We start from the raw sequence: 144,179 nt of genomic DNA on the forward strand, positions 1-144,179 counted from the left end.
ACCCTGTCTGGCGCTCGGCATTAAGGGGCTAAAACAAGGACTGGTCGGCTCGGAGTCAGTATACTGTGTCTGAGTGGGGTATTCATGTTAAACTGGGGCATGGTATCTCAGTGGGCTAGCACTATAAATCGGCATCAGTCCGGACTAGTACAAGCAGCCACACAAACACACACACGTACATGCACGTCGCTATATAAGTGCAATAATCTTGGACGCGACGTTAAACCCAATTTCACCTCACCTTATGACACTGTGTTACAACTTTGTTACAACCTTGTCACGACACTGTGTTACAACCTTGTCACGACACTGTGTTACAACCTTGTCACGACACTGTGTTACAACCTTGTCACGGCACTGTGTTACAACCTTTTCATGGCACTGCGATACAACTGTCTTACAACCTTGTCATGGCACTGTGTTACAACCTTGCATGGCACTGTGATACAACTGTGTTACAACCTTTTCATGGCACTGCGATACAACTGTCTTACAACCTTGTCATGGCACTGTGTTACAACCTTGCATGGCACTGTGATACAACTGTGTTACAACCTTTTCATGGCACTGCGATACAACTGTCTTACAACCTTGTCATGGCACTGTGTTACAACCTTGCATGGCACTGTGATATAACTGTGTTACAATCTTGTCATGGCACTGTGTAACAACCTTGTCATGGCACCGTGTTACAACCACGTTCTAACCTTGTCATTGCACTCTATTACAGCCATGTTCTAACCTTGTCATGACACCGTGTTACAATTGTGTGAAAACCTTGTCATGGTACTTTTACAACTGTGTTACAACCTTGTCATGGCACCGTGTTACAACTGTGCTACAAGGTTGTTATGCCACTGTGTTACAACTTTGTTACAACTGTGTTACAACCTTGTCATGGCACTGTGATACAACTGTGTTACAACCTTGTCATGGCACTGTGATACAACTGTGTTACAACCTTGTCATGGCACTGTGATACAACTGTGCTACAACCTTGTCATGGCACTGTGATACAACTGTGTTACAACCTTGTCATGGCACTGTGATACAACTGTGTTACATCCTTGTCATGGCGTTGCGATACAACTGTGTTACATCCTTGTCATGGCACTGCGATACAACGGTGTTACATCCTTGTCATGGCACTGCGATACAACTGTGTTACAACCTTGTCATGGCACTGCAATACAACTGTGTTACAATCTTATCATGGCACTGTGATACAACTGTGTTACATCCTTGTCATGGCACAGCGATACAACTGTGTTAAAATCTTATCATGGCACTGTGTCACAACCTTGTCATGGCACTGTGATACAACTGTGTTACAACCTTGTCATGGCACTGTGATACATCTGTGTTACAACCTTGTAATGGCACTGTGTTACAACTGTGTTACAACCTTGTCATGGCACTGTGATACAACTGTGTTACAACCTTGTCAGGGCACTGTGTTACAACTGTGTTACAACCTTGTCATGACACTGTGATACAACTGTGTTACAACCTTGTCATGGCACTGTGTTACAACTGTGTTACAACCTTGTCATGGCACTGTGATACAACTGTGTTACAACCTTGTCATGGCACTGTGTTACAACTGTGTATCTATTCTTTACTGGAATGTTAATTCTACGTTAAGGTGTTGTTACGGCGGTCGTAGGCATAGATTGTGTTGAGGGCGATATATAAAATGTATGCCGTGATGACTTCGAAGAAAGCAACACTGAAATATATGTGTATTACTGCGAAGTCGTATATGTATACGACTTCGTAGTTATCGTCCTCTTAGGAATATTTGGCTACGACTGCCGTAACTACACCTTAGCGTAGAATTAACATTCTAGTAACAATACTTGGCTTATAAGACACATTGAATCGGTATAGTTAGATCGCGAGGACTATAGACTATCAACACTTAATGCACCATGTGTGCATTACTATATTTTGTTAGAGAATAGTGACTGAGATATGAAGGACTTATTTTGTATTTCAACGCCGACGTTTTGCAGAAATGCTTGGTTAGAACTGATCCCCAGAAACGTATGCTGGTCGTAAAATTCTTTTGATATGGCCTGTACCAATCATTAATTACTTTCCATGTTTAACAAACAAATGTTGGGTTTATTGGGAAATTGAAGAGAATATAAAGGTGTCATAGTTTTATGGACCCTGCACCCATACACAATGGCGAAGTCTGATATCAAAATGACATTGACATAGATTTGATTTTATCACGCCTGGGTTATCCGTCAGATAACCCTTCTTATCAATGTAGTCATATAATGTTGACTGTGAGATCATGCGAGCCAGCAAATGTGCAGCACCGAAGATTCACTACATGGGACTGCTAGAACCTACGTGGAGACGACATTTCTAATCACTATGCCCTCCAAACTCCAAAGGGCTACTCTCATTTGCAACACGAAGTTCAATGTCCTAAGTAGACTGTGCGATGAATGTTTTGTTTACTGGTGATGCTTTGAACCTGTATAATGCAACGATGCTTGCATCAAAACAATTCAAGAGCGAGAGTCTGAGTCCGTAAACTTTCTCATTTTCCAACGGAGAGAGGGGGGGGGGGGGGAGGGGGGGGTGTCTTTTGAAAACCAAATGTAGTATGTTGTAGACACCATCATCTAATCAGCACGTGCCATATTATGACGTGCACCTCTTGAGTAATACAAATTGCATCATTTATCGCCTTTTCATGGCTTTTACCCAAATCGAAGTCGTCGGTGTTGAGGTGTATTTTGGCGTATATGTGATGTTTGCTCAGGTTGGGTCTCTTATTTGCTATTCCTGGTTTTGACTTTTGCTCCGAATATTGTCATTTTCATAGGTGTCAAGTTTCTTTGTAAATCCCACCCTTCTAACTACACGTATAGACCTATTTCACTGTTATTTCATCGCCTTATTTTTATAAGAATGTATAATTACTTTCTGGACTTTGAACTACTTTCCAAATATCAATCGGGATTCATGCCAAATAGTAGTACTTAATTTCAACTGATCGAATTTGTCATCATATTAGTAATTCGCCTGATGATCATAAATATTTTTGTATGATATTCTGTGCATGTCAGAAAGGTATATTGCACAAGCTTCCACAATATTGTATTACTTGTAAATTAATAGCGTGGTGTCGTAGTTGAAGAGTACATATTAATGGTAGTTTATTAAGCAATAAATTCACCAAGGTAGGGGTCACCCAGGGTTCAGTATTGGACCAGTTCCCATTTCTACTTTACATAAATGATATAACTGACCAGTTTCAAAATATTACCAGATTATTCGCCGACGATAAAAGTATTAAAAATTCATCTACTGATACGGTTTTAATTGAAGAAAGACTAAATCAAGACCATCTTTCCCCTTAATCAGTGGGCAATCGCATGGCTGGTAAATTCTAATCCCACTTAGACAAAATATATTCCTTTTAGTCACAAACAGATATGGGATTATCAACCTTTATGTTATGCTATTAGTGCCATTGGACATGTAGAAACTCACTTGGTGTCATTTTATCTCAAGATACGAAATGAACTGTACAATAATCTATCTGACATTTATAAGACCTATTGTTGAATATGCATCTGAGGCGTGTGACAACGTTGCTGCTACAATATAAATATACTTGAATTAATACAGCTTGATGCTGCTAGAATTATTACAGGTTTGACCAAATTTGCCTCAAAAGAAAATCTGTATTTCGAAACGGACTGGCAACCACTGAAAGAGAGACGATGAATGAAAAAGCTTACGACAGTAGACAAAATATTAATGAAGGAATCCCTTATGCCTAAATGATTTGTTACCTCAGAATAGACCAGCTGCTTCAAAGTATAAATATGTAACAAATAATCGTTCTTTTTGCCAAGAACATTTCAAAAGACATTTATTATAGAATCATTAATGCAATGGAATTCCCAAAATGAAAATGTTGAACCATGTTCACCATGCGAAAATGCTTTTCACGATTTTCTTGAATGTAAGAAATATACTTTAATAAGAAATATTTGTCTATCAGCATTATTATGCTAAGTTAGCAAAAATTATATGTGTCAACAAAAATCTATCTGAAGAACAAATTATTTTCTTTTTTTTAAATATGTCCATTCCATCTATTTCTCTATTGTATCGTGTTTTTCATGTTACTTGTATATTCAATACAAGTTGGTTATAGTCCAAAAACATCTTAATTATATTTCTTCTATATATCTTTGAACTTTGGTATTCGTATATATTTATCGTTAGGAATTGTACCATGTATGTAATGGTATAATGATAACTATAACATTACATAAAAATAAATATGTATCATGTTTATATGTTGGTATCTGTATGTATGTGCATATGTGTGTGTGTGTGTCATGTGTGTGTGTCTGTGTGTTTGTGTGGTGTCTGTGTGTGTCTGTGTGGTGTGTGTATGTGTATAGATTTGCATGTGTGTGTGTATGTATGTGTGTGTGGTGTGTGCGTGTGTGTGTGGTGTGTGTGTATGTTTGTGTGTGTTACTAGTATATAATTTATCTGCACTGTACAAAATTTCTGCAGTTATGACTCATATCACAATGTAATGAAATGCATATAAGAGAAGGTCTCGAAGGTCAAGTGTGTCACTTGTGCTAATCCATTCCATTCCCGGCAATAAAATATGTTTGAAAAAAAAACATTCGTTGCATTACTTACATCCCTTGTCAAGGTGTAAGAGAAAGTTGATTTTTCCATGGACCTAAATAACGAATGTCACCTGCAGACTCGTAAGTATTCTGCGACAGCGAGGCAGAGTTGACCAGAGGTTATCAGTAGCGTTGTTCAGTCCAGGTTATTTTGGGCCGTGATTTTCCTGCGTCTTTTCCAGGTGACAGTGGTGAGGCGAACCTCACACACCCTCTTCAGCATGTTCAACTGACGAAATGTGAGAGTTTTATTCATATATATGTTTGTTTGGTATATGTTTGGTGATATATTGAGTAAGTGCTTCAGTGAGTGAGTTAATATTTTACATCGCATCCGCAGTATTCCAGCCATATCGCGATGAGAACAAGTTAGCTATGACAGTGAGTCCTCGATATACCACTGCCATTGGGGTCCAAGATACCGACCCCGCGTTCTAGGAAGGAGCGCTGTACAGATATTCAGTTCTGATGTTCACATTACGTAATGGTGGTTGTGAATAGAACAGTGGCGCAATTATTTTACACTGGCATGGAACATGTAGATCTATGTAACACCGATCGTGGACGATAATTCAAAATGCATGCGTAAAAAAATATAAATACTTTTTAGTGTAAATGATCAAAGAACAGTGTATTATTTTACGACTGGGTGTTATGCATGTAGATTCTATATAAGGAAACAAACTGTTGTTATAATCTAGTTTCTCGGAAGAAACGTGGTCCGATCGCCGACCTACTCACATTATCGATCGATGACAGTGCATTACAATGCCGAACAAGCCTTGTAACCAAACCAAGGCTATGATTGGTTAATATATGATGACGTGTCACTCACTCCGGCGCAGTGGTGACTCGGCATAAAACCAGTGCCACAGGTTAATTTTCATATCACGTGACCGGACTTTAAAAAATAGGACTCAAAGGTCAGATAACAAACTACATCCAGGACTTCCTAAACAATCGTAAAATAACCGTGGGTATAGACCAAACACTATCGGACCAATGTCCCCTAGAAAATGGCACTCCCCAGGGCAGTATCCTCAGCCCCACCCTCTTCGATATAATGATAAACGATCTGTTCGATAGCCTATCCCCTAAACTAAACACATCAAAATTCGCGGATGATCCGCACTAAAAGCATTACGAGCATTAAAATGGCCCAAAATTTACTCCAAAAATCTCTAAATAAAATACAACAATGGGCTGACAAATGGGGCTTCTCCCTTAACTCAGAAAAAACAATAGGAATAGTATTCAAACTCCCCAGTTAGAGCCAGTTAGGCATCTTAGTGTGTTTAGGTCTTTACTGCATTTAGTTGTTAGGTTTTGGATGTGAGCATCCCAGGTGAGATGTTCATCGAAAATAAGTCATAAGAATATGGTTTGTTTTTTAAATTTGATTGTTTGGTTGTTTAGCTGGCTTCTGATAGAGACGATGTTTAGTTTATATGCTAGTCGTTAGGTATAAAGATTGTTTATTAACTTTAGAAGTTCTAGGACAGTTATTAACACGTGTCGTGTCAGCCCTATGGCATGCGCGATTGTCCACTTCCAGAAAACATCCTGTGTTGGTTTAACATGAATTAGTTAAAGGTTAATTAGGGATGTCCAACACGTTAATTAATATCAAAACACTGTCATTTCCTGCCCAGGATATTACACCCCTACACGCTAAGGTCGGTGAGAAACATTCTCATCAAAGAAAACACACAGTCAAGACTGTAAATTCCCGTCGTCTAGCTACAAATCCTGTGATGTATTAAAGGTTGTCCAAAAACAAACAAAATTCTTAGGACTTATTTTCGATCAACACCTCACCTGGGAGGCTCACGTCCAAAACCTAAAAACTAGATGCAGCAAAGACCTTAACACATTAAGATGTCTCACCGGCTCTAACTGGGGAGCCTCCAAAGATACCCTCCTCTCACTATATACAACACTAATTAGATCAAAACTAGACTACGGCTGTGCCATATACAATACCCTAAACAACTCTCTTTCTAAAAAACTTGACTCAATACAATATCAGGCTCTCAAACTAATTACACGCACCCAACATGGCACCTCCTACACCTCACTTCAGGCCCTTACAGGAGAAATGCCACTAAATCTACGCAGGGAACATCTAAGCCTTAATTTCTGGGCCGCGTCCCAAACAAACCCTCTCATCCAAAACCTAATTAACCAAAACATTAGCCCAAGAAACCAAGCTCTAGCTCGCAAACACCCCTTACTCACCCCAATATCCCAAAGAATAACTAACTACCTCAATGAACACCAAACTCAAAATCTTAAACAAAACTGCAAAAAATCAAATATCTTCACCCCTAAACTCAAAATACCCCAAATAGACACAACGCTAGCTAACCAAATAAATAAACAAACCGACCCAAACATAGCTAAAACCACCACACTTGCATACATACACGAAAATTGGCCAAATTGGTGTCACATATACACTGACGGATCTTCAGACCCGATCTCCAACCACACAGGCTTCGGAGTCCATACCACACAACCAGTTATATCCACACAATCTTACCGACTCCCTAACAACCAATCTATATTCACGGCCGAACTTATGGGCATGGCCTCAGCCCTGCATAACCAACAATCTAAAAACAACAAAAAAATCCTAATTCTCACTGACTCCCTTAGTGGACTACAAGCCCTCCAAAACAAAAATACCAAAAAACGACCTAAATTAATAAACCAAATACTTAAAAGCTCCAACGACCTAACAAAAGCAGGCAAACAAATAACCTTCTTGTGGATCCCTGCCCACGTAGGAATTTACGGCAATGAAAGCGCCGATAAAGCAGCTAAATTATCTCTCAAAATACCAGAAATAAGCCTAAACCTACCCATCTCAAAATCAGAAATTAAAAGTGTAAACAAACAAAAAATAACCAAAAAATGGCATAATCAATATCAAAACTCAAATAGCCAAATCAAAAAAGTGCTCAGAAAACCACTAGCCAAACCTAAAATCCTACACCCCTCTAAAAAAATTGACAGATTAATTACAAAACTCCAAACAGGACACACCAACCTAAATAACCACCTAAAACAACTTAAAAGACACACCACAGGCAACTGCCCCCACTGCAAACAACCCGAAACCACAGTACACGCACTCATCCACTGCACCCACTACCAAACACACAGAACCACACTACAAACCGCCCTCAATCTAAATAAGGTTCCTACTCTAGATGAAATACTAAACCCTCAAAATAAACTAGAAAACTTCAAGGCCCTAGGCGTATTCCTAATCAAAACAGACCTAATTAAGCGCATCTAAAAATTAATTAATCTACCAATCCAAAATCCAATAAACATACAAACACCCACCTTACCCGGCTCCCTTAGTTCCCTCCTCCACCCACCTCGGCATTTATTCCAAATTTAAAAAATTCAAAAAATCAATATAAGCAACCCCTAAAAGCCCCCTCTTGGGTTGCACACACCACTTTCACCCTTCTCGGAATACACTAAATGGTCCGACCAGGCCCGTGTGCGAAATACGCTGTAGTCGGAAAGCGCACGTTAAATCTTTTATATCAGTCAGTCAGTCAGTCAAAGGTTGAAGAATTTTGAACTGAACTGTCCGAAAGTTTATGTCTAAAATTTTGGAATTGGATACAGTGATAAAGTCTTATATCAATATGTAGACTCATAAATATTGGTTTTATGTTTTAACGGAGATATGATGTTTCCTTATGAAATATCGCGTATTAGTGTAATTTGCATGCTTTACCATTCATTGTACCGCTCTAAACCATGTGAATGTTGTAATATCAGTCAATCGGGTGGGAAAACAGCCCAATCCTCGCTCTATAAAGGGGTATGTCAATCATTTTGCAAGTTAAAATGACCCCTGATACTTTATGAATACTTTATGACAGTTTATGGAGTCAAAATCAATGCTGATTATTCATAAACTTAATGCTTCGTACTATAGGCCTGTGGCCTCTTCTATGCTGAATAAAGATTGAAAATACATCAGTCAATCAAAGGTGAAGGTAACTTTATACATCGGAGTTCTTGAGAATTTGTTCATGTTTTGTTCTTAGACTTACATTTCAACCATCGATTGTGTTCACATGTAGACTCAAACTGGTATATTAAAAAAATGTATACAGACAACAAAAACTGTATTAGAAACAACAAACTCTGTCAACTTTTAAGCATAGTTTTTGTATAGCATTTCAAAAGCCTGGTTTGTTTGCATTAAAATCAAAACAAAGGAATCTGTAATTAAAATGTGTATGGTGAAAAAGCTTTTACATAAAAGAGCAAAATACATGGGGGAGAGTAAATATATAATTCTATATAACTTTTCGTGAATGGAGCACATTTGAAAAAAAAGATAATCCAAGCATATTCGATATTACCATACTAAAGAATTTATATCAGTCACTTTTCCTTTCGTTTTTCATATATTAATCATATTTTTTTTAAGTAGTATATAACGTATGAATCCCTTCTCAGATTCACCGCCAGCCCGATTGTAACAATTACATGATCACTTTGCTTTGTCGATGCCGGTTGATGTTGTTCAATACAGGCTGATAGTGGGTGTTTTTGAATCTATTCTACATGCTAATCATTTCGGGAAGATGATACACATTTCTCTATATTTTGGGTTACTTTGCTTATATAATTTCCGATTATCATTCTTAGTTTTACTTTTTCTCTTCTGCTGCGGTGATATCCATCCGAATCCAGGACCTTTGCATAGTCCAGATTTAAAGATTATATATCTAAACGTACGCAGTCTTAAAGACAAAGTAGATTTTATCAGTGCTGAATTAGATAGTTATGATGTTGTATGTTTAACAGAAACCTGCTTGCACCATGATATTCTAGCCACTGATATTCCACTGATACCATTTTCATATCGTGGCCTGTATTAAGGAATATATTTTAGATCTAAAATCAGAGTATAACGGACAGCCTCAGCTGGAGGCGCGCGTGGATATATTGACAGTTTTTACGTAGTTAGTGTTAAAACCGAATGTTTGCGAGGATTAATAAGATTTCTGAATTTTGTTACAACAGTAACCGTACATGTATTTGTTACATTAAGTCATTTCATTCAAATTTGTTTGGTATGATTATGTCTTATAATTATTTTAGGATGGAAGGTACAGTTACCAAATAAAATATGCTGAAATATCAATTCATTATGACCATATTTCATAATCTATTTTTTAAAGTAACCCTCCTTACATTAAAGATAACCTTTTAAAGATTATAGTAATTAAAGATATTGCAACAAACCGAATAATCAGGGGGGAGACTTTATACTGAGGGGGGCGCGAAACATATCCGCCCGGGGGAGATTTTATTTCAGAACAGATTCTCCGGGGGAGAATCTGTACCGGTATAAAATCTCCGGGGGGAGAATTTGTACGGGGGAGAGTTTATACCGGGACACCGGCAGGGTCAGACAGCAGGGTAAAAGCCAGGGCCTGGTGCGCCTTTGATTGTAGTTCCTGCTTGGCGACCTTACTTTGCATGTTTATTGGATTAGTTGATAACACCATCTACTATATGATTAACAGTTTATCAGGCAAAGGTACATTTACATGGTCTAACAAGCTTTGCAAGGATTATCCAAGCTGTAGACTCCAAAATGTTAGGACAGAACAAAACTGCAATATTGAAAATATCACATTTACCCATTTGTCAGCCATTACTTGTGGATTATCTTCTTTTGCTGTGCTATCTGATGTTTAGCACAACTTCAAAATTTCTGTTTAATTCAACAGGAGTTTCCATCAGTCACAACAATAAAGAGAAAATTCAGTTTGTGATTACACTTTCTCAAGAAGTGTTTGGGGATTCATGAACATGGTTGTAACTTATGTCCTTGTCTTTTTCTGAGGCATGCTTACCTCTATAGGCATGGAACTTCTTTCATTCTTTACAAATCCTACCACATCACATATCAAAGGTCAAGGTAACCTATATGGTAAGTTGGAAATGTAAAGCTCTGTATAATTCTCTCCCTCTGAATATGGTGCAAAGGGTATTAATATTAGAGGTTATCCAACAATTGACTTATCCCATGCAGACCTTGGAAATTCTTTTGACACATGCTATCAGAGAGTTAGAGATCAAGGTCATGAGATAGAAAATTTCAATGAAAACAATTGTGCTTTCTCAAAACGTATAAATGCATGTATCATTTAACTTCTGTATACGAATATATCTTCTTTAGGATGGGGTCCGGCTGTAGCATATTTGTGTATCCTGAGACTTGGTAATTGTTGTATCATTCATTGTCCACTGCGGTTGCACTTTTGTTTGTACAATCCTGAGACGTGGTAATTGTTGTATCATTCATTTTCAGGTACTGTTGCACTTTTGTTTGTACGATCCTGAGACTTGGTAATTGTTGTATCATTCATTGTCAGTTACTGTTGTACTTTTGTTTGTACAATCCTGAGACTTGGTAATTGTTTGCTCCTAAAAAGTAAAGTCAACGTCAATTGATAACATTTTATTGTGAAAGTTAGTAATACTTTAGTTTCCAACATTTAAAGTGCAAAGTTCATACCTCCTTAGAATTTGGTTTTGATTGATCTAAGTCCTCGTTCATTTATATCAGGTAGTCTTCTTTCAGAACAGTGAGAAATGGAAGGAAATCCGGACTCGCGTGGCCATCAGATGACCGGACGCCTCACAGAGGAAGCAGCTGATTTACTGAGGAGAACTGAACAAGGGAGACAACTGACTTCCACATCTGCAATACAGCACAACTACAGTGAGTATTTCAAACCTGTACAGTCATGCATACAGCTAGAAAAGAAGGAGTAAGATCGATATCAGAAGCTGATCTAACAAAAAAGTATTTAATTGTTTTGGATAAAATTAAAGAATATGTTATGGTATATTTGTTTGAAGTCATAAGAGATAGATATCAACCATATTTGGTTGGAAGCATCCCGAGGTGGTGGGGATTTCAAATTGTACCTAAAAATAGGGGTAATTTGGCTATATTTGTTTAAACGACTTATTCTCTGGAACTAAGAGATAGATATCAACAACCATATTAGGTTGAAGCACTCTCCTGTGGTGAGAATTCAAAATTGTACAAATGGAAGTTCTGAACCCCCCCCACCCCCCCCCCCCCCCGAAATACGAAATATTTGCAGCATCATATACATGTACAATGCAAATGTATCTTTCGTCATGATTTCGTAAATATCCAGGTGAGCGATCCAGGGGTATGGGGTAATATTTAGATACAATTATAAAATGAAATACATTTTCACACGACTCTCCATTTTTATCTTTATTTTGTGTGATTAATGTTATTTTTTGTGAAGAGGCCTTTGCATTTTTTGTATGTAGCTTGATTTTTTGTATCTAAGTTTCTTAGACAAATTGGTAACTTATTCCACCTTTTGTAATGCATGGAACAAGAAAACCATAAAAGCATTTGCTTTCATATGCCAGCAGGATGTCATCGTGGTATCTTTGTTTGTTGACTGTGGAACTGATAAAAGTGAACATTACATCCATGCTGATTTTGTTGTGCACATGCAAGAGTGTGCCCTTCATGTCAGCAGGGGTGAGATTGAATGGGAACTGCTGTGCAGCATCAGGCACCATACAGACACTTACTTATTAAGCAAATTGTGAGTGGAGGGTGTTACCGGTAGGGCAGGACATGCTTACCCTTTTCACCTACACCTGGTGTCCTCACGACTATTGGTGATTCATTCATATTATCTTCACGACAATTTTACCTGTTCAGGTGAATAGTAGAGACAGATAATTCTCTGGCGTTGATGTTTTTTTATATTTTTGACAAAGATTATTTTGTACCAAATTTCAAAGTATGTCAAAGTATGTTTATATATTTTCAGGAGAGTTTTCTCCTGATAGTGGAAGGGTTTTGTTGCTTGTATTTATCTGACGATAATGAGACCAGAGGTTTACTCGGTGGCAGGTGGTCCAGTGTCTCAGGTGGACTTGACCAATGCTACCAATGTTTCCGTCTCCGTCGGGGAACAAGGAGCTAGAGGATGTCTGTCACAAGGTGAGATGCCACCCGGCATGCACATGCTGATAAATTTATGCATAGGCCAAACACTATTATTAAAATTAAAAAAAGGATCAGCATGGTTCATATCGAATAAACGTGCTAAAGGACCAACCGATTGATATTTGGGCTTGGTAATGTGTTAAACAAATTGTCCCAGAATAAAATGGGAAACTTGTATGAATGATCCAATCTATGTTATTTCTAAAATATGCTTATGTGATTTCAATCTGATTTTATGAAAGATGGCCCCCATGTAGGCCATCTTGAAAATATCCTTGGTGTTATTTCAGCATTTCTGCTTGTATCATTATAAAATTTGATATGCAGCAAGTATGCGACTTTTGGAATTACATACATTTTTTTGACAAATTTATATTTATGACCAACTTAAGACCTTTGACTTTTACCTACCCATTTTTCAAGTATTACTGTATTTTTTACATCCCAGAAACGACAAAACCTATGAACTGAACCTTTGCCAACTGCTCCCACTTGTGTTGCTGGATTTTGATCACAGAATTTTGATCTGATATTTTTCAATACGTTACATCATAATCATGATGATAGTGATTGTCATTTAATTGAAAACGCTCTCATGGGCAATACAAATCAAATTAGGTGCAAAATTGGAAACCATATCTTAGAATCCACCGCACTCTAGCATGCCATCATGTTTCATAAAGTTATTTGCATCATTTGGGAGCACATGGTACCTGTGTAGATATGCGTCACTCTGGGCTTTCCTCCTACACTAATCCATGCTGTAACTGGAATACTGTTCATAGAAACCAAACTTAAAAAGGAAATGGTTCGAGCAACTCAGGCAAAGTCGCACCACCCTACACATTTTGATATGAATAGTGAACCAAATTCAAGCAGGCTCAATCTGTCCACGGACGGCAGACCTGCATAAGCCCAACTATGACCTTAGCAGTAGACAGATCCTTGCCCTTTTAGAATGCTTTTCTTATCTTATTATAAGCAGTGTAAATTAATTGCATGTTTTTTGTATGAAGTATATCTAACAATTGAAATCTTACAAAAAGTTTTAAGATCCTAACAGTTGTCAAGTGGTAGAGTGTCTGCCTGGAGAGTGGAAGGTCCGGGGTTCAATCCCTGGCCTCATCATACCAGAAGATGTTAAAAAATGGTTCTTGTTGCTCTCCTGTCTGGTGCTCGGTATTTAGGGGCTAAAACAAGGACTGGTCGGCTCGGAGTCAGTATACTGTGTCTGAATGTGGTATTCATGTTAAACTGGGGCATGGTATCTCAGTGGGCTAGCACTATGAAATCGGCATTTGTCTGGACTAGTACAAGCAGCCACACAGACACGTGCATGCACATCGCTATGTAAGTGCAATAATCTTGAACGCGACAGTAATCCCCATTTCACCTCACCTCACCTTAAAATCCGTGTGAAAAGAAGTGTGTGATATTGATGCACAGAGTGTAATTGAACCATCCAGGGTCTACACAAAGGACAAGATGACTGTCTCGCGGTATAATATCCCAGTGCATGCAGCCATTTGTCATTGGCCGCATCTTCTTGACGTTCATATGCCACAAGCTCGGATGGATAGTGTGGAAGACTGGTCAAGTGGAGTTGGAGCAGACGAACCTTTTTGAACAGGACCGAAGTAGTAGCCGTAGATGAACTGAACGAGCTGGAAAGACTTGTGAAACAATCAATTCATCTTCATTTCCCAGAAAGATCTTTTGACGACAGGAAAGAGAATTCAGAGGAGGACAAGATATTCATTCAAAACGTGAACAGTTCCATTACATTGGAGAATGGTCATTTCAGCATAAAATTGCCATTCAAGAAAGCAGAGGTGAAGCTACCAGACAACCAGACCCAAGCCCTAAAGAGACTAGAATAACTGCAGGTGAAACTGAAGAGAGATCCTAAGTTATTGGAAGAATATGAAGATCCGTGTCTAAACTTGTTGACTAGGGCAATGCTGAGAATATACCTGCAGATGAGGTGATGGGTACTATCGGTCCTGTGCGGTACTTGCCACACCATGGTGTGTTCCATCCTCGGGAACTTGATATATTGCGGGTTGTGTTTGATTGGTCGGCAGCATATGAAGGTATATCCCAAAACAGTCAGCTGCTGCAGAAACCAAATAATCTCTAGGCGTCCTTCTGCGATTCAGACAGGAATATACAGCAATAATGGCAGATAATGAAGCCGTGTTCCATCAGGTGGAAGTAGTGAAAGATGACACTGATTTCTTCAGATACTACCTGTGGCTGGAAGGCGATGTATATCTATACCCAAAATCTTATGGAATGGTGGCACATTTGTATGACTCAATATCATCACCAAGCTTCTCGAAAGCGACAAGTCATTTTGAAAATGACTTTTTGCGGAGAAGGCAATGGTAGTGATAAGAAAGAGCTTTTATGTGGACGATTGTTCCAAGTCTGGGCCCACAGATGAGGGAGACATCTTGTAAAGAATGTGGGTGAACCATGCCAGTAAGGTGGCTTCCATTTAACAAAGTGGATCAGCAACATTTACTCGGTCATGGCCGCACTTCCAAAAAGGAGAGCAATCAAAGGGAGTGAAAAGTTTAAATCTTGTACAAGATGAACTTCAAAATTCAGATGACGAATCAGCCTGCAACTGGAAGGGGAATTCTCCCAACTGTTACTTCAGTATATGACCACTTATGACTTGCTTCATCTGTTACATTGCACGCCAAATTCTCTTATAAGAATTGTGTCAATAAAGATGGACTGAGATGAAGAGGTCTGTGGGATTCCTTTACGGAAGCGGAAATCTCGATCTTGAGTCTTCCTTACCTGGAAAACATGACTGTACCCAGATGTTAAAAAACAGCTGACTTTGGATCAGTCATTTCAAATACATAGCATGTGTTTTGTGATGCCAGTGAACAAGGGTTTCATGTTTTGAGTCAAGGTGCTCACGTGATTTGATGCACTTCCCGATGTAAGACCATTTTGTCACATAATAGATACTGATTTTCGATCAGATCGTCTTCACTTGCCGCCGCCATTTGGTTTGTAGCAAACGCAAGTGGTACGAGAGGTGGAATCTGATTAATCCATAGGAGAGGCTTAAAAGGGACATAACTCGTAATAACCACTGGTGGCGCTACGATCGAACCCAGCAATTCCAGCCAAGTTTGGCAAGGGTAGAAACTGGACTTTTAAAGTCAGTTAACTCCTTGCCTCGGGAAGATGAGAATGGAATTAACCGCAGCGATGCTCACTGCTCGCACCAGTACCATGATTCTTAAGAGATAAAGCTCTAAATATACTCTTCAAAAAAAAAGAAACGCAAAACAGATATTTTTGGCCATTTAAGCAAAACTAAGAGGTGTAAAGTGAAGAGGTTTAAAGTGTTATAGTGTCAGTGACAAATTTCCCGAATCAAAATGATCACAACAAGGACATGCAAACCATTATATTGGAAATACTTACGATTCTGAAAAAGCACCCAGTGCATTAACAACGGTATTAAAGTGAAGGGTTTTTGATTGCCCGGCATCTGCGTCAATCGAATAGTCACAGTTCAACAACATGCAAAGATTAACAGAAGTGCAAAGAAACAACGTCATAGGCCGCATGCAGGCAGAGGAATCCCGATCAGCTGTAGCCAGGGTTTTCAATGTAGCGCCCAGCACCACCACAAGGCTATGGGATCGGTTTCAACAGCATGGGTCAACAACATGACCAAGAGTACCCACCCCCGCCCAAGATTGCAACATCTGACTTCGCCACCTACGTGAAAAGACAACCACAGACACATCAACCTCATCTCAAATACCCGGACTGCGCAGAATCTCTGACCAGACCGTATGAAACCGTTTAAGAGCAGCGGGTCTACGAGCATGATGTCCTGTGCGACCTGTCATACTGAGTCGACAGCATCGTCAACAAGGACCTCATTGGTGTCCTCGACACAGGGTGTGGCATCAACTGCGATGGATAGATGTCTGGTTCAGAGATGAATGAAGATTTCTCCTCCGTCGAGGGGATGAAAGAGCACGGGTCTACAGACATCGGGGAGAACGTTACGCCGGAAACTGCGTACAGGAAGTGGACAGGTTATAGATAGAGCACATGTGAGGTGAATTGGATAGACAATCACAGCCCTAGACGTTGCAGCAGTCGGCTTTTGCGTTGCAGGCGACAATTCCCCGGGATGTGATTTGCACACTCGTCTTTGCCATGGGCAGGATACATCATGCTACTATCGATTCCAATGGGGTACATACGCGTTATTGATGGTAGCTGACCTTTACCATGGACTTTTCCTATGTACCAATAACTGAGATACAATAACTGACTACAATCACCAAGTGTTCTCTCCACAACATTTTGGCTCAATACTTTGTACGGTTCCTCGTATAAATGCATATTCCTACCTCACACAAATCTGTCTTTGCCTTCTTTTTTTTAAGAGTATATCATAGATATCACAGATAGCATGACAGTGATCAGTGATCAGCTATCTCCAATGAGAAAACCTGCTTCCACACGTTTTTAGCAAATCATCTCTCGGTGATTCATGCAGCAACTGACGTCAACCGAATTGAGATATGTAAACAGCAGCTGTAATCCTGCAGATGTGTCATCACCCAGAGACTATAGGTTATGATAGAAAGAGAGAAGAATTGACATTTATTGACTTTCATAGATACTGTCAGAGAAATATGAATTTGTAGTCATTATTCTTTTGCCAGCTTATAAACAGAGGAAGGGGTCATTAAGAAAACTCATCACTTAATAATTTAATTTTTTCATTAAAAAACTAACCATTTATTTGGAATTATGTCTTTTATGCAAAATAAGTCGTTCGGCACATCCTCTCCCATTAAATGCTACATCACTGAATAAAGGTGAGCTTCTGTACCTGTGGTTTCACTGACTGAATGTTTCTTCTCAAATGCATGTGTGTAGAATGATGTCTAGGACCATATCGTTTTTTTCTGTTGACCAAAAATATTTTTCTCTATTTAGAAACATGTTTAAGCATAATCATCTCAGAAAGCATAGGCCTAGAGTTGACATTTTGGTAGGATATGTATCAAGTGAAATGGAATGTACATTTAATCATTGGCAATGAGAGAAAGATTGTGATTCATCTTTAGATTGAACAAACGATATGTTTTTTTTATCTCATCAAAGCCAAAGATGAAACTTAGTGTAAAAGATACTATTTGGTTTTTTTATGGACCATTATTATGCAGCTCACTTTGATTGTACCTGGTAAGCAGCACTCTCTCAGAATGACAGAGTGAAATTGGGCTTAAAGTCATGTTGAAGATTCCTACACATGCATAGCGATGGGCATGCATGTGTCTGTATGACTGCTTGTACTAGTCCGAACATATTGTGGCTTTATAGTGCTGGGCCAATGAGATATCATGACACAGTTCAATCCGGATGTCCCATCGATATTGACTCCAAACTGACCAATCCTTGTTTTGTCTCCTTCATGGTGAATACCAGGCAGGTAACAAGTTCAATTTTTCAACATTGTTTGGTATGACATGGCTGGGGGATTGAGGATGATTATGAGCTTTCTTAGGATCATTGAATGCACCTGGTGAGCAAATAAATGCCTTAGCATAACATTTTAAATTTTTGGTGATAATTGTATGAACAGCCTTAATCAGATCCAAGTGGTTAAAATGTGGGGCTTGATTTAAACTCTGCCTTGCTTTTGTGTTGTCTATTCTGACTGGAATGATGCTTTCTACCGCAGGTCCAAATTTGACTATTTATAGACCAACTTAACATTCACACAATCAATGTATCCCCTTTTCCCACAGAACGTTACTGCCAAAAGGTGGAATTGCTCAAGGAGTATTTTGTGGACATCCATGCCCTCCAGACAGCCCAACAGCTCCTTGAGAAGCATGGCCATGTCAGCATCTGTGGAGCTCCTGGAGATGGGAAGACCAGCATTGCTCTGAAGATCTGTGAGGCATATCAACAAAAGAGATATGAAACAGTGTTTGTGGAAAACATTGAACGTTTTGACGTTGATACAATTTCTAAACGGCAATCACACATGCTGGTTGTTTTTGATGATATATTTGGTTCTGTCACATTCAGTTCAAATTTGGAAAAACTACATGAATTGTTCATTGCTTTGGTTGATGATCTTGCTAAAACTGCCGCTGATACAGAGCGGGATTCCAAGAAGAATAAAGATAAACAATCAAAAGATAAGGAACAATCCAATGAAGAAACCCCCATCTACAGACTGAAGCTTGTTTTTACATCTAGGACATACATCTGGAAGGAGGGGTGTTCAAGACTACATCAGTACAAAGTGGATCTACTTAAAACAGAAGCTATGCTTGATATGACTAAAGACCATCTCACGGTTGAAGAAAAGAAATGCATGTTACGTTCCTTCAAGAGCAAACATCCTGAATGTGATATCTCTGAAAAGGATATTTGCAGCATCACAGATTCAAAACACAACATATTTGGATTCCCTCTTATCAGCAGACTCTTTTTCACTCATGCAGTCTTCCAGATGCACAATGTAAAATTCTTCAATAATCCACTGACCTACCTGAGAGGTGACCTTGACGCCATTGTCCGGGAAGAAAGCAATAGATCGGCAGCCATCCTCCTCCTCATCCTGTGTGATGGAAACCTGAACCTTGTTTCTTTGCAGTCACGGAAAGCTGGACATGTCATGTTTGATGCTGTGAAGGAAGTAGTTCCTTGTTGTACAAGCACCGGGATTGCCAAGGAGATCACAAACTTTACTGGGGTCTACTGTACAGTCGAGGATCACATCGCATCTTTCTCTCACCCCTCCATATACGATGCTGCAGCCTGTGCTGTAGGACATCTCAATATCGTGTTGCTGCTGGAACACTGCTCCCTGAAATTCCTGTATGAAAGAGTGAGGCTTGGTAAAGGTATACAGTCATCAGACACTGAAGATGTCACAAACATGATCTACATCACCCCCCAACTACACCAAACAGTAGTGGACAGACTGGTGGAAGGTATTCGACAAGGATGCTTCATTTGGACAGTGACACATTCAGTTCTCCGTGATGAGAGGATTGCCTCCCTACTATGGACAGAGATTAATGATAACATTGTTGATATTGTCGAACAAAAGGATAGGGACTCAGGTGAATGCTTTTTGTATTCAGCTTCCCTATCTGAGAGTTACTTTCTATTCTCAAAGTCATTAGAAGTTGTTGTAAGACAGGGTGACACATCAACTGATCTATATGACTGTGTGGTAGCCTGTGTTACTCATGGCAAACTGAAACACCTGGAACACCTCGTTACAATCATGAGTCTACATGGAGAATTCGATGTTGAATTTTCCATAGACGGGAAAACCCTTCTGATTATGACTGCCAAGTCAGGACAGTCAGAGGTGTTCAACTTCCTCATCCATAAGGGTGCTGATATTTCAGTGACGGACTGGACAGGAAGCACCTGTTTACATTATGCCTGTGAATCAGGAAGTATGGCGTTGACCAGAAAGGTGGTTGAAATGGGTCCTGTTTTACTAAATTCCAAGAGTTTTGTGGGTTTAACGCCTGCAATGCTTTGTGCCAAAGCAGGTCACATTTTCATCCTGAAGTTCCTGAAACAAAAAGGAGCCGATTTAACTCTTACCGACTATAACTTGGTAGATTGTTTGCACTTGGCGAGTGAAAATGGCAATCTGTCAACTGTGAGGTTTTTGATTTCGCTGAAAATGTTTAATGTGAACAAGAAGGAAACATCTTTAATGCAAACATCAGCTATGAAGGCAGCAGAAGGAGGACACTATGATGTTTATCATCTCCTTGTATCTGAGGGTGCAGATCTGACTCTTACGGATAAATACCACAGAGACTGTCTGATGTTAGCATGTAAGGGAGGTAACATATCTATAGTGAAACATGTCTTGTCAATGAAAACATGGGACATCAACAGGCGGGGAGGAGAGCTGAAACAAACACCAGTTATGATGGCATTGGAAGGAGGACACTATGATGTTTATCATCTCCTTGTGTCTGAGGGTGCAGATCTGAACACTACTGATAAATACAACAGGGACTGTCTGATGTTGGCATGTGTGGGAGGAAACATATCTATAGTGAAACATGTTTTGTCAATGAAAACATGGGACATCAACAGGCGGGGAGGAGAGCTGAAACAAACACCAGTTATGATGGCATTGGAAGGAGGACACTATGATGTTTATCATCTCCTTGTGTCTGAGGGTGCAGATCTGAACACTACTGATAAATACAGCAGAGACTGTCTGATGTTGGCATGTGTGAGAGGAAACATATCTATAGTGAAACATGTCTTGTCAATGAAAACATGTGACATCAACGGGGGGGGAGGGGAGTTTGACCAAACACCAGTTAAGATGGCATTGAAAGGAGGACACTATGATGTTTATCATCTCCTTGTGTCTGAGGGTGCAGATCTGACTCTTACTTATGGAGACAACAGAGACTGTCTGATGTTGGCATGTGAGGGAGGAAACCTATCTATAGTAAAACATGTCTTGTCAATGAAAACATGGGACATCAACAGGCAGGGAAGATATTTTAAAAAAACACTAGTTATGATGGCATTGGAAAGAGGACAATATGATGTTTATCATCTCCTAGTGTCTGAGGGTGCAGATCTGACCATTATTGATGAATACAACAAAGACTGTCTGATGTTGGCATGTGAGGGAGGTAACATATCTATAGTGAAACATGTTTTGTCAATGAAAACATGGGACATCAACAGGCGGGGAGGATATTTGAAACAATCACCAGTTATGATTGCATTGGAAAGAGGACACTATGATGTTTATCATCTCCTTGTATCTGAGGGTGCAGATCTGACTCTTACTGATGAATACCACAGAGACTGTCTGTCGCTGGCATGTGAGCAAGGAAACATATCTATAGTGAAACATGTCTTGTCAATGAAAACATGCGACATCACCAGGCGGGTAGGAAAATTGAAACAAACACCAGTTATGATGGCATTGGAAAGAGGACACTATGATGTTTATCATCTCCTTGTGTCTGAGGGTGCATATCTGAACACTACTGATGAATACAACAGAGACTGTCTGATGTTGGCATGTGAGGGAGGAAACATATCTATGGTGAAACATGTTTTGTCAATGAAAACATGGGACATCAACAGGCGGGGAGGAGAGTTGAAACAAACACCAGTTATGATGGCATTGGAAAGAAGACACTATGATGTTTATCATCTCCTTGTGTCTGAGGGTGCAGATCTGACCACAATTGATGAATACAACAGAGACTGTCTGATGTTGGCATGTGAGGGAGGAAACATATCTATAGTGAAACATGTTTTGTCAATGAAAACATGGGACATCAACAGGCGGGGAGGAGAGTTGAAACAAACACCAGTTATGAGGGCATTGGAAAGAAGACACTATGATGTTTATCATCTCCTTGTGTCTGAGGGTGCAGATCTGACTCTTACTTGTGGAGACAACAGAGACTGTCTGATACTGGCATGTGAGGGGGGAAACACATCTATAGTGAAACATGTCCTATCAATGAAAACATGTAACATCAACAGGCGAGGAGGATATTTGAAACAATCACCAGTTATGATTGCATTGGAAAGAAGACACTATGATGTTTATCATCTCCTTGTATCTGAGGGTGCAAATCTGACCCTTACTGATGAATACCACAGAGACTGTCTGATGTTGGCATGCAAGGGAGGGACCATATCTATAGTGAAACATGTCTTGTCAATGAAAACATGCGACATCAACAGGCGGGGAGGAAAGTTGAAACAAACACCAGTTATGATGGCATTGGAAGAAAGACACTATGATGTTTGTCATCTCCTTGTGTCTGAGGGTGCAGATCTGACCATTACTGATGCATACAACAAAGACTGTCTGATGTTGGCGTGTGAGGGAGGTAACATATCTATAGTGAAACATGTCTTGTCAATGAAAACATGCAATATCAACAGGCAGGGAGGAGTGTTGAACCAAACACCAGTTATGATGGCAGTGAAAGAAGGACACTATGATGTTTGTCATCTCCTTGTGTCTGAGGGTGCAGATCTGACCCTTACTGATGAATACAACAGAGACTGTCTGATGTTGGCATGTGAGGAAGGTAACATATCTATAGTGAAACATGTCTTGTCAATGAAAACATGTGACATCAACAGGCGGGGAGGATATTTGAAACAAACACCAATTATGATGGCATTGGAAAGAAGACACTATGCTGTTTATCATCTCCTTGTATCTGAGCGTGCAGATCTGACCCTTACTGATGTATGCAACAGCGACTGTCTGTCGTTGGCATGTAAGGGGGGTAACATATTTATAGTGAAACATGTCTTGTCAATGAAAACATGGGACATCAACAGGCGGAGAGGGTCGTTGAAAGACACGCCAGTTATGATGGCATTGGAAGGAAGACACTATGATGTATATCATCTCCTTGTGTCTGAGGGTGCAGATCTGACTCTTACTGATCATAACAACAGCGACTGTCTGTTGTTGGCATGTATGGGGGGTAACATATCTATAGTGAAACATGTCTTGTCAATGAAAACATGCGACATCAACAGGCGGGGAGGAGAGTTGAAACAAACACCAGTTATGAGGGCATTGGAAAGAAGACACTATGATGTTTATCATCTCCTTGTGTCTGAGGGTGCAGATCTGACCCTTAATGATAAATACAACAGAGACTGTCTGATGTTGGCATGTGAGGGAGGAAACATATCTATAGTGAAACATGTCTTGTCAATGAAAACATGGGACATCAACAGGCGGGGAGGATATTTGAAACAAACACCAATTATGATGGCATTGGAAAGAGGACACTATGATGTTTATCATCTCCTTGTGTCTGAGGGTGCAGATCTGACCCTTACTGATGTATGTAACAGAGACTGTCTGATGTTGGCAAGCGTGGGAGGAAACATATCTATAGTGAAAGATGTCTTGTCAATGAAAACATTGGACATCAACAGGCGGGGGGATATTTGAACCAAACACCAGTTGTGATGGCATTTGAAAGAAGACTCTTTGATGTTTGTAATCTCCTTGTATCTGAGGGTGCAGATATGACACCGAAGGCGACAACACAGACTAGTATATTGTTACCTGTATTTAAGTAACTCGACACCAAAGTCCCGAGGGCTGCTTTCATCTGGCACCTTCCTCAAACAGTGTCTGAGCAAGGTCTGTTCATGTGAGTGGAGGAAAAGGCAGGACAATGGGACGATGTTCCTGGTTGATTCAACGTTGAGATTTCACACTAGCATCACCACAGATTCCTTGCCACACCATGTTGATCGACCTCCAGATCACAAAAAAATATGCCTGCCATTTCCCTCATCGGTGGTGTACTCTGATAATCATATCATCGTTGGCAGCGACCTTTTTATCACAACAGAACAGTCTTTGTAAGCTGCTGTTCTGCCACTAACAAATTATGTGTGCAAATCTCAGTCTCTGATGTCAAGGTTGGCGTCTTAAGGTTACTCCATGGAATGATATATACGCCTGAATACCATACACAATCAGAGACACTGTCCTGCTGACTGGACGATCAACGGTTGTTGCAGCCGATGACGTCATCACCAAAAAATATTTCCTGAGGTGAGAAACCCGAAGGTAGCGGTTGTCGTTTGGCCTGGTCACGGGTGATCTGCTGCATCTAGGTCTTTCCCTGGCACTGTCTCTTTGGTTGAAACAAGCCATCAATCTGGTGATTGTGATGTGTGTGCAGACTAAGGTTGTTGCTACATCTCTTTGGGTAGCCCCCATCTGTATCATACCAATGGCCCTTTCTCTCTGCTCAGGTGATAATCTTGCCATGATTGTTACTTTGCGTAAATTCTGATGCAAATTGTCAGTGTTGCAGTGCATTTATACCCTTTGGAGATCATTCTGCACGTTTATTGCCTTTGATTATTTAAAGTCAATTCTTACATATTTGATTTTTCAAAAACGGTCATGCTGCTTGAGACCTGTGAAGATCTTCAGCAACCCATGCTTGCTTTAAAAGGCGACTATGCTTGTCGTATGAGGCGACTAACGGGATCGGGTGGTCAGGCTTGCTGACTTGGTTGATGCATGTCATCGATCCCAATTGCGTGGATTGATGGCCATGATGTAAATCACTGGATTGTATGGTCCAGGCTCGATTATTTACAAACCGCCGTCAGATAGCTGGAATATTGCTGAGTGCGGCATAAAAAAACAAACACATATTCACATCTTGGTTGAGGCATAATATAAGTACAGTAGTATTGTAGTGGTGTATACACCAGTAATGTGTTGTAGTGGTTTATACAGCAGTAAGGTGTTGTAGTGGTGTATACAGCAGTAAGGTGTTGTAGTGGTGTATACAGCAGTGTGATGTTGAAGTGGTGTATACAGCAGTAATGTGTTGTAGTGGTGTATACAGCAGTATGATGTTGTAGTGGCGTATACACCAGTAAGGTGTTGTAGTGGTGTATACAGCAGTAATGTGTTGTAGTGGTGTATACAGCAGTAAGGTATTGTAGTGGTGTATACAGCAGTATGATGTTGTAGTGGTGTATACAGCAGTATGATGTTGTAGTGGTGTATACAGCAGTAATGTGTTGTAGTGGTGTATACAGCAGTATGATGTTGTAGTGGTGTATACAGCAGTGTGATGTTGTAGTGGTGTACACAGCAGTATGATGTTGTAGTGGTGTATACAGCAGTGTGATGTTGTAGTGGTGTATACAGCAGTAATGTGTTGTAGTGGTGTATACAGCAGTATGATGTTGTAGTGGTGTATACAGCAGTGTGATGTTGTAGTGGTGTACACAGCAGTATGATGTTGTAATGATGTATACAGCAGTATGGTGTTGTAGTGGTGTATACAGCAGTATGATGTTGTAGTGATGTATACAGCAGTATGATGTTGTAGTGGTGTATACAGCAATAAGATGTTGTAGTGGTGTATATAGCAGTATGATGTTGTAGTGGTGTATACAGCAGTAAGATGTTGCAGTGGTTTATACAGCAGTAATGTGTTGTAGTGTTGTATACAGCAGTAAGGTGTTTTAGTGGTATATACAGCAGTATGGTGTTGTAGTGGTGTATACGGCAGTAAGATGTTGTAGTGGTGTATACAGCAGTATGATGTTGTAGTGGTGTATACGGCAGTATGGTGTTGTAGTGTGTATACAGCAGTTTGGTGTAGTGGTAAATATTGCATTCCAACTATATCATAAGCATGTGTTTATGAATTACTATAAGGGTAACGCTATTTTTCAGGGCATTACATTGCCCTCCGTCTTTTCAATTGCCCTCCTTTGTTGGACAGTTAATGGAAGACCTCGGGCTTCTGGTAATGATAATGCCCTCAAAAATAGCGTTACCGTTATTATAGCTAAAATGGATGGAATTTATTATCAAATAAAAAGAAACAACAATATCGGTTATGAAACATTTACTGCAATCAATACGAATGTCACTGACCCACAAATATGGAATCGTCAAAGAACAAACTAGATGACGTCAATATTGAACGTGACGACACATAACCCTATCCTATGATGTCACCTAACAACGGGCGTGATAATGGCCCGTCGCCAAGCAATATGAGGGCATTATCAAGTTACAGTGGCCCGCTCATTTCTGATAACATGCGGTCGGTTTAATGATAATTCTATCCATTTTAGCTACAATGTTAAATAGTGATAATGACATATATTGTATATACCATAGCAGCATCCAGTTTGATGTACCTGTTATTTATCAGTTGTATATATTTAGATAGGGTGGTGCATCTGGATTACCATATGATGTCGTATTTCTCGTGTGTTGTGTTGTCGTGGCGTATATAGCATTGTTTAGTGTTGTAGTGGCGTATATAGCAATGTATAGTGTTGTAGTGGCATATATAGCATTGTATAGTGTTGTAGTGGTGTATTAGCATTGTATAGTGTTGCGGTGTATATAGCATTGTGTAGTGTTTTAGTGGTGTAGATATCATTGTGTAATGTTGTAGTGGTGTATATAGCATTTCATAGTGTTGTTGTGTCATATATAGCATTGTATAGTGTTGTAGTGATGTATATAGCATTGTATAGTGTTGTAGTGGAATATGTATCATCGTTTAGATTTGTAGTGGCGTATATACCATTTCTTAGTGTTGTAGTGGTGTATATAGCATTGTATGGTGTTGTAGTGGCGTATATAGCATTGTATAGTGTTGTAGTGGCGTATATAGCATTTCTTAGTGTTGTAGTGGTGTATATAACATTGTATCGTGTTATAGTGGTGTATATAGCATTGTATAGAGTTATAGTGGTGTATATAGCATTGTATAATGTTGTTGTGTAAATAGCATTGTATAATGTTGTATTGGCGTGTGTTGCATTGTATGGAGATGTAGTGGCGTATATAGCATTGTATAGTGTTGTAGTGGTGTAATTATCATTGTTTAGAGTTGTAGTGGTGTATGTAGCATTGTATAGTATTGTAGTGGCGTATATAGCATTGTAAAGTGTTGTAGTGGCGTACATAGCATTGTATAGTGATGTAGTGGCGTATGTAGCATTGTATAGTGTTGTTATGGTGCATATAGGATTGTACAGTGTCAAAGTTGAAATGTAATAAATATAAATATATTAATATGATGATAATATTTTTGTTGTTGGTTTGAGTGAATGTTTTTTAACGCCAGTCAAAACCGCCAGACAAACCAGTGATTGATTGTGACTCATGAATGAGTCAACTTAGTGTGGAAGGACAACTTAAAGTGATTGAGGGGTATCCATTTAACCTTCTGTTTAAAACCAAAGATCCTTATTAGGGCATTTCTGGAATTTAAAACCAAATCTGAAATATGGAAGATATATTGATAATTGGTGGCCATATTGGATTATGCAAATTAGACATATTTTCCAAACTGGGATTGCTTAGGACTTTCAGTATGTTGTTTTCGGGACCTTGTAGAAATGTATTGTGGTAAAATAAATTCTGTTGCAATTTGTTCCAAGTGAAACCTTATTTTGCCTGGACTGATGATGACTTCGGCGCTCAACAGCATTCCCTCATTTATAAGTGTCAGTTCTTAGCAGGGTTATATATGTCTGCCGTTTTGTTGGAAAGATGTCACTTAAGTGAATGTATTTCACTTAAATTGAGTGAGTGAGTGAGTTACGTTCAACGCTGCTTTGAACAGTTATATCAAGGCGTGTCAGCTTAATGTGGGAGGAAAGCACGAAGTGATGCAGGTCTCAGACGTTATCCACTTTGGTGAAACCCATGAGCACTGGTATGGTGCTGACAAAACTAGAAACATAATTGGGGGAACTCACTATCATCTGTGACACAATTCTGCACAGCAAATTGCGGCGCTTTAGACGACTGGCTACCTGTGCCTTCCACTTAATTTAAATACTAAGATTTTGAAATGGATTATTTTGTGGTCAGACGCGGAGCCTTGTTTGATGGCACCCCCACACACACACCCACACACACACCCACATCCGAACCCCCTGCACACACACACACATCCCAAACCCCTGCACACACACACACATCCCAACCCCCTGCACACACACACATCCCAACCCCCTGCACACACACACACACACACACACATCCCAACCCCCTGCACACAAACACACATCCCAACCCCCTACACACACACACACATCCCAACCCCCTGCACACACACACACATCCCAACCCCCCCCCACACACACACACATCCCAACCCCCCCCACACACACATCCCAACCCCCCGCACACACACACACATCCCAACCCCCCGCACACACACACACATCCCAACCCCCCGCACACACACACACATCCCAACCCCCTGCACACACACACACATCCCAACCCCCTGCACACACACACACATCCCAACCCCCTGCACACACACACATCCCAACCCCCTGCGCACACACACACACACATCCCAACCCCCTGCACACACACACACACACACACACACATCCCAACCCCCTGCGCACACACACACATCCCAACCCCCCGCACACACACACACATCCCACCCCCACGCACACACACACACACATCCCAACCCCCTGCACACACACCTTATTGTTGTGTGGCTTGTGTGTCACAGACTTGATTATTTGTCATTTTCAAGTATTTTCTGTAAAATAAATTGTTGATCTTAATGCCTATTGAGTCATTTCATTATTTGCATTAATAATGTATTTCTTGAATATTTAACGGATACAAGAGTATTTCAAGCTAAATGCGTTCAGAACATAGTGTCAGACTTTTGAGAGGACGTTCTTCTATACCATTACCAAATATGAAGACAAGTGGGGAAGTCGGGGAAGACTCTCCAGTTCTCCATCAACCTATGCTTGTCCTACGAGTTGACTAAATGGCTCGAGTGGTGAGACTAGGTGACTTGGTTGATTGCATGTCATCGTAACCCAACGGTGTGGATTATTGCCATGCCAAGCACTGGATTGTCTGGTCCAGACTTTAATCATTTACAGATGCCCTGAAAAGCTGAAACATTGTTGAGTGAAGTGTTGAAAGTAAATAACCAAGCAAGCAAATTGTGTGCTCAGTCTTCACTACAAAGGAGTCATGATTCATAACTTGTTTTGTTCAGTGTATATAATTTGTTCAATTTCGGGGGGCGCTTGTCACCATGCAAGGGGACCCGGAGGAGATGCGGTCCCTAGGTCCTCAGTATAAATCTATGACTTGTCTGATTGTGTGCATTCAGACTCTGATTGTGTACAAATAGAGTTGCTCATGTGTTCAGTCCATGGTTTGCCAGGATCGTTGCTCATGTGTTCAGTCCATGGTTTGCCTGGTTATTACTTAGTCTGGTCCATACTCGATTACTCACAGACCGCCTGTACCCTTACAGTGTACACTCTCCGCCCCAGAAACCCCACATATACTTTATTGGGGACATGTCAGGAAACTCGGCGGACCTGTGCAATATGTGCGTATGCCTTCTCGTCGGAGATAATCGAGACGACCTGGGAACCATGTCTGGCATTGTCTCTTTTCAGTTCATAATTTCTGTCGATAATTCTTGCGAATGGAACAACGACATGACGCAAAGTTTCGTCAACATATCGTGCGTTCAGTCAGTGTACATTCACATTTCGCCTGCCATGACACTTCCGCCCACATACCAATGATAGTCAAGAATTGTTGCCTTGACAAACCAGTGACGTCTTCTGCTATCTGTGTTTCGTCTGTCAACATGGTGTAACGCCAGTGGTCCACGACACGTCCCACGACACGGTTGCCTGGTCAACCCAAATCTTTGCTGCCTTTGGTTAGCTATTCGGGTGGCACTCTTCCCAGGGCGCCTTGCTTTCAGGCGGGCTGCACAGAGCCGGTCTTTAGTGGTTGATATTCGCCTTCCTGTTATTGTACGGATTTCTCAATTGATAACAGGACAAATTTGAATCTATTGCTTAGTGCAATAACGTAATGAGACGATTTTGTCTAGGTATCTTTTAGGCCAGTCACGCCCAGATCTCATTGCAGCCCCACCCATATGAAGGTACTTGTCCCACAGTGGAAAGATTGCACCGTTTGCTTAGCCAGCATTCGGGCAACGTGGGATATTGACGTTTCTCCTCTCTTTCCTACCCACAATTTACCATTTTCCCTGTTCATTGAGACACTGTCTCGGATGCATTTTTAGCGTGTGTTTAGCCCAAATGCATTTGTGATTGTAAGTTCCCCCAGAAGTGCTAACCTCTAGCTTGTGTGTGCACGTGCATCACGTGCCGTTCACGGATGCTGCGTGCCACGCGCCACACTCCACGTGATGAGATGTTGCGTTCAGATGCAGCGCCACGGTATTGTAACTGTGCACCTCAACGATAAGTACAATGAAATCACCAGTTCCCTTATATCTGTAGGTAGAATATAGGAGATCCTTTGTGAAATGCTGCTTCGACTCTTAAACCTTTCCTTCAGATGCACTGTTATCTTTGCCACTGCTTGTAGATGAATAATCAATGAGACCCGTTTATCCGGACTGTGTAGTATCCTGGATAAAGAAAGCCCAGATTAAAGAATCACTGTTTCGACGTTCCTGACAGAATCATAGTCTGGACCTTCTTAACAGAATCGTTATGTATACGGATGTATGTGGTCTTACTACCGCCTCCATGGTCTAGTAGTAGAGCGGCCGCCCGGAGAGCCGAAGGTCCCGGGTTCGATCCCCGGCAGCGTCATACCAAAAGACGTTAAAAGATGGCACTTGTTGTTACCCTGTCTGGCGCTCGGCATTAAGGGGCTAAAACAAGGACTGGTCGGCTCGGAGTCAGTATACTGTGTCTGAGTTGGGTATTCATGTTAAACTGCGGCATGGTATCTCAGTGGGCCAGCACTATAAATCGGCATCAGTCCGGACTAGTACAAGCAGCCACACACATGTGCATGCACGTCGCTGTATAAGTGCAATAACCTTGGACGCCGTTAAACCCCATTCCACCTCACGTGGTCTTACTGACCGTCCTCACGAGTCCGCCGGACCTTTTTCCCCATGCGGAATAATAACCATCAGCACAACTCACTGATACCTATTACTTTGGACCAAATAGATTTTCAAATGAACCGTTTGGTAAACCTGAAGTTTATTTTTGTTGTTAAAAGGGGGCGTTGGATCGGGTCCGGCAAATGTGATTCAAGACCTTCAAACACCACGTTGTCTGCTAGTTCAGAATGTATTGTGTGTGTCAATGTAGTAGTTTTTACTGATGATGCAGACACTGATGACTAATGACGTCTAGATCTAGACTGGAAATGACAACAGAAGACGGAGCATAGTCCCGAATTAACACAGCACTCGGCAGTAGTCCCGCTTCATTGGTGCCGGTAAATAATGGAGACAAAAGCAAGTGATTGATACTGTTCCCTAAAGCAATCTTTGCATACGACTGCCGTAACTGTATCTTAATATAAAACTTGAAATACTGGGAACCATACTTGGATTATAAGATACTATTACCTCAATGTCATCAAAATCTGATCTCAGTTCTAGCTAAGACAAATCTTAGCGGTAGCAAGAACTCAGATATGATTTTAATGAGATTGTTATTACCCTGAATCAGTACAGATAAAGATGGTCAAGATTATAGATTATCAACACTCGTGCTCATTGCTCTAGTAGTTATTGTCCAAGGGCGTACGTTTTGCCCTCGGGTGGTAGCTCAGGGGGATGACGGAAAACAAAACTCTGGGGTGAAGTTTGGACGTCAGCCGCCATATTTAGAGTTGATGGGGAATATCGGTCGAAAAGATACAAGTAATGGCAATCACGTGACAGAACGCACACCGGGACCGAGTGGCCCATATGTTTACGGTGCGGAGACCCGTTTCTGTCACTAAAACACAGCAGGAGCGGAGACCCGTTCTGTCACTAAAACACAGCAGGAGTGGAGACCCGTTCTGTTACTAAAACACATCAGGAGCGGAGACCCGTTCTCTCACTAAAACACAGCAGGAGCGGAGACCAGTTCTGTCACTAAAACACAGCAGGAGCGGAGACCCGTTTCTGTCACTAAAACACAGCAGGAAGTCGGACCGCGATTCTGCGTCCTCGACATAATCGTTGGAGAGACTAGACGTTCAATCCGTCCGCTTCCATCGCTGACCTGGGCCCTCTCTCTGATCGACCATGTCCATGGTTTTGTAGATAGAGGTGTTAAGTAAAGTGGTGCAACGTCAGTGACCCACGTCTTGAACATACGTTAGATCCGGCGACGTCAGGAGATGTAATTTGACATTTATAGATAGCGATGGGGATTAAGGGTCCTGCCCGGAGGGGCCTTATATTTGTTTGTTTGTTTGTTGTTTAACGCCGCACTCAGCAATACTCCAGTCATATGACGGCGGTATGTAAATAATCGAGTCTGGACCAGACAATCCAGTGGTTGACATCATGAGCATCGATCCACGCATTTGGGATACGATGACATGAAAATGATCAGCAAGTCCGACCACCCGATCCCGTTAGTCGCCTCTTACGACATGTCACAAGCATAGTCGTCTTTTTCGGTAAGCATGGGTTGCTGAAGACCCCGGATCTTCGCGGGTCGATATCCGTTTCTTACTAACCATAATATAATTTAATTTTTATTGAGTCTGAGTAAGTGTAGAACATCATGCAGGTTACCATGCTCCCTCATTAACCTTGCTAGCAGAGAGACTATACAAATTCTATGTAGACTCTCTGCTTGTTAGGGATCGGCCTAGTACTATACTGGTGAAAGGGCATTGATTGGATTGATATGGCTATTTATCATAATTGAATGGAGATAGAAGATGGTTAATGGGGGATGCCCCAGACAGAAAAAAGTGTATATCTTGACTCGGAATAAGATAACTTGAACTTGAAAAAACGAGAAAATATTCGAAATTACGAGAAAATATTTGAAGTATAGAGAGAAAAACCGAAATTTCGAGACAATAATTGAAATAACGAGAAATTTCGATTAAAAAATATAAATCAATGCTGCAAAAGTGACATCATTAGGCTTTCGTGGTTTATGATCAAGATATGCAACTCGATCATACACTATATTAACCGTTGAACTTATTTCTATTTATGCCCAAATCTGGCGTATTCCCATCCTTTCTTCGACATAAAATACACATGTATATACTTACTATATATCATGAACCATTTCAATTTTGTGCCAGTTAAATAATTGCGTTTATATTTTTTGGCGTGTTCCGTATTAACCTGAAATCCAACTTTTCAAAATCCGAACAAGATGGCAGACGAAGTAAGTTGTGGTCTCCTCGCAGGTGTTCTTTCGCTGATATTTTAGGATAGAGCGAAACAAAATTGGTTAGTCAAGTGTATGCGTGTCTATGCGAAAGACTACACGCCATGTCAGTGCCTGTTACACCCTGGTAACTAATAATGTCGCACGTTTAAATGACAACAAAACCACGTGTCAAATGTGTGTATTACTGTAGGCTAAACTAGGCTATCGCGATTTGGTTTTGCAGTAAGCGTCCAATTTCTAAGTGAAAAAAATACTAAATGACACACCAACTGAAAAAGACATGCCATGCAATAGGGGGTAAACGACACTATATGCACACGCTACCGGCTATATCACCCGTGTTGTATGTTGCATGTTGCACAACACCGAACAGCGAATCAAGGGAGATAATTCTCAAAATTACCCCCCTTTGTCATAACTATGACTTTTCACCTTTTGTACATGTGAATATATTGTCATGTATCACTGAGTATGTACAGTACTATGACAACTATGTAGTGATGTAGGTATTGTATATTCAGTTGTTTACTGACCCTATTTCGCTCTATATATGTGATGTTTACCGTTTAAAAAATTGTAACATCTTAATACAGTGTTAATTCATGTTGTATGAAGTCTGTCCTGTATTATATAGAGTATACATACAGAAGTAAGCTCTTGAAACTTTCCCATCATTTGTCAATCAAGATCAAAAAGCGAAACAGGCCTCGGTCAACTTGCATTCGGAAAGTCTCATTCTGTGCTTAGGGCAGTTCATCATGATTTACCGTCACCATTCATGCCAATGTTTAGAAACATTTTAGATTCTCATTGAACCTTATGCACCAAGTGATTTGTTGTCAGTGAGTACCCGTGAAGATTCCTGCGTAGAATAGGTCTTCAGCAACCCATGCTTGCTGTAAACATGGTAAAAGGTGACTATGCTTGTCGTAAAAGGCAACTAAGGGGATCGGGTGGTCAGGCTCGCTGACTTGGTTCATGCATGTCATCGATCCCAATTGCGTGGATCGATATTCATGATATTAATCACTGGATTGTCTGGTCCAGACTCGATTATTTACAGACCACCGTCATATAGCTGGAATACTGCTGATTGCGGCGTTAAACAACAAACCAAACCAAAACCTTGGTGTAACTATCTGTGTGCGTGTTGACTCTCGGCTTCAATACGTCACTGGCCATGCATTAAAATGGGGATTCAAGGGCAGTAACTATGATTACTGTGATCACAGTGTGATGTATCGTTTCTCTTCTAGTATCTACGTGATCAACAGGCTGGTAAAATGTGGCACATTACTGTCAGAGTTGTATCTTTTGTTCTGAAAGTATTGTGCCTTTTCTTAAGTCTTTCCAAACTTAGTATTCCTTTACTTGAAAATAACTGTTGGCGAAAGTATTGTTTAGCAGTGCCGGCACACATGTGTAGCTAGATTGCTTGTACCACTACATATTTAACAACGACATACAGCAATGTTTTCTTCCTGTTTTGAAATGCCCTTAATATTTTTACGACAAACATAGCACGATTAATTGGCTTTTGTTCTTCTGGCAGGAATGATATCATTGTAGAGATGAAAGAAATACACTTATTTACACATTTTCTCAATAGGCCTATACTGACACATTTTGATCGTAACACAATATTCCACGATTTACCTCTACTGATGTACTAGTAATATAGTACCTTGCATACGTCAGTAAACAAGCTGTATGCAAGTGCCTGAAGTGGTAAGTTGTATGTCGTTATATATCTTTAGAAAGGGAATTAGTTACCAAACCTCCAACGAGAAATGTATAAATATTTTTTGAATGTTGATTCCAGGATTGTGATGCTCCTAAACAGATAAAGCTTGACGACCTGACTGTTACAGTGGACTTTCATCCGTCTAAAGACATCATCGCTGTTGGCTGTATTGATGGGGAAGTTTCAATGTATGCATCAACCATTGTCAACAACAATATATAGAAACAAGTTCTAGCATTCTGTCAGGGATAACTCTAATGAGGAATCCAGGGCAGAAAAGGTATCATGTGCTTGTTGTAAGACAGCGATAGAAACCAACCATTTTAGTCCACTAGTCTTTATAATGACAACATGTAGCTGAAACCTTAGAAAGACAAATTTCCACTAATGCTTTTTATACCTTAACTATTGGGCAGTTTTGGGAGGGCTGTAGGACTAGTGCCAATTTCTCTCACTATAAGAGTGAATACAATGAACATTGGGTGGTTACCGACCCACTTCCACAAAGTGATCTTAGCCCTATGATTATTGTAGTCAAGGTTAGAGTATTGGAGTTGTGATCGTCTTTGCGCAACAGGCATTTGTGGAACAGGGCTGTGGCTGATAGTGTGTCACTGTGCCACAACTGCAGGTTGTTGCTCTTGCTGATAGCCTCGTGGTCCTCTGGCCATGTTGTGATTTGTACAGGATGCTGGGACCCTGCCTGACTGTTGCCAGCTGGCTGCAGCATGAGTCACTCAGTTTCAGCTGTATTGGTCCGGATGCTGGGACCCTGCTTGACGGTTGCCAGCTGCAGTCCCTCAGTTTCAGCTGTATTGGTCCGGATGCCATTATTATGATTATTATGTTTATGTGTGAGGTGAACATGGTGGATGCTCTTTTGCAAGATTGTAGTGATACAGTTGTGATTTATGTTTAACAAGGGTTGAAATGTGTAAATCACTGATTCATCAGAACTCAGCTCTGACTTGCAAAATCCTACAATTACATAAGAAATATATATATCATGTTGGAAATTTTGCAAGTAGGTGATACTGAAATAAACCCTACCAGTGTCAATAGACAGTTGGCATCTACAGTTCCTCATGGATCACACCCTAACATCATGGATCACACCCAAACGTCATGGATCATACCCTAACAGCATGGATCATACCCTAACAGCATAGATCACACCCTAACAGCATGGATCATAACTTAATGGGGTGTATACCTAAACGGCATGGATCGTTATTCACAAAATCAGTCACTTGATAGTCTGTTCCAGACTCAATTATTTACAGGCTGCCATCATGTAGTTGGAATATTGCTGAGTGCCTTGGGATTAAACAACAAACAAACAAATATTGTGGTGGTAAAATTCCCCTTACTGCCTTCAGAGGCTGTGAGGATGCTGATAAGGTGTGTGAAACGTACCATGGACATGATATGTCTTTTGGTTTTCTTTTCAGTCATTCCTATTCAACAAAAGAGTCTAACAAGTTACTGAGGACTTTGTGTCACCACAAGAAGGCTTGCCGAAGCATGAAGTTCTCGCCAAGCGGTGACCGTCTGCACACAGTGTCAAAGGACAAGTCGTTATGGAGCATTGACACGGAAACTGGCAAAGTCAAGAAAAAGATCAAGAAAGCTCACGAGTAAGAGGGAGCTTTTGTCCGTTGGACATTATAAACATGTTAAAAGAGAATCGTTTATTTCAGACTTAAAATGTGTATTTAAATTAGGTTTTAGACAAGTTGTGATTTCCGCAAAGTTGTGTATGGAATTTAAGGTAAAGTTTCCATCCTACTAACATGATTAACATATAGTTGTGCTCGTTTCACCTAAAGGGTAAACGTCTAAAATCTGCTTCAATTGGGGCTACCCACCAGCAAAGCTGCTTGCTTTGATGTGACTGAAATACTGTTGAAAGTGCTGTTAAACTCACTCCTATTATCCTGATGAAGACAATGGTCTGGGTGCAATTCCCCATATGGGTCCAATGTGGGAGCACCATTTCTGGTATATGCACTGTGATATCGCTGGGATATTGCTCAAAACCAAACTCACTCACTCACTCTTGATCAACAGGCCTTTATGTTCAGTCTTCTCCAATTTTGTCATTTGCTATTACATCTGGTGACCAGATATTTCAAGTGAGCTCTTATCATCATCATGCTTTTGAAGTGTGTTTCTTCAGTTTGATTGAATTTATGGTTCAGTCCTTGCAATTTCAGAGCGTCGATCTACAGTTTAGTTGCTACTGATGAGAACTTCATCGCCACTGGAGATGATGATGGAACAATCAAGGTATCTAAATACCATATTGCCTCTCCAAATACATTATCCCTGTGTTACGGGTTTTCAGATGCATAAGAAACATTCATAGTTTTCGCTCTATTCACATGAACAACTGTAAACATTGTATTCACTTACTGGTATAAAAGAAAACCTTTTTCTTTACAACAAGCCATCATCTGAGTATTTACAGGTGTGATACTCCATTACAGTGTGAGTAATCGCAATAAACATGGCTCTTCTAAAACGTAGAATGTCTGAAAACCTATGATCCAGCGATACTTTATGAAGTGAAACATTTGTGTTCCGAAAACCTATGCTCCAGCGATACTTTATATAGTGAAACATTTGTGTTCTGAAAACCTATGATCCGGTGATACATTATGAAGTGAAATGTGTGTGTTCTGAAAACCTATGATCCGGCAATACTTTATGAAGTGAAGCGTTTGTGTTCTGAAAACCCATGATCCGGCAATACTTTATGAAGTGAAACATTTGTGTTCCGAAAACCTATGATCCGGCAATACTTTATGAAGTGAAACGTTTGTGTTCTGAAAACCTATGATCTGGCGATACTTAATGAAGTGAAACGTTTGTGTTCTGAAAACCTATGATCCGGCAATACTTTATGAAGTGAAACGTTTGTGTTCCAGGTTTGGGACATGAGGACGAAGACATGCACGTACGAGGTGAAGGAGAATGACGATTTTATCAGTGACATGATCATAGACGAGCAGAGGAAGATTCTCCTGGTCACCAGGTACCCGGCATCTTTAAGCAATATTTCGTCAAATTTGACAGGGGACCCCAGATTGATCTTCCCACTTTGAGCACATTTGGAAACAAAAATTGGTCTTTTGTTTTGGTGGATGAATGTACCCCCATCAGGGTAACTTCTTGCTACCTGTTAAGGTGACTCCGAGCCAACCAATCCATGTTTTAGCCTCTCAATGCCATGCACCATGCACGACAACAGGAAGTACCATCTTTTAACCTCTTTGGGTATGACGCGGCTGGAGATAGAACCCCAGACCTTCGCTACACCATGGAGGCAGTCTCCTGTTCAGGCATCCCTATGAAGTCTGTGTCAAACAATTTAGATTCCACCATCCTAATCATTTGGCATCGTTTATTGTAGATTTTGGTGTGAATTTACAGACTATGGTTAGTTGAGCTTACTCAAGTTAGAAAGAGAATTTCTTAAATAATAATAAACAAGGTGCACGTTCAAAGCGGTACTTTATTATCCTGTGTGCACTCGATTTTCATTATCAGCTCCCTGGGGACTACAACCCATGCTGCATGTGAGGCGCTAGAAGTTTAACGGCCTGTTTATGATCCTTGGTCTGTCAACACCTTGCCTTGCCTTGCCTTACTTTGCCTTGCCTGGTCTGTCAACACCTTGCCTTGCCTTGCCTTGCCTTGCCTGGTCTGTCAACACCTTGCCTTGCCTTGCCTTGCCTTGCCTTGCCTTGCCTTGCCTTGCCTTGCCTTGCCTTGCCTTGCCTGAAACTGAAACTGAAACTGAATTTTTACAGCCAGTTAACTCCTTGCCTTGGCAAGATGTGTTTCAGCTATGTCACCCATGTCCTAGTACCAAGAGTCGATATCATCAGAAACATTCCACAGCGTCTTGGTATGACGACAGCATCCAGAAAGCAAAAGTTCAGAAAAAAGAATCATGGCTTTGATTCATTTGATTCTCTCCAACATTTATATTGAAAAACAAATTTTGAAACAGCATTCATTAGTCCTGTCTCCTTCATGGAATGAGAGTGACATTTATTGTGTCTAGGAGGCACCTGTGGCCCAGTCATCTCTTGCGCTGCAATTCACTCTGCAGAGTTACGTCCCTTTGATCTGTCAGAGACCTGTGATTGTGGGTTCATATTCCGATTTGCCCTGACTGTTTTGCTTTGTCAGTACCATATCCATTGTCGTGGGTTTCACTAAACTGGTGATCGGCTAAGACCTGCGAGCTTACCTCCCGCTGACATGCCTCAATAGTGATGAAATAACTGAAGCACTGTTCAGTGCAGAGGTAAACCAAACTCCCCCACATGTTGTGTCTAATGCACCTCTCTCTTTTTTGCAGTGGTGATGGTACATTGTCCGCTTTCAACATCCGTAGGAAGAGGATGGATCTGCAATCAGAACTGTTTGATTCCGAGTTTCTTAGTTTGGCAGCAATGAAGGTATATAGCACACAGACCACAAATTGGGCAAAGTTAATCACCATTGGTAGTGGATAGTAGATTGATGGATGATCATGTTCGGCAATCTTGACTCCTGATTTTCTTGGGTTTGGGTCCGGCCCCTCACTAAGACACATTACACATGTGGTGTCTCCTTAGGCCAGAAACTTGTTCGAAACATGCTTCTATTCACCCATCAGTGAATGTGCACCTGGTAGGATGAGATGGTAAAGTGACTCTTAACCTTCCAGTGCTTCATGAGGCAGTTTGGGTTGTATACTCCCCAGATGGTACCGGTAATGAAATTTGAATTCACACTGATCCATTGATCAGGGTTATTATGCTTCAGGGTTTGGATTTTGCACATTATGACCATGATAAATATCCACTATTTATTATCAGTATCAGGTGCTTTGATCAAAGCACCATAAACAAGCACGAGGATATTGGGCATGTTAGGTGCATTATCATGATTATGATATGGCTTATGTTATCTATTGGCACATGCTGGTATATTTTGAAACCGTTTTATTTTGAGAAAATGTTTGTCTTCAATTACAAAATTGAAAGGTTTCAGATTACATTTGTGCAGAATTGTATTGTGTCTTGTAACACTGGTATTCTATAAACATTCTCTGAGGGGAGTCCCCAGTTCCTCACACTTGTCATAGGAGCAAACTAAGATGGGGATTGTGATGTCAGGATTTGTGCCTCGTCTGACTAGTCTGGTCCAGATTAAACTAGTTCTTCTACTGCTAAGATATACTATTAAGTTCTTTCAAAAGCTGCATGATACTCTCAAAGACCTAGAGTTGGTAATTAATTCATTTCCAGTAGTGTTCCTTCTGAGTATACAGAAGCGTGATAGTTGTGGGTTTAATTCATGAAAACTACAGCATGATCCATCCCAGTTGTAGCTCTCTTATGGATCATGTTGATAACATATAACCTGTTAACAAGTCTCATAAACAATCTTGTGAGCATGGCCTCTGATGCCACGTTGGTTTAAGTTGTTTTATCCCCTGTGATAAGAAATATGTATATGATTTGATGTTCCGATGATAAGGACTCGTGTGAGTGAGTGAGAGAGTTGGGTTAAATTGTGTTATCATTTGTGATAAGGAATATATATTATTTGATGTTCTGATGATAAGGACTTGTGTGAGTGAGTGAGAGAGTTGGTTTATTTTGTTTTATTATCTGTGATAAGGAATATATCAGGGCTGGGATGAGTTCGAATTTACTACCCGTGTACCTACTGTAAGTCTCAAGAGATAGGTACAAAATGTCCTATTGGGCATGTGTTTACCATAGCACTGGCAAAACGTATTCAGATACATGTATTAAACAATCTGGTCATGCATACACTGAAGTTGACTCAAGTTACATCTTTATTCAAAGATATAAAAAGTCAGAAGGAATAGGTGCATAGTCAGAAAGAAATGTGAACATTTGTGACTTGTAGTGTAACTATAGAGTTCTAGATATTTTTTGTCATTAAACAATATATCACGTGCCTAAACACGGGTCCGGGTAGTCCTGTGGGTACCTGGGTCCTACTCAGTACCTCCCCGACCCCCGTACCCTAGTTACCCATCCCAGCCCTAGAATATATACATATATATATGATTTGATGTTTTATCAGCTGTCATGTGTGTGAGTGAGTGAGTGAGTGAGAGAGTTGGTTCATGTTGTTTTATCATCTCTAATAAGGAATATATATATATATATATATATAATTTGATGTTCTTATGATAAGGACTTGTTTGAGTGAGAGAGAGTTGTTTTATGTTGTTTTATCATCTCTAATAAGGAATATATATATATATATATATATAATTTGATGTTCTTATGATAAGGACTTGTTTGAGTGAGAGAGAGAGTTGGTTTATGTTGTTTTATCATCTGTGATAAGGAATATATATATGATTTGATGTTCTGATGAAAAAGATTTGTTTTTGTGAGTGAGATAGTTGTTTTATGTTGTTTTATCATCTCTAATAAGGAATATATATATATATATATAATTTGATGTTCTTATGATAAGGACTTGTTTGAGTGAGAGAGAGAGTTGGTTTATGTTGTTTTATCATCTGTGATAAGGAATATATATATGATTTGATGTTCTGTTGAAAAAGACTTGTTTTAGTGAGTGAGATAGTTGTTTTATGTTGTTTTATCACCTCTAATAAGGAATATATATATATAATTTGATGTTCTTATGATAAGGACTTGTTTGAGTGAGTGAGAGAGTTGGGTTAAGTTGTTTTATCATCTTTTGACAAGGAATATAAATGATTTGATGTTCTGACGATAAGGGACTTGTTTGAGTGAGTGAGAGAGTTGATTTAAGCTGTTTCATCATCTTTTGACAAGGAATATAAATGATTTGATGTTCTGATGAATTTGGCAGGTAGATCTAGAAATAAGCAGCACTTGAAGAATCAGTTATGAAAGTTTAATGACAACAATTTTATGATGATGATTATCTCTCTGTGATGTTTCTGGGCTCAAGATGAAGAGCAAGAAGTAGTCCTGAAATGTTCCAAAATAATAAACAGTTTCATATCTCCATGTACCGAAAGGTTGGTCTTCTGTTGACTGTCTGGTTTGGACTCATATCGCTAAGTGGAGGCAGAATGTTTGCTCTTTTGAAACTGAATTACTACACGGTTGCGTAGGACAACCATGTATTTAGTTGTATTTGTTTGAGAAAAGAAAGTCTTCGACATGTTCAAAGAGACACATCATGTCCGCTCTTCCACAAACAAACCATCACATTTAAGCGAAGCAAGATGAACTTGAATATGTCATAGGATTTATCTAGACCTGCTCTGAGGCCGATATTTGGCTGTGTGCCAAATGCTTAGTTTTAGGTTATTGCATTGAATGCAGTGTTAAAGTACAGGCTTATTTACAGATCTCAATCGCACAGATAGTATGGCTGAGGGCTGCGTTAAAGAAGACTGTGTACTGGCATTTTAAAACACATTCACTAACTCACTCATTCATGTTGTCTCAGTGAACATGTTTAATCCAACAACACTGTAGTTTTGAAGCATAGAGCGTTGTAATGTACCTGTATTGATGCTGTCCTGTGTTGTTTCAGGGGGAGAAGAAGGTGGTGTGTGGTACTGGGGAGGGGGTCCTGAACATCTTCAACTGGGGGGAGTGGGGCAACATCAGTGACCGCTTCCCGGGACATCCGATGTCTGTAGACTGTATGGTGCCCATCACCCGCGATGTTGTGTGTACCGGCTCTATAGATGGCATTATCAGGTACAGTATATCATATGTACCGGCTCTATAGATGGCATTATCAGGTATAGTATATCATGTGTACCACCTCTACAGATGGCATTATCAGGTACAGTATATCATGTGTACCGGCTCTATAGATGGCATTATCAGGTACAGTATATCATGTGTACCGGCTCTATAGATGGCATTATCAGGTATAGTATATCATGTATAGCACCTCTATAGATGGTATTATCAGGTACAGTATATCATGTGTACCGGCTCTATAGATGGCATTATCAGGTATAGTATATCATGTGTACCACCTTTATAGATGGCATTATCAGGTACAGTATATCATATATAACACCTCTATAGATGGCATTATCAGGTACAGTATATCATGTGTACCACCTTTATAGATGGCATTATCAGGTATAATATATCATGTGTACTACCTCTTTAGATGGCATTATCAGGTACAGTATATCATATATAACACCTCTATAGATGGCATTATTAGGTACTGTATATCATGTGTACCACCTTTATAGATGGCATTATCAGGTATAATATATCATGTGTACCACCTCTTTAGATGGCATTATCAGGTACAGTATATCATATATAACACCTCTATAGATGGCATTATCAGGTACAGTATATCATATATAACACCTCTATAGATGGCATTATCAGGTACAGTATATCATGTGTACCGGCTCTATAGATGGCATTATCAGGTATAGTATATCATGTGTACCACCTCTACAGATGGCATTATCAGGTACAGTATATCATGTGTACCGGCTCTATAGATGGCATTATCAGGTATAGTATGTCATGTATACCACCTCTATAGATGGTATTATCAGGTACAGTATATCATGTGTACAGGCTCTATAGATGGCATTATCAGGTATAGTATATCATGTGTACCACCTTTATAGATGGCATTATCAGGTACAGTATATCATATATAACACCTCTATAGATGGCATTATCAGGTACAGTATATCATGTGTACCACCTTTATAGATGGCATTATCAGGTATAATATATCATGTGTACTACCTCTTTAGATGGCATTATCAGGTACAGTATATCATATATAACACCTCTATAGATGGTATTATCAGGTACAGTATATCATGTGTACCACCTTTATAGATAGCATTATCAGGTATAATATATCATGTGTACCACCTCTTTAGATGGCATTATCAGGTACAGTATATCATATATAACACCTCTATAGATGGTATTATCAGGTACAGTATATCATATATAACACCTCTATAGATGGCATTATCAGGTACAGTATATCATGTGTACCGGCTCTATAGATGGCATTATCAGGTACAGTATATCATGTGTACCGGCTCTATAGATGGCATTATCAGGTATAGTATATCATGTATACCACCTCTATAGATGGCATTATCAGGTATAGTATATCATGTGTACCACCTTTATAGATGGCATTATCAGGTACAGTATATCATATATAACACCTCTATAGATGGCATTATCAGGTACAGTATATCATGTGTACCACCTTTATAGATGGCATTATCAGATATAATATATCATGTGTACCACCTCTTTAGATGGCATTATCAGGTACAGTATATCATATATAACACCTCTATAGATGGCATTATCAGGTACAGTATATCATATATAACACCTCTATAGATGGCATTATCAGGTACAGTATATCATGTGTACCGGCTCTATAGATGGCATTATCAGGTACAGTATATCATGTGTACCGGCTCTATAGATGGCATTATCAGGTATAGTATATCATGTATACCACCTCTATAGATGGCATTATCAGGTATAGTATATCATGTGTACCACCTTTATAGATGGCATTATCAGGTACAGTATATCATATATAACACCTCTATAGATGGCATTATCAGGTACAGTATATCATGTGTACCACCTTTATAGATGGCATTATCAGATATAATATATCATGTGTACCACCTCTTTAGATGGCATTATCAGGTACAGTATATCATATATAACACCTCTATAGATGGCATTATCAGGTACAGTATATCATGTGTACCACCTCTATAGATGGCATTATCAGGTACAGTATATCATGTGTACAACCTCTATAGATGGCATTATCAGGTATAGTATATCATGTCTACCATATATAGATGGCATTATCAGGTACAGTATATCATGTGTACAACCTCTATAGATGGTATTATCAGGTATAGTAAATCATGTGTACAACCTCTAGCGGTGGCATTGTCAGTTATAGTATATCATGTCTACCACCTCTACAGATGGCATTATCAGTTATAGTATATCATGTCTACCACCTCTTTAGATGGCATTATCAGGTGTAGTATATCATGTGTACCACCTCTGTAGTTGGCATTATCAGGTATAGTATATCATGTGTACCACCTCTGTAGATGGCATTATCAAGTATAGTATATCATGTATACCATCTATAGATGGCATTATCAGGTACAGTATATCATTGTACTGGCTCTATAGAAGGCATTGTCAGGTGTGGAATATCCATATGAGTTATTTATTTTATTTTTTATTAATGTGTTCAGATCATAAGAAAGTGGCCTGACAAACTAACAAAAGAAATTCTTCCCAGTTTTCTCATGTTCTCTTGGTCAGTGTGACAAGAGACAAGGACCGAAATACAAGTTGTCAGGATTGAATTGCAGTTTATATAAACTCACCAAAATACAAGTAAATGATGTTTTAAAAAGCATGTGTTTAAACAAACTTCTAAACATTTCTGTGTTCCCAGGGCTGTGAACATTCTGCCAAATCGCTTTGTGGGTGTTGTTGGGGAGCATGAGAATTTCCCCGTGGAAGGGCTGTGTCTGTCCCACGACAAGACCCTGCTGGCCAGCTGCTCCCATGACCAGAAGGTTAAGTTCTGGAACATTGAAGGACTTGAAAACATCAAGTTTAACGAGAGGAAGAAAGCAAAGAAAGCCAACAAGAATAAACGCTTGAATTCATCAAAACAGGACAATTTTTTCTCTGGTTTGGTTGATGATGATGATAAAAAAGACAATGTTGGTGATAGTGACAGTGATGACGATGACAGCGAGGATGAGGAAGAGGATAGTGATTGATTAAAATGATGTTCTTTTGTAATGTCAGGTGTTTGTTGTACTTTATGAATTTCATGAGATATGTTTCTTCCTTCAATAAAAGGAAGTGGTGTTGCTCAGTGGTTAAATCATTCACTCTTCATGCCAAGAACCCCGGTTCAATTCTCCACATGAGTAGAATGTGTGAATCAAAATTTTGGTATTCTCAGCTGGATATTGCTGGAATTCTGCTAAAAGCTGCATAAAACTCACTCACACACTTGATAAACTGCCTGTGTTTAAAAGAAAAACTTACTGAAGTTAAAGATGGTCAATATTGACTTGTGAATAAGTGAGTGATTATTTATTCATGCCACATATAGTCAGCTATATCATGTCTTGGCCATATGAACTAGTGGTCGATGGCATGAGCTACATTCCAGGTTGTGGGTATTATATGCTGTGACTGAACGTATTTCTTTTCCTATCTACCATACTTCAAGATTAGAAAACATAAATCCAGATTTGTCAGTCAGCTCCAGGTAGATGTGTGTGCAAAGTTTCAGAGAAGAACAGAATTGTATACATTTTGATACAAATGCAAATAGTTTGTGACAGAATTTATAATTCAGTTATGTTTATATACTTTACATTTTCAGTACATTTCAAAAAGGGGGAGAAGATGCTAACTAGGGTTGGGACAAGTCTAAATTTACTACCCATACCGACCACCTATTACCCAACCCATTCCGTAGGGACTGTAGGTCTGAAGAGTTTAGTACAAAATGTCTGACTGGGAATGTTTTACTGCAGCTCTGGCCAAAACTATTTAGATACTCATGTGAAAAGAATTATCTGATTATCTACACATGAATTATGACTGAAGATTTATAATTACTCTAACATTTAAAAGTCAGGAAGAAATGCGAACATGAGAGACTTGTAGTGTAACCATGGAGTTGTATTCATCTTGTCATTAAACACTATATCGTGACTTTCCGTGGATCTGGTTCAGATCCAATCTCATAAAAATCAGATCTTAGTTCTCGCTATCGCTAAACAAAGATCTGAGGACATCCCATTACGGGTCACGTCAGAGCGAGCTTTCATTCGACCAATCAAAGTGTCACTTACCAGATCATGAAAGTGACATTCGGAACGTGTAATCATTCAACCACGAAAACGTTAACACGGGGTATTCCGAACGACAGTTACGACCGATTACGTCAAAATTATCGACTATCTCTCGCTTCCGTGGGATAAACATTTGAACGGCAGAGGCGTTGCCATACAATCTCAACCATATATTAGACATTCCGGAATGTTCGTTTGTTCAGTTTTCAAATTTTTCATCGAGAACTGTGTCAGTATATTTTTGAAGCGTAGTCTGAAATAGAAGTCGCCAGATTGAAACGAGTCACGTAAAGCTCGAGAAAGCTGCTTTCTAATTGGCTGATGTCGACTTCTTGTTAGTCATTTCCGTGGTCGGTCAAAGTTCGCGAAAGGTCGTTCTAACGTGACCCATGGTGGGATGTCCTCCGATCTTTGTTTGGCGGCAGCGAGATCTTAGATCTGATTTTAATGAGATTGGGTTCAGATCCAGTATCCCTGTGGGTACCCAGTCCTACATGACCCAAGTACCTGAGTTTCCCATACAACGGGGTTTAGGTCTATTTTCAAACATCACTATTTGTTTCAGGCTCATAAGGCGTTTCAATATAAAGAAAGACACACATGCACTGTTGACTGCAAATAGCTTTCTGTGTCTCAGTTTCAGGCGAACTGCTGACCAACACATGAACGTCCTCTTCTGAATACTGACTGAATTTGGTTAAGAAGCTAATTTCGTTCAAGGTGATGGTTCAAGCGATTAGTTACTATGCCCTCCATGATTTTACATAAATAAGTGAGAGCAATCGTTGTATGACCAAGGAAGTAATGGATCGTTTCCTGGTTTTAGCAAGGGAACTATTACGGCACGTCTCCAGGCCTTAGCCAAAGGTCCTGGACACCAATTTAAAGTCCGAATAACCGATAGAGCAGAATCTGACACATGCTTTAACATTTCATAACAAAACTCATTTGCACCAGGTGACGATCTATGCGTTGTTGGTATGGCTGCCTTATGTTTATCATGAATTAAAGCAGAATTTTTTCCGAGCTACAACCTAGCATGGCAGAAGACATTTCAGGCAGAAAGTTTGTGTCAAAGCCTTGTTTATATTCCCTAAATTCGTGACAAACATTTCAGAACTGCTGACAGAATGTTTGTGTTCCACAGTCCAGTTTTACCACTGATCGTTTTCACCCCGGGCCGTATAGATATATATTTTCTGAAAAAAAATCGATTTTGTGCTCACCACTGAACTTAGGACATACAGGCTTTATATTTTGCATCGGTCTCGTGAAGATCCGGGTGAGAATAGGTCATCAGCAACACATGCTTGCCGTAAGGCAAAAGCTGTTTCCAGCATGGTCATTTACATGCTTTCGCTTCAAGCGTTTGGATATAATTTACTCGTACCTCTCGGCAAATTCAGCATCTGTCGAGGTTTTCTCAAACGAGGAAGAATGAATATCTCCATCTCCGTCCCAACCAACGTCGCTTCTCACACCCAAATATACCCATGAGCAACTTGAGATAACAATAATTCGTGGTCACAATGCGCGAAAACAGAGGCCACGTATTGTGAGATGCCCGTTCGAAAGAATCAAATACACAAATATTGCAAAATAAGCCAATAGTTGACACAAAATATTCTACAATCACTTACACTTACACTGATAGGATTTTGATATTTTTGATCCCTCCCTTGAAAATGCAGCATCCGCCCTTGTCCTTGGTGTAGTGTCAGGAGAGCGTAAGGTTACTGATTCCATACCCGGCCGTGTCATACCAAAATTATTTCAAAATAGTACTTGTTACACAGGGACTTGTTATTGTCAGTAAATAAAACTATACACCCCCTATTCTCTACTTATATATAAGGGGTATATAGTTTGGTTTACTGACCAATCACAAGTTCCTGTGACGTGTTACCCGTCGGGATTTGGGTATAAGATAACGACTGGTCGGCTAGAAGTCAGTATACTGTGTCTGGGTGGGGTATCCATATTAAGCCGCAGCTTGGAATCTCAGGAGGCTAGCGGGGCGGTCGGGTAGCCTAGTGGTTAAAGCGTTCGCTCGTCACGCCGAAGACCCGGGTTCGAATCCCGACATGGGTACAATGTGTGAAGCCCATTTCTGGTGTCCCCCGTCGTGATATTGCTGGAATATTTCCTAAAAGCAGCGTAAAACCAAACTCACTCACACACTCACTCAGGAGGCTAGCACTAAAATAACCACCAGTCAGGACAAGTACAAGCAGCCACGTTTGAATAAAATAATTTTGAACGTGATGTCAAAACCTCACTTCACCAAACCACTCACCGTGGTACATGAGCATGTATGTGTAACATAATTATACAGAACTGTTCTGGCAAGATTTCTCAGTTCATTCATGCTGCTTGAATTTAACAAATCACCTCTTAAAACGATCAGGTCATGATGTAAAAATACTACAAAATTACATGTATTTTTGGGAGAAGTGCTTCACTTTTAAAGAGATAATATAACTCATGTCCAACTGCGGTAGAATTACATAGATGACATTTTTTATCTTCCCCAGGTACGCGCTATCGACTAATCGCAATCGGTAGGTGATTGATTGAAGAGGGGATAGGTATTTTGTTTGTTGAAGAAATCGATGTTTCGAACCTCAGAATTTCTTGGTAGCGCTGATTGAAGAATAATGATACTGACTGAGTGAGTGAGTATGGTTTTACCCCTCTTTTAGCAATATTCCAGCAATATCACGGCGTGGGACACCAGAAATGGGCTTCACACATTGTACCCATGTCGGGAATCGAACCCGGGTCTTCGGCGTGACGAGCGAATGCTTTAACCACTGGGCTACCCGACCGCCCCAGAAGAATGATAAAATCCGTCTTCGGATTAGTTATATTCCGACAAGTCACCGGAAGTGAATACTCAATTTTCTTTGTAACTTCACCCATATAATGTCACATGAAGAATCTGACAGTATCCGTGCTTAGGACGCTAGGTCGGAGTCTGCGAGGTCAATTATAAGCTACCAATCCATAGTAGATCGTGATGTACAATTATTGATGCTGCTTTATGTTTGTGCTATTGTACTGATTTCTTTGTACTGTGTACTTTGTACTTTAAAATGACATCGTCTCCATTCCTAGAGTACAGAGAAACTTCCGCGGACTGATCAGAAGGTGTCACTCAAGTATTAACCACGTGTTTTTGTCCAAAACATTCGTTCCAAGATCTAATAGGAGTTTACAATGTACGCTTGGCACATTAATAATGGGGTAGAATAGGTCTTCAGCAACCTATTCTTGCCGTAAAGGGCAACTATGCGACTAACGGGATCGGGTGGTCAGGCTCGCTGACTTGGTTGAAGTACGTCTTTGTATCCCAATTGCGTGGATCGATACTCATGATATAATTTACTGGATTGTCTGTTCCAGACTCGATTATTTACAGACTACCGTCAAAAAGCTGGAATATTGCTGATTGCGGCGTAAAACAACCAATCAACTAACCAACCAACCAACAACATTATTAATGCGTCAGTGTTAAAGATAGTCACTAAAGAGTTGTGCCCCTTAGCTGCTTTATCCGCTGTTCATGGCTATGAATGTCAGATTTGCCCTGAGTACGACCTTTTTTTCAAAAATAGACCAGGATATGTTTATTTGTAGGTGTGATCAAGCCGTCCAAGTGCCAAGAGTTGCGCCCCTTTGGTGTGCCAGGAACCTATGCTCGTGGGATCCCAAATACTTCCTGATTATGTTTCTCAGTGTGTCAACACAAACCCTTTGTAAACGTTCAAAATCTGCATCACTTCGGGCTTAGATCAAGCTACAGGATGTCATTTAAACTGAAATCCTGTTCTAAGCGGCGTAAACTCACTCTCACAAATATCAAATTAGGATAAACAAACCGATTTGTATGGACCATTTGTGTCCAGAGTTGGTGTAAATGCAATTGTAATGGATACTTCGAGCCACGGAATCATCTGTGGTCTCACCATTGTTGTTTTACGACGCACCCAGCAATATTCCAGCTATATGACGATCCTAACATTCGGGATAGGATATCACGCAATCAACCAAGTCGTCGATCTTGACCGAAAGATCCATTTGGTCGTCCCTTCCAGAAATCCTAACCCGGAATCACCACGGGATTTAAAGCTGTACGACTGAACACAAACTCCTATATCTGATGTACCGATTCTACATGTTACAAAGCGTTAACCCAAACGAATAACCGATACATAGAAACTAGTCAGGTTTCCGGGTTATAATCCCACATTTCTGAAACTAATTATTTATTGGTGTCGGATGTTGTGATGTGGTTGCAAACTGATGTAACTAAACATGATGTAAACATCATTCATTCAGCACACAAGAGTATTGTTTTGAGGCTAGAGTGAGTGAGTATGGTTTTACGCCGCTTTTAGCAATATTCCAGCAATATCACGGCGTTTTGAGGTTTGAAGATGTCACTCGAGTCTGTTGTGACATCCGTTCCCAAAGCGATCGTCCCCATACAATTGTTCCCTATGAAAAGATGGTTTGCTTAAACGCCGCTCGAAACAATATGTCAGTTATAACACGGCGTGGTATTTTCTTGTTGAAAGAAATTCCAAAGCGATGTAGCTGGTAGACGTTTAGAGCACAAACATGAATCATAAGTGAGGCGAATCTAGGAATCGAACCAACGACCAGCCTATCCCTGCCCTAAGGGCATACTCAATTGACTATCTTGAGCAGAAGTAGGAATGGTGCTAAATCATGGTTCAGTTTTCAATGTATAATATAAATAAACACAGACAAAATTCACTGTTAGCAAAGCTGCAATGATCGTTTATTTGACGATGCGAATAGTTCATACACATGTATAGAAATTTCAATGTTTTTGGCTGTTTTAGACAAGCCACAATATCAAAACGAGTCATCCGGCTAACATGTATGTTACAACTGTCTTGTCATCAAATAAAAACAAAAAACAAGAAAATAATCGAAATACACTGTGAAATGGTCGTATTTGTACTCCTTGGCTGTATGAGTCTCGTAGCCATCTTTTGATTGGTTGTTGTCTATAGCGATGTAGCCAATCAGGATGTACCATTGCAGCAGCACGCGCATGCGTACAAGAGCTTAACAGTCCAATCGAATTAACTTTATTCTTTAAAAATCTCCGTATTATGCTGAAACGATATCCTGAGAAAAAATATTAAATTGTTTCTTTTTCTCACATTTTCAATAAATATCACAATGAATCTTTATAACATATAAAAGTTTAAATACTAATATTGCACTTGAAAGAATATTACAAGGAAGAAGATCAAATATTTTCAGCCGTGTCAGAGGGTCACGTGGTCTTCATAAGAGTTCTAAGAAACTTGAACTGTTTGAGTAAGTACATCACAAATTGGCAGTGTTGACGAATGGATACTATCACGTGCAAAATGTTCACATGGCACCGTCTACATTCGAAAATGCAAAGTAGTCACGTGACCCAGTCTGCACATGGTTTCAATTTGCCTAGAAGGTGGGTATCAACTGTCGAGGATGTTCTCGTGACGTCACGTCTCTTAGAGCCCTCTGCCGTGCCGAGCTTCAGTAACCATGGCGAGGAATATGTTTCCATGACAACGTATTGTCCCTTCTATGTAAAGTCCAGACACATGCAACATAAACGCATGGTTGCTTGCAAAACTCAACGCGTTGCCATAAAGACCAAAGAAATTTACACAGACAGAAGGACGGGGTTGCGAGTAACTTTGTACAATTGACGTCATCTACTTAGGTAGTTTTGACGGATCCTGAAACGAAACGAAAAACTGTCAGGAATGTACACACGATTTCATAAAAAGACAATGTTATCAACATCAAGGTGTGTCTGAAAACATTCTCTATCATTTTGTATGTTGTTTAACGCTGCTTTCAGCAATATTCCAACTAGATAACCGGTACTTTCCGAGATAGGAGCGAATGCTTCAACAAGTTGTCTATCGGAAATCTCCCATGTAGTCAGAACAGATCGAAAAATTATGAATTATGGAATGGGAATAAATTTGATGAGTGTGGCCACGTCAGGTATGTTGCAGCCAACTCCAGTCATGATCTCCATGCAATGGACACACTCTGAAACTATCATGTAGACCTGCAGCTTTTAATCAGTGAGCTACTCAACGTTCACTCAAAGTGAACAGACCACACTACCCGAAAAAGGTTTACTACCATTCAATGACAAACACTGGTGTCGAGGTGTCAAGATCACAGCGTAGGTGCATCAACGTTGGTTTTCACCTGACAACATCCCCTCTGGGCAGGATGGTTACCATGATAACAACTCACCTACCGTTTATATTCTGACGATTTTGACATCCCTTGTAACAGACATAGAGCGTGATCGTCTGACGGCGACAAGGTTCTTTTCAGCCATGTCGGCTCTGTGGTCGGCCTCCTCGATCAGCTGCTGAGCTTTGCGATATTTGTTCATTGTGAGGTTGGCGACATCCTCCTGCAAGAGCACAGATCATACATACTTATTCAGTGGAAAGTTCCGGGAAATAATAACAATATTAATAATAATAATAATAATAATAATGATAATATATAAAATAATAATAATAAGTTTAACACAGTGATGTTAAAGTAAATGATTTAAGTCACTTTTAATAACAATAATCCATACAACGATGGGAGATATCTTGAATGGATCTTAAAGGCGATATCTTAAAGTGGAACCCAGCGTCTAAACGACTCTACATGGGGCCTACTCCTCCTTGTCAGAAAGTATAAACTGTTACAGAATGACTTATCATACACAATATATTTTCACTTACGGATTCCTCGATCTGGCGTTTGTATGCCTTGACTTTCATAGATAACTGATCGTTGATGCTCATGGTTTCGGCGAGTATCCTGCGGTCATCCTCAGTCTGCATCTGGATCTCCTTGTACTGGCGCTCCAGCTTCCTGCTGGTGGCAAATGCCTCCCTCACACGTCTCTGTTCAGCCTCAAGCTCGGCCTCGAGGTCCCTGATCTGAAATAGCGAGTAAGTGATGCAGTCAGAAATGCTTTACATGCAGGAACATTCTTTTTTCTAATTTATCACTTTTTACCGTACATCCATTGATACGAAAAATATGTAACATCATTCACTGTTGCAGTTTCAGAACATCAAGAGTCGATATACAACACATCGTGAGTCGTGTCTTATTAAATAAATGTGTAGGCGTGCAGTACACCATGAGTAGGCTTACAGAACACCATGGTTAGGCATTTAGTACTCACCCTAGCCTGGAGTTTAGCAACCATCCTCTTGCCTTCCCGTGTGGCGAATGCCTCAGCCTCCTCCAGACGGACAGTGATCTCGCGGATCTCGATCTCGAGCTGTTTGCGGAGGCTCTCGGCGTTCTTGTAGTTCTCCTGTTCCTGCTTCAGCTCATCAGCCAGACGCACGTTCTCGTTGAAGAGTCTGTCGGCTCTCTCCTCTGCGGCTCTCTGGGCGTTGATGGCATCCTCCAGATCGGACTGCATGGCGGAGATGTCGGCCTCCATACGCCGCTTGTCGTTGCTGAGGGCGGTCACCTGGATCTGGAGCTCGGACAGGCGGGCGTTGGCATCATTAAGCTCGTTCTCGGCATTCTTGCGGGCTCTCTCGGCCTAGGAGGAAAACCATATAATGTAGGCTGTTTTCAGTTGGAACAATGTAATTATGTCTTGGTGAGGTTAACTTTGTTACAAATGGGTTAATATTACCGGAACTTAATCATTTTGAATATGTCTGTACCAAAGTACTTGATATTATTGTTCTGAAAGTGAGTACTGATTAAAGATGACAGGATGGACACAATTTTTTTGATACCAACTTCTTTAATACTGTATTAAAGAAGTTATTATCCATAAAATTGTGTCTATCTTGTCATCCATCAATTTCTAAGTAATGCCTACCAAACAATTTAATTGATTAAAGATGTCTAATTATTTTTGAACAGCGTAATCAATTGAGGTACTCTGTTTCTTCATATGTCTCCATCATTTTAATTCATCAAATCACATGTGTGCCTCGACAGCGAATCTATATTACAAAAACAGCACGAGCTGCAGTTGCTCATGTATCTTATGTTTGAGATGATATTATGCCAAGGTACTCACGGCTTCAAGCAGAGACCTGACATCCTCAACCTCCTGCTGAAGGGCAATACGCTTCCTCTCGGAAATGGAGAGTTGGCCACGGAGGTCATCAGCCAGGCGGCGCTCTTCTTCAAGAAGAACTTCCAGCTCCTGTAGAACACACGGACAGACACGGTAGTGACGAGTGGTTGGAGAAATATGTTGGTGATGGTGTAAGAAGCTTGGCGAATAACACACGCGTATAGTTTTGGAAAGATTTGGAAACAAAATGGCAAAATGGGTAAGTTACTAGATTAATGGTTGAAAGCATTGTCACCAATCTAACCCCGAGTCAGTGGATTTAATACGACAGTTGATATCTTTGAAAAACATTTAGATATGTCCATCATTTCCAAAAATATGTATCAGTCTGAGAAACAAGTTTGAGTCCTACCTTGACTCTAAGCTGCAGAGAGCGGATCTGTTTAAGGTATTCAGCATTAGCCTTGTTGGCGTTGTCGAGAGCTCCCTCGAGTTCCCTGATGTCGGTCTCGTACTTCTTCTTGATGCGAGAGATCTCGGTCTTGTAGCGGGTCTCAACCTCGATCAGGGTACGCTGGAGCTCCTCAATAGCACGGGCACTGCTTCTCCTGGAAGCGGACAAAAGGTGATGGTCAGTGGATGGCCACAGGCGAAGTGGGCTCAGTGGATGAATTTATGGGAAGTGGTCAGTGTGTTGTCACGGGTGTTGGGTGGATTGTCATGTGAGTTCGCGTTGTTTAACCTCACTGCTTTGGTATAGGTGGTGAATGATTCACCTTCATCTGTACTAATTGATATACCAAAACAATAACTCGTCACGATATGCGTGAAATATTGCCGATATGACGTAAAGCATAAACTCACTCACTGACTCACTCACTAAAACAATATATAAAATCAGCCATCGATTTAGAATAACTTTGCTGTGTATACATCTCTCTTATTTCTTGGTCTGAAGTCCAAACAAAGAACAACCTGAAACATGTTCTGACTCGTGGGGTATGTCTAACTGGATTAACTAAAAACAGACATAGGTGCATGATAATAAACACAATGTCGATAAACATGAGGAAGTCACGACATCGTGTCTGGACAATGTATTTAGCAATAAAATCTACGACAACAATACGACCACCTTGAATTCGATAGAAGGTCATTGCAAATGTCACATTAGTAATGCTTACATCATTTCCTTTTCGCTTATGTCAAGAATTTCGGGGCGTATATCCATTATGACACAAGTCAAATCACTAGTCTGATCCGAAATGTAATCCCGATCCGATCCGAAACAAGCCAATTTGCAAAGAAACTAATTTTTAGCCACGCAACGTAGAATCAGAACAAAAACGCTATGAGGGACAAATACCAAAGGGCAACCTTAAGAGCCTACTGCAGATGTTTGGTGCCAGAATATCAGGCACTGACGTAAAGGAATTCCAGAAACAACCTTCCAGGACATGAAGTCATACCAGCACCTGTTTCCGACTGTGTAGCATTTGATTATATTGGAGAAGTTAGGCTGTAGGAATGTACGAATGCTCTGATAAACCAGTGGTTAGAACGATACAGATGTTCGCCTACTGTCAAAGTACTGAAGGATTTCGCCTCACAGAATTCCTTTACATATCCACCACAGCCTCCGTTATAAATAACCGACCCCAAGAATTCATCCTTTCACAAAAGTCAATTGTATTTCGTTTCAGTCTGTAAATATCATGCAATGTAAAGCAATACCATTCTAGGAACCGAAGGTCCTTCAGTATGCAATAACAATGACCCAATGCTTGTTTGCTTGTTTGCAACATGAACTTTAGAAGCAACCAAACATATATACCCTGGTACAGTTCGTTGAACATTTTGTCATCAGTTTGAGAAAGGATTAATTCATATGTTATTTCGTTGAAATCCAAAATATTAGACCATATGCTTCAGTGAAATGTTTGGTTGCATTAGCGCTATATCAGATGGAATATATTTGACAATATTATAAAGGTCCGCTTCATCCAAACGGTTTCTACAACTTGATAGTTTTACAACAAGTGTCAGATATATAATTGACAGTCATATGACAGTCTCAGCGTTAAGATGTTAAGCTCTGTAGAAATTCATTCCGTAAAGGGAGAAAACTCTCTCAAGGTATACAACTCTTCGCACCTGATGTTGTCGATCTCTTCATCCTTTTCTCTGAGTCTGTTCTCCATGTCGATGCGGAGCTGGTTAAGAGCGGCCTGGGCAGCGGCAAGTTTTCCCTCGGCGTCCCTGAGAGCCTCCTCGGTGTCGCGGAGTTGGCTGGCAAGGGAATCGCGTTCCATCTCCAGTTGGGCACGAATCTGACGAAGCTCGTTCAGCTCGCGGTTGGCGTCCTTCAGAGCAAGCTGGGCCTCGCGGAGTTGATCTGGAAGGAGGTGATTGGAATTAAACTTTTGTTCTAGGCATTGTGATTTAACTACTTCGAGCTGTTTGCCTGTGCTTATGGAACTTTAGAGGCTGAAGATCATTTGGCTCAAGATCTTAGCCTTCATCATGTTATGCGAGATATTGCAGGTAACATTTGACATAAAGTCAACAACACAAATTTGTGTGATCATGATGAACCAGTGACATACATTGAAGACCAATTAAGACTAACGCACCCGAAAGGTTCTTGTTTTCTCTCTGAAGGTTGTCATTGCGCTCGGTAAGCTCAGCGTTGGCAACTCGGAGTCTGTGAACCTCAGCTTCCAGACTGGCCTTCTCGGCTCTGAGAGCGGAAACTTCGGCTCCCAGCTCATCGCAGCGTCTCTGGAGGATTCCGTTCTCATTCTCCAGGGTACGGTTCCTCTTGGTGAGATCTTGGACAATAATTTGGGTCTAAAACAAATGAAAGAAAGACAATGATAAGATTTGCTCATCTGAAGTTATTAAAGTTTATAGAATTACGAAATTACAAATTTGATATATGTAGGACAACAATAATGTTTCTCTCATGCACAACTTCAGTATCAAACAGAACATTTATTCCATCTGAAAATAACTCGATTGTTGAAATTATCATCAGCGAGTGAATTTCTCATAACACCGCTTTGAACAGTATGTCAGTCATATCACCGCGTATCATCTTGAGTGGGAGGAAAACCGGAAGTGATGATGGTCTTAGACGTTGTCTATACATAGACTCAATCAGGGCTAATCTGATTCGAGATAGTGTAGGAAATAAACAAATATCGAATATAGCGAACCAAAATGCCATTTAAAGTTACAAGTACTTAAAGGCCAAAATGAATTCGTAATATTGACTGTTATAATTATCACTTACATTTTCGAGTTCAATGGTGATTTCTTTGATTTCAACAGTGAGTTTAGCTTTGGTCTTCTCCAGGTTGTTGTTCCTGGCGCGAAGGGTCTCGCATTCATCCTCCAGCTGAGCGATTCTGGTGTTGAGTCTGCGCCTGAGCTCTTCCAACTCTTCGGACTTGGCCATCAATTCCTTCTCGAATCTAGCCTTGAGAGCGGCGAACTCGGCGTTGACCTTGCTGAGCTGTGTACGCAGGGTAGAGGCAGATTCGGATTCCTCTTCGTAACGGGCGTTCAAGTTGTCGTAGTCGCTCTGGAGCTGAGAAAACTGCACCTGCAGGTTCTGTCGTTGCTGTGAATAAAGATAGGTTTGTTTAAGATGTTGTAAAGAGAATTGGTAAAGCCTTGTAATTACATTAAGTTAAAAAATGCGAAATATCATTTATAAGCTACTAAAATCAATGGATCGACAATGTTATCATCAGCCTGGGTTATCTCTAAAGATAAAATAATAAACCGCCTCGCGAAAACTATCAAACATAAATTTACAAATAGTTTGATGTCATGAACATTAAAATGACTATTTCGAACAACCAAGAATGTAAAAATGATTGGTTCCCCACATGATTCGTGATTCTGTCGTTTTATGTATTCCAAATTCGATTTATTTGTAGGTAAATAATATTCCATTCTTACCCTGCTCTCGTCATCAAGCTGTCTCTTGAGGTCATCATTTGAAGCTTGAAGCTGAGACTTGGCCTTGGCGAGAGCGGCGTTGGCGCTGTCGAGTTCCTGCACTTGGTGCTGCAGATCGAAATTCTCCTGTGTAAGGCGCGCCTTGGCACTGTTGGCGTCGGTCAGCTGACGGGTCAAGTCATCAACTTGGAGCTTAAGGCGGTCCACGGATCCCTGGAGGCCATCGGCACGGCTCTCGGCAGAACTCTGGTGAAGGGTAAAGATCATTTGTGAAACAGGTTGGTAAGCGGTATTCAGCTCAAGTCCATGACACCTGAACCAACAACACCTAGTCTTCATGGGCTCTTAAGTTTATGCTCTATGATAATATCAGTCCAAAATAATGTAGATAATAGAATCTGGAAGCCCCGTTGATCATTGAAATTATATTGAGTCATCCGTAGTGCGAGACAACTGAAGCGTCGACATTAGACCAGCGTTGTGGACAAGGGGCCATAACTCAAAACGTTTTATTGAGTTAATGAAAGATTAACAAGGTTTTGCTATGGTAAGTAATGAGAAGAGACAAGGAGCTTTCTGCATGTGCTGCTTACCTTTAGCTTGGCCAGGGAATCGGTCATACCCTGAAGGGTGTCGATTTCGATGATCAGCTGATGCTTCTCCTTCTCGACTCTGGAACACAAATATACATGTCATTAGGATGTGCAAGTACAGCCAATATACCTGAGCCACAACATGAAAACATACAAACGGGGGAATTATCGTGAACACAGTTTTTCGAGAATGTTATCATGCAGCGTGTGTCTGCAGCAAAGGGTTAGTGAGTAACTTGTTTAAACATCTCACTCAACATTATTCCAGCTTAACTACGGTCGCCTGTACATAATCGAGTGACGATGAAACAAACTAGTGATTGATATTATGAGCAACGTCCAACGCCATCGGGTTACGATGACGCGCAATCCACCGAGTCACCGAACCTGAGCACCCGATGCATTTAGCCTCCTCATACGACAAGAAAAAACTGCAATGGTAGTGACTGTTAGGATGTACTGACCTGTTCTTCTGCTTAGTCATGTACTCGAGTTGGTCAGTGAGGTCGTTGATCGTTTCCTGGTTCCTCTTCCTAAGGCTGGCCTCTGCTGATTCATGAGAGATCACAGCAAGCTCCAGGTCCTTTCTCACCTTGTTCAACTCGGACTCCCGCTTCTTGTTGATCTCGATCTGAAATAAGCCATGGGGTCAGTTTAGTATACGAATAGGGTCATCTTAGTATATTCACATACCATTGATCAGCGTCCTCAATCGTCGCCGTACCTATATGCTGAAGGTATCCATAATTTTCCCGAAGCAAGGGAGTTAACTGGTTGTAAAAGTCCAATTTCCATGTAAAACTCTATCGGTAAAACATGGTACAGGTCTTGCAGTTTCATATGGCCTATGAATGCCATCCTCCCAAGGCAAGAGAGTTAACTGACTGAGTAATTCCCTTGCCTCGGGAAGATGGCATCTATAGGCTAAATGTAACTGCCAGACCTATAGCATTTTATGCATGATTTGAATACAACTATTTAATGCTTGCTCCAACATTGTATGTATACTTAAGGAAAACACAAGGGAGCGGAGATAAATATTACGAAATGTTAACAGCTCCTTTCAGAATAATTACTTAATGACCAATATAAATTCCATATGGAATTATTCAAAACATATACTTTCCAATATCTCATAATATACAGAATAAATAGAATTGTATTAATGCCAACTCGAAACTTTGATTTAACTTTCCCAATACAAGAGCTCCAACTACAAGCATGGGGTCCTCATGGGTGGCTGGTGCCTCTCGGGGGATAAGATATGGTCAAATACATGTATTGCCATGGGGCACTGACCTGTTGAACGGTAACTCCTCCCTGCTCCTCGAGTCTGTCAGCTACCTGATCATACTGGAAGGTGATCTCAGCCAAGTTCTTCTCAGCCTGTTTGGGGAAAACACCACAGATCATATATGCGTTATTGTCCTTTTATCTTTCATGTCTTTTTTTGTCCTTTGTTACAGTTTCTGTATGTTAGGTGAAAGTACATTATGCATGCACTATAATTGGTTACCATTTTCAAAATTTTCAGTATGATTATCTTTCGTTCAAGTTGTGTAATTTATGGTATGCCTGATTGTATTTTCAGATTTCAATAACACATGTTAGAATGGACACATTGTGAACTTAAGTTTACGGGGCGGTTTCTTGACCATAATTTATAGCAATTCTTCATGGATGTATTTAGCTCTGAAGAATCTTAAAGGTCTGTTGATGAAGCAAGGGCTACCTACCCTGACACGGCAATCTCTCTCAGTATCAAGGGCATCCTCCAGCTCTCTGATGCGTGCCTAGCAACAGGAAGCACCATGTATATCAATCTATCATCAATACATCCGACAATAACAGAAACATCAGAATATCAATATCATTCGTGCTTTATACTTATAAACCAAAAATGTTAGAAAATGAAAATGCTGGTAAAAAGTATTACAAAATAAGCAGAAAATGAAGATATGTGCAATTAAAACTTGATTTTCTGTGATGATGCCAATTCATACACATATAAACATAATTTTTTCTGTAATTTAAGAGATATAAATAAAATTATAAAATACATGCAACATGTCAATACGAATAAACATTCTTATATGTAGTACAAAATTGTAAATATTAAAACGTCATGCTACGAGCTACATACTACAAAATCAAACAAGACAGAAAGCCTCTGCAATGAAGGAAGATGTCGTTGACATGGTGCTTTAAGGTCATCGAGGTGATGACATATACATCAGTGGTGTTTTTCGTGGAAGACAAACAACGGGGGGTTCGTGGAATTATTGGTTCTGGTGCAAGGAAACATTGTGTGTGGTAACTCACATCTACTGGAACATTGTGGCCTATACCAAGAGCAGAAATGGAAAAAAATGGTTCATTTGTTGAGAATATACTTGAGGGGGATTCAGGTGTAGGTGATGGTCGGAGGTCAGTTAGCCAGTTAAAGGTTTTACTGTAATTGCAAATTTAAATTTCCCAAACAAAACTACTTTTCAATTTCTGAAGGTGACTCTGATTGACTCCGACCCTATCAGCCTGTCAAGCGGGCGTTGATTGGTCACAGCAAACCTCCCTAAAGGGAGCTAACTGTAAAGATGGGAGAAAGAGGGCCACTCGTTCCACTTACACAGTACCTGAAACCTATGTTCTTCGTCTTGGGCAAACTGTCGCTGGGTATTGTGTACACGTGATTCGTTTACAACCTGAGAGCAAAGCCATTGTTGGAGTTAGTGCAAGAGTCGGACAGCTAGAACTAGACTCAATGATGGCCAAGGCTGCCTCACTACAGACATCCACAACACAAAACCTTGTCTTAACTGGCTTAACACATATTAACACAGTTTCTGCCGTGTATATTTGTCAAATAGAAATAGACAAATATCAGCGTTAAAGTTCTTTTCAAAATATTTTGAGGGATCCGTTGACAATAAAACAAACACAACAACCCGTAAAGAAGTTTTAACATCTGTTTAACATTTGTTTCGATGGTATTCACTAAACATTATTCTCTGATGGAACAGGATTTTTTTCACATTTAAGACAAGGTTTTGTTGATCTACAAAGACAAACATGAATATGCAATAACCGTTATTAGTATACAAAATAATGATTAAATGTAAATGAATAATATCCAATTAGCATATTCAAGCAAACGAGTATGTATGTTGTAGCAATATCATAACAAATTAAATGTTAGTTGTTGATAAAACATTTAATTTAGTACAATTTGAAAAATGTTTTTTTAAAAGAAAGTTTTGAATTCAAAGATTTTAAGAAAGGGTAAATAGGATTTATACCAGGATAACTTCCCTTTCAATGTTTTCAGTCCTCACTCGTGAAGAATTAACAGTGCAATATGTATTTATCAGCATAGATGGGATACTGTGTCATTGCCCCTTAAGTATTGTGCATTGAGTCGACCATTGGAATTGTGTTTCTGTTGATAGTTGTGTTGATAGTTGGGTGCAAGGTGGTTTTAATATGACGTCAACTCAGAACAATATTGATGTTGGTGCATTGCATTAAGGTTGCCTCACCTTCAACACAAAACGACTGATTCCTTGTCAAATTGATTCTGGTCAGTTAAACGGGTATCTGTATATTTGTTTCGTCTATGTATTTGGCATATGTGACTCAGGTTGTGTTTTCGTACTTCCTAGTCAGAGATATACCTCTAATCCTAGATGTGATAGATGATATCAATGTAATTGAATGATAATAAATGTTATTATTAAATTATCTTACACGAAATCAGAATAATCTTAAATGTAATCAGCCTAATCATTTTGCCGTTCTCATTGTTATATCCCTGTGTTGACTTTTCAACCTAGGTAATACAAATGATATATAAACAGAAGCATTAGCGGTTCAACAGGTGGCCATAACAACTGCAAACATAAATATAATTCCTTATGTATTTGGGTATTCTTTACAAATCCGTCGCCTTTTTCCAGTAGCAGACGTCTGAGACAAGTTCACGTCTGCTGAGTACAAGCAGACGAGACAAGCGATGATTTCAACAGATACCTCCGGCTCCGTTCAACGTGGGTGAACGGGCCCACTGACTAGCCAGGCGGCCCATAAAAGGAGGCACGGTGCCTATTAATAGCAGAAGGCTGCGCCCTCTCTACAGACGCGAGGTACTGGTGCTGTTTTTCACCATCACAAAACAGACAAAAATGTTTGATGTTTTGTCAACAAAACACAGTGACGGATGAACGAATACACGTTTGGGTCTGGTTTCTATCCTGAGCGCATTGGGTAGATGAAGAAATCCTCCATTAAAATCCAATGCTAGGTCCAACTGACGTGCCGCCATCTTGAACATAATCCAATATATTGCAGGTGTATCCATTTTCCACGAGAAAAGATATTGTAATCCAGGTCTGCGTTAATCCAAGATTCAGGAAAAAGTCAAACTGAAAATTTACTATTAAAATAACTGAATGTATACAGACAGGTTGGGTAAGGAGAGGGAAATTTAGTAATCCTATCCTTATGGAGTATATACAGTTAATTCTAATCTATGAGCAGATTTATTACATAATTTAATTATATTACTCTCAACTAAAGTTTGAATAATCCTAACTCTGAATAACCTTTATTCATTTAAAAAAATATATTAAATTATTCAATTGAAACTGAAACAGATCTATATTGAGTAAACGTTCTTTGGTGTTACTAATTGATTATTCAATTATAAAATCAAGATGGCGGCCCGGTGTATTGAATTACGGAAAGACGAACTGGAAAAGGTACGGACGATGTCGAAGTGAGCACATATGCCTCCATGTCAGATTACCTCAGGCGGGAGGGACTCGTTGCTAGGAGAAAGTTAAGTAGGAGGCAGAGGATCTATATTTAGCGCCCTGTAACGGTACACCAATAGATAATTCCCGCTAGCTACTGGTGCTCATCTGGGATGCCCAAAACAGGAGGCCCCGACATAGGTCATAGCATGATGACGAAGGGGAATGTGCTGACTGCAGTGTTTGTCTCGCTTAAGAAAAAGATGTAACCATTTGTGTCAGCAAATAATAACAACTATGTCTCTCGGCGTTTTCTTATAGTCTTTTGCAGGAACCATAATCAGGAATGGGAACGTTCTCAGTGTTCAGAATAACACTTACACGTTAATGTCATTACACTATTCTTCAAATATGTTCATACCCTTAGTTTTGGAATTCCATGATATATTAATTATCTGTGATTTATTTAAATATATTTAGTAATATCATCTTATGATTTAATATTCTTTATTCGAAAGAACAATTTGCCTTAATTTCTGCCATTCTGTGTATTGCCAAGATAACAGTGTATACGATTGCGCCACAGTAGTGTGTGTTATCAGATGTATGGTAGAAACAGATGCCCTCACCCCCGTCCCCGCTCCCCTCTGTTCCGACCCCGCGTCAAGCGGAATGAAAGATAAGATAATCAGTGCGCCGCATGCTTCCTCTTAAAGGCGAATTATGACGTCAGTGTAAACAGTTTACGCTCGTCGCGAGTGACCGTATCTAAAGTTCTGTTTTTCTGCCACATACACCTCAGTGTGTTATGCCAAGTTTACAAATATTTCCATTTTGTCTTTAATTTTCCGACCCTTAAGCATCTGTAGAATATCATTTCAACTAGATAGATTAACAGTAATTCATCTCTTTTTCTTGCATTCGAAAGTCAGTGATATGATAGTTGATGTCAGGTACTATTTTCGAAATTGATTCCCGGTTTTCATTCCAGCATCCTTCCTATATCCATCCTTCCCACCCCTCATCTTTTCCATTTTTCCCCTTTCAAGACAAAAAGCTTGCTCAAAGCAACACCTATGTACAATATCTGCTGTTTTCATCTCCGAGCTCCTTAGGTGTACGCAGTGCATGTGTACTGATAAAAACAAATTGCAATGTTGATTCTTATCAGCTGATCAAGGTCAAAGGGTTAGCATCAGATAGCAATCCCAGTCAAAAGCTTGTTAATGGTTAAGTTACATATATAGCACATATAAGATGAACATAAGCTAGAATGACCTCACACGGTCAGCTAATCAGAACTAGATCTTCGCTGAGCTGTTAATAGTTTAATGGTTATATGTTACATACTGCAGCGATAGAAATAATAAGCAAGAAATAATAACGTCAAAACGAAACGAAAAATACAGCTTTGGGTTGTATGAGTGTACGAAAGTCTAGTTACTCAGAATAAGAACCATTGGTTCACGGATCTCTATGCTTTTGAAGTCGAAGAAATACTATAATATTCTTACGAGTCTACAATCTGTATTCAGTTCTGTCACTTACCCATTCAATTATTATATCATGACTTTAGCATTTCAATTGTTCACATATACTTTCATTTAGTACGAATATCAAATCCAAGAAACATTCTTATTGTACATAATCATCATTAACTCGCAAACCATTTAGAATGGTTTCCAAACCTCAAAGCTGGACTTTCGGTTGAAAAGTAACAATATAACATGAACAATAGTGATTACATTTGTTATTGTGAATTGTTATCAATTGTTATCACAAAAGTAATTGTCCTACCTCAAGTCTGTTCTGGGTGGCGGGTGACGAGCCCCGGTAGACATTGTAGGAACGGTGCGAAACGGTACGCACTACCTTTGAAGATACATCCCCGTAGTCCATGGTGACTTATAGTTTCACTGAGAAACACACAAAAGTTATTCAAGTAATCAACGAAAACGGAGCGGATGATCCCTCCTACTGCTCGGCACCAGTACTAGCTGACAACTGTACTCGAGTCAGACTAGCTTGAACGCCCGAAAGAAATTCCTTAAATACCCGTTACCTACAGTTTATATATTTCTGGTCGGCCGCTAGGTGGCGCTGAGCGGAAGAATGCTCGCGTGTAATGTAATATGATACCCGCACGAGTCAAAGAAGGAAAACCCCCCTTTCCTTTTCCGTTATGCCGCTCGCTTAATTTTGTAAAAATAAAACTTGGAATTATTATTCGAAATAAAGCTGTGATTTATGTATGTATGTATTGGAGAAAGTTTATTCTGTGTTTCTTTAATATCTTGCAGTGTTTTAATGTTGAATCGGCTCATGCGCCATATATGGAATGGGTTCGCCCCTATCAGGGATGAGTAAGAGCGTTAGTGTGGAAACTCGGCCCGTCAGGGGAGAACCATTGCTAGCTTGCGCGATTTACTCAACAAATATGCGAATCCAAATATGTCCTTAGCAACCGAGTTACGTAGACAAAAGCTTGGAGTAGATATTTTCTTGAACAGAAAATATCTGAGCTAAAAATGGACTGACTATACAGCAAAAACATACTTAAAAGTTTTTTTAGCATTAAAACGGGAGAAGAGCAATTTTCAATATACGATTTTCGACCTTGAGATTTAACAGTTTCTGATGGGATAAACGGTCTGGGCTAGACGTAATAAATGATAACGTGCTTGCGTCCACTGACGTCTTGTATCTGGTAATGTTGTGGGGGTGGGAAAGTGAGGATTCGATATCTTTGACGAAGACAAGCACGTTTCGGACATCTATTCTGGGTGTGGATGAATCTGACCTTCTCGTTGATATCGCGCCCGGCTGGGGTGATTAATCTGGTACACGAAGGATGCCGCTGTGCAAAACGGTAACCACTGACTCGAAGGAGTTTTGTACCGAAAGTATCCAGGAAAGGGTCTTAACTATATGTTTGTATATATGATATGATTATTAGGGCAGCACTTTGATATGAATTCTCATCAGTGTTCTTCTGTGCGTAGCTTGAAGAAGTATTTCAGGTTTCAGTTTGTTATTTGATATTATATTTTATTGGATATTAATTATGATTCTGTTGATATGAAACGCAATAGAGAAACGTCCGAACGTGGTTACGTGTGTTCACGACTTCCGCATGTCATTGTAATATTACTACATGTAGACGAACTATCAGGAATGTCAACACGATAGAGAGCTTAGAAATCTTACCACATATTAAGGAACTGTCAGGTATATTATCACGATATATATCCAAGACGTACGGATGCATGAACATAATCTAGATATTATCAGAGAAATTCAAATCAACTTATATCTTGAAAAGACGAACTTTAGAGTTAAATGAGATATATTTATTGAATCTATTCAAATGGTTTCTACAAACATGATGGATGAAATGTTTAACATGGATTTTGTATATGATTGTCCATTTTAGCAAAGAACCCTTAAATTGTGATCCCGCAAAATAAATGGTAACCCTGGCACCGACCCAAATACCATATTCTTCAAAACAGAGATATTATCCTACAACAAAGAAATATTCGACAGTATGATCTATTGCTATATGGAACAGTTTCAGTAATGGTTTAATCATATTTCCATAGGTTCTTATTATGCAATAACAACCCGGTAAAGTAATTTGAGCCCCAGACAGACAATAATTATTTACGTAACCGCTATCTGTGCAATGCCTCAAACTGTTGTTACTCTCGAAGATACTAAACAGATTCAAATCAAGCGTAATCATACGTAACCCCTCTTTGATTCATATTTGTATACGAGCCAAGTGCATGTGATCTGACTATAACACTAATACGCCTCTATCTATTCTTTATTAAGTGTTGATAGAAATTTCCATAGTCAAGCAAACATCACACAGTCTGCAGCATATGCGTGCACTCTGCGTGGCAAGGGGAGGATACAAGCCAGGAAGACTTCCCTTGGGCTTAGGGAACTTAATACTCAGCATGTTTTATTCTGGCACCGAGTTGCGTATAACATTGGCTTTTCACGTATAGGTGGCACTTTCTGGCGTTCTAGCAAAGGAGATGAATCTCCATTATGGGGAGGTCTCGTTCTATATATAACTCCGACATTGTGTGCTCGTAAACGGTGTCCGTTACCCCTTAACAATTTACCAAACACTGTCAATGTAATTATCAATCAATTAGAACAATTACGTTTTCGTATCGGCATCAGGTATTAAGATTCTAATCCATATTTATAGGGAATTAGAGTTACCTCCCCTTAGGAGCTCATTTGCGTGGGAACTTAGGAATGTAGGACGCTCTTCAACGATGGAAGTGAGAAAGGTCGAGTGACCAAAGGGAACACAAACTACAGTTACTTGCTCCGAGAGAATGAGTAATACATGTTTACACTGAAGCACATACGTCAGGCTGCGAGAGGTATGCTGCGGTTGATGAATGGTAGGACGAAGATCTCGTTTATTGACCAGTAGCCGCGATAACAGCCCTCGTGGATAAGGAATCACAACACTACGGTTTCATCAAAATTCACTTATTTACCATCTCACGTCGATATTAAAATGTTTCATTATAAATATACTGACTTTCTAGAACATGTGTGAACTATATCAGAACACGAAAATGAATAAATATTTCTGAAAATATAAACCTTAGTCTAAAGTTACTCCATTTAATATTGATTCTTTTATGAAACTAATCAATGTTTGAAATGTGTAAGCAAAATCTTCAATATTGCCATTAACCATTCTACATGTAGACGAAGTAATTTGTTTTAATTATGGTGCCATGAACAAGTCGGATGTAAATACAATCTAAAATGCATACAACTTATCTTAATATCAGACGTACGCTGCCCAGAAGACTTTTGTGACACTTTAAATATTTATCATTGCATGAGGTCATGTCGTTATAGTATTTGATAAGTGCCCCATGGAACATACAAATAGACCGTTCAACAGTTTCAGTCTACAATAAACTCGTATATATTTTACAAAGAGAACCCTTTTGGCACAAACTATTGTTATATGCTTAGGATACTATCAAGACATACATATCTGCATTTTGTTAAACGTCAATACATACACAGAAATGGATATTAATTCCACACGTGTTTAAAGGTGTTTCTAATAAACGACCACGTTTCACACTGAGTCCATTCAGCCAGCAGGTATAGCTACCATGATAATAGACGACCGACGAGGTCATTTCTTTGATATTAGCAAGATGGTTTACTGATTTATTGAACATAACATGAGAATATGTCAGTAACATTACATACAGATATCCACTATAAAAGCACCGGCGATGTAATTCAGCGCTTTATTTTCGTAATATCAGGCGATATCACCTCAGAAAGGCTGCGCTTTGCTTATAATACTCATATCAACTTTGATATTTAGGCTAACGCCGGGGTAGTACTTGAGAAATCTCTATCATATTCTCGACTGGGGAGAAGAACCTTCTGCGTTTGAGCTACATGTAAGGATTAATAAGACGCACATATCATATATACCATCACCAAAGACAACCTAAAGCCGCCGTAGACATTGCTACCAACACTGTTCAGCTTGGTAGTATTTGGCGTACCATCGAAGCAGCAACACCTCAATTCGCCTCGTAATTACAAATGTCAGACTTGCAACCGCTGCGAATACCTTAGAGATGGGGTGCGGGGTATTAGGTTACGCTACAAATAATACCATCGTCCCGGCGCTCGCTCAGCTGTAAGCTTTGTTAGGAGGCAATACGACAGTAGTGCATATGAAACAATTTGCGATCACATTGATGTGGACAGGAGGACGGTTATAGGTTTTATTCACAGGTTGCATACAGACTACTGATATTTCTTTGTGTGTGCACTCCGTGTTTTTGCCACCTTTCCGAGTGGAGATTCTGTGCCGCCCATTTGTTTTGTTTGAGCTTCTATGTGATGTTTATATCACAGTCTAGGTGGTATCCTACTTGCATTTCTTGCTTTCTTATGCGCTGGAGTAAACGACGCCATCTGGGATACATCACGCAAATAAACGTAACAATTATTCCATAGCTTTTGCAAACTCGATATAACGAAATGGTTCAATGAAAGTTATTTTGAATCAAGGGTTTAAATACTATATTTACACTGTATCTGGTATAAGAAAATCTACGTTCGGTTTGCCTCAATGACGTTACGATTATCACAGTATGATCGTGAGTGAGTTGGGTTTAACGCCGCTTTGAACAGTATACCAGTTATATCAGGCCATGAATCAAGAATGTGAGGTAGATGATAAGGTGAGGTGAGGTGAAATGGGGTTTAACGGGTTTAACGTCGCGTGCAAGATTATTGCACTTATATAGCGACTTGCATGTACGTGTGGCTGCTTGTACTAGTCCCGACTGATGCCGATTTATCGTGCTAGCACACTTCAGATGCCATGCCGCAGTTTGACATGAATACCCCACTTAGACACAGTATACTGACTCCGAGCCGACCAGTCCTTGTTTTAGCCCCTTAATGCCGAGCGCCAGACAGGGTAACAACAAGTACCATCTTTTAACGTCTTTTCGCATGACACGGTCGGGGATCGAACCCCGGACCTTCCGCTCTCCGGGCGGACGCTCTACCACTAGACCACGGAGGCGGTCAAATGTGGGAGGAAAGTCTCAAGTGATGCAAGTCTCAGACGTTTACCACTTTGGAGAAACCCACGACTCTTATTTTCAATGATCCATTCATACACTATCCAATCCTAAGCCTTTTACGTTCAAAACGTTTCTGTTTCGGAGACTGGTTATTTTCTTGCATTGGCGTTATATATTTTGTGAAAAACATGTTTATATGATGTGTTACCTGAAAACAATCTAGGCTGCGCCACTCCTATATTATCGTTTTCAGGTTAATCAATTAGGTGAGCATGTTTTGTAAAAGGAAAAGCTAAAGGCTCATGTGTACTTTTAGTTTATTAGATACATCTTCTCATTTGACCCTAAGACCTATGGATAACCCAAATGTTACAAATGAGGCGAATTAAGCAGCGTTGGTGGCGGATACAAGAACTTCAGGTTGTTTGGTAACCTGGGTAACCTCCAGAGATCTAGGCCATTAGTGGTGCCCTCATACTGAGCCGCAGACGGAACATGCGTTGTCTCTGGTAGCCAGCTACTGATGCCTCCGTGAATGTCAGTGAGTGAGTGCGTTTACTATTACGTCGCTTTGAACAGTATTTCAGATATATCACGGCGTGTCAGCTTAATGTGGTATGCAAACCCGAAGTGACGCAGGTCGTCGACGTGTACAACTACGGTAGATTCACGAGGAATGGTATGGTGCTGACAAACCAAGAAACATAATCAGGACGAATCTGGTATTCAAACCCAAGAGGGGCGGTCGGGTAGCCTAGTGGTTCAAGTGTTCGCTCGTCACGCCGAAGACCCGGGTTCGATTCCTGACATGGGTACAATGTGCGAAGCCCATTTCAGGTGTCCCCCGCCGTGATATTGCTAGAATATTTCTAAAAGCGGCGTAAAACCATACTCACTCACTCAAACCCACGATAATAGGTTTTTGTTAACTCCCCGACTCCGCACAGCACACAGTTCAGTTTGCCGTCTTTGGCGACTTGGTCCCCCGTGTCCCCATACAGTGATTGGGTTCCTGATAGGATATCCTCTTGCGGTTGAATACTCTCCTGGATTTGAGAATGAAATCCTGATCCGTTTATGTGAGGTTATGTGTCTTCTTCATTTATCGTACCATTATTCGATCTAAATAACTTGTATTTGGTATTTTATGTTTTGATCATTTAAATGTATTTATTCAGATTCTGAGGGCCGTTTTAGCGTGGTGATTAAAAGACTTGTTGGTTACGACAGGTCTCATATCCCAGAATTGGGGGGAAAGGCGAGGCCAAGTCTTGGTCCACAGTCATTATATTGCTTAAATGACGTAAACCGGACTCACTGACCTATTCTTCATATTCAAATAAGTGGAATTGCTTTTTTATGACTTTGAGCTGGAGTGAGTGAGTGAGTTGGGTTAACGCCGCTTTGAACAGTAGTCCAATTATATCACTTTGTGTCAGTTTAATGTGAGCGGAAAGTCCGAAGTGTTGCAGGCTTTGGACGTGTACCACTCTAGTGAAACCCAAGAGCACGGGTATGGTGCAGACAAACCCAGAAACATTATAGGAGCGAACCGTGAATTCGAACCGACGAATCTGAACAGCGAATTGCGGCGCCTAAACGACTGGGCCACCAGTGCTGCCTTGAGCTTGCCCACACCAAGGTTTGTCTGTAAATAGGCGAGTCTGGACCAGACAATCCAGTGATTGATATCATGAGCATCGATCGACACAATTGGGGTCCGATGACATGCATCAACCAAGTCAGTGAGCTTGACCACCCGATCCCGTTAGTCGCCTCTCACAACAAGCATAGTTGCCTTTTACGTCAAGCATGGGTTGCTGAAGACCTACTCTACCCCGGATCTTCACGGGTCTCACACCAATTTAGCGGAGAACCAATAAACACAACGTATCCCTGCCTGCCAAACATAGTTAAACTGATTACGTCTTATGCATATTTACATACACGTTTCCTGTTTTCCGACCTATTTACATGTTTGACCACCTCCGAGATATTGATGAAGCATAAGTATGAAAATCTATCTCCTTCAGTATTCATACTGTCATGTTTCGGCTTCAGGGTCGGATCTGTGTCCATTGCCAGTCCTACAGTGAGAACTCGTTAATGGGTCCTGTTTGGTACAAGATTTCTATTCACCAGTCTCATTTAAGAAAAAAATCCCCTCAAGAGGAAAAATAGAACATAATTGCATATGAAACCCAGCCTGGCACCACTCACATAATTTTTTAACCCCAAAGTCCAAGCCCTTTCACTTGACAACTCTACATAACTTTAACCGTCTCTCAGTAATTCGAGGAGATATGGCTACATTAGTTAAAAGACTTACCTTTCTAGTCGGCAAAGTGGCGAGCTAGCAAACCTGACTGCTTACAGATGCTCTTTTTGGGGCAAATGATACCTTTTTGTTGTTGCAAGGTTGGTTATTCTTGCAAAGGAAACCTTTATGGTAAAAAGAAGCGCGAAGTAAGTGATAGGAGATCCCCAAACCACATTGGTCTACTAAACTTGCCTGAGGCTCTGCTAGAAAGATCTTTCGCTTTTTTCCTTCCTCCTTCGGGTAAATATATACCTGGTTAAGGGTTTGGTGTTTTGTATACGCTTACCTGGTCTGCACTTTCACCACATGAAAACGTCGATAACATACATTAAACGAAATCACATTGCAGAATGAAACGATAAAATGCATTTCACGAACCTTATTTGTCCAAACACTGCAAACATACTTTGAGACACATTAAAACGATGGAACTTGGCAAAACTGATCATCAAGGTTGAAAGTAAAGTGTCAAATGTTCTTAAAGCGAAACACAACACTAGTCTCTGAGAAAATGGCAAGTCAGTATCTCGCGTGTCCGCCATGTGTATTGATGACTGTCGTGCAACGTCGATACATAGAATGGATGAGGTGAATGATGAAGGCCATAGGCACTTGAGACCACACTCTGAGGAACGCCTGGTGCAGTTCAGCTGCAGCTGTCGGCCTTGGGCGGACGTAATTCAGCCAACTTTGAATCTCGTCCCACAGGTGCTCAATGGGATTTAAATCGGGACTGAGGACAGGCCACTGAATGGTTCTGATACCATTCTGCTGGAGGAAGTCTCTCGTTGCTCTCGCGGTGTGGGCACGGGCGTTATCATGATGAAAATCGTGGTTGCGGCGACGTGCCAAATGAGGTATGGCGTGTGGTCTCAAGACTTGATCAATGTACCGAGCTGGACCACTGTTCTGGAAGACCACAGGGCCGACCCTCTGTGCAAGACCAATTCCACCCCTCACCATGATGCTCGGACCACCCCACGAGTCTCTCTCAACAACACAAGCATCCGAATAACGTTCCCCACGGCGTCGCCAGACTCTCTCTCTCTCTCTCTGCTACTGCTGTTGAGATACAGTAACGGCTCTCGTCGGAGAAGAGGACACTTCTCCACTGCTGATTGCGCCAATGCTGGTGCTGTGTTACCCACTGAAGACGGTCCCGGCGATGACGTGGTGTCAGAATGGGACCTCGGTGTGGCCTCTGACAGTGGAGGTGTCTGCTTGTCAATCGTCGATGCACAGTGGCCGCACTAATGTGTAGCTGGTGTGTCCCCGTGGTCTGTCGAGCAGTTTGCGCAGCAGTAACAAAGCGATCTTGAAGATGCTGTCGCACAATCTGACGATCCTGACGTCGGGTGGTGACCCTTGGTCATCCATCCACTACGTGGTCCCTTATCTGTAGTGTTTGTGGTCTGGTACTGTTGCTTGAGCCTGTATATGGTCCTTACGTGGACTTAAAATGCATTGGCTATTTGCCGGGCGGTTTGTCCAGCATGCAATCGTCCAAGGGCTTGGTGTCGCTGATTTCTTGTCAATCTTGGCATGTGGGAGCAATTCAATAACGAATGAATGTTATCGGCTTTGGGTGGATGCTTATAGGGCAAGAAATGGGAGGACGCATGTGCATTTCAATTTGTACGGAGCTCACGTGCATTGGGTTACCATGGCCGTTGCCGTGATGCGTTTGGGCGATCGGTTTTATTGTCATCTGCTTTGTTTTTTATCATCAAATTTCATTTTTCCGGATAAGTTAATGTTAAATTTTAGAAACTTTGACAAACATTACCCAGATATTTATGTGACAACTTCTCATGCAATGCTACTTGGGGTGACGTTTCTTTTGCGGTTCTGTATAATAATGTAAATATAAGCTTTTTACTCCTCCTAAAATAGGATGATAATTAAACTGATTGCTGAATTTAATTTGGAATTCGAGCAGAGTCGAATCGGTAGGTTATTGTAATTTGAAACCTCTCATTGACCAATCAGAATGGAATATGTTCCGAAGTTATATAAACTGTACCTCCAAAGAAGAGATATCAGTACTGGAAACTAACGTAATTACCTCCTGAAAGAGGACCCGTGAAGAATTGGTCTTCAGCAACCCATGCTTGCGGTAAAAATGCTTGTCGTAAGAGGCGACTAACGGGATCGGGTGATCCGGCTCAAAGATCAAATTATTCCCAAAGCAAGCGATTAGTTTAATACATTGAATCCTACTCCAGGCCATGTAATGTTGAAGGAATGTGTCCAATATTTGCATGCACCAGGCTATGATTGATTTAAACAATTACACCAGTTATCTACCACTGCTTACATCGCGGCATTTAGGAATCATCCATCTAGATTCCTCCGTTAAATAGTTGCACCCTCCTAAGATTCTTACCACGGGTACCTTGTCTAGACGGTTAGCCCTGACCTACGCCACGGGCTTTAACTAAATGTGCTTCTTTCCAAATGTGCCTACCTCTGTTGAATTCATGTAAATGAACGTACAGATGCACATATTGTTTCTATGGTCCTGTACGAAAAGACCCGTGAAGATTCCGGGGTAGAATAGGTCTTCAGCAACCCATGCTTGCCGTAAAAGGCGACTATGCTTGTCGTAAAAGGCGACTAACGGGATCGGGTGGTCAGGCTCGCTGACTTGGCTGATGCATGTCATCGCATTCCAATTGCGTGGATCGATGCTCATTATATTAATCACTGGATTGTCTGGTCAAGACTCGATTATTTACAGACCGCCGTCATATAGCTGGAATATTGCTGAGTGCGGCGTTAAACAACAAAGCAACCAACCAACCAACCAACCTGAAGGAGGACACATGTTAATGAAAGCATAACGTAGGCGCTGAGGTCAATTACAAATTATCTGTCCCCTGTAAATACATTTTGCAAGTCCCATTATCTTGTCACAAAAAGACTGCCAACATTACCGCAAAAAATAAAACAATAAACTCCCATAATTATCAGAGATATTGAAACCTTTCTGATGTGGTTCAGAAGTGGTGTTAGATATATGATATATTATTTACAAATACAGGGCACATGAACAAATTTGTGAAACTAAAATACGAATTTTAACATGCAAGGTAATACGCCGTCCATATTTTAGACTAATCAAACATACACCAAAACTTTGAATAAAACTTGCGAAAGAAGATAAAGTAAATAGACTCGAACAACACGTTCCTATATCTACCTTACCTTTAAAAATATAAGCAACAAGTTCCATGATCCTAAGGAGTCAATTGTGCGAATCCTTTGTTTATGAATCACTACCACATAGTGATGATACCAAGTGTTCGCGAAAAGGTGAGCGTAGCTTGATGCCCGATGGCACCTGTCACAAAACCATGCAAAGGCAAGTCAATTGTTCATCTGACAAAACACGGAACATATGGTACAAGTCCAAATGCATGTGAAATTGTTGTCAAATTTGGAAAACCTTCCCAACATGTCTAACATAAAACGTTTTAAAAGATTTGCTGAGACCCCGAATGTTGTAACCATGATAAAACAACTTTTGAGCAAGAGTTGTTCAAAGCCCTTGAAATCTTCGTAGGAAGAGCCTGTCGTACCACAAATCTAAGCCTTGGTGTAAGTTCTGCAAGAGTTGCAAGAGAAAATGTGAAACCTTTGTCATTATGATGTGAATTAAAAGAAAAAAGAAAAGTTCCAAGCCCTTACGCTGTTTCAACATTAATTTACGAGGGAAGATAATCCGTAATTGTGTGTTTCCGATACGACATGCACCAACCAACTCATCGAGCCTGACCACCCTATCCTGTTTGCTTCTTACGGCGAACACGGGTTGCTGAAGACCAATTCTAACCTGGATCTTCAAGTGTTGTTATATAAATGGGATTTTCGTAAAGGTTGGTTGGTTGGTTTGTTGTTTAACGCCGCAGTCAGCAATATTACAGCTATATAACGGCGGTCTGTAAATAATCGAGTCTGGACCACACAATCCAGTGATTAATATCATGAGCATCGATCCACGCAATTGGGATCGATGACATGCATCAACCAAGTCAGCGAGCCTGACCACCCGATCCCGTTAGTCGCCTTTTACGACAAGCATAGTCGCCTTTTACGGCAAGCATGGGTTGCTGAAGACCTATTCTACCCCGGAATCTTCACGGGTCTTTTCGTACAGGACCATAGAAACAATATGTGCATCTGTACGTTCATTTACATGAATTCAACAGAGGTAGGCACATTTGGAAAGAAGCACATTTAGTTAAAGCCCCTGGCGTAGGTCAGGGCTAACCGTCTAGACAAGGTGCCCGTGGTAAGAATCTTAGGAGGGTGCAACTATTTAACGGAGGAATCTAGATGGATGATTCCTAAATGCCGCGATGTAAGCAGTGGTAGATAACTGGTGTAATTGTTTAAATCAATCATAGCCTGGTGCATGCAAATATTGGACACATTCCTTCAAAATTACATGGCCTGGAGTAGGATTCAATGTATTAAACTAATCGCTTGCTTTGGGAATAATTTGATCTTTGTACTCCTCAAAGATTTTCTGTAAAGGTATCGGAACATGAATATTATGTTTGAAACGTAATGAACAAGATAACCTTCGGATCATATGCATGCACATTCCTGTACACGTTGCAATAAATGTATCGGCATTGTGTCAGTCTGTCATCCATGTACAAGTTGGCATTATGGTTGGTTGGTTGTGGACCAGACAATCCAGTGATTAATATCATGAGCATCGATCCACGCAATTGGGATACGATGACATGTATCAACCAAGTCAGCGAGCCTGACCATCCGATCCCGTTAGTCGTCTTCTTACGACAAGCATAGTCGCCTTTTACGGCAAGAATGAGTTGCTGAAGACCTATTCTATCCCGGATCTTAGTTGTTAGTTGTAGTTGCCATTATGAGATATGTACCTTCAAAACAGGACAGCAACAAAACAGGAAAGAAACAAAACAGGACAGCAAGCAAAATGGACTGTAATATTCATAACATTTTGTGAGGGCATATTGCGTGATAAGTTGAAAAGTTCACTTTTTTAGAAAATACTTCAAACATTGTAAGAAATTACAGAGATATCATAAAGGTAATTAATGTTTTGTAATATAGTATTATAAGAATATGGGAGCACAAAAGTAATACAGATACATACAGAAAGTACAGAGAGCATACTCACAAAGGAGGACCTCCATGTTGAAATGTATGGATTGATATGAGACCGTATGACAAGAGTTTCATTGACGTCTTGCACCCATTCGAATACAAAAATGACGGTTGTTCCAAAGTCCCCAAACCTTCTGTCTGCACACGAACCATGTGTGTATGTGGTGGTTATCCTCAAAAACCAACAATACCCGTGCTTGGCATGCATCTTGGTCCCTCATGGATGATACTGGATATCAGTTTTGTAGACCTGTGATGAAGCATGTTACATCGCGCAACTGTAGCCCATGTAATGTTTAAACACTTGACTTACCTTTGCATGTATTTGTCACGGGTGCCACGGGGGGTGGCAGGATACGCTCACCTTCTCGCGGAAACGTAGTTAAAAGTGATTCATAAACATGACTTTTTAAAATTGTTTTACGCCGCCTTTAGCAATATTCCAGCAATATCACGGCGGGGGACACCAGAAATGGGTTTCACACATTGTACCCATGTGGGGAAACGAAACCCGGGTCTTTGGCGCAACGAGTTAACGCTTCAACCACTAGACTACCCAACGGCCCCGATTCATAAATACATCCTTTAATATGATATATTAGCAATCGTACAACAGACTCTGTTTTAAAGCAGAGAGATTTCATTTTTCCTTGTGACAGATGGCACCGGTGGGGCAGGATAAGTTCACCTTTTCTCGAACACCTGGTGTCATCACTATTTGATAGTGATTCATAAACACATGATCCTGATGTAGTCGGAATCGTACAATCGACTCTGCTTTTGGCAGAGATTTCTATTGAATATGGAAAGGATTTGTCGCTTTTCTTATTACTATGAATAAGGAAATGAATTTGTCACTTTAATTAGTATTGGTGAAGCCACGAAGGCTTGTTTGGGGTGAGGAGGATACTAGATATCAGTCTTGTACGCCGGCGATCAAGCTATTGCATCGAGAAACTGTGGCCTGAAAGACGCCATGTAGTTAAGCTGACATAGGATGGTTGGTTTATCCACGAGATAGTGCTGCTTCAGGGGAACACTCCCTCCTTCATCATGCATGCATCTTATGGATCTTTCTAAGATGACTCAGTGGTCTCCGTTTTCATGCATGGTGCTAACTTCATGTGTTGTGTTCATAGTACAATTTTCCCTCAAAATAGACAACCTCTTTATTTACTGTAAAGGCGAGGTCCTTGCTTGACCACGATATAAGGTATATATACCGAAACGTCGCTTTAAGTAAATAAAGAAGTTGTTATCCATAAACTGTGTTTATTTTGTCATCCGTCAACTTCTAAGTAATGCCTATAAAAAATCCAACTTATCCCTGGACACATTTTGTGTTCAAATAATCAGTGTAAGAAGTGTATGTTTTCTTGAGTTAGTGAGTGAGTGAGTGAGTGAGGGAGTATGGTTTTTCGCCGCTTTTAGCAATATTCCAGCAATATCACGTCAGGGGACACCAGAAATGGGCTTCACACATTGTACCCATGTCGGGAATCGAACCCGGGTCTTCTGCGTGACGAGCGAACGCTTTAACCACTAGGCTACCCGACCGCCCGTATGTTTTCTTGAGCTGGTCCAGCTTGTCAGTTTGTGTTAAAGTGAGTGAGTGAGTTGGGTTTAACACCGCTTTGAACAGTATTCCAGTTATATCATGGACGTCGGTTTAATGTAGGGGGAAAATCTGAAATGATGCAGGTCTCAGGCGTTTACCACTTTGGTGAAACCGATGAGCAATGGTATGGTGCTAACAAACTTAGAAACATAATCGGGTGAACCGGGATTCGAACCCACAATCACAGGTTTCTCGTATGGCGTAGGGCGAACGGGTAGCCTAGTGGTTAAAGCGTTCCCACGTCACGCCGAAGACCCGGGTTCGATTCCCGACATGGGTACAATGTGTGAAAGCCATTTCTGGTGTCCCCCGCCGTGATATTGCTGGAATATTGCTAAAATCGGCGCATAACCATACTCACTGACTCACTCACTCGTATAGCGAAAATGTTCTTACATTATTAAGTTAGTTTAGTCTTAAGTTAGTCTAGGCATTCCTGGTATCAAATGTGATGTAAGCAATTATCGTTTTGTACGAAATGAGAAGCATCGTTTATCGGATTTATTTCAAGGCAAGACGTTAATGTTGTGTTTAAACAGCGTTATCAAGATTTGGAATATCGCCATATTTTCAGCAAAGGATATAGATAAAACAGCATTTCTGTCAGTGCACTTCATTGGCAATAGATTGGGTGTAATGATTTACTTTGAAGATTTAATACGACTCAACACCATGCAGAAAGTGCTCTGACTTTATGTGAAGTACTGGAGTGTGCACTGACAATGACCGTACCACACGAGTGTGCTCTCCGCAGACCAGCGTCTTTTTCAAACTTCACGAACACGTGGTGACTTCTTAAAGAGTGAGTGAGTATGGTATTACGCCGCTTTTAGCAATATTCCAGCACTATAACGGCGGCGGACACCTGCAATATGCTTCACACATTGTACCCATGTCGGGAATCGAACCCGGGTCTTCGGCGTGACGAGCGAACGCTTTAACCACTAGGCTACCCGACCGCCCCTCATAAAGAGACATAACAAAGTATCAAGTCATCAGTGGATATTGTTCCCTTTGGAATTGTACAAACTTTTATTTGACAGTGACACAGGAATGAATATCGAATAACCAGTGTGTAACACGTCAAGCCTTCTCTTTCCACATTAGCTCGTTTGTTAGTTGTTTAACGCCACAATTTATCAATGTTACAGCTATTCGAAGACGGCCTGAAAATATTCGAGTCAAGCCAGTGATCGATGTAAGCAACGAGCCACGCCGTCAGGGTATGATGACACGTAATCCCAGTCGCCGTGCCTCCCAGCTCGATCCATCTGGTCGCCTCATACGACCACGGGGTATCATGCAATGTGATATAGCTGAAATACTGTACAAAAAATAGCTCACCCCAACTCACTCAATCAAACTTCTAAAAAACCGGGGGCGGTCGGGTAGCCTAGTGGTTAAAGCGTTCGCTCGTCACGCCGAAGACCCGGGTTCGATTCCCGTCATGGGTACAATGTGTGAAGCCCATTGCTGGTGTCCCCCGCCGTGATATTGCTGGAATATTGCTTAAAGCGGCGTAAAACCATACTCCCTCACTCACTCTAAACAAAACGAAAAATCGACTGTATCTTATAAATAGCTTCATTAATGATCGTGGTCGTATCGTTACAGATGGAAAATCCATGCGATTGGAACAAACAGAATTTAGTCCGAAATTATACTCCTCTAATTTAGAAGTTGACAATTAAGGTTGAATTATTGTTAGACAAAGTTCAGACTCCTGCCTTAGACGATTCCCTTGCAGATAAATTTGGGTACCAAATGAAATGCAGGAACTATCCAAAGCAGTGAAATCTTTAAAAAATAAAGTCCAGGACAAGACGGTTTACCTATTGAATTCTTTAAATGCTTTGACTTGGTTTACGAATCTGGTATCAAGATATATTGAAGAACATTTAAAAACAACCAGCTAACTGCAACAATAAACAAAGGAATTATAACAATTTTACCAAAGTCAAATAAAGATTATATAACATACAAAATAGAATATATATCAAACAGAATTGTAGGAACACATGATGCTCCCATGCATAGTGACCAGACAGGCTTTATTCCAGGGAAGTATATAAGTGAAAATATTCGACGTTTTTATGCCATAAAATATGAAATGAATTCAACACAAACCTGGGTCACAACTCATTTATTTTGAAAAGGCTTTCAATACTATGTCAAAACAATTTAATATAATGGTATTAAAGAAGGATGCATTTGGGCTTCATATGATCAAATAAGTTTAGATGTTAATAAATAATGGGATTGCCTAAAAGTCGGGCCGGGCCAGTGGGTAATACTAAAAATGGATTGCAGAATACTAAAACGAAACGTACATATCTCGACAGATCTCAAATGTCCACAAACGTATAGTTTTTCTCAGTTAATTGAGTTTGAATCAAAATGCACCTTCAGCAATGTAATAAATTGATAATTATGACTACATATCGGAGTCCTCGTAGAAAAGTGAGTGTCTTGACTGTGTGTTTTCTTTTATGAGAAAGGTTTTTCACCGACTTTAGTGTGTTGGGGTGTGATGTCCTGGGCAGGAAATGACAGTGTTCTTTCATTAATTAAAGTCTTAGGATCCCTAATTAACCTTTACTAATTCATGTTAAACCAACACAGGATGTTTGCTGGAAGTGGATATTCGCGAATCTCATAGGGCTGACACGACACGTATTAATAACTGTCCTGACACTTCTAAAGTTACTGAACATTCCTTACACCTAAAGACTAATATTATATCTATCTATATATCACTTTAGTGTCTCATATTGCAGTAAATAAAGAAAATACGGTGCTCAAAGGTAAGCCCATTTCCCTCTACATTCTCAACGTTCTTTATTAGAAGTGATTGGTCTGTGCTCGGTCCGACTTGGCCCAGGCTGTCAAAATCAACTTCAAACTCACAGATGTATGATCAAATGTGTTTACATCTATAGACTAGTATTATATCTACCTACATATCACTTTATAATGTCACAGAACACTGCATTTAAAGAAAACGGGTCCGTTACAGTCAAGCACTTTTACTGAATTTTCTCAAGACAATCTGTCAAATGTGCTTGCCCCGACTCGGCCCGGGCTGTCAAAATCAATTTAAACCTCATATATGTATCATGCCATGGATTCACATCTATAGATTAGTATTATATCTAACTATATACCACTTCATAGTGTCTCAGATAGTTACAGAAAACAAGGTGCTCAAAGTGAAGCCCTTTTCCCTCTACATTCTCAACATAGTCTATCAGAAGTGTTTGGCTAATGTTGGGTCCGACTTGGCCGGGCTGTCAAAATCAACTTAAACATCACAGATGTAACATCAGATGTGTTTATATCTATAGACAAGTATTATATCTACCGAAATACCACTTTATATTGTCTCAGATCGCGGTATTTAAAGAAAACAAGGAGCTCAAAGTGAAGTTTCTATGTGTGATCGGTTTAATTGTACGGTATACATTGTAGACAGACAGACAATAATGTATTAGTGTCTCACTTCTGTACATACATAAAACAGCTTTGTACAAATAAACATTGATAGAATGTACAGAACCATTCAATAGAATTATGATAGATTATAAGCAGAATATCCCACTGATAAGTATATGCTAAATTGTTGAATAAACGTTAGATAAGGTTGAGAATTAATTGTGGTTTTTTCAATACACATTAGACTGGTGAGTCGTCTGCTAGCCCAGCTAGAGTTCGATTATAACCAGCCTGCTCATATTTTTACCCTGTTCCCCACTGTTGGAAAGTGTGTCGTCTGCTACCCCAGCTGGGGCCATCTGGTAACAATTAATCACGAGCTGTCAATATATAATACATTATGATACATCAAGATGTCAGTTTCCATTTAAAGATTTAGTATTTCTAAGCAACTTAAACATATGTGCAATATCTAAATATATGTATCTTTAAGTTGCTTAGAAATACTTAATCTTTACATGGAAACTGCCATCTTGATGTATTATTCTGTTTTGTATATTGACAGATGGTGACATGCAGAGCCGTGATTGCTGACAAGGGCGGTTCCACGAGATACGAGTTCAGCGCACCCTTGTGGCCTTATGTGACATGACAATGAACAGTTTTCAATGCCTTTGTACAACGACAACATGTGACTATCGGACTCAAAAATTTCATATTTGTATCTATGATATTAAATTAAATATATCGATTTTATTAGGTACAATAAATTTACTACAAATCTACCTGTGCGTTTCTTTTTTCGAATAGTGTGTATCTCCTTTCGCTAAAGTTAACCGGTCTTTATTTTGTAAGAATAAACGATTGCGCATTGAGCGATTATCTCCTTTAGCTGTATGCGAAGTATAGAGCTTTATCACGCTGTATCACTGAGAGTGAGTGATTATCTCCCTTACCCGAAAGGCTCTATTGCGCACTACATTTGCAATGGCATTTGCATTTGTTACTCAGGCAGCCAACGAGAATGGTTCCAGGGAGGAATTCAGGTCAAGCATGTAACGCGCACAAAGTCTTTCTCCCTTCACATTGCTATTGCAACTTATTGTTCAACGCGATTAAATACCAGGCTTCTATGAAGCATGACTTTGTTCAATAAACCAATCCGCCCTGTAAGTTAATTACTAAATCAAATCAATATATATAGTTTTAAAACTTTCTGTGAGGTGATAAAAAAACAACATTCAAAGATCATGATAAGAAAGCATGACGAAGGCGTTTGATGTTTACTTTTAACAGTTTTAGAAATTCCATGAAGCGTTTTCTTTCTACCAAGATGTTCAAGACAGTCATACGACCCTTGCTCAAATGTTTGATCAAGGTTATAACATTCAAGGCCTCAGTAAAGCTTTCAAAAAGTGTTATGGTACACATGTGGAGGACATTTCCAAATTTGACTCATCAGTGACCAAAAGGATGTTCGATGCAAATCCCTGATTTGACTTGTACTATATGTCCTCGTCAGGTACACAGTTGACTTGCCTCTGCGTGTGTTTGTGACGGGTGCCACCGTTTGGGCAGAATGCGCTCACTTTTTCGCGAACACATTGTATTTGATAGTGAAGCACATGCAAGTGTTATATTCGGAATCGTACAATCGACTCTACTAGCAGAGCTTTCTATTGAATATGGAAAGTGTTTTGTCGCTTTTATTTATTCGATTGATTGAGGTGAAAACATTTATTGACTCATGGAAGCCATCATGTTTTAGAAAATATGTACCAAAACAAGTTCACAATAACCCTGGCAACTTCTCCATAAACTCACTAATCCTTCTCGTGGCAAATATTCCTGAGAAGTATACTATAGGCAGCACAAAACAGACACGCAGATCGCAAATGAAATATTATCCGAACCTATTTGGCTTAATCGTCAATTCAGAAACCTTACTATAATGATCAAAAATTGGTTATAGAATGGAATACACACTTTAAATATATATGTAAAGCTACTGGAGGATTTGAATCATTAACTGAGTTAAAGGAACCTTATTAAACATTTCTTGAATATATTCAGATGCTACTGAATATTCCAAAACAATGGTAAGTAACTATTATCAATACAAAGTTAAACATGTCTGTCTTCAACAAAAGGGTCTAGATTACGCTATGATTAACTTATCACTACAACAAATCCCCTGGTGTTATGTACAAAATGAAGAAAAACCTTTATAGCAGTATCTCCTGGAAAGATGTATTTACCAATTTTAGAAAATGTACTTAAGATGTTAAGTAAACAGACTTTCAGTACAGATTCATTAATAGACTCATGGAGTTATTTATAATAAAAGTACTTTTTGAAAACCTGTATTTGATGAATTAATTTTTCTTTTTGGGAGCGTGGACAAGAAAGTCTGTTTCATATGTGTATTGAATGTGAACGTGTTAATAAATTGTAGGTAAAAAACTTATATTTAGTAAGTAGTATTTGCCTCACTAGAACATTATTTTGTTTCAATAATTTTAGCAATTTTCCCTTGAACCCCATATTGCTCCTGGCCAAAAATGTATTTATTTTTAAGCATCAAGAAACATAGCTTGTCTTTCGACCTTTTTATTAAAATTGTCAATGACGCATTCAAAATTGAAAAACATATCGCAATAAAGAATGTTTTGTAAGGAAGTTGAATCCTTTGGTTCATGCTTCGGCAGATGACTTAGATGTTTGCATGTCTTGAAAGGCTACCGTATGTGTATATGTCACAATAATTCTTGGTGGGGACGGTCCAGCTGTATCAATACTCATGTTCACCGCCACATGATGATGCTTGTACACCCATAAAGCCTTGAATCTGTTGAGTGAACCCATTCTATATCCCAGCATGTAAATCATCAATGTATAACTATTATAATGAATATAAACACATACAGAACAGAACAGAAAAATATTTTTAAAAACAACGAAACTGATTGTATCTTTGAACCATAAACCATAAACTTGTTCCAAATGATAAATATGATATATATAATAATATATAATAAACTGATAATACCCTTTCCTGATATGACGTTTTCATTTTTGTATCTTACCATGGGAATTGGGGGTAGAATATGTCCCTGTAAAGTCTTGAAAGAACCGTTTAAACGAACATGACTGGTTACAATATGTGACTTGGCTGATGGTTGGTCATCTCGTAACCCAGCGCCTTGGGTGGTCACTCATGATATCAACCACTGGTTTACATGGTCAAGACTCGATGACAACATTGTAAAAGACTGTCTTACAGATCTGTCTGGAATATTCTGGACAAGTGCGTAAAACAACATTCACCCACTGTTTGCATTATCTAATTAGCCACACGCTCTTACACACGTTTCATAATAACATTTTTGTCTTCCGCACTGCAGTGCTACTATCTATATGATCTTGCATGAATAAGTATATTACCTGCATGAGTTACGCTGGAGGCAATCTACCTCCCACCTGTGTCTACGTGAGCAAGGCAATGGCTTCAGCATGTGCGGTGATGGCCTGTATAAACATGATCCATTTCACCGGTTGGGAGTACATCATTACAACATTCCTATGTCCACACTTAGAACCTTGGATCTCCCGAGCATCTTGTATAGGTTACAGATGAGGGTTGTCTTTGAAGGTTTCTGATCCACTGACCTCCCTCTAGAACAATCCCAATCGTTGGTGTTGCCTCTGTGGATCGTTTGTGTAATTCATTATATAATATTTTTTGGTGATATTATGTTAGATACCAACGTGTTTCTATTATCAGTCTAAGATGCTTTTTCGTAGAAATGTTGTACCTTTTTAAACCCAAATAACCTGTGATAGAGCTCTTGGTAAAATTGTCCTGTACGAATATGAAACCGAAAGAAAAAGTGACAATAACGTTGACAGCAACAATATGTTGGACGACACATTCAGAATGCGATTTTATGGTATCTTGGAAACAATATGCTTAGGGTACGTATCAAGAATTTTTAATGTATTGTATGAATTAACATATTTGAGTATGGCCAAAAATTTCGTCTTGAATATATTGTGAACGTTGAAAGATGACGAACATAAATCACCCGCACTCATTCAGATGTTTACCTAATAAATACCATTTATTTGAAATTTGGGAATTGGACTTTTTGGCAAGAAGTAGTCATCCCCATGGGTACCAATTGTAATCCCCTCTTTGCTGATCTGTTTCGTCGTGCATATTGCAGTTTGGACTGATCAAAACACGGTAATTTTGCAAAGTAGTTTAACTTAAGCTTCAGGTATTTCGAGGATCTCATGTCGTTCAATAACGGTCAAATAGCCAGTTCCGTTCCACTGATATGTCTACTTGGACTAGATACAGAATAGACCAATGAAACCGTCTCATATGTTACATATCTAAGAGTATGACTAATGATCAAGTGGCAAGAAGCTATCCACAAGACAGTGTATGACAAGAGGGGTGACCTTAACTTTCCTTGAAAAGAAGTCTACATGTCAGTTCATATAAGAGCTGACTCCAAACTCAGTAAATGGATAATCTTATGTTGATCAGTCTCGGGGCAATCATTCACAAGTGTCGGATATACAGATTTACTCGTAGTTCGTTAGTTATTCTTCAAATACCTTGTAGTAGGCAGATTAAGTATATAGGAATACAACAATGCTATACCATTACGAAACATATCCAAATAGTTTTTGATCATGCCACTGTAGGCCCCTGTGAGTCCCATGCTGAACGAATTCTGTATTCAAAAGACGACTCTGTTATGTAACGTGATATCAATAGCATATCATTCCCCTGACATCATCGACGGTAATTCACGGTCATAATATGAGAACCATGCCAGATTTTGGCACGAAGGGCAGGCGCCGTGAGGGGTGACGTCATCCCGTTTCATCCCACACCGACGTCATCATGGGGTATACTGAGAGGTGGGTAAGTAGATAAATAGGATCCCGTCACCTGATATACTTTCACACTGGTTAATGTCGGAGTTTACATTCAGACCCGACACATATGGTGTGCTGGTTCATACCAGTGCATTGAGGCCATTGCCGTAGTGGCTTGTTTGGTGGATCATCACAATGGATGGGTATTACAAGTGAGATTATTGACTCTTATTGTTTTGTCAAAGATAAATACGACATATTCGAACATCTTATGAATTAGTTTCTGCAAATAAAATGCATGCGCGTTCTTGAATGTTGTTTTAAGCCACAGGACTCGTACAAAAAAATCAATACGATTGATACAATTTTATAGTTTGTAGCTAGGCTTAAATACATTTATGTTGACAATGATATCTTTATTTCAGTTGCATGCACGGAAGTCTTTTAGGGCCATGTTGTTGTTTTTTTCTTGAAATTTAAACACTCTAAGTTGAAATTTCAAGATACTAAGTTGAAATTTCAAGATACTAAGTTGAAATTTGAAGTTATTATCTTGAAATTTCAAGATGACTATTTTGAAATTTCAGCTTAGTATGTATATCTTTAAATTTCAAAATACATCTTGAAATTTCAAGTTAGTAACCTGAAATTTCATGAAAAAAAAAACAAAAAAAAACAAATGGCCCTTAAAGGCCTCCGTATGTATTAGTCAGTTACTAAATTTTAATCCAGAGTGGTATAAACTGAGATTTAAAAATCAACGGATATGTGTAAAAGGTTATGCAACCCTGATAATTTTGTTTGTATACTATATAGGTAGATTCAGATACACTGTGGACGGTTCAAACACATCGAATATCTTATTGTAATATCAGAGGTAGGTATAGTCATGTATTATCGATCTTGCTATTGTCTACCTACAAATGTTTTTCGCGCTGTTCGAATTTCTCATTTGAAAGACGTAACATGACGTGATATCAATACATCATTCCCTTTACAGATACTTCATGGACATGATATGAAAAGAATGCCAGAAGTTGGCAGACAGGCCACGCGCTGTGAGCGGTGACGTCATTCCGTTTCAACCCTATCTGACGTTATCGTGGGGACAGAGAGGTAGGTAAGAAGGTAAGTAGACCCCCGCCATCTGATATACCTACATGCTGGCTAATGATGGGGTATAAATGGTTTAAGATGTTTGTTTGTTGTTTAACAACGCACACAGCAATAATCAAGCTATATGACGTCGGTCTGCAAATACGATGTACAAAGGGACACTCACAGTATAAAAAGACAGTGAGTGAATTTGACACCCAGAAGAGCTGCTTGAAGTTTCCATATACATGTATTTCGTTTCAAATATCTCCGTATCTACTTCATGCATTTAAACCTCCATCGTTACAAACATATATTTCCTTCTTGAAACACAATTCCAATCAATTGTTTTTAAAAAAATGTGATATATCATGTGATATTGTGGTATATAGCTAGAACATAACTGCTTACGGCACTTGGTTTAGCACCCTCCAACTGCAGTACATGACCACGGATATGAGAGTCCGTTCAGGAGTCCAGTCGTGGACCTCCCATAGGATAAACACATGAAACAGGTACCTCAACAAATTTTACCTCAATCAGGGGCGGTATGCATAGACATGACGTGGAGGTTAATGATTATCGACGTGTCTCTTTTTTTTCTTTTTCTGTTTGGATCAGACAATCCAGTGTTTGACATCATGAGCATCGATCCACGCAATTGGGATACGATGACATTCATGAACCAAGTCAACGAGCCTGACCACCCGATCCCGTTAGTCACTTCTTACGACAAGCATAGTCACTTGTTACGGCAAGCATGGGTTGCTGAAGACCTATTCTAACCCGAAGTCTCTTGTAATAACCAAACATAAACAATAATGAAACAACGATTTGGGCTCTAACTAACCATATCAACGATTAGACACCAAGTCGTCGTGCTCTAATCTATACTAAGAGCAATTTATCAAATATTTTATCTTAATTCTAGACCAAATTCCGCTTAAAATGCATCTATATACGACATTCCGTCATTAATGCATATAGACGCCACATGTAAACGCGTGAATTTAAATATTTCACTACCTGTTAATGTGGAATAACACCATAAAGAACTTAGAAGTCGTTGATGCCAAAAACAGGTAAAAAAATCGTATCGGCACTCCAGGTAACTTAATATGCTGACTTCAGTTTTGAACGTACCAGCAACAGGCAATACAAGCTAGGAATAGTCAAGTTGTAGTTTAACTGCATATATGCATCTGGAAAGTTAATTTGAAATTTGTGCAATGGGCGGCAAAAGTGTTAGAATGTAAAGAAAAAATAGGAGTAAACTTCAGAGAGCTCTCTTAAGCCTCTGTTCAACATTGGCCTTGAAAGTTTAATATGTGACATGTTTGTTTGTTTAACGCTGCACTCAGCAATATTCCAGCTATATGACGGAGGTGTGTAAACAATCGAGGCTGGACCAGACAATCCAGTAATTGCCACGATGAGCATCGATCCACTCAATTGGGATCGGTGACATGCATCAACCAAGTCAGCGAGCCTGGCCACTCGATCCCGTTATTCGCCTTTAACGACAAGCATGGGTTAGGCCTAGATATTTTAATTAGTGCCACATGGGACTCGTAAGTATACATGAACGAAGTTCTGTATAATTGTGTGCATGCTTCGCTCACTCGTACCGTGAAATTAGAGGCCTCGGTGGTGATTGGATGGTTGAAAGGTTCACCTGACGCGATCTCCAATCTTCACGGAGAGAGATATGGTAAAAGATCTCATGTTAGTTAGATAAGTTTAAAATATTTCTCAGATTTCAAAATCATAAAAGTCAGAGCTGAAACTCATAATACATTAGTGACATATTTCCAAAGAAAACACCCAAAAATAATAATTCACGACACGAGGCGAAAATCGTAATACGACATTATGTAAGTTAGTGCTTTCATATCTTTCCAGCAATATCTCGGCAGAGGACACACTGCACCAATGAGAACCCGTGTTATTCGGCGAGGAGCGATTTCCTCAACCATTAGACTACCCAGCGCACCTCGCTCAAGAAGGATTCATCAACATCGTTGCTATGGTTACCGAAAAATGACATATTACAACTTTCGACTAAACGCATAACCATGAACAGACTGAATAATCAAATTACAAATATCTTACGCAAACCGCCTAGCCAATACCGGATGTCCGCAGGGGAGATAACTCGCGTTTATCACTGAGGCCCAGGGTGAGCCATCTTAAGACAATATTGCAGGTGAAACGTGCCAAATCCGCCCTTACTGATCTTCTCTGAGATACACATCTGTGATCCATCCCACTGAAGGCTATTTGGAGGTTAATAATATCAAGTTGTGAGCTCACCATTGTGTTATTGCATCCAGCGTATTCCTCATCAAAGTACACTTTAGCATTCACCAAACACATATTTGATAGCCATAATATTATAAGTGTGGATAGCCCATTCGGCTGTTTATATACACGCATGCAAATATACTTACAGGAATTGCAATATTTGTTTACATGTTGTTTGTTTATATATGACAAAACATTGGCACGTACACATTATTGAAACATATACCTTGTACTTAATGGCTAGTTACCGTATTGTTTATGTCAGTGACGTCATGTCGTGTCCTGTACATTCCAAATGTTACGAAACTGACTAATTTATTTCCTTATAACTAATAATTACAGCCGAGACTACAAATGGCGCAAATTATTTCTGCACGGAAATAACCCTATACCAGCCTTGAGCAAATTGGATCTGATTAGCAGCTTATGATAAGTAAGTTTGTAGAACGATCACAGCATAGGGTAAATAGGTAAAACAGATGCCAGTTTCATAACATATTGTCCGTCTGGCGCACGTGTGGATGCATGTAATATGTTTTTGATGCCTCCCTGGTCTGCCGCCACCAATGACGTAACAAAACAAGATGGAGGCGATACCACGTAGACTCCACGCCTACAATAGTATCATATGTTCGCGTGATCTTCTGCCTGTAAACATCCTTTGTTGAGGTGTTCCTTGCCGTTGTGTTCTGTATTGGGAGCTCACCAACACAGCAAAATGTGACCTTTAAATCCCGTGTTGTTTTGTGGAGCAACAACTGATAAAAAGATGCTTTTTTATATACCAAAAGAAATATAAATATAAAGCGTTTCGTCTTACATTGGTTCCTTCATGAATTAGTAGTTCAAGGCAATACCATTTACAGATTCTGGTTAATGAAGCCGATAGCATTTTCTTAATATTCGGCAGTATTGATTTTGAGTCACTGTGTCCCATACATGTATATGGTATAATTCGCCTGTTTTGTCCTGAAGGTAAGGTTTCTATGTGGTAGAGACGTTTCAGTGTAAATTCCTTGGGGGTTCCTGGATAGAAATGGTACCATGGTGCCGTTGTACAAAGCGATCTTAGTGCTAAGGTGATCGTAACGCCTATACTTAACATAGACTTACGGCAGTCTTAGCGCTGAGGTTGTTTTGTACAACGGCACCCTGGAACCCATTATTGCCACAAGAGGAGACTGAATGGGTCGGGTGGTCAGGCACTTGGTTCATTGCGTGTCATCGTACCCCGACGGCGTGAGCCGTTGCTTATGTATAACATCAATCACTGATTCGTGTGATCGAGACTCGATTAAGTATAGGCCTTCGTGATATAGCAAAATAATGATTGTGGCGTAAAACAACAAACATATCAGTGTACATCGAGGTTCGTTTATCATAGCACATATGTTGTGCTGACATCCGTGCATATAGCATGCATGATATTATGTGCACTGATCCACGACCTCGGAGTAGGATGGACCGCCTCCGTGGTCTAGTGGTAGAGCGTCCGCCCGGAGAGCGGGAGGTCCGAGGTTCGATCCCCGGCCGCGTCATACCAATGACCAAAAAAACGTTAAAAGGTGGTAAAAACAAGGAAAACAAGGACTGGTCTGCTCGGAGACAGTATACTGTGTCTGAGTTGGGTATTCATGTTAAACTGCGACATGGTATCTCAGCGTGCTAGCACTATAAATCGACATCAGTCCGGACTAGTACAAGCAGCCACACACACAAACACGCGTGCATGCACGTCGCTATATAAGTGCAATAATCTCGGACGCGACGTTAAACCCCATTTCACTTCACCTCACCTCACCGGAGCACGATGACATGCAATGCACCAAGTTACCGAGAGTGACCAACCGATTCATATACCTCCCTCTTACGACCAAGTTAGGTTGCTGGGGATCTATTCAAACCCCACTGAGTAGCGTCGCTTCAGGGACATCTATGTGTAGTGGATAAGACATGCAAGAATACAATGGCATTGTACAATGAGCTGATTACGCTTTTATATACCTGAAGGCGATATTTCTGCTATTATCAACTGAATTCAGTGCATATTCGGAGACTGTCCACCGTTCCAAAGCGAGGAAGAGAACATCAACTATAGCCACAGCCACAATAAAAGTATGTATTTGCCATATGCAAAGCTTGTATGATATGAATGCTTACGTGGGAGACTTAAGGTGGCAGTGTCTGACTCATGCATTACAAACAAGATTATTAGTACAAGCATGTTGTTGCTCGCCAGTGTATTCACTCGTTGTGTTATCACACATGGTAAAGTCGCCAGAGCCGTGTGCTGGTCTCATGCGCTTGTTTTGCACACCGTACACGTCTACGTGTAGGCCGTGCTACCATTGCGCGTTAGCTCTGTATAAGTTGCTGTCTACGAGCTGCATACCAAGAGCGTGATTGCATTTACTGTAGTTTCGTGCCATCGTTGATGCAAATAAACATGCATGTTGAGCCGGAGTCTCCTGTACTTGAAAATATTTCATTTAAAGCAGAATTGGAAACTTCACGAACGAACTATACAGATAGTTTATGCCGAAGTATTATTAATTTGCGTGTTATGAATCTATAACAAGAGCGAGTGAGGTCTTGCGCCGCTTTTAGCAATATCACGGCGGGGAACACCAGAAACGGCCTCATACATTGTACCCATGTCGGGAATACAACCCGGGTCTTCGGCGTGACGAGCGAGCACTTTCACCACTAGGCTACCCGACCGCCCCTCTATAACAAGAGAATAAGTGTATATTATTAAGGTCACAATATGATAATCGATTAGCGTTTATTATGCCATAAGTGATGTCATTTTTCATGCTCAGATTATAACTGGTACAGATTGTGATAAATGTAATTTAATTTAAGATATATTTCCTAAAGTGTAATTATCTCGTACATGAAACATAACAGTACGGCACACAATATACGGGGCGATAGGGAAGGCTAGTGGTTAAAGCGTCGTAGTCACGCTGAAGGCCCAAGTTTGATTCCCCACATGGGTACAATATGAAGAGCCCATTTCTGATTGGACATAGCCGGAATATTACACCGGCGTAAAACCATACTCATTCACTTGCTCACAAACAAGATACAAGGATGTTCAAACAGTACCCGACTGATTTTAAATAAAACATATTTCAAGTTGAAAGTTAATACCGTTATCGTGTCCCTGTCCACACCAACTTGAAACGGTTCCCCATTGCATTATCTGTTCGCGGGAATCAAATCTTTATTTCCTTTCAAAATGCAGAATAAGCAGTTTTCTTGTAAGAAAAGACTGAATACCAGCAAAGCTCTCCGACATTTACAGCACGCTCCCAATACTTCACCGTCAGAAGATAATGACAGCGAACCCTTCCTTTATTCGTCTTACACCTGAGTAATGTTATTTCGAGGGGCGGATTGCGTGCCAGTGTTGGCAGTGACCTGCAAAACATCCTTGGCAGTTGCCAAGCGACAAACAAGAAACATGTACACATGAACTGCTGACGTAATACGCAAGTCTCGTTTTTTTTCAATTCGGGATCTATTTGGAGCAAAGCATCTCCACAGACTCAAAAGCAATTTGTACGTTGTCGGCTATGACGGACAGAGGCCATAATATACTTTCACTTTCAAGAGGAACACTACGGAAAGGGGGGTAACTCGTGATACCACGAGCTGATTGGGTATGTAGTGATTACTTTAAAACCAAATGCATAGACCAGTTCAGGAAGCCGTCGACATGAGTTTGCCTGACCAATACTAAAGTCGACGAATTGAGTCCGATGACGTCATACAGGTAGAAAACATAGGAATTCCTTCTTTGGAATTTGACTTTGGTAATAAAGTCTAAAATCTTGGAGTAACTGCACATATGTAGCTTTTATCAGACTTACAAACTAGTGCACGATAATCAGTAAATTCCTTTGGGCAAGATTTTTGGCAAGGTATGGTGTACTATAAACTCTGTTATAGCTGAGGAAATATCTTGAAGTTCACGCGAAGGCCCCAAACCACCTATGTTTTATAAAATCTATTATTCCCCCTTTTTTAACATTTTTGTGTAAACATAGTAACATATATACATCCTTGCATCTTTGCATCTTTGCATCTATACTGTAATAACCCATATTAAGTGTGGGGTCTAAAAATACCGGAACTGTCGGGCCTGGAACCTGGATATTCAAGGTGTACAATGAAAGTTTGAAAGCAGCCGAGACATACATGTGCACAGCTGGATGTCAGTACTGGGGACTGCTTCCTCTTCCGCATAATTTCGCAAAACAAACACATTCCCTGTGCATATACACGCTGCATCAATTGCAGTATTTTACAAAGGTAGGCTGGTGGTGGCGTGATGGCCTTCGTCCTGACATCTGTTCGCTAAGGGCCTGGTGAATTTGACGGTCGTATGAGTAATCCTGTCTGCGGAGAGAAACGCATAATTCTTCTTGTATGTGCAACTTTGCAGGAGAAGTTCTGGGGAGTCCGTGCTGTCTTTGGTGCTGTACATGTGTGAAGACGTGTGTCGTATCGGTTACTTTATTAGAGTGAGGGGGACATTGGGTACTACTGCAAGGTGCTCTTTTTCAACGGCTTGCAATCCTCTGGTCATATCTTGCCTGAAGGATAACACGTTTGTTTGTTTGTTTGTTGTTTAACGCCGCACTCAGCAATATTCCAGCTATATGACGGCGGTCTGTAAATAATCGAGTCTGGACCAGACAATCCAGTGATTAACATCATGCGCATCGATCCACGCAATTGGGATACAATGACATACATCAACCAAGTCAGCGAGCCTGACCACCCGATCCCGTTAGTCGCCTTTTACGACAAGCATTGTCGCCTTTTACGGCAAGCATGGGTTGCTGAAGACCTATTCTACCACGGATCTTAACGGGTCAGGATACCAAGTACGTTGTTAAGAATAAGAATTTGTACGGGATGATTGGTCACATGCAGAAACAGATTTGGTTATATTTTTATAGATTTAAATTACCGCATTGGATTGATCATAAAGTGAGTTTTACTCCGATTTAGCAATAATCCCGATCCATTTATTCGCCTCTTACGACAAGCATGAATGTAAGATGCATATATTCTTATTCGGAATCCATTGTGATTTTCGAACACAAAAAGTCATAGTGAAAATAAGAAGCTAGAAAACCCCTTCCTTAATCATAATAAATCTCTAAAAGCTAAAAGCAGAGTCCTTTGTACGATTCGGACTATATCATAAGCATGTGTTTATGAACCACTATCAAATGGTGATGATACCAGGTGTTTGCGAAAAGGTAAGCGTATCCTTCCCTTCCTCCGAGGGCACGATCACAAACACACGCAAAGGCAAGTCAACTTTCTCCTGAAAACAACATGGAAACATATGCTACAAGTGAAAATAAGGAATTGCAGAAAACATATTTTTTGTCACTGATGCCGCGTCAAATTTGGTATTGCCCCCAACACATACACCATAAAACGTTTTGAAAGCTTTACAAAGACCTTGAATGTTGCAACCCTGATAAGGCAGCTTTTGATCGGTCTTTGAAATAAGGAAGAGTATTTCTTCCTTGATGCTAGTGGATTGCAGTGTATGTATCAAGTGCATACTCGTGCAAGGTCGAGGCACCGGAGTGTTGCTCTCACGTGTGCTTCCGCTGCACAATCGTGCAGATGGTGCATACACGGCGCATCCTAGGAACCGCAGGAGGGAAAGGTGCAATAATCATGTTGGATGCACTTTGCCGTGTTTGTTTCTAATGCCACGAAGAAAGTGTTTCATCTACTTCAGATTGAGCTACAGGATTGGGTTTGATAGGAGGAATATATCAGAACCGAACACCTCCCAAACCTTGCCAGGTAGTTGTTAATCCACACAAATATGATTAATGTACATGATCATGTTTAGATGTCACCTTGTCAGTTCAGACAATATAGCCTCGCCAGTGCTGTAATTTATGTATGTCCTTTTCTTTTACATAAATGTAACGAGTGAATGGGATTCCTTGTATAATAAATACGCCCCTCTATAACGCGCCAGATTCCATTCACTAAGTGAATGCTAATGGAACTACATTATTTCTTGCGCCGGTCATTGGATCAGTGTGCACTCAAATTTCATTCTCAGCCCCTGGGGAGTGTACACCTAAGCCTCCATGTGTGGCGCTATGGGGTATACAGCAACATCACCACATCATCACTGCTGGAGGTATCTTTCAAACAAGTTTTCTTGCCTCCGGAGACACCACATCTAGCATGTGCTTCAGTGCAGGGTAGGACCGAATTCGAAGAACTAGATAGAAATAGGTCGAAAATACAATATTAACAGAAATTTTAGATTTTGTCCATTTTGCATAGTCTTAATAGTAGAATCAGAATACCATTTCTGCCTCCAATATCCATTCTATGCAGATTTAAGTGACAGCATTTTAATAAAGTATTATTGTGTTCATCCAAACCAGCAAAAACTTAAAATGCTATTCTAAAAACTCGAATCCGCATTTACTTAACAGGTTAGGGAAATATATTTTCTTAGCACTTGAGAAACGCAATAGATATTTTAAAGATGTCATTAATTATCCTAAGTAGTATTACTGTCCACCATTGTACGTGATAAGGCAAACACTTTGTCTCTCTGTCAAATATATATGTGAGTGTGTACATACTTGTATAATGGGCCGATGGCCTCATTACGGAATAAACAACATCACTAGAAACTCTCACTGTCACCCATCCACCTACACTTCGCCATCAACGTTGATTAATTATAATTTGCGACCTGTGTACACTACACAAGGCTACGCGACACTATTGCAACCTCCTTGACAGACGTTAAAAGATCTGTACATCCCAAAATGTCATGATTCCTTCTCCAGTTCTGGAAAGCCTATCACTACACTATATTTAACACTTCAATAATACTAGAACGTTATCTTTTAAATGTAAATTTACGAAAGGTCAGACCAGCTCTTTCTCGATTTCGTTTTAGCTCACATGATTTATGTATTGAAACATGCAGATATGTAGATATTTTAAGAGAACTTGTGAAATGATTTATCAGAGATGAATATCATTTTTTAGGTTATGTTCACTGTATAATGATTTAGGAACAAAATGTCTAAAGTACTATATCTACCACGATCCAAATGTAAACAAAGTTCGTAAACTAACGATATGTGATTGTACAGAAACTATCAGGAATTTATTATATTTATTTATCATGCTATGGAACTAAGAAAGTATATTGATTTGTAACAAAGAGTTACGTCCCTTTGGCCCATCACAAACCTATCATCATGGGTTCGAATCCCGGTTCGCCCCAATTATGTTTCCAGGTTTGTCAGCACCATAACCGCGCTCGTAGGTTTCACCAAATTGATAAACGTCCGAGACCTGCATCACTTCGGGCTTTCCTCCAACATTAAGCGTCGTTTATAACTGGAATACTGTTCAAAGTGGTGTTTAACCAAACTCACTCACTCGCTCCAAAGAATTGTACAGCGGAAATGTACTGTTTAAAACTGTGACTAAAAGATTATCTCGTATCTAACATGTCACACGGGGCGAATATTTAATGGTCCGGGCCTGACACATGTAAACAGTACCTTATCGGCTACACCAAATTATTCTCGAAATGACATTTATATACATGCAGTATTAAAATGTACAGACGCTCTGCGTGTACATACAGTCAGCATGATTGGCCTATGCTCAAACCTCTGGAATATGAAATACGATCCAATGGAAAATAATTATTACAACATATGTGCGCGTAGGCATGCTGACAGATTCATGCCAATATGATATAAAACTATTATTAAATGCGAGGAGAAAATATCCACAAAACCGATCCAAATAACAATAGTGGCTCGTTTCAACCCCATTGTATAGTAACTGTTGCTTTCACAGAGTACCTTCTAAATGATTCGATTAACATATAAAAAGCACATGCATCGTTGGATAGGATGAGCTGCATCACCGAACGTCGTTTATCTATGGAATACTACGTTGTCGCATTGTCGCCCTTGTAAAAACAAGCAAGAGGTGTCAAAATTGGCCAAAGCGCGACAACGCGACATTTTGGCCATTTGTCGCATTGTCGCGCTTTGTGTAATCTTTTTATTTACCAAAGCGCGACAATGCGATAACGCGACAATGTCCCTTGTAGTATTCCATATTTCCCTGACAATATTATTGCTCCTCCGACATAGTGTAGTTACACTTGACAATAATAAACGTCATTCCCTTTGGTATTGTCTTAGCAATATCAAGGCTGGGGACACTAGCAATAGGCTCCACACACTGTACCCATGTGGGGAAACGAAACCGGGTGTTATAATCTCATTTTTACATTTCGATGCATATACATTGGTAATGAACGGTTATTGGATGCGTCCTAAGGTGAGGTGAGGTGAGGTGAGGTGAGGTGAGGTGAGGCGAAATTGGGTTTAACGTCGCGTCCAAGATTATTGCACTTTTATAGCGACGTGCATGCACATGTGTGTGGCTCCTTGTAATAGTCCGGACTGATGCTGATTTTATATTTCAAGCCCACTGAGATACCATGCCGCAGTTTAACTTGAATACCCCACTCAGGCACAGTATACTGACTCCGAGTCGAAGAGTCCTTGCTTTTCCCCTTAATGCCGAGCGCTAGGCAGGATAACAAACGTAGCATCTTTTAACGTCTCTTGGTATGACGCGGCCGGGGATCGAACCCCCGACCTTCCGTTTTCGGACAGACGCTCTATCCACTACACAACGGAGACGGTCTGAATGCTTCCTGGTGCTTGAAGATCCACATACTAGTACTATACTGAACACACAGTACACGTAGAGAACAAAGTCTTCAATAAATTGCAATGTTCTTGATCCACATGGATGTATCAGGTGAGGTGAGGTTATGCGAGATGAAATTTGGTTTCACGTTGCGTTGAAGATTGTGTCATTTACATGTATATAGTGACGTGCATGTACATGTGTGTTTAGCTGTTTGTCTGGGCTTATGTCGGGTGAATAGTGGTAGCCTGGTGAGATACATGGATACCCCTCAGACTCCAAACAGACCAGACCTTGCTGTGCCCTCTTTAGGCCGAGCGCCAGACAGTACCTTCTTCAACGCCTTTTGGTAGGACGCGGCCAGGGGATCCAACAATCGACCTTCGGCTTTCCGGGCAGACGCTCTATCCACCACATCACGAGCCGGTATTTACATATAAGCCATAGCAGTTTAAACTGCATGATGAAATGTTACACGAAAATAGATGTTCTATACTGTTGAACATTACCTCGCCACATATGCCATGTCCCACACGTTTGACAACCAGAATTGCACGCAGCTGGAAATACCAGAATATCTGTGACAGGTTTGCATGGTAAATCTGGTAGTTCGTTCCAAAATAGAGCACAAGAAACTACGTGACATTATAATAGCATCTTTTTGTCTTCAGTTAAGGTCGTCGGTACAAGGACGTCAAGTGCTTAACAGGAAGTGCATTCTTATGGAAATACACTAATTCGTCTCCTAAATACCTACATGTATGTATTGTCCAAAAAGGAAAAGGCTGATGCAGCATACACCGGCTGGGTCGAAAAAGAAACAGGGTGACAAAGCACATTGTCATACTGGAATACATGCTCTGACGTAGAATGTACACGTAGTGGGAACTACCTAAAACAAACCGTGCAATCTCAATACTCTATATTTGCTTTGCAAATTTCTTAGCAAGGATAACACAACTATGTTAGCTTTCTAATGACGCACACCGGCTTGTTGAACCAGCTATACAAAGATGCGCTGGGCCTATGTAAGGCTATACTGAAACCTATAACAGTCTGGAAGACTTGAACATTTCTTTTGTTGAATTTCTCTGTGGCCAAGGTAAGACATGCAGAGATTGCATTGGCGCAGATCGCTGAGCGTGGCAACATGTTGCAGTTTTACTATCTATATGCACATGTATCCATGCTCAAATATTCTTAATATGTTTGTTGTAACCGTTTTAAGGAAAACAATTTTGATCATGACTGAGGTCTGTTTTAGCATTTTGATATATTTCTTTGTGTGTTAACCCGTGGGTTTCATTTGGCATGATCCCCAGCAAATTACACTGATTGCAACGTTGCAATTGTATCTCTGGACTTTCATATGATTATGAGTGCCGCGTCAAACAACAAACAAGCCAGCAAACAATTGTTGTGCCAATATGCACCTATTAAAAGATATCCTACGCCTTGTAACATATATTGATTAACGTATCTATTTATGTGACTATAAAATTAATGTGTAAGGGATAAATGTGCTGTATTCAATTAAACAGGTTATTGTACTAAGCAATAGTTCCTCGAACCTCTGACGTTAAAACGACTCGTGGTAAGTCAAGTATGTTCAGACGAGTACAAGCCTATCTTCGGGGAAACAGCAACTGTCTACATAACAATGTTTTAGAGACGGTAAATGACAAACAATGTCGGTAGTTCTGTTTGTTTTGTGTTTTTAGCGCTGCTTACTTTGTATCTGGTTTCACACATATATGTTCATCGCAAAACAACCCGTAGCTGCATCTGGGTGCGACTTGTAAGGTACTAACCATCTCAGAAAAATTCTTTATAAGACATTTACATTCTTTCTTAAAACATCAGCACAGTCCGTCATCAGCTTTTGTCTAGTGGGATTTGCTTTTTTATGAAACCGATTATGAAATTATTTATGTTTTTGCATTATGTTACAGTATGTAACAGTTGAGAAATTCATTGGCTCCCTGTTACAGCTCGCATTGAATACAAGATCTTTCTCAATGCATACAAATTTTTCAACAACATTGACCCAAAATATCTGAACTGAGCTCTTACCACTATACTCTCCACAGAGAACTCTCCGGTCTCAACAACGGAAACTATTTTCTATTCCGAAAATCAGAACATCCACGTTTTATGAACGAACCTTCTCCTATCCCGCAGCAAGTCTGTGGAACTATCTTCCAGCTGATGTGAAATTATCTCCCTCAATCCCTGCTTTTAAAGCTCACCTCAGAACCCACCTTTTTAGCAACACAGTCACTGCTAAGCGCACTGAACACACAGTCTTGTGCCCTTAATAAATACAAGCATTATTATTAGTAGTAGCCGTTGTATGTTGTTATCCTGTCTGGCTATCGGCAATAAGGGGCTAAAACAAAGACTGGTCGGCTCGGTGTCTGAGTGGGGTATTCATGTTTAAGTGCGGCATGGTATCTCATAGGGCTAGTACTATAAATCGGCTAAAGTCCGGACTAGTAAAAGCACACACACACACACACACACACACACACACACACACACACACACACACACACACACACACGGGCATGCACGTCGCTATAATCTTGAATTGATGTTAAACCCAATTTCACTTCACCGCACCAGTATGATGAATAATGTAATTTTTGCTCTAACTATACATTCACAGATCCTACTCATCATGTAATGATACCCTGAAATGAGGGATGTAGGTTACACACGCTGTAAATAAAAAACTATCTACTATTGTTATTTACTGTCTACTAGTTACACCAGTATGCGCTGTTGCAATGTTAAAAAGTAAAACTGCAAACACCATACCAAGAAATAATCAATGAACCGAACAATGCTGTCTCCCTCAACAGAAAGTGTTATTTTTGAAATGCTACCAATACCCACAGGCTACTGCTCTATAAGCAGCGCTGTAGTTTTACGTGTACGCCAAATTACGTTTTTGCCCATCATAGTGAACTTCAAAGACAACATAACTCATATCAATAAGTTAAGATAATGAAGTGTTTTGATAATCCCTTCTTAATGGGACAGATTTAATCGTCATTACAAACTTTTCACTCCCATATTTCACGCCCACAGCTGTTCTATGCAATGCGTTGGCGTATAAATAAAGCAAGCGTTGCTCAACCAACGTGTAGAGCCCTACCCATGTGCTATCTCAGACAGGAATGTGTAAATATAGACTTTGATGCATTTGGCACTCTTCAATAAAATCTTTGGTGAGGAGGCATCATCGCCCGGCAATCGTCCTGTAGCAGCAGTGGCGTAACTATGTCAGCACGACCACCGAGGGCTGCATACAGGACGATGCGCGGTGATCGCTTTAACACGTGCTGTTCTCATCGGCTAGGTGAGTTGTGTTCTGTGCCAAGGTGTTTGGCGTGGTATTTTCCTTAACATTCGATAGTCGATGCATAACACGGACTGTGTATGTCTAAAGCCCGCCAACGATATTCGCACTTTACTTTACTTCATTCATTATTTGGTTTGATATGTTCCTTAAATTCAATAACCTGTTCAAAGTTTGTCCACCCTACTCATCATGGGATTAACAATATTGTTTTTGTACTTACTCCACTATTTCGCTGAGGATCGAATTTCCTAGATCTTAAAAACGACAGTTGTATTTTTTTCTAGAATTCTGGTCAATTAAGACTCCAATATATTCACATATGTATTCACAATATTATTCATTAACACTAATTATTCACTTACTTATGAATATATAATCATAATTTCACAACGTGCATTAATACAGAGGGTAACGCCATTATAGTTTACCCAGAGACACGATGTCTTTGCAGATACAAGAAGCGCACATTTGCCGACCAAATCAACACTCCCATTTTCACAGTTGAAAGCAACGTCAGTTCCAAGATATCCTTGAACACGCTACCAAACACGTCTATATGTTTTGCAGGCAGAGATGCTTCACAGGAATTCTGTTTTCTTTTTGGTGTTTTTACGTTGTTAGTAGAGGCACCAGTCGAGTCATCAAGACTGGCAACTGTAGAAGATATTGGTCTCTTGTAACAAGCATCAGCATCTTGAAATGTACCAGATACACAGCATCTCACGAGCACGTCCAGACCACTGTGCGCCTGCAGCTCTGCATTGGTCGTCGTTGTTCGATCTTTCCTGAAGGGTTATGGTTAAGTTTGTCAGAAACATACAGTGTGTGACAATGTCATCTGGATCAAGGCAACATTTAAAATTGAACAGTGAGTTAACAGGGTTCATGCCACTGTCAGCAAATTGATAGTCCAGCCAAATAACGTCGGTGGACACCATTAATGGTCTTCAAACATCATAATTATTTGGGATTTAAACACGACTTGCACGAGCAAATACCTTCACATCTAGTTCGTTTATTTGAGATTTATATTGCTGTTTTCTTACCAAATATTTCCTTGTTTAACATATATGATAGGTTCATCTTTGTGGATTAATATTGGTATCAATGTGATTCCAGACGATGGATCTAGGTATGCTATGTACATGTCTCCATGGTTTAAGCAATAGGTCAAATGGCCACAGGTGGCTATTGACACCTCATATAATTGAAACCATTGAACGGTGTGAGTTGACGATATGCTATGTGAAATAAGCATGAAATTGTCTGTTAGTAGAACAGTATTTCAGCGACGCAACGGAATTAAGTGAGGTGCATCTCACATTCCTTCGAACACATGGTGTCATAGCTGATTTTCAGTGATCCATTCATATAATTTTCACCGCTATTTTGCAATTCATCCGATACTGGTTATTCGTTTAACGTTTACTTTCCAAGTCGAATGCTTGGACGATGAAGTCCATTCTTTATAAACGCAAACGAAAATGGCCAAGCACGTTTACGTGTTAGAATTATCTTGGTAAAGTCTAGTATACACTAACAAAAACCCTTCTTATTAATAATCTTTAAATGTTCCTGGGCTTAAAAAATTACATTCAATATTCACTTTCAATTTATTGACTAAGGCAAATTAAATAAAGTTCCGGATTTTTACTGAAAACCATGCTGAATTAAATTTCGGGCCCAGGGAAATATTAATCACTTAATGGTCAGTTCATGAAACCAAATAAGAAAAGAAGTCAGACGGAAGTGTGTAACACAGTTCAATATCTTGTGTAATCTCTGTGTGATTGGGGGGCACAGGTGGCCCAGTCGTCTCATGCGCCGCGATTCGCTGTGCAGAGTTGCGTCCCTTGGCCACGCCAGAAACCTATGATTGTGGGTTCGAATCCCGGTTCGCCCCGATTATGGTTCTAGGTTTGTCAGCACCATACCCGTGCTCATGGGCTTCACCGAAGTGGTAAACGTCTAAGATCTGCATCACTTCGGGCTTTCCTCCCACATTAAGCTAACACGCCGTGATATAACTGGAATATTGTTAAAAGCGGCGTTAAACCCATCTAACTCACTCTGTGTGATTGACACTCGTGCACATGTGTGCGTGCGTGCGTGTGTGTGTGTGTGTGTGTGTGTGTGTGTGTGTGTGCGCGCGTGCGTGCGTGCGTGCGTGCGTGCGTGTGTGTGAACACTCCAGATCCAGACTGAACCGTACAGAAATCTACATGACATAGACCATCCTGATTCCATGGCTACACTGTGTGTTTCTGTAGGTCACTTGACATGGGTTCCAAAGTACGAGGCCTTCCAGTATCTAATTGATAAAGACGGCATACGGTGTACTCATTATAACGTGGCAGGTCATAATTGACTGATAACTTCTACTTGTGTGGAGTGCTGACACAGTGATGGATGCTTCCCGACATGGCACAGCTCGCGTGTCGGGAAGGCAGAGTGCTGACTCGTGTCGGCAATGCGTGGTTCATTATGAAATTATTGTAATGTTGGTTTCCACTCATTTCGTTTTTGTTTACGAGGATCTATGCTACACGACTCCATGTCCATTGGAGTCAAGGTATAGACGTTGTATACATTTTACCCTGTGCAATTAGGGTATTCATTTACTGGATATATGTATACTACTGAAAAAAAATCAAAGAACATCTGATGATTTCATATTGCTATAGTTATTCTGGCATGGCATGACAGATTAACTGTCGTTATATAAAAGAATAGTTTAAACTTCTTTTGAGTAGTGTATATGGTATCCAGTATGCGAAATAAGCGCCTGTCCTGTAGCCCGTGGCTACTTTCTTTTCCTTCCGACTCGTGAAAACAAAGTCTCGATATCCCGAAGCAAAATATAAACCTTCCTCTCCCATCTCAATAAGAAAATGGTTACAAAGGCATTCTAGGGAAAATGGTGAGTAAATAAGAAGAAAATACAACTTTATTGATTACAACTTCTGGTTTATTGCATAAAGTGACGTTTCAATGTAGTATCTTACACGGCTATCAAGCTGGAGTGACTACAACCGAGTAAGGAGAGGTGTATATACATTAAATGGAGATTAATGGTGAGTGAGCATGGTTTTACGCCGCTATTAGCAATATTCCAGCAATATCACGGCGGGGGATAGCAGAAATGGGCTTCCCGCATTGTGCCCATGTCGAGATTCGAACCTGGGTCTTCGGTGTGACGAGCGAACGCTTTTACCGCTAGGCTACCCGACCGCCCCAGCAGATTAATAACAGCTAATGAATAACAAGTAACACAGATAATTGGATGAAGTCAGATGTACAGTAAGAATAACAAACAGCACACAGGTAATGAAGTCAGATGTACAGTAATAATAACAAATAGCACACAGGTAATGAAGTCAGATGTACATTTAGAATAACAAATAGCACACAGGTAATGAAGTCAGATGTACAGTAAGAATAACAAATAGCACACAGGTAATGAAGTCAGATGTACAGTAAGAATAACAAATAGCACACAGGTAATGAAGTCAGATGTACATTTAGAATAACAAACAGCACACAGGTAATGAAGTCAGATGTACAGTAAGAATAACAAATAGCACACAGGTAATGAAGTCAGATGTACATTTAGAATAACAAACAGCACACAGGTAATGAAGTCAGATGTACAGTAAGAATAACAAATAGCACACAGGTAATGAAGTCAGATGTACATTTAGAATAACAAACAGCACACAGGTAATGAAGTCAGATGTACAGTAAGAATAACAAATAGCACACAGGTAATGAAGTCAGATGTACATTTAGAATAACAAACAGCACACAGGTAATGAAGTCAGATGTACAGTAAGAATAACAAATAGCACACAGGTAATGAAGTCAGATGTACATTTAGAATAACAAACAGCACACAGGTAATGAAGTCAGATGTACAGTAAGAATAACAAATAGCACACAGGTATTGAAGTCAGATGAACAGTCAGGATAAATAAGTTGTAACAAGGTGAATTGATACAAATTAAAATGAATCTATTACATGATTAGATCCTCATAAGTAGACGGGATCTAATTCCCTTGATCTCCATTGATCAGAGATTTATATGGCTTCTAAGATTGTTGTTTTTAAAGTCCTGATGTTTGTTAGAGAGGACTTGGACTTCATCCCATTACCTGTGCGCTACTTGTTATCCTGTACCTGTTGGTTTTTATGTTAATCTGCTGCTTATCTCAACATTCATACATATGTTTTTACCATCAGCATAACCGAAACACGTTACCCACCCCGGTTAGATATTATATTTATATTTTACTAGTCTATATTTATATTCAAATCAGTTGCATTTTGTTCCCTTCTGAATTTACTTATTGATTTATTAACTTCTCCCTCTAATTACATTTTTGGACCGGTTTGTACAATTATGTACTGTAAAACATATTTATATTTAGTCTAAGCCCACCTGCACCCGTCCACGAAATTGAAACCCCAGAGGTGGACGATGAAACTTACTTGATGATGATGGTTGCAGTCACACCAGCGTGTAAGTGAGTGAGTGAGTTGGGCTTAACGCCGCTTTTAACAGTATTCCAGTTATATCACGGCGTGTCAGCTTAATGTGGGAGGAAAGCCCGTAGTGATGCAGGTCTCAGACGTCTACCACTTCGGTGAAACCCACGAGCAAGGGTATGGTGTTGACAAACCTAGATACATAATTGGGGCGAAGCGGGATTCGAACCCATGATGATAGGTTTGTGATGGGCTAAAGGGACGTAACTCTTTGGAACACATGGTTATTTCACGACCTTCAGCAAACAGTTATAACATGATGGGTCTCTTTACATCCTTCAGTGTAAGAATACAAAGCAGCGTGATAAGGTTGTATAAATCAATATATAAACGTTGCTAACTGCAATATACCGAAAGTTGTTATCTACAAGGCTGTATGCTTTCTTAAGAAAATATTCAGTTCAAAAATAAAACTAATTTCTAAAGAATAGTACAAGCGGTTTTTATTCTGCTATTCAAACGAAGTTTCTCAAATTGCATACGAATGCATCATTTTGTGATAAACAACTCGTGCTTCCATTGGCTATCGCTCTGATGAATTAAATTAAAGTGACTCAGATTGAACTTTGTTTCTGTTTGGTAGAGTAAAAAAGCGGGCTAATTATTCAAGTAAAAGTTATTTTGGTAACCCGGCTTGCTAGTGGCGTTAACAAAGTATTTCACACACTGGACATACGTCATACTTGTCAGGACAGCCAATTTACCTGAGCCAAGTCCCACTTTAAGTTAAGGTTTATAATGAAAGGTGTTTTACCTGAAGCATTTGACATATATTCTGATATTAGAACCAACACTGGGATGATTCAGAAAAATAGAACATGTTCTAAAACTCAAAAGTTTGTTATCGTGTTCTGCAGTATACTTGCGAATAGTCCGTGGATATTCCGAGAATAAGTTGCTAATTCGCGGATTTCTGCGAAAACTATTTAATTGATTTATGGCACTAATTAGGAGTTTTATGGGACTATCACGCCGACAACGAGTGGCGGGCCATGGCAATACTCTCCGTACATGTACAGTAGACTACTGTGATCATCATCATCATCATCATCATCTTTGATTCCAATAAGACCGCTCACAGCGATACATGGTGTACAGTTACAATATGTAGCAAATATAGTACAGAGGCTGTTGATATATGTTAACAGCATTAAATATACAATGGATAAATTTACTCAATTTTCTTACAGTTGAAATCTTTGGCCAAGTCATTAACTGTTGAAGCTTATAATAGTTTGGATAAGCATAGTAATAGTGATGCCACGCTGTGAATGGATTTCAGGTACATTTGATTAATACATGAAAACCCCAGTTTGTAAACTATTCCTGCTGTATTAATGCTGTCATTTAATATTCTTTTTGACTTGAATATTTGATTTATGATCAAATTGCATTGTGTCACTTGTCTTATAGTATGTACTATCATATACTTAGTTGTTTGATAAATACCACTTTGACATTGGTTTTATAACACTTCACGTGTATACATGTATTTACTTTAAAAACACCTACAATGTAAAGAGGGGCGACCTGATTAGTGTGGTAACACAGTTAACGTTGATAACAGTATGAAGTGCATGGCATGTACTCCTACAAAACTGATCATTATATACGCAATTGCATTAGACACGTATACTTCAATTCCCATGCTATTTAAATTTAAACCAACTTTTCACTAAGGATCTTTTGTCTGTGTAAGTGCTAAGTGTCATTGTTATATAACAGTAGACGCTGTACGTTCAAGCACGTTTTGCACGTACAGTACAATCAGACAGACGGTCAGTAACACAGCTAATTATCTTGTATTAGCTTGTAATTAATGACTGTGTTATGTACATCAATTGCCGTCAGCGCATCCAAGTGGTTTCTTACACCTTGACAATACCGAATTGGGTGATATGACATATTTTCGTTAATCGTGGCTATATTAGGCACGAAGACACACAACGCTTATGAAAGATGAATTGGTGCCTTGATATATATATGTATGTATGTAGATACATGCATTACATATTTTCGTTAATCGTGGCTATATTAGGCACGAAGACACACAACGCTTATGAAAGATGAATTGGTGCCTTGATATATATATGTATGTAGATACATGCATTACATATTTTCGTTAATCGTGGCTATATCAGGCACGAAGACAGAAAACGCTTATGAAAGATGAATTGGTGCCTTGATATACAACAGGTACGAATCTTGTTTTTTCTCAGCGATGCTGATGTATATCATCGTTTAATGGTTCATTCTATTACACGTATGTTTGGAGGCAATAACAAAGGCGCCGCCAAGCAGATACAGACAGTGTCATCCGTGTCATCGCGTAATCTACCACCCCACTTCCCCAACCATGTCGGTGAGAGTTATATTATCGGCACACAAATAACTTTGATACGGTGTCAGTGTGGAAGGAGTTTGAATTATGTCCATCACTGGCCACAGAAATCCTTAAAGTATGGTACCATTCTACATGGCCACTGCCCCCTCTCGTCGACAACGGTTGTCAGTGTGTCTGCTACAGCTACCATACAGTCTTCCCAGTCACAACTGTCGTTTAATTATCTTTTTCAAAATATTAATTGTAAAAAACTTCGTTAACTGACGTATGTCGTAATTGTTGAATCTTATGCTTGTCGTGTGTAGTAAAGTGTCTGAGTGGAAAAATTGTGGAATCTTATGCTTGTCGTGAACAGTGAAGTGTCTATGTGGAATCATTGTTGAATCTTATGCTTGCCGTTAACTGTGAAGTGTCTATGTGAAATAATTGTTAAACCGTATGCCTGTCGTGTACAGTGAGGTGTCTATGTCGAATAATTGTTGACAAAATTTGGCTTGTGGCTCTTTTAAAGTGCTAAGATAGAATAATAAATTATGCAAGAACATTTGTCTTTCTGTTTTAATTTCGTGCATTCATGTTTACAGTACAATGGATTGATCCACATGCCTACTTTGTCTAACTAGCAAAGTCAATTATCCCCGACTATACCTGGGTTGTCTAATAGTTACTGTTTACCTGTTTTAAAAAAAAGACGAAGCGGGTTGATCTCATGCTGGCAAAACTGTCGTTTTCAAAATAATAATTGTAAAACCTTCGTAACAGACTGACGCAAGTAATTTACAGGCCTCTTTTTTGAGTAGTAAGATAACTGGAAGATGAACTGGATGTTACATTTCTTGTATCAACTAACGGTACTGTTTGTGAAAAAATGTACTGGCCGCAGACAATAAAACAAAATAAAATATGTCTTTGTATTAGATATTGGTTATGATCCGAAATATTGTAAATTTAGATTAAAAAGGAGAAATACTAAAGTGTTTTATGATACAGAAGATTTGGGAGCATCCAAACATGTTGAAATCAGTCCCTGACAAGAGCAATAGGATTAAGCAACACAAACATGCATAAAAGGGTATAGAGAAAATGGTGGAAACAAATTGAAATAGATTTTGATAAAAATATAAACATGCCTGTGCAAAAACGGTTCTCAAGGATAGGCTATTACATGGACAACACAAACATTGTTTGACTGGTTTGAATTGTTGTAGACTGACGAATAGCAAGTGGTACATGTTTATGTATGCTTCCATCTACACATTACAAATTCAGATATACCACGTTTATGAAGCATTATGAAGCAGAGAACAGAGATGCCAAGTATGACGTGCACACACCGAAGCAATATAATTCTTGTATGCCCTTTCCTCTGAAAAATGTGACCCTAAAGTATTTTAAATTGTGGTAAATATAGTAAAGAATAAAACTTGGTAACTCGCAGTTTCTTGGGGTGTCTCCGATGGATAGGATTTTCAGTTTATTGACAGTTTTGATTAATGGGATTATAAAGCCACTTTCTCTGATTCACATGCTAAATAGAAATTTCGATAACTATTTCTAATGTCTTGTTCATGTAGTAGTACTGTTAATCAAATATTTTATATATGGATTGACTGGTACAATTGATTAGTCTATGCGGAGTCGGAGATTATAACTTTTTCGATTTGTACACGTACTTGGATCAACTGATTGCTAACAAAGAACACTAATCACACCACACATACCCGGTAGAGATTATTGTAAGTTAAACCTAATGGATCAATACTTACCTGTATCCATAATGCTACATGTATATATATGTAGACGTTGGATATCAATACACTTCATCACTTTTTTAAGGAAAGTAGAATAGCTAATAATATTGTAAAGTGACCATTTTAGAAAGACCGAAAATCTTCTGAACTTGAGATACTTATAATTAACAATTCACGTGAGCTCAAACTAAGTGGTTATTTGATAGTAAGCATCCACAAAAGCAAACTTAGAGGGTAAAAAAACATGCTTGGATTAAACTGGACACTACTCGCCATATTTCTGCAAGTAAATGAAGACGGAGAAATGTTTATGTAATTAATCAGTATTTATTTAAATAGAAAACCAAAATGGCTCAAGAGAAAAAGAAGCGCCAAAACACTTTCATTATTCCTAAGAAATCTCTGCCAAAAGCACAGGTGATTGTACAATTGTACGATTGTAAAACATGCGGTGGTAATCTTCATGTAAATCATGCGGTGGTTATCTTCTTGCCAAATATGCGGTGGTGATATTCATGTAAATCATGCGGTGGTGATATTCATGTAAAGCATGCGGTGGTGATCTTCATGTAAATCATGCGGTGGTGATCTTCATGTAAAGCATGTGGTGGTGATCTTCATGTAAATCATGCGGTGGTGATCTTCATGTAAATCATGCGGTGGTGATCTTCATGCCAAATATGCAGTGGTGATCTTCATATAAAACTTTCAGTTGTGGCCAATAGCTGAGCATGTGACATTCTCAACCATTGTGGTACGAGATATACACATTAGGGCAGCAGCATGGCATAATCATAGAACGCATAGAGGCACATGATCTTCACCCGAAAGCATAATGGAACACGATCTTCACGCAAAGCACAACGGCACATGATCTTCACCCAATGCATGTGGGATTTTGGATATCATTACGCTTCATCACGCTTTTAAGGAAAGCAGAATACCATTAGTTAGTTTAGTTCATTATAAAGTGACCATTTTTGAAAGACTGAAAATATTCTGAACTCAATATACTCATAATTTACAATTCACATGAGCTGAAACCAAGTGGTTATTTAAAGTAAGCATCCACAAAAGCAAACTTAATGGGCCAAAGAAGATGCTTAGATTAAAGTGGACACTGCTCGCCGTCGTTCTGCAAGTGTCACTGGGCCTAATTTAGTTTACTATTATTACATTTTATGTTTGTTGTCTTGCGGGAACGTGGTCTGAAGGGGCCATGAACAAATATATATCCCAGTCTTAAGGAAAATTATACTGATGTCGCATTTGGGAATTAGCTGTCTGAAATAATGTGAAACTACATAGTGTTATTAAATGCTGCAGTTGGGCATCCGTTGTCTGCCATAAATTTGAAACAAAAGAGTCATTATTGCCGAAGTGGGAAATCAGTTGTCTGGAAAAAACTACATACTTCCATTATTTCTGCAGTGGGTCATAAGTTGTCTGCAAACAAGATATATAATATGAAACTCCTACCAGGTGTGTGGGCCTGTGTTTTCACAGTCACCCGTGCAGTCCTGTGCGGACCTGTTCAATGAATATATAAACATGGTACCACGTGTTCATCAACACACAAGGAAACATATATGACTAAGATATAAAATTATATAAAAAAAACCTCTAATAATGTCTTGCAAATTTCATACTACATACATACGTCATACGCAACTATACATACCCATACACACATACAAATACGCACGTAGAATGCTACAGTACATATCACATACTAACCCTGAGAGTATAGAGTATTGCATCGATCTTCAAATGCCCGACGGATTAAACTCAACCACTTGCTGAGTAAACAACTGTCTCCATTTTTTTACCCCTTGAGTGTGACGAAAACAACAGATATGCGTGGCACTAATATAAACAGATTAAAAAGACGTACTAAATATACAATATGACACTGCCACACAACAAATGTCATTATTTCTGCAGTTGTGAATCACTTGTCTGCAGCAAATCATATCTACATAGGGCCACCATTGATAAACTTGGACATCAGGTGTCTTCAATACATTGTATACTCGTTAGTATTTTCAACAACTGATGAAGTTGTAGTGAAGACAAATCTACAATCACCAGTACCTATACACGTAAGTAAGAACACACAAATTAGACACTACAAGTGCAGTACCAAACTGGGTCGGCTACTCACAAAAAGAAGGAAGTATTTGCAGATTGTCTCTTCAAAATTGAAGTCGGTTGTCAAACTACCATATCGAGAAATTATTCTTTTGGGAGAGGCGATAAAAATCAGTTTAGATTTCGACGTTTTCGACATCTAACGGACTCAAAGTCTGGGTTTCACGCATTATACCAATGCATACGTATGTAAGTCTTCTTTATTGAGAGTACGTATTTTATTGTAACATTTGACGTCATAATTGTGATAGTTGTAAAATCAGTTCTGTTTTGGTGATTCTGAAGTAAGGACGATGACGTGTCTGTCTGTATATGATACCATATTTGTTTATTTATCTTGGTTTCATGTATGTATGTATGTATGTATGTATGTATGTATGTATGTATGTATGTATTATTAAATAAATATTCTTAACTTGTAGTGACCGCCTCCATGGTCTAGTGGTAGAGCGTCCGCCCGGAGAGCGGAAGGTCCGGTGTTCGATCCCTGGCCGCGTCCTACCAAAAGACGTTAAAATATGGTACTTCTTGTTACCCTGTCTGGCGCTCGGCATTGAGGGGCGCTCTCCTGAAGCAATGACTGGTCGGCTCATAGTCAATATACTCTGTCTGAGTGGGGTATTCATGTTAACCTGCTGCATGGTATCTCAGTGAGTTAACACTATAAAATCGGCATCAGCACGGACTAGTACAAGTAGCCACACACACACACACACACACACACACACATAAACAGATCTACAAGACCAATATAAGAAAATAGAAATCATATCAATACAAAAACAGAAAATATGTGAACACCAAACTCACAATAGATAGGTGTACCCTTCTCACACACAGGAGTCCCAAAGAGGGACAGGTCAGCCGAAATTGCTTAGGCAGAAGGCGACCTCTTAAAAACTTAATGCAACAACAACAACACACACACACATAAGTGCAATGATCTTGGACACGACGTTAAACCCCATTTCACATCACCTTCTGATTTCATTTTGTTTGTATGCTGTCCTGACTCATAGATCATATATGGCCGAGTGTTTTAACGTGTACACTGCTATATACCAAGTATGTACAACTTGTGACTATCTCTCACTATCACCTTCACACACAGAGCAATACTATTCACTAGCTGTGTGTATCTATAGAGTAGTTCAAATTGTAGTTGATATACTATTGGATACAACTTGATTACTAAAACTGGTTTTACAAACATTCTGCGTAGCTACACAAAAGTTTTACAAACATTCTGCGTAGTCGCCGCGTAGCTACGCCAAGCTTTATAAACATTCTGGTAGTCCAGGCAGAAATTTTGCGAAATTAAGTAAAGACTTTTGCGTTGTAGTGTAACAGTAGGTCGATTCTAGGATTGTGGTGGGACAGTGGGGCAGCCTGGTGGTTAAAGCGTTCGCTCATCTCGGCACACAATGGGTGTGAAACCCATTGCTGGTGTCCCCCGCCGTGATATTGCTGGACTATAGCTTATAGCTCACAAGAGTGGAGTTTGAACATGTCACCTGGTGATCGATAGCGTGAAGCCATGAGGTACTACGACACACTGAAACAACAAAATAACATTAACGTCATATATATTTAGTAATACTAATCTTTGTTAATTCCATGCTGAGCCTCCATTGTGGCCACGCGATTAACATTTAAATATATGACGTCACCGACAGAGAACAACCAGTCTCAGATTGTGCCGAAACAGATATTCATTACATTTGGCGTAAAAAGCAACATAGAAAACTTAAGGGTATTACTGAGCATGCCCTGCTCTACCGGTAGCATCGCCACTCACACAATTTGCACACGATAAGTGTTTAAGTCAGGTTTTACGACATTCGCAACGTTCCGATTACCTGTTCCTCTTGGATACAATGAACAATAAAGAGCATGTCTTAAACCCACTTCACTAGCAGCTTTTAATCATATTTTATTTATTTAGGCAAGTAGGTGAGGTAAGGTGAAATGGGTTTTAACGTCGCGTTCAAGAGCGTGTGTGTGGCTGCTTGTACTAGTCCGGATTGATGCCGATTTTATGATGCTACAGTATGGAGAGAGAGAGAGAGAGAGAGAGAGAGAGAGAGAGAGAGAGAGAGAGAGAGAGAGAGAGAGAGAGAGAGAGAGAGAGAGAGAGAGAGATGCCGGTTTGGTTAATCACCTTAAAACCGAGCGCCAGCAAGGGAATCAACATGTACTATCTTTTAACGTATTTTGGTATGACGCGGCCAGTGATCGAACCCCGGACCTTCCGCGCTCCGGGCGGACGCGCTACCACTAGACCACGGAGGCGGTCCTTGAGACAAGTTACGCCCATTTGGTTGTTCCAAACAAGTGTGAGACAGGCTCACTTACAATTACGGCTGGCACTTACTAATATCATGACGTGAGAGTAACACGACCCCGGGAACGCCATGCACAAGGTGACCCAGCTATGATCCGGGTCTTTAGTGACATTAAAATAGTGTAAACGTCAGCGACGGACTCACGGTTGAGTTACAATCATAATTTCAGACGCGTTCTTCGCCCAAAGCAGGTGCTCCTCTCAAGTCCACACGGCAAGCCAATGAGTGTGTTCGTGAAGAGAGTTAAAGATAGTCACTACAAACATAATGATAACGAAACCTGATGGAGGAAAGTACAATTTTAAATAGCTTGGTTTTATTAATTTCGCTTTAAATACTATTGTTTTGTAAATGATCACTGATAGCTGCATGTATAAATTATCAATGTAAGAGATACTGTTTTCTGACAATTTAATAACGTCACTGGAAAAGAATACATGAAAATGTAAGATTCGTGAGAGACACTTGGACCGATATTGGAATGGCGACCAGGCAACGAATAATTTATGTTTTCAGCTCTTGTTTTTTGGGTGTAAGGATGTACATATCATTATTTGTTAACAATCAGTGTATGGTAAGGATAATAATTAAAAACAGATGCAAACTGTTGACTTTCATTACCATCCGCGCCATTCTGGTTATTTCGTTGCAGGCTGCTGGGAAACTTTGTGTCTTTGACCTTGACCTCGCAACACATCTTGAACACAACCGCTGAAGGATGTCATGGCTGGCGGGAATACACGCAAGACAAATCACACCAACAGCTTTGGCGAAACATAAGCTTTTGTGAGCGGGCCACGGGTGGCAAAACAATTTGCGACAAATTGCTGTGAGAGGACAATGTTACGTCCGTATTGCATGCCGCGATGACCCTTGGTGTTTCAGAACCTACAAATTTAAGCTGAAACCAGGGATATAACTGAAATATTGTTCAGTGCGGCATCAAACAACCTCTCTCGCTCAATGGGCGCATTTATAACAATAGTTCCAGGACACGCAGTGTACTCGAAGCCAGCTATAAATATTTACCAATGTTCTTGGTCATTTGTGTAATAAGGGCATCTCTAACAAAGTGCAAATACCAAACAAAAATGCCGTCAGCTCTATGACTCGACTGCCAACGCGTTAGCTAAAACATCGTCTTGGGGCGAACCTTACCCCATTCCCCAGCAAGTTAAAACTTGCCAGAAACCGGAATTTGTCCTCATATTGCCAGCCTAGAGTGTTCTGTGTACTCTGCTATCTGGTCTGGGTTATCTCTTGTTAGCAGGGAAGAAACTGATGGCCAAGCTATCACCAATTGGGCTAACATGTACAGCTGTACCATGTTCGGGCATGGAGCGAGGGGCCCTTTTGAGGAGAATGTTTTCTTAACTTCTGGAAAATGTAAACACATTTGCAAACTATCATCATGGCCGAATGTTATCGCATCACAAATACTTTGATCAGTATGCTTAGGGGTGGCCATGGACTTAGGTTGGCGTTTGGGTTGATTTTGCACTACATTGAACACTATTCCAGCACTTTGGTCTGAGTATAAGCATCTAAGGGAGATTGCAGAGATTAGGTGAAATGAGATTCAACAATACTGCACTTGAAAAGCGCGCGCGCGTGCGTGTGCGTGCGTGTGTGTGTGTGTGTGTGAGTGAGTGTTTGTTGTTCAAAAACGCCGCACTCAACACTATTTGAAGTATGTGTCGTCGATTTGTAAATAATCGAATCTATGACAGACAATCCAGTGATTGACCTAGTGAGCATCGATTTTCGCAATTGGGATACGATGACATGCATCAACCAAGTCAGCGAGCCTGACCTCCTGATCACTTTAGTCACCTCTTACGACGAGCATGGGTTTCTGAAGACCAATTCTAACCTGTCTCTTTACGAATGCTTTCCTTCCACATTAAGCTGACACGCCGTGATATAACCGGAATACTGTTAAAAGCGGCGTAAAACCCAACTAACTCACTCACTCACTTACTCACTGTTTACGGCTGTGTGTGTGCGTGCGAGTTTATCACCTTAAAGCCGAGCGCCAGCCAGAGAAACAACAAGTGCCATATTTGAACATCTTTTGGTTTGACGCGGCCGGGGATCGAACCCCGGACCTTCCGCTCACTTGGAAGACGCTGTATCTACTAGACCACGGATGCGGCCATGGAGCGGTCATCAGCGTAACTCCCCAGCGTACTATACAAATAAAGATTGAAGAGTAATTATACTTTACTATGTCAAGGTAACTGAAAATGTAAATTCGCCTCGATACATCCGCCATATCTCATTTCCCGAATTTTCAGACAGACTTTAAACAATATTGTGTCCAACACACATGGTCCAGATGAATCCACAAGGTTGTGTTTAAGTGTATTTGATGACAGTCACCTAACGTTAAACCATCCAAGGTCATAACATGTGTTCGTTGATATATTTACATCAACCATTGCCACAACAAACGCAACATCTGTTAACAAATCATCCAAAACTAACAAGGAGATAAACAGACCCGAAACATAATCCTAAAAACAGTCAAAAGTTAAGATGTCAGAGCCATACCTGTGCGCGCGGGTTTCAGTAAAATGGAAAATGTCTAAGACCTGCATAACTTTAGGTTTCCCTCCCTGGCACGCCGTGATGAATATTAAATACTGTTCAAAACCGTCTTTACCTCGTGGATCATTGTTCATTATACTAATCACTGGATATCTGAAAATATTGAGTGAGACGTTAAACAAGCAAGCTCACAAACACGGAGAAACACAACCCCAACCCTAAAAGGGCCCCGCTCTCCGCATGAGTGACGCGCCCATCTGGAGGTGGCTCTGAGAGGTTTGTAAGCGATAATACGGTGCTCACTGGAGTGTAGATTACTATACCTGCCTTCAGGACGCTGTGATAACCCCCGGGGCATTCCCTGTCATTCTGACATTACCTGTAACGATAGTGATTAAATTTGGGGAATATGTAGCATTTTGCACTAACGACAAGATGAGCAAGTTGGTTCTGCCTCTAGACAATGTAAGAAGTAAACTTAAGATTATGTACGTGCAAATATTTTCTTATCGTTCTTATTTTTCGGAAATAGCTGTCATTTGACAGCTCTGCGCACCATGTGATCCGGTATTTGCCTCGTTGGCGTTTGATGCATGAGGTTAGCTGCAGCTGTGTGTGCAAACGTTTTGTTACACGGTGCGTATAGTGCACTGGGAGATACAACTGTGGAAGCAGTTAGTAACGGCAAGAAGTCATTGAAGCAATGAGTTGCCAGAAGACGCAGATAATGTGTTACTGCAAAGAGTTCTTGTTGAGTCACTGAGTAACTACAAGAAGTTGTTGAAGCACTGAGTTACTGCAAGAAGACGTTAAAGCACTGAGTAACTGCAAGAACGAGTAGAAACACTAAGTTAATGCAAGAAGCCGTTGAAGCACTGAGTAACTGCAAGAAGTCGTTGAAGGACTAACTACAAGAAGCCGTTGAAGCACCGAGTTACTACAAGAAGCCGTCGAAACACTGAGTTACTGCAAGAAGCCGTTGAAGCACAGAGTTACTTCAAGAACTAGTAGAAGCACTACGTTACTGCAAGAAGCCGTTGAAGCACTGAGTAACTGCAAGAAGTCGTTGAAGGACTAACTACAAGAAGCCGTTGAAGCACTGAGTTACTACAAGAAGCCGTCGAAACACTGAGTTACTGCAAGAAGTCGTTGAAGCACTGAGTTATTACAAGAAGTCGTTGAAGGACTGAGTAACAACAAGAAGTCGTTATAACACTGGGTTACCACAAGAAGTCGTCGAAACACTGAGTAACTACAAGAAGTCGTCGAAACACTGAGTTACTGCAAGAAGCCGTTGAAGCACTGAGTTCTGCAAGAAGTAGTAGAAGCACTGAGTATCTACAAGAAGTCGTTGAAGCACCGAGTTACTGCAAGAAATCGTTGAAGCATTGCGTTACTGCAAAACATCGTTGAAGCACAGCGTAATTGCAAGAAGTCGCTGAAGCACTGAGTTACTGCAAGAAGTCGTCGAAGCACTGAGTTACTACAAGAAGTCGTCGATGCACTTAGTAACTGTAAGAAGTCGTTGAAGCACTGAGTTACTGCAAGTAGTCATTGAAGCACTGAGTTACTAAAATAAGTCGTTAAGGCACTGAGTAACTACAAGACGTCGTTGAAACACTGAGTTACTGCAAGAAGTCGTTGAAACACTGAGTTATTACAAGAAGTTCGTTGAAGCACCGAGTTACTACAAGAACTAGTAGAAGCACTGACTTACTGCAAGAAGTCGTCGAAGCATACAGTTACTGCAAGAAGTCGTTGAAGCACTAGGTAACTGCAAGAAGATGTTAAAGCACTGAGTTACTGAAAGAAGTCGTTGAAGCACTGAATTACTACAAGAACTAGTAGAAGCACTGGGTTACTACAAGAACTAGTAGAAGAACTGAGTTACTACAAGAAGTAGTAGAAGCACTGAGTAGTTACAAGAAGTCGTTGAAGCACCTGCCTTATTACAATACATATGTGAAGCAATGAACTGCTTCAAGTCTTCATTGAAGCATTTAGTTACTGATAAAAACAATACCAAGATAATATTTAGTCTTGGGAGCCTTACTTTCTATCAGTTCTTGTAATGCAGTTTCTTGGATTTGTTTTAACGCAGCTTTGAACAGTATTTCTGTTTATACAACGACAAGTGAGGTGATTTCACGTCGTCAAAGTTTACCTCTTTGGTAAATGAATAAATCCGATAATAATAATCAGGACCAAATTTCTAACCAAACCCAATCAATGATCCTGAAAAGGTCGTAAATGTAGATCTTTACACATTTATCGAATGTTGGGATCGAACCTACGACCATCGGCTCCTGCTACAACTAAGGGACGCAACTCAGAACTGCAAGCTGGTTTAGACAACTTTGTCATCTGTTTTTTTTAAACAGGATGCTCTAAAATGTTGATTCATTGCTCAGTTGTCCCAAAGATCTCATAAGTGGTTATGACAGACCATCCTATATGCAGATATGGTCTCGGGACAGATTTACGAAGGTTATAAAATATTGCCTGTGTTGTTCAAAAGCCTTGTTAGCTTTTACGGAATATGCAATTAGTGACAAAGAAGATAGGATTGACTTATGGATTTCAACTTCTCTATTCTTTTAAAGCGAAGTCTCAGTACAAATGCTGGTACATGTAAAATGTTAGTCTTTAGTTGTGAATGTTATTCGGAAATCAAAGAGTTATTCTCTTTTCTCTCCGTCAAAACCGTTACAGCTGCCCTCGATTTAACCATTTTAACCATTAGAAAGGTAAAGAGTCCTCTTGTAGGGATCCATACCACATGTAACATGCCTGTTACTAATTGTGGACTTGTTCAGAACCGAACAAGTTGCCAAATCAGCGCAACACATGGTAATCAAGCCAATCTGGTCACTCAAGATGGCGTCAAGGTCCTTATATGTGTTAAGCAGTATAGTTCTATGAGTGTTCTAATCACATAAAATCTTCCCCAAAACGGCAACAGCTGTGCCAAAATCGCATTGGAACTGTCATGGAAGAAATTTTATCTCCTTAAGTTAGATTACCAGCGCAATATCACCACGTAAGATTAGAGAGCTATCTAAGGCAATGCTGTTTCTTCCTTTGTTTCATCAACGTTATCGTCCTTTAGACAAATGAAAGAAAGGAAAGATATATCTCTGTCATGTTGATCCGAATGGGCATTTGATTGGATAGGTAGATTCGGTCCTGACCTTCATCATTAGAGTGATGGATAGAAAAGTTAAAGAGTGCATGCGTAGGGATGTTGGTCTCCTGCATCTGTGTTCAGCAACCATGTCAGGATTAGATGGCAGTACCAAACCCAGGTTACACGTATTTCATCCCCGTGGGTCTTCGGACCTAGGTCTTCTATGTAACAGCATTAACATCATCGTCGTTCCTGACAACGTATACAGTTATCACAGAGCAGACCAGAATTAATACGAACAAACACAGTGTACCTTTGGAAAACCACCATTCCTTAACGTCAGGGTTTACACGCATCTCTTATCGGGTTTTTTACCACTAAATGTGTGATTTGAGTGACTTTTTGTGAACGTGATATTTAATCGATATCATTAATTACGGCTATAGCTCGCAAATGTTAAGGTGCGTTTTAAGTCAGCTCAACCTCCACGATATCAGAGGGTGCTTGAAATTCTTAGGATCCCGTCTTTTCCAACTTGTTCCAGGAAGAGAGAAGTAAGACAGTTGCCATGGTTTCCCATGAAAAAAAATATTGAAATATGTTAGCTCAGACTTGGCGGATAAGAAAACGATCGAGGAGGCATGCGGAATCTCAGTCTGTCTAACCTCATCGGTAATTTATTCAGCAATCTGCTGCCTGTATCAGATCACTCAGAGGAGTTGCTGAATAAGACCAGGAGAGTATTCCAAACAATTCTAACTAATATGCCCACTGGTGAATACAGCAAGAATAACCTTAGTCAGCTATGATACTAAACAGGTTGTTTGTGGACATTTAAACCTCGTTACAGTTGAGACCGAGGTACAGTTTAACCACATGAACTTGAAATATGTGTATATAGGTATATTTCGTGGTCCAGGCAGAATCTTTATGGACATAGGATTTGATGTATCGGTTGTCTCGAACATTCAAGTAAAGTAGGTTTCACGTTTTCATGAAATAATCACGTTTTTGACGATGCTCCAGCAGTTAGTTGCTATGAAAGATGTTACGAAAGATAATATTATTAAAACTCCACTTGTAAATCAGTACGCATGTCTAATCAGCTGCAAATCAAATAAATGTGAAAAATAAATACATCAGTAATTTATAAACAACAAATAACCATATTCCTCCCCGTGAAAATACAACCACAACTTTACACAGATGGAGAAGCGAAACTGTCAGTCGGAATAAACTACATAATCCTTTATTAGTCATTTACAAACACATGTTCCTGATATATCGGAATCGTACAATCGACTCTGGCTTTAGCAGATATTTCTCATGAACAAGTATTGTCTCATTTATTTAGATTATATCCTCTTCTAGACGGAAGACTATTCTGTGAGTGGAACATCCCAGTTAAGCCGATCAATCGGCATGCTAACTATACTTCCTAATCAAACCTTGCTGCATTGCTTACTGTTTTAGATTATGTTCAGTTATCTTCATTCTTGTTCTAACTACAGCAGAGAAGCTGGCTCACAGTCGACCTTCAACGACCTTCAGGTTCAGCAAGCGTGAGGTGTTACAGTTTCTGATGGATATGGCAACTTTCATGTTGAGTATTATCTGCTGATTGATCGTTTACATACAATTCGAGGTTTGCCAGTGAAATATGCCTTTCAGTCCTTTGTGTAAACGGGGTGATACATTGAATATATGACAGGAGACTGTAGCAAATTGGAACATAAACGTTTACTTGCAAATGTAAGTACTACAACTTGACCCTCATTGGTAAGCGTATGAACAAGTTGTGGACACACACACCAAAGTGTTTACCAAACTTCCCACTAATTGAAAAGCATTGGTCTGTGGTTACCCGTTAAGGAGCATAGTCTGTTTTAACCATCTGTGTGATGATTCAACCCATTTTGAAGCATAGTCTGTCGTGATGATTCAAAGTTGAGAAGAATTGGTGTAAGGTGGGGGTTCAGCCCATACAGATAAACGCGACAAAACCTCATTATAACTAAAAGAAATATCAACTGACATCAGAGCCCATAACGATTCCGACTCTATCCTTGGCATGTTTTTTTTTAAATAGTGATAACAACAGGTGTTCGCGAAACCTGAGCCACCGGTGGTACCCGTCACAAACACGTGCAAGGGCAAGTTAATTGTTCAACTCAACAAGCACGGGTGAGGTGAGGTGGAATGGGGTTTATGCACTTAAATAGCGACGTGCATGCACGTGTGTGTGTGTGTGTGTGTGTGTGTGTGTGTGTGTGTGTGTGTGTGTGTGTGTGTGTGTGTGTGTGTGTGTGTGTGTGTGTGTGTTCTTGTACTAAATACACCCCGTTGCCAAAAAGCTCTATCCATTACAGATCGATTTTCCTCATATGTTTTAGAACGGTAATTATACAGTATTCAGCCTTTGATACAAACGATGTTAAGCATGTACATGCTGCACCTGGTTTGTACGATTAAACGGACCTCTGCATATTCCGTATTACCCGAGTGTGTGAGTGAGTGAGTATGGTTTTACGCCGCTTTTAGCAATATTCCAGCAATATCACGGCGGGGGACACCAGAAATGGGCTTCACACATTGTACCCATGTTGGGAATCGAACCTGGGTCTTCGGGGTGACGAGCGAACACTTTGACCACTAGGCTACCCGACTGCCCCTGTATTACCTGAGTTCTTATGTAATAATGCAATTGCTTCTGCAATGATGGTGGTGTTTTTAGGGGCTTGAATACAATAACATGCTGCTATGCAGAGTAATGGGAATTTACGTCCTGGATAACATATCATACCTGCTTTACGTTCTTCAAAAAATATTCATTAGATAGATGTATAAACGATAAACACAGTTATATGCACATACGTTTTTGTTGGGCACTCTTTGGTTTAAGACTTCAGAGGACTGCTTACCGATTTAGTGATACAGTTATTGCAACTATAGCCTTCACGTGAATTCCACATGCATCTTTACTCAATACCCCGCATTCAATTAGTAAATACATAAAGATATAAGTGTTATACCCGCTGGGAAATTTCTTGTTCACAACTGGAAATAATTGTACAGGGTGCTGTATATCCAGATTGCATAAGGATATATATTGTTGCAATATATAATATGTTGTAATAGTTGCAATAGTTTGTTGCAACAGATAATATGTTGTAATAGTTGCAATAGTTTGTTGCAACAGATAATATGTTGTAATAGTTGCAATAGTTTGTTGCAATAGATGATATGCTGCTTGAATAGTGATGCGGTGGGGTGAGTGAGTTAATATTATTTAACGTCGCATCAGCAATTTTACAACTATTGTGTTGTATGGAGACAACGATTTGCAGATTTGCAGTCCTGTCTTGTTGATTATGTCTCCTGTATTTCTGGAATTCGTTTTCTGTAGCATTCGATAAATTTTCTGCTAAAAAGGTAAAACTACTTCTAGGTTCTGTAAGGGGGGACTCAAATTAGAATTAGCTGTGTAGCAGTCATAGATGCACGGTATACAATGGCCTGGGTCGGAGAGCGCAACTGGACTCTGCGATGTGGATGAATGTGTTTCATCATATCCGACGGCTGGATCGGTGTTGACACTGAAGGCTGGATTATGCTTGGAAGCTGTCGTTTTGTGAAATTACTGACTCCCATGAGGATACCCAAATACACACTCCAGAGTAATCTTCAGATGCCTGTTCATCTCAAGAAGTTGCTCGATATGGCCCTTCAGTTGTACGAAACATTATATATCGGTGTGATGCACCCAATTGTTCTGACGACGTGGCATGAAATGAACTCACTGACAACGAAATTCGTTCATGTCATCATAAGTCATGCAGGAAGTAAGACAGGAAGACATTCCCGCAGAAATATCTCCGTCAGTGCCAGGAGGGGGATGCCGCCCACTGTCTTCACTGTCAGTACCATACCGTGCTCTTAGGTTTCACCAAAGTAGTTAACGTCTAAGTACGACCTGTGTCACTTTAAGCTTCCCTCCCACATTCCGCTGACACGCCGTGACATAATTCCTACACTGTTCAAAGCGGTGTAAAAGTCCTCTCACTCCCTCCACCCTCATCGGTGGCTTCTGTTATGGTTCCCACCAGGAATAACATGCGTCTTTGCTACTTCAAAAACGGGTGGTCGGGTAGCCTAGTGGTTAAAGCGTTCGCTCGTCACCCCGAAGACCCGGGTTCGATTCCCGACATGGGTACAATGTGTAAAGCCCATTTCTGGTGTCCCCCGCCGTGATATTGCTGGAATATTGCTAAATGCGGCGTAAAACCATACTCACGCACTCTTAAAAAAACACTGCAATCTGATTTAAGACACCGTATATCGCAACATTAGATATTCCTGCCCCATTGGGTATATGAAACGGCAGTAAAATAGTCCACATATTCATAACATATGTTTCCTGGAGGTAGAATAACCGTTTCGAAATATCCAACAATGTTTTTCAATGTACATGGCGATTCGGCTGATGCATTTAAGGGTTTGAAAACTATTTCAGAGAGTAATGCTAAAGGAAATGTGGCATCTTGTATAAACACATCTATGCATGGATTGAGAAGGGCATAAGTCTTGCCTTGAAAAAGATGTCCTGCTTCAACAGGCGAATTGCTTAGTAGGTACAGATGCAATTTCGTCACCCTATCCAGCGGCTGTAATGACTTTCTGCCATCGCTGGTATGTTGGCTCATTATCTTTGCTGTGTAAAGTCAGAAGAAAATGAACGAAAGCGACTGTGCACACCGAAGATGGTAATCAACAGTGACGGTAACTTCTTTCTCGTGTATATGATTATCTGTCTTGCTAACAATTCCATGAGTTAAACATGTTCTGAAGCAGTCCCGTGTTGAGTCCGTCGATTAAAATAATCACATCAGACTTAGGATGTGATTAAATGCGCGAGTGGCGGTGCTATCGGTAGGACAGGAAATGCTTGCCCTTTTCATGAACACACGTACATGGTGATATCATTACTGATTCTCAGCGATCCATTCAAATACAATTTCTCGGCTATTTTTCCTTTTAAGCCCAGTAGAGTCTGTTCCGGTGGAAAATCGAGACTAGTTATTCTCTGGCGTTGACATTTTATATTTACCGGTCTGCAAACACAAACATTTTTTTGATTCTATACAGGGCATCTATGAAAATATATATATCTATGGTATCTAGTTAGAATGGGCACCAGAAAATAAAGCCTACACAAGCAGGGGCGGATACAGCATTTTTAAAAGGAAAGGGTCCAAACTTCGCCTATGCTACATATATACATACGAAGTATTACCCCAAAACATTCTCTATTTCACACATGTCCATGTGTAGAATCTCGATAATTGGTAAAACCATTTCAAGTTACAACCACACACACACACACACACACATATATATATATATATATATATATATATTTGTACAGTGTATGTTAGCAGAGAGTTGATATTTTCTTTTTCGGGTTTTCGTAAAGGCTGGCCCGAATCATTTTCAAGGGTGAATATTTTATAGATCATGTTCTTCTATGCGCATTGTGTTTTTCGTAAACATCGTTAATTTTGAAAACTTTCCGCAACCTTCCCTTCTGTTGACGTTTAATGTTTCTGGCATTTTAAATCATTTGATGGAAAATATTTCTTTTGACATTTCTCTGACATTCAGTCTAACTGTTTTGTTCCTGCTTCGCAGGTTCCGACACCTATCATTTCCGTTCTCAAAGCTTGTAATCACCACGTGCAAACAACCTTTGGAATACAATCAAAGATGCCCTTTCCGTTTAGGCGTATCATCATACCCACTGCAATTGTGAAAAAGTGGAACTAGTTTTTGTTACAATACACAACTGAATTTTACTTGGCTAATCTTTCTGTTCAGGAAACCAGCACGCTGTGATGAGATTCCAATGGCCCTGTGTACAGGCGGCAGTGCTTTGATGTCTTTGAGAAATGGGGCCGTCATGTACGTAATTGGTTCCCGCAACGTTACCTGCTTCCGTGTCCCATGTGTAGGTAATTCAATGAGCATGATGTAGGTATTTTGTAGGGCATATTCACATACACCTTGAAAACTTTCACCATGGTGAAAATCACGTATTGGATTTTGCAATGACCTTTTGAAAGTCGCATCTTTCACAATGTAATACTTTTCTTTCTTTTCTGTCAAATTCACACACTATATATGGGACCCAACCTGAGATAAGGGACCTTGTGGGTGAAAATCTCATTTTGACTTATTGTTAAATTTTAAAATTTCAGCATCTTAGGACCACTAAAATACAACCAATAAGCTTCAATTTATGTTTATTACAGATATAAAGAGCATCAAACATTTGGAATCACTTTCTGCAAAGTCCCATTTTCAGACTTAAAACTGTAACTTTTTTGTAATTTGCAGTTTTGAGATATAATGACAGACTAATTGAAAGTAGACGTGTATGTTGAAATGTTTTGAAATAATGTTTTAATTACTTTAAGAACAAACGGAGATTTTGATTTTTACAGACGTAAGTTGACGTCAAATGTTTATCTTATGACGTCACAGCACAATAGTATCCTAGCTCCCATAAGGTCCCTTTTCTCCTGCCGGGGGTCACATATGACGTACTGATACATACGATACAACTTGTACATGCTACGGGTATGTTAAGGAATGAATTGGCGTCCATTAGCATTCGAATGTTATGTAACGTAAAGTTTTCCAGATATATCCAGGTTGGGGCGACACCACTTAAACTTAACCTTTCAAAACTAAATATAGTTTCACTTTTATTGATAGATTTAAAAACATTTCTGTGTTGTGAATATTTCTATTTCTTTGCAAGGAAGATAACAAATCTAATCTTATTTTGGCCAAACGTTACTGAAAAATATTAACAACTTTCATTACACAACAGTAACTTGTGAACAAAAACCACTTTTGTATTAGAAATGAAGTAATTTATTTGAAATATTTATCAAAAAACCGTCAAATGTTTAATTTTGTAACTTTGCCAAGCATACATGAACTGCTTTTTGTATTTGCGTGATTGTTTGCAGGAAGCCTAATAATGTATTTTAACAGCACAAAAGGTCATATGCCACTAACAACCTTGAGTTCTTCTGCTGCCTGACAGAACACAGTATGCAAGTGATGCTGTTTAGATTCAGTATCATTCATTTACTGCATGTACATGTCATCTAACACACTGAACCAGTTCACAGTTTTGTGTATGCTGTATAGTATACTGTAGTACGGTAGTACTACAACGCACATGCTTGGTGAACTCGTGTTTTTAGAAAGATGAACATGTTGCCATATATTGTACCAGTCATGTTTATTTGTATAACATACATATTTCAAGGTCACATAAACAGTACGAAACTGCATAATATAAAAACTAAACTACGAAAACAAATGAAGATCATTTTCCATAAAATACATTCTCAAGATTCAAGACACGTCAGTATCATATAGATGTTATAAAGAAATGAATATACGTCTCCTATGAGGTACGTGTTTTATGTTTCTACTAATGAAGATCATCATGGCGTCTAATGTATAAGAAGACCAGTGTAATCGTACCAATCACATAACGAGGAATGCAGCTGTGCGTCATCATGTTTTTCATCATTTATTGTTACGCACCACATACATTGCATCAGAAGATAACGGTTTGTTCGGAGTGCAGCATGTTTTCTGGCATGTCAGTGTGAGATTTGCATCCTCTAACGCCAAACAGTTTATGAGAAGCTACTCAAAATTAATCAGACTTGTTTTTAATTCAAAAAGTTAAGAGTGGTTGTGGTTTATAACATATTGCATAACGTTTTTAACAGTTTGACTTTAATTGATGTGAATCTGTTGGGGATTAGGGTTAGGACAATATAACTTTTGTGGTTTGTTTGTGCATCAAAACAAAATCGTACAGGCCTTCTTTTGGAAGCTGGAATATTGCTGTATGTGACGTTTAACACACAAGCACGCACTCAAGCACTTTAATCACCATGGTATCTAATGTCAAGATGACAGGGTCGGGCTACATATAACCTCATCACTAGGTTTGTACAACTGTGGTAAGGGTGTGGGCACTTCCTCAAGCCTGTGAGAGAATGCGAAACAATATAATTAGGTTCTTCATAGCATGCACTATGCTACTCATTTACAAAGTAGGAAAATACCAGTGAGATTCCGGGAATGCATTGGATTATCTGTGCCAGACTCTTTTCACAAACCACCGTCATACAAGTATAGCTGGAGTCCGGTGTTAAGACAAAAACTTAAGGAAATCAATGCATTCAGAAAAATCTTATTTGTTTTAAAAATAATTAAGTATAATTGCTCAAGTTGGAGTTTGAAGAGCATACTTTTGAAAGTTATAATCAATTGTTATTACTGCTTTTACTTGCATTAGATCATTTTCACTTGGTCATGAGTCATCTTTGAATCTATTGTTACTTCACATCGTTCTATGGGTTAAAACGTTTGACAAGACTTAGTGTACAGTTTAAAAGTCCAAAGTTGTGTAGGTGTCGGACATTTAACTTCTCCGCCTACTTCTGCAAACGTCTAGAAACAGCAAAACTTTCGAAAGAACAAAACGCTAGTAAAGCAGAATGCTCTCAAGATGGCGCTAGGATAGGCAGAGCGTCAAGGTCGTTACAATTAGATTGGCAGATACAGTAAACACCATGAACGCACTTCCTAGCAGAGCAAGAAACTGTCAAGCTTAGCTGCATACCTCGCCAAGTTTATGTAAGGTTTGCTGGTTTAACAACGAAGACTGCACTGCAGGTATTAAACAGAGTCAGCATTTCGACACAGGAACATCTGAAATTGAGGTCAACAGCTAACTTACGGGTAATAAGGAGGCTTAAAATGTAACGTCCCCAGAAACAGCAATATTCCTTTGGAACGTATAATTATGTTATTGTTACAAGGCTATTTATTACTAAATCATTAAGCAAATTAACAAAAACATGTTCATTCTGTTAGAAAATGATGTCTAAACGTTTTGTTGATAGTAAAGATGTTTCCAATGTTGAAATGCTTTTGAGTGAGTGAGCAATGTTTTGCCGCCACTTTTTAACAACACCTCAACACTATCACGACAGTGGACACCAGCAATGGGCTTCACAAAATGTACCCTAGGTCATGGCCATGTCGAACAAAAGTTAAAACACTAGGCGTCTCACATCGCCCCTGATATTCTAGAAGTTAAAATACAAATATGAAATATAAAAAAGCATAGACGTCCCTTATTTACAAATGTATACTATAATAAGCTGGTGTTCATATGGACTGTTACGTTAAGTACCACTGGAGGTGCAGATACACCTCATTCCGTGTTGGAGAGTACATTGCGGTATCCGAGACACAAATTAATCTCCTGAAGAGGTCGGTGGCTCAACACAATATCAAGCAGTGTGTAAACATATATAAAAAACGCAAATACGTACATACAAATGTGTCTTTGTATGAACAGGGAGTGACAACATTTCCGAAATAGTACTGGTTCAGATATTCCTAGATCAAACGCTCTCATGAGACGAGGCATTGCAAATAGGTACTACCTCTGTACATTCTAAGCATCTAACCAGACATGGAACTGTTCAGAGGAGTTACATTTCCATCAGTTGCAGAACACGTGCGACGGTTACTGTATCACGTGGTAACGACACGCCAAAGTGTACGACACACAGACAGGCAGTTTCCTGCTGAAACAATAAAGTCTTCATCTTCAGCTCTAGGTTTTCTATGCATTTGATCTTGTATTCATGTCGAAATCACTTTTTATTCCTTTGCCAAGTGTCCAAGCAGCATCCCAGCTACATCATCATTATATACAGTATATATGCATGATTTATTACGGTGTTCCCAACATTTAAGCCATATAGCACATGCGGTGTCTCTTTGACTGACTGTGTTCGAAATGTGCCTCTGTCCATCCAGCAGTGAATGGCAACCCGGTAGGATGAGATGGTAATGTAATGGTTAACCCTTTAGCTCCTCAAAGACATCTTGGGCTGTATCGTCCTCGAGGAAATGAGAATGAAAATCAAGTACATGTACTCGCTGATCCATTGACTGGGGTAATAATGTAGAAATTTGAGGGCGTTGAGGGCGTGGATTTGATAAACATTATTATTATCATTATTATTATTTACATAATAAAATAAATAATTGAAGCAAAGAGGGTTTGGGTGATCCTGGTACAGTTAGGCTGGCTGGTCAGGCTCATCATCAGCTCAGGGCCCTTGCCTGCTCTACACGCAGCCCAGACAGCGAATTGGACTTCCGACTCTTCGGAGAATGTGAAGACTCCCCATCACTGCAGTCTTCTGCATTACCCAGATTGTCGGAAGGGCTGTGTTCCCGGCAGCAAATCCGGGTACTCTCCCAATGTCAGTCAAAAGCGAGGTCCGCATATTTGCCATGTTTTCCTGAATCTTGTCAATCACATTAGTGTCAAAAGGGACTGAAAATTCAACGATGTATATGATTTTATTGGATTTATCAAAAAGGACAAGATCAGGTTTGTTGGCCTGGATGGGTCTGAGGCTGTATACGAGCCTATTCCAAACTTACTAACTTGGTATTCATCCTTTTCCATGACGCCCTCTTAATATTCTGTGTCGTACCATGGATGGACCTCTGTGTCAAAACCACAAGCATGGCGAAGACGGTAATAAAATGATCGAGCCACGTTATCATGTTGCTTAGGATACAATGACAATGTGTTGGGCAGTCTCATTAAATAATCAACATTTCATATTTACATTTTGATGCAAAATCACACATTGACGGTTTCAAGTGGTAAGTGACTGGTCCTGAGCAGAAAACAGAAAGCCTTCTGTTTCACTTTTCAGGCCAGACGACTTCATCTAAGCGAAGGACTCTGCAGGATTGGTGATCTTCTCAACACACTGCACATAAACTCAATGCAGTGGTCGTTCAGACAGGCACTCCTTCAAAAACTGAGTCTTGGCCAACTTGATATGGCACTTCTCATATACTAATATGGCACAATTATTATTATTATTATTATTATTATTATTATTATTATTTTAGAGGGAGGCCACAAGAAATGTGAAGAATCGAACATAATGACATAAAGACTTTAATATCATCATTAGAAGATTGTAATATATGCCTGAAAACTTGAAATAAGACATACATCTTTGTATTCCTCGACCAAACTATTTTGATAGACTAAACATGAGGATCATACACACCAGCACATCGATTAAAGCGTCATTATGTTTGATAGGTTCATTAACGTTGTTCGACTTGGAGTAAGTCTCCACTTTCTTTGAAGCTGAACGTCGCCACCCATAAGTCAACACATGTTTGTCATAAACCCGTGTAAGCATCTTCATAACGAGAGGCACTACACATGCTGTACCTATTAACGGTAGTTTATCATCGCTAGACAACTGTTGCCCACTGGGGAAGCACGCACCATGATGGCCCTCACAATCAAGGTCAATACAACAACGTTTTATTGATTTAATAATAATTATATGTTGGGTTTTAAGATGTGTTTCAGTATTGGGGGCGGTCGGGTGGCCTAGTGGTTAAAGCGTTCCCTCGTCACGCCGAGGACCCGGGTTCGATTCCCGACATGGGTAAATGTGTGAAGCCCATTTCTGGGGTCCCCCGCTGTGATATTGCTGGAATATTGCTAAAAGCGGCGTTAAACAATACTCAGTCAGTGTTTCAGTTTTGATTCTATACTTGAGTGACGTATGTGTTGTTATGTATCATTGGAACATTACTTATATAATAACTAATGTATATGTTATAATACATCTGTGTATAAGTAAAAATTCACCAATAAGAATGAAATCTGTTGATGCTTGTTTATAGCTTATATGCATCATGTTCTGTTTAAGTTTAAGAAAAGAAGACCCATTGATACGTATACGAATCAGACCAGCTGATGAAAGAAAATAAACATGAATATGATATTAAGACCTACTACTGGTGAATTTTCAATAAATAACTTGACAAAGAAGAAAACCCCTGGAATAGGGATGGGACAAGTCCAAATTTTCTACCCGGGTACCCAACACCCTATTACCCTACCCTACCCTACCCTACCCTACCCTACCCTACCCTACCCTACCCTACCCGGGTACCCGCTGTCGGTCTCAAGAGAGGAACAAAATGTCCGAATGGGACTAGTTTGACCGTAGCCCAAGCAAAATGCACTTAGTTACACATATAGAACGATCTGGTCAGGCATACACTGAATTTGACTGAATCTTTAGCTTTATTCAAACATACAAAAGTCAGAAGGATTGTGGGTATAGTCAGAAAGAAATGCGGACATTAGTGACTTGTAGAGTGGCCATGAAGTTCCAGACTTTTGTCATTAAACAATATATCACGTGCCTAACCATGGGTCGGGTAGTCCTTATAAATAGTACCCACCCGACCCGAGTACCCAATTTACCCGTCCCAGCCCTAAGCTGGTGGAAGTTTGGATTTCATTTTATAACGATATGTCATATTTTTCCGCCTTTCATTTTAACAATTGACTTGTCTTTGCGTGTGTTTGTGATATGCATACCTTAACTTTGAACATCTGGTATCATCATTTGATAGTGAATCATACACACATGTTTATCATACAGTGGATATGACACAATGGACTCTGGTTTCAGAAGAGGTTTCCTACGATAACTGATATGATTTTGTCGCTTTTCTTATTTGAATAAATAAAACAATTTGCTGTAAAGTCTCAAAACAAACAACGGTGTGCAGCATGTGTGTAATGAGGAGTTCTGATCTACTGTCCATCAAACGTCTACTTTTTAAGTCGCATATTTTTCAGAAGCAAACATCATCCTCACTAGATTGAATCAACAGGCGCGGGCAAATGATTATACCAAATTAACGTTGAAATGTTTACATAGATGCAACTGTTTACCTGTCGTATGTTGACTTGTTTCTTATCATGATTATCCCGACACGTTTTAAATGCATAATCCCTATCCGGTGCACATCACTGGATGTCTTCATTATATGCAATACAGATGCAAAGAAAGGTATTTGAATCTTCTTTGTGAAACCAGTACCTGCTTTACCATTTTATCGTGATAAAAACGTAAATCACTCCAGTTCCACAAAAATGTTTGTTACGAGAAAATAACGTGGAAACGATTTGAGTTGCATTTTCCCCTAAATCTGTTGATCGATGGATTGGTATGACATACAGGATCATGTGAATGTGAGGGTACAACCATTGTTGTGCTGGAAATAGGGAACGGGTGACCCAGTCGAGCTAGAAACCTAGGATCGTTTGGTCGATTTTTTCAGATTACATTTGTCAGCACGATACCCGTGCTCGTGGGTTTTAATACAGTGATGCCTATAAGACCTGCATCACTTCGCGTTCCTTCTTCATCAAGCTGGGCGGTCGGGTAACCTAGTGGTTAAAGCGTTCGCTCATCACGCCGAGGACCCGCCTTCGATTCCCGACATGGGTTCAATGTGTGACGCCCATTTCTGTCCCCAGCCGTGATATTGCTGGAATACTGCTAAAAGCGGCGTAAAACCATACTCACTCACTCACTCTACATCAAGCTGACGCGCCCCGATATAACTGGAATACTGTTCAAAACAGCGTTAAACCCAACTTACTCACTTATTAATGCTGAGCGTCGGTTCGCAATTACCATAAATATGTCATGCCAATTTGATTTGCCTTGTAACCTATATTCATGGTCGTAAATGTCGACATTTAGGAAGCGTCTCGGAACTACTTGGGACAAGGCCAAGATTTTGGGTATGGATAAAGTGAGCAATGTCTCAACCAGAGCACCAAGCCATCCACTGACTTAACTACTGCATTATGCGAACACTGTTAAGAAGTTATTAAGAAAGACAAGAGTTTGCCGACAACGTCAATAACCATTGCTCCATACCATCGCATAATAACTAGTGGTTAAAACAGGAATACAAAGGACCTTTGTTACTGTTGGTTAAGTAAGGCAATCACACGCTTCACGTTAAGTGTGTCTTTGAAATGTACTAAATATGAGTCCATTAGGGATTAGGGGACGTCAATTACTTCATAAATTAGTCTTTAGTCGCAGTCCTTTGAGACATCAATGCAGTGCAATAGCTTGATGTATGCATTGATGAGTGTTGATAACTATATCTTTGAAACATATGTATTGTAATTGAAGCTTCCTTCATTTGTTTGTATAAATAAATCGATGTATCTGTTTTGCTTTATTATGTTTCAGCTGTGTAGGAGACTGCCACCGTGGTCCACGTTGTAGTAAATGGGGAAATCCGCGTCATAGTAAACGACGTTACAACATGGAACACGAACACACACACACGCATACACACATGCCCACACATAAACACACACGCACACACACACACATACACACACACGCACGCACACACGCACACACACACACACACACACACACACACACACACACACACACACACACACACACACACACACACGCACACACACACACACGCACACACACACACACATGCACACACACACACACATGCACACACACACACACATACACGTTGCTATATAGGTGTAATAGTCTTGAACGCGACGTTAAACCCCATTTCACCTCGCCTCACCTATGTAGAAGGCAGTCAAGACTCGGTCTGCAGGTATATCCACAGTGTTTGCATGGAGATACATGGAAATACACGCTTTACGCTCCAAGAAAGCATCTATACATAAGCTGTTGAAACACACCGCCACTGTTCTGCCACACTGGAATACCTTCTTCCACACCACATAGCTACCTACGTGTGTATTATTCCTACACTAACAAGCTGTACCAGGATCTACAATACATGTTCACCATGATACGTCTACATATAAGGCATCATGTTTAAGTGCTTGGGCATCGTCATCTGCAAGACAAGAGCGTCTATCATTAGTGCACGAGGAGAGCTCGGCCCAGAGGTCATTGACCACTCAACGCTGACGAGCTGAACATGTGGCGTTCATCATCAGAGGAATGTAGTTTACACTTGAGAGCTGTGGCTTAATCGATATGGTTTCTAGCTGCTCACAGTTAAGGAAGTTTCTTGCGAGCGAGTTAATCTTGTTTTGCGGCAGTGATATATCGAGTCTATCTATCTATGTCAGGTACACTTCTTGTTGGCAGCACGACCATGGCACATTTACAAATAATAATAATAATAATAATAATAATAATACAAGCATCAAACCCCTTTCCATATTCAATAGAAATTTCTGCTAAAAGCAGTATCAATTCTGACTATATCATGAGCATGTGTTTATGAATCACTATCAAATAGTGATGATACCAGGTGTTCTCGAAAAGGTGAGCGTATCCTGTCCCAACTGCGGCACCCGTCAGAAACGCACACAAAGGCAAGTCAATTGTTCAGCTGGGAAAAAACAAACCATGACGTCAGTTTTGTCACTGATGCGTCAAATTTGAAATGTCCTGCACATGTTTACCAAAACACTTTTTGAAAGCTTCACTGGGGCCTTGAATGTTGTAACTTTGGTCAAACAACTTCTGAGCAAGAGTCCAATGACGCTTTTGACATCTTGGTAGAAAGAGCATGCTCGATTGTATCTCAAAAGTTGCGACATGTAAACACCAAAGGCTGGAACTGCTGGAATATTGCTGCCTTTTGGGAAAGTTGAAGTTATCCCCCTTGTCATACAGTATTTTGGAGAGTGTCAGGGCACAGAGACTAACTATACTCAACCTAAGTTTAGTCATCTCTTACGGCAAGTATGGAATACCCTGGACCCATTCTGAACCGGAATCCCTACACAGTCGAATTTACACTGAATGTTTTGGAACACCCGATTGTCATTTCTAAAAGTGAAACCACCGGCACCTGATACCCTATTACGACAAGATGCTCTTCACGAGCACCATGTGAAGGACAGAGATCACCTTTGTACCCTCACTCTGGATCCTACCATACATTTATTATTCTCCAAACGTCTCTGTCAGTTGTATGAACACAAACGCCATAGCAGCGCATTAGTGGGTCGGTACAGTAGACGCCGGTATCTTTTCCTTGCAGTTACTCCTCTAGGAATGCTTTTTATGTGAAATTGAGGATCGGTGCAGATGAAGGTAACAGACGTAGAGCCTGTTTATCGGTGTTCTTCCCTCTCCAGTGTCAAAACCTGGCATGGGAGAACATAAAAAGTTAATTAGGTATATTTCAGTTCACCCTTATATCGCATTCGTTACTGAATAGTTTCTACCCCCACTGTCCGCAGCAACGGTGGCACAGTCGTCTGAGGCGCCGCAACTCGCTGTGCAGTTGCTTCCCTTGGGCACGCCCGAAATCTATGATTGTGGGTTCGCCCAGATTATATTTCTAGCTTTGTATACTATACCCGTGGTCGTGGGTTTCCCCGACGTGGTAAACGTCTGATACCTGCATCACGTATGGCTTTCCAACACGCAGTGATATAACTGGAATAATGTTCAAAGCGGCGTTTAAACCAATTCACTCCCTCACTATACTTACAGTCGATCTGGTTACCAGTGGTCTGAGACTACAACAATATGTGCAGCATTGCATCCCATGGAATAATCCGTTGGTCTCGGATACATACAGGTCGTTATTGGCGATTCCCTACAAGGAATTTGAAGAAACGTACAGTCATTGGTCCTCTACATTCACGGTACTTAACAGAGCGTATCTCAATATCGATGGCTCGCATAACACTTTTAATAAAGAAATAAACCAGGAGTTGTGGTTTTTCTTCCTGTAGCGTTTTATTGTACGATAAACTACCACCACACGTCGTTTCTTTCTAATATGAGTGAGTGAGTGAGTATGGTTTTACGCCGCTGTTAGCAATATTCCAGCAATATCACGGCGGGGGACACCAGAAATGGGCTTCACACATTGTACCCATGTCGCGAATCGAACCCGGGTCTTCGGCGTGACGAGCTAACGCTTTAACCACTAGGCTACCCGACCGCCCCTTCTAATATGAACATCAACATTGTTGATATGTAGATAAATACTGACACTTTGATGTAATTGTGAAGATTTGTCTTATCGTGTCTCTAATCCTGGCTGATACATGGGGGTGAGTTAGAACATTATCGTTGTATATTATATCAGCCATAAAAGGATGTACTGGTACATGGAGTTGTGCCTTAAACAGAAGTGTTGACGCCTGATGTCATCACTGATGTTTAGGTATTCATTCAGATATCTTTCATCATTAATTTGCGTTGTACGCCCTATGGAATCTGATTCCGCAGATAATCGAGACTGTTTATTCTCGGGCTGACGTTTTGAGGTTCCACTGCCACCAGTCAACTGAAGTTGCTAGAGTGATGATCAATAGGCAACAATGTGAAACACTGGAGTTTAAGGGCCATAAGAGGTCCCTCGGAACCTTTGATTGTCGTAGGAGCGACCGCCTCCGTGGTCTAATGGGTAGAGCGTCTGTCTGGTGAGCGGAAGGTTAGTGGTTCGATCCCGGCCGCGTCATACCAAAATATGTTAAACGATGCTTGTTGTTACAATGCTTGGCGCTCGGCATTAAAGGATTAACAAGGACTGATCGTCTCGGAGTCAGTATTATGTGTCTTAGTAGGGTATCCATAATACAAATGCGGCATGGTATCTCAGTGGGCTAGCACTACAAAACAAGCTTTATTCCGGGCTAGTACAAGCATCATCAAGTGCATCAAGCCATTTTACCTCGTCGTAAGACCCTTCTAAATGGGGTCAGGTGGAGTCATCGTATTCCGACAGAGTCGAGCGTTGCTGAAACTTTCACTTATGATTTACAGGAATATTGATGACTGCGACGTTAAACAACATTCACTCACCAGGTTCCAGTCATGTATCACTTCATATAAGCAGGAAATGTATGTGTACAGGCGATATAATTAATTGAAATCACAAATGTTCAAATTTATCACAACCACACAGCCACATGTTTACTATGATCAGTTCGTGTCTTATCGAATCCTGAGATCGACATCGGAACCCGTCGTAATTAGATCTCGTCTACCCGCAAAGATCCGGGTTAGAATAGGTCTTCAGCAACCCATGCTTGCCGTAAGAGGCGACTATGCTTACAGCACATAAAGGAAACAGCATTTATAGCTGTCAATCTGCGCATGAAAGCGTGTCTTACCTTTAGCAATGCACGGCCTTTAGATGACTCACACGCTGAAATAGAATCTTTAAGTTGAGAACACACGCATGCACATGATTAAAATCCAATTTGCTAAAGAGGGTGATAATTGCTTCTATCTTATCTTTTCAGACAGGTGTACCTTAAGAAATGAGAAAAGAGAAGGCATCAAAATGATCATGCTGTTAGCCGACAATTACTTATTAGGAAGTCATTGTGAGAAATCTATTCATTCTACACATGGGATAGTGATGTAAGGATCACATTTGGAATATGTTTTGAATAGTTTTTCACGTTTTTCAGGCTATGGGCAATGTATGCAACGCAGATAGTCACCATAAGAATGCAGGATATATATAAGTGGTCTTAAAGTTTGTTTGAATATTTGTTTGTTTATTGTCAACGCCGCACTCAGAATATTCCAGCTATATGACGGCGGTCTGTAAATAATCGTGTCTGGACCAGACAATCTAATGATTGACATGATGACCATCGATCCACTCAATTGGGATACGATGACATGCATCAAACAAGTCAGCGTTCCTGACCAGCCGATCCCGTTAGTCGCCTCTTACAACAAGCATAGTCGCCTCTTACCACAAGCATAGTCGCCTCTTACGGCAAACATCGGTTGCTGAAGACCTATTCTACCCCGGGTTTTCTCGGATCTTAAAGAATGAGTAGCAAACATGGTTGTTTTCCTGTGAAAATCATAATACAAGTTCTGGTAAAAAGGTTCCAAGCCTAACTAACTTTCAGCTATAGGCCACAACAAAGTGAACTAGCCAATGTAGTACATTGTTTGAGTAGTTCATTTCAAGTGTATTTGGTCTGTGGAGGCCGTCTGTATATTAGTGACATCCAGATGAACGTGAAAGGGGTCGAAATGGACACAGAAATGGAAAAGAACGAGTACCAAGCAGTCATCAAGTTTTTTACTTCAGGGAAAAGTACTACCTAAGAAATTCATGACCGCATGTCACAAGTGTATGGGGATACGTTCCCAAGCTAATCCACTGTTAAACGTTCGACAGCTTTGTTCAAAGATGGGAGAATTAGCCTTGATGTTGACCCTAGGTCTGTACATCCCTCAACGTCCATCAATGAAGATTCCATTAAGGAGATAGAAATACGTATACTGTCAGATAGACATTGCTGAACTTTAGACACAGGTCTAAGCCATGGATCCATTGAAACTATTATTCATGAACATTTACGGATGAATATGATATCTGCTCGTGGGGTGCCAAAGTTTCTAAATTCTGTTCTTAGGGAAAGAAACAACTGATATTGCCAGAGAAGATTTAGAGCTAATTGAGGAGGATTTATAAAAAGAGATTAGTAACGGGTGATGAAACATGGGTCAAACACGATGATCCCGAGTCAAAAGTCAAGAAAGTCTTCAAGATCAGTGATGAAAGTAATGACCACTGTATTCTGGGATGCAAATGGTGTGATCCTTGTTGATAACTTAGAAAGACGATTATCGGTGCCTACAATGCTGATTTGCTTCATCGCATGAGCGATTCTAGCAAAGAAATGCGGCGAGGAATGCTTACAGCTGGAGTTCTACTCTTTCATGACAATGCCTCTTGTCAACACCTCTCGACTTGCAAAGGCTGCTGTGCGACAATGTGGAATCGTGATTTCCACTTGTTGTCTAAACTGAAAGAAAGTGGAAAGCGCTATGACGACAACGATGACCTCAAATGCAGTGAATGGGCTTTTCAGGGCGGCTTCAGAAAACTTCCTTCTGAATGGAATTGAAAAGCTACACCATCGATATGAGAAGTGTATTGAAAAGCAGGGTATTATGGTTAAAAATATTAATTAAAACACTTTCGCTATTGTTGGCTTAGAACTTTTTTACCAGCCCCCGTACAAATCACTGAGTGAGTGTTGCTTTTACCATCGCTTTGAGTGGTGTTTCGGTTATACCGCAGATCGATGCGGTGGGGTCCTATACCTTTTACCCCTTTGGTGAAACCTACGAGCATGGGTATGGTGCTGGCAATCAGAACGAATCTGGGATTCGAACCCAAGGTCATAGCAGGCAGTCAAACTTCTAAAACCACACGTTTCATAATAATCATTCTGCAAACAATCTTCTTGCACCGATTGTTTCAAGAACTGATGTAATGCATGTAATGCAACACACTGAAACTGAAACGCCTGAGTCGACCCATAGTTACCATGATAAATCACATGGAATCTTTACCCATATCAGATAAATAAACAAACTCCGATTCCTAAAATATCACAGTTCTTGGAGAGGTTCCTGAATTAACACGGTTATTTTTACCACATTTAACATGTCAGAAGCACAACAGTCGAGTGGTGCAAACGCAGATGTTCCTACTCGAGTGCCAAAGATAATGGCAACAAGCTGTTTAACTAAACAAACTATTCCATAGATACCAAATGATATCTTACCTAAATACAATAAAACATTTGTTAAAGCGAATAATATACGGCATTAGCAGCAACATTGACAGCAAACAACTACACCGTGTGCTGGTACAACGACATCAATATGGATTCGTTTGAGCCTCTGAGGGGCCAACAATGTAATATTCAGGTGGGGGTTGGTGTTCGTGGGATTTCTGTCCGCGACAGGTTAAGTTTTCGGATACTGCTTTAAGACCTGATTTTTTTTTTACCTGAAACGTGTTTTTCACAGTTTTTTCACGTCACCCAGCAACGACTATTTTGGGAGGTAATGTTCCTCCGTCTTTGTATGGAACAAACAATCCCAGAACCCCAGAAAACAATGAATGTCTCGTGTGTCTGCAGAAAGACCAAACAGGATTCGTTTCTAATTGGTCATGTCTTACAAAACCTGTTCTTCGGATTTTCTATATCATGTTCACATTAAATGCTATAAGATCAGTTTTGAAACATTTTGAAATTGTCTATAGACGAAATACATCATGCTGAGGTGTAATTTCTGGTCATCCTGCTATGCCAAGATGCAGAAAACTGTTGCAACATGGTTCCCTCCAAATGCTGGTCGAGATGAACGAGGTGTCATGA

The 144,179-nt window shown here is 40.1% G+C and overlaps 3 protein-coding genes across 4 annotated transcripts; 2 read left to right on the forward strand and 1 right to left on the reverse strand.

The window, feature by feature from the left end:
* The first annotated feature begins 11,325 nt into the window (after nucleotides 1-11,325).
* LOC139450102 (serine/threonine-protein phosphatase 6 regulatory ankyrin repeat subunit B-like) lies at nucleotides 11,326-24,638 on the forward strand. Its single transcript, XM_071231749.1, has 3 exons — nucleotides 11,326-11,460; nucleotides 12,652-12,741; nucleotides 18,558-24,638. The coding sequence occupies exons 1-3, from the start codon at nucleotides 11,331-11,333 to the stop codon at nucleotides 23,765-23,767; spliced, it is 5,430 nt and encodes a 1,809-aa protein (XP_071087850.1). The 5' UTR covers nucleotides 11,326-11,330; the 3' UTR covers nucleotides 23,768-24,638.
* An 8,878-nt stretch (nucleotides 24,639-33,516) lies between these two features.
* LOC139451030 (WD repeat-containing protein 55-like) lies at nucleotides 33,517-46,124 on the forward strand. The gene is made up of 8 exons (XM_071232842.1): nucleotides 33,517-33,528; nucleotides 35,357-35,466; nucleotides 36,730-36,915; nucleotides 37,495-37,567; nucleotides 38,209-38,315; nucleotides 39,651-39,750; nucleotides 42,860-43,029; nucleotides 45,791-46,124. Exons 1-8 carry the CDS (start codon nucleotides 33,517-33,519, stop codon nucleotides 46,122-46,124), a joined length of 1,092 nt encoding a protein of 363 aa, XP_071088943.1.
* Nucleotides 46,125-51,994: 5,870 nt separating this feature from the next.
* Nucleotides 51,995-66,689, reverse strand: LOC139450436 (paramyosin-like). Of its 2 annotated transcripts, XM_071232134.1 has the most exons (16): nucleotides 66,434-66,689; nucleotides 62,522-62,590; nucleotides 61,625-61,681; nucleotides 61,188-61,274; nucleotides 60,353-60,519; nucleotides 59,889-59,967; nucleotides 59,296-59,541; nucleotides 58,622-58,951; nucleotides 57,960-58,176; nucleotides 57,481-57,721; nucleotides 55,739-55,934; nucleotides 55,327-55,455; nucleotides 54,463-54,834; nucleotides 54,011-54,211; nucleotides 53,524-53,685; nucleotides 51,995-52,984 (listed from the first exon to the last, which is right to left on the reverse strand). In XM_071232134.1, the coding sequence occupies exons 1-15, from the start codon at nucleotides 66,533-66,535 to the stop codon at nucleotides 53,527-53,529; spliced, it is 2,652 nt and encodes an 883-aa protein (XP_071088235.1). In that variant the 5' UTR covers nucleotides 66,536-66,689; the 3' UTR covers nucleotides 51,995-52,984; nucleotides 53,524-53,526. The 2 variants fall into 2 exon arrangements, with proteins under 2 accessions (XP_071088235.1, XP_071088236.1); XM_071232135.1 differs by lacking the exon at nucleotides 62,522-62,590.
* Between the last annotated feature and the right edge of the window lie 77,490 nt (nucleotides 66,690-144,179).

The sequence above is a fragment of the Haliotis cracherodii genome, unplaced genomic scaffold (assembly GCF_022045235.1).
Source record: "Haliotis cracherodii isolate W230 unplaced genomic scaffold, xgHalCrac1.p SCAF_8, whole genome shotgun sequence".
NCBI classification, from domain to species: Eukaryota; Metazoa; Mollusca; class Gastropoda; order Lepetellida; family Haliotidae; genus Haliotis; species Haliotis cracherodii.

Excerpts from the sequence above, each read along its gene's own strand:
- LOC139450102 (XM_071231749.1), top strand. The coding sequence starts at position 11,331 with ATGGAAGGAAATCCGGACTCGCGTGGCCATCAGATGACCGGACGCCTC. Across the intron at positions 11,461-12,651 it reads TGCAATACAGCACAACTACA|GTGGTCCAGTGTCTCAGGTG; the intron begins GTGAGTATTTCA and ends ACTCGGTGGCAG. Across the intron at positions 12,742-18,557 it reads TAGAGGATGTCTGTCACAAG|AACGTTACTGCCAAAAGGTG; the intron begins GTGAGATGCCAC and ends CTTTTCCCACAG.
- LOC139451030 (XM_071232842.1), top strand. Across the intron at positions 37,568-38,208 it reads ATGATGATGGAACAATCAAG|GTTTGGGACATGAGGACGAA; the intron begins GTATCTAAATAC and ends TTTGTGTTCCAG. Across the intron at positions 39,751-42,859 it reads TTAGTTTGGCAGCAATGAAG|GGGGAGAAGAAGGTGGTGTG; the intron begins GTATATAGCACA and ends GTGTTGTTTCAG.
- LOC139450436 (XM_071232134.1), bottom strand. The coding sequence starts at position 66,535 with ATGGACTACGGGGATGTATCTTCAAAGGTAGTGCGTACCGTTTCGCAC. Across the intron at positions 61,682-62,521 it reads ACGAAGAACATAGGTTTCAG|GCACGCATCAGAGAGCTGGA; the intron begins GTACTGTGTAAG and ends TCCTGTTGCTAG. Across the intron at positions 58,177-58,621 it reads TCACCATTGAACTCGAAAAT|ACCCAAATTATTGTCCAAGA; the intron begins GTAAGTGATAAT and ends CATTTGTTTTAG.